At 37.9% G+C, this 144,179-nt stretch overlaps 1 protein-coding gene across 5 annotated transcripts; it reads right to left on the minus strand.

The window, feature by feature from the left end:
- Positions 1 to 22,593: 22,593 nt before the first annotated feature.
- On the minus strand, positions 22,594 to 99,061 carry RB1CC1 (RB1 inducible coiled-coil 1). 5 transcript variants are annotated; one of them, XM_065668255.1, is made up of 24 exons: positions 98,992 to 99,061; positions 85,402 to 85,517; positions 83,536 to 83,663; positions 80,927 to 81,053; positions 80,489 to 80,659; positions 70,009 to 70,211; positions 68,550 to 68,982; positions 63,232 to 63,402; positions 57,094 to 57,278; positions 54,491 to 54,677; positions 54,329 to 54,410; positions 53,395 to 53,456; positions 52,222 to 52,325; positions 49,653 to 49,779; positions 40,731 to 42,646; positions 37,034 to 37,193; positions 34,721 to 34,829; positions 34,363 to 34,603; positions 32,734 to 32,785; positions 31,363 to 31,410; positions 29,907 to 29,965; positions 28,684 to 28,820; positions 23,932 to 24,002; positions 22,594 to 23,584 (listed from the first exon to the last, which is right to left on the minus strand). In XM_065668255.1, exons 3-24 carry the CDS (start codon positions 83,604 to 83,606, stop codon positions 23,507 to 23,509), a joined length of 4,794 nt encoding a protein of 1,597 aa, XP_065524327.1. In that variant the 5' UTR covers positions 83,607 to 83,663; positions 85,402 to 85,517; positions 98,992 to 99,061; the 3' UTR covers positions 22,594 to 23,506. The 5 variants fall into 5 exon arrangements, with proteins under 5 accessions (XP_065524327.1, XP_065524326.1, XP_065524325.1 ...); XM_065668254.1 differs by lacking the exon at positions 98,992 to 99,061 and adding an exon at positions 98,516 to 98,663; XM_065668253.1 differs by lacking the exon at positions 98,992 to 99,061 and adding an exon at positions 98,410 to 98,663.
- Between the last annotated feature and the right edge of the window lie 45,118 nt (positions 99,062 to 144,179).

The following is a 144,179-nucleotide window of genomic DNA, read 5'->3' on the forward strand; positions in this document are numbered from 1 at the left end:
TTGGGTTCATTCAGAGGGAATGTTTTGCTCTGTGTTAGAGGGTGGAGGCAACTTAAAAGACAGAATTGTTCTAAGCTTGGCTTTTTTGAGTTACCGTAAAATTTAGGTTTTTAATACTGGGAACACAGTATAAGAATTTGAGCATTCTTACAGATTCCACTAAGTCCTTTATATTTTAATAGTCTCTGGCACATATTGATTTCTTAATTTATTTTATTTGCATAAACTGGTCCACAATCTAGGTAGAAATACATGGACAGGAAAAAAACAGGAAACCCTATACAAATGCCTTTACCTCATAAGTCCCTTGTGGTCCAAAAGTAATTTTAGTAGAATGTGCAGAGAAACCAGGAGGTCGCTCACACAGACCCACATCTTAACATGGTTGCTGGTGTTTCAGTAGTTGCATGCATGGCTGTTAGAAGCCACAAATTATGTATACCCTGTAACTGACATAACTAAGACAAAAGAATACTTGACTGTGTCTTACAGTCTTACACAACTATTTAAAGAGACTAGTGATATATTAAAATCAATATTAATCGTATGCACTCAGGGACCTCTCTCTGCAGTTTCAGTGGAGACCAGTTTCCTCCACCTTGTTTCCAGTCTGTTTGTTCCTGTCTTGTGCAGATCCAATTGAAAAACAAGGCATGAAGATTTTAATCAAGGTGAAGATAAATTCCATTCAAATGCAACAAATTCATCACACTGAGTGAAATAACGTGTGCCACATGAAAATGTCAAAAAAAATTTCACTGTGGTCTGAGTCAGTATATCAGTAGCATTTTCAAGAACCACTGGTCAGACTCTACCCACCCACTAACGCTTCCCCATGCAGTTCAGTTATCTTCACCTGTCATTAAGGTTAACTCCAAAGTTACCCACTAGTCGTTATCCACAGCTCATTCCAAATCTGACTCCCACCATCCTGTTAGCCTGAGCTTTGAGTTCATTCATGCTGGGCTGCTGGGTACAAACCTTTGCCTGGTCCCAGTCTTTGCAGAGCTCCTCTCCCCATCCCAATGCTTCCAAGAACAAGTCTGAATGATTTGTTGGGCAGCTGCCCACTTTCAATAGAGCAAAACCAACCAGTGCTTGCTGGCTTTGCATTTGGCCCTTCTGAGCCCCCAGTTTTTTTGGCTGGGGTGCACAGATGCAGGGGTTGTGCAGAGCAACCTCCAGTAGAACTCTACAAGGGAGCCCATCGTACCTCCTAGTAATGGGCCAGTAGAGCAAATGGTTGCTGCATTTCATATGAAGTGGGAAGAAACAGTGCATGTGGTCCAGATTAACTGAGGCAGCTTGAAGATTGGCCCTCAGCTGAACAAGCAGTTCTTGTTTTCACCCATGTGATTGGTAGGGCCACCATAGGCTACTTTGTCCCCTGCCTGTTGGATCTTAGCTCTTTTTACATTCCTAAGATAAGCAGATGAAAATCAAGTCCTGTTCCTCTCAACACAACTAAATTGCAACAGTTTTTTGGACACTAAGGTGTTTGCAGGAGGAAATCCAAGTGGAGTTGCTGGCCTTGCCTTCATGCTGCTACATCTGCCTGAGTTGCCTCCCATAGTTCCTTCAGCACTGGGAAGCCCTCCCTGGGGTAATAGTCTGCAGCTGCCCAAGGGCTAAAAATGTGCCTACAAGAGCTAAATGCAAAAAAAATATTCACAGACATCAGAATAAAAATTATTAAAAAAAAATCACAAATGAAAAATAAAGGGTTTCGTGTGTTTTGTGTGTAAAGAACAATTCCAGCGCTTCTAACTGGTGAAACGATATACCCAGCATTTATAATCCAAAAACTTTATCACTCGGTTTACCATACCTCAGAAGTCATCTCTGTGTACGGAAGGATCAGTATGGCTGAGATGAACAAGACTGAAAAGCTTTTCTAGAACTCAGAGTCCTGCTTCAAGACAAAACTCTACTTAATATAATGCTCATTCTTTCAATATAATATTAGTCTTCTGTAATGTGAGCCCAAAAGCTTTGAGGCTTTTTTTGGGTTTGTTTTTTTTGTTTTGTTTTGTTTTTTTTTTTTTTTAAACCTAGAAGTCAAGATCTATTCTCTCTCTTTGAAGATTTAGGAAAAAATGGTCATTTGCAATGGGAACCTTAAGGCTTTCTCACTGATGATCTGAGAACCTTTGGTTTACGCTGGTTTCACTGGCTAGACGTAAACTCAGCCCATTTCATTGCTGCCTGGATCTTTACAGAGTCAAACTCACGTTTCTCTAAAGTTCTGAATACACCACTGATGTGCGTTGCTTTAGCTGTCCCAGGACTGACTCCGAAGTAAAAGCAAAACATTTGATGAGCATATGGATGCAGTAATTTTCACACTGAGAGACATCTGAAAAATGTTATAAAAGCAATAGATCAGAGAAAAAAAACACTTTATGTTAATTTACTGTTTAAACAATATCCTTTTAAAGGATAGTAAAGGGTGAAAAAAAGTTTCCTCTTTAAAATGCTTGGTACTGAATTGTTTCCAGGTAAAGGTTAGTACCTGATCAGGTACCTGAAAAGAATGGCATACTTTAGGTACCCAGTTTTCACCTCTATTGATCACAGATGATTTCACAATTTGAAAACACTGTTGGATCCTGTACTGTCAGATGAGCAGTTGCTTTTGTGCCCATAGTGTCACAGCAACACAATGAAGAAGCTATTTCATATACTGTTGCAACAGGACAGGTTTGGAAGGAGTGGGAGGTGTTTGGTTGGTTGGAACTTACTATATTCAGGGCCACATGCACTTAGCTGGTGGAACACTTGTGAAAAAAGAAAATGGAGTACCAATAATAACTCCTGAACTCTTGTGTGCCAAATAATTTAACTCCTGCAAACCTCCACCTCTGCAAGCTAATAAAGTGGGAATTGCTATACAGTCCAGACAAAGGTCCTTAGATCAGGTGCTCTGCCTCAGCTAATTCTCATGATGGTCAGTAACAGAAGTGAAGGGAAGGAGTTTCAGTAAGTGTGAACAGTGTTTGTGCCTGGTTTCCAACACCCCAGGTTTAGAGACTTCTTAAGCCAGCAGTTATATTGGTACCTTCATATATACATAGGTTACATTACAATAGGCAACACGATTTTATTATGCTTTCTGTAGAAAAACATACTGGCTTTTATTTTATACTTGCTACCTAATAATTCCACTTGGTTGCCCCTCTTTTTGCGTCAGGAAAAACAGTGAATAATCATTCCCTCTATATAGATCTATGGCAGCCTTTTAAGACAGGCTGCTCCAACCCCCATGCTATCACAGCATCACATGACTAGGCACTAAGGAGACACCCACCTGGCTGGTAACAGCATGGCAAAGCAATTACCCTAATTTGACAGGCATGACTAGTGTTTCAGACACAGCAAATGGATTGCTGAGACTAGCTTTCTCCTACTGTGAAAGAGGAAAGAAACAATTTAAAACAACCTGGTGTTCTAAAACCAAATTTCACATTTCCCACATACCCATGTGAGAACCTGTGAAAGAGGAAGAAACATTGCCAGGCACAAAACTGGCCCCTTAGCTTCAGCTATGATACAAAAATAAGCAATACATGAGGGTTGGAACTAGATGATCTTAAGGTCTTTTCCAACCTTAACTATTCTATGATTCTATGATTCTAATAAGGGTTTATCTGTATTAGATTAGGTATTAGGAAAAAATTCTTTACTGTGATGGTGCTGAGGCACTGGCAGAGGGTGCCCAGAGACGCTGTGGCTGCCCCATCCCTGACAGTGTTCAAGGACAGGTTGGATGGGGCTTTGAGCAGCCTGGTCTAGTGGAAGGTGTCTCTGCCCATGGCAGGGGGGTTGGAACTGGATGAGCTTTAAGGTCCCTTCCAACCCAAACCATTCTCTGATTCTGTGATTAGCTGTGGTTGGAAATGAGTATCATAGCTCTGGCTGGTGCGGGAGTGTGTGTGGCTGTGATGCAGCAGAGCAACAGGATGCTCTGCCCATCCCAGCTGGTACCTCACCCAAGCTCACATGGGTTACCTCAGCATTGTCATGGGGAGCAACACAGGCAGCACAGCTTGCCGAGTGTCATGCTGGCTTCAGGTGGATCTTGCTGCTGCTGCACCCGACCCTCTCTCTCAACCCACAGCCTTCCCAAAGGAAGTATGGTCTCATTCACCAGGTCACTTGCAGTTCAGGAAAAAGAGAGAATGGAGTAAAGCTTTTTAGAATTTCGAGTGTGTCGTCTGAACTATACTTTTCTATTTAACCACTGTTTCTCAGCTCTGCTTTTGTTTTACGCTAGATCTGGATGGAAAGGACAAAGACCTTTAGCCACCTTGCACAGCATCAAGAAGGCTGTTTTGAAGCCCATAAGAATTTGAGAAACCTGGGGAGATCCAAGGCTGGCTATTCCAAGTGTTCCAGTACTCTGGGTCAGATCCCAATGCATCACTTCATAAGCTTAAAAGCATAAATATTTTTTAAAAATAGTTAACTTTCAATCTATTTATCTTCTGAAATTAGAACACTTAGCCAAGCTCCTTTTTCAAGTAGCATATGTCATTATTTAAGGCTTTAAAAAACAATCATCACAAGATTACAAGGCTGGGAGTTCTCAGTTCTAATGCGAATACAAACCAGCCAACATAACAGCACTTTTTTCTTCTTTCCTCTACTCTGATCAATTTTGGGGGGGGGGGACACGACACGGGGACGGGACACGGACGGACCAAACCTAAAACAAGAACAGGTCAAAGTCCTGATTTCAAATAAAAACCTCTTATTTGATCTTCTGTAACCAGACTTTCATCTCATGAATTGTTATAACATAGCCATAGCCAAGAATTATACCCAGTTACTGTTCAACTAATCCAGTATCCCCTTGATAGCAAACCCATGAGATTCAGTATAAATCAGCATCCAGAACTATGAAATGATTCCTGGGAAAACCCTAAGTCATCAACTCTGTTATAAATAAGGAATGGTGGTTAAAGAAAACAGAAGTATAACAGGCGCACACAATATTGTGCTTTTCTTCCTAGCGCTTTTCTTTATCATTCCAAATTAAACAATTCCTATATTGTTGTTTTTTTTTTCCTCATGCACACCCTGTTCACAAACACATATTGCATTTGTCATCTCTTCCAATTTCTTTGCTGCCTCTGGAGTTGCTGAAGACTCACATCTTCACCTTTCTGATATTTCCCACTGTCTAGTATACTTCGCACATCTGTTTATCCAGGGTAACAGATGTTGTTGCTCAATGAAAACAACAGTCTGTGTGTTTAGGCTAGGAAGTGCAGAAAAAGCATTTAGAGTTAGTTTCTGCTTTTTCTCAGTAGACGTTTCAACAACATAGATTCCATACATAAAGTGCATTTCCAGTGCATGTGCCAAAGGTTTACAAAGCAGACCAAAATGTAATGATCATTCTTGTTGCTCAAGAGAGCAAAAGGCAGCATCTTTCTCATACATATATATAAAAAAAATAATTAAGGCTTTAGCCCTCAAGTGCTCATTAAGTGTATGTAATTAAATCCACTACAGTTATTTGATTTTGAACAAGATATGAATATATGTTGCCTTAATGCACACTAATTGCATTAATGCAATTCTACTTTATTCTTTTATGTTCTGGTTTGGGGCCTTGTTGCTCACTAACAAGGCTTTAGTAATAAAATATCTCCAGACTGAGACAGAGAAAACAGATTTCAACTGACGTCTAGCAACCCAGCCAGAAGTACTTGGAGATTATCATTCTGCTCATTCATGTTACTTCTCTTGATGACTGTAAAGTTATTGTCATGTATTAAATGAGTGTTTCCTTTCCCAAGATCTTAGTACTATTGTAACTTAAGCCCTGTCTCTAATAAAACCATAGATGTGTCCTGTATGTGGTTGCGAGATAGCTTGAAAGTTACCTAGCTCCATAAAAGAGGTCATAATTTCTGCTAAAGTGACATGACCATGCTAGAAACTGACATAGGCACTGCTACTTGGGCAGTAAGCAGAGGTCTGTGAGGGTCAGCAGTTTCCCTCCCACATTTAAAAACATGTGTCTGATCCGTAACATGTTTGAGGAAGCAAATGCGTCTCTAATCCTATGAGAATCCACTAACTTCCCTATTACTGACAGATGGCATGTTCAAAATCAGGATTATAGTCTTCTTTTGTTTTATTTTTCCCTTTAGTTTGAACTGTGAAACTATAGCTACCATAGTTATAAAATGTGTAAATCCTTATCAAATTCATAGGATCATAGAAGTGCTGGTTGGAAGCCATTCAGTCCAGCCCCCTGATTGAGTGCTATGAGCACGTCCAGCACTACAGCAGATCAGACATGGCTTTGTCCAGCAGAGTTCTAAAAGTCTCCAAGAGCATCAATCCCTGTTCTTTTGGCAACCCTTCCAGCACTGCATCACCTTTCTAGCCAAGAAAGACCACTCCAAACTTCCCAGTCCGTGGTTTGCCCCATGCTTTGCCATCTTTAACTATCAAGAAATCCTGGCTTCACTGTGCTTGTAACTCCCCTTCAAGTAATCTGAGGCTGCCACTATGTCCGCCTAGCCTGCTCTCCAGTAGTTGTATGCTGCCATTAACAACCCTTCCTCGCCATAGGTCCTTAGCACCCTTAACCCCGCCGCACAAGTCAGGTACTGATGATCTTGGTAGCAATATGCTAGGCCTTCTTTCAGTCCAACGCCCTTCTTGAACCAGGGAACCCAGAAGAGGACACAATTCAGCAGCCTGAGCAGTGCCAAGCAGGCAGAACAAAACCTTCCTGATGGCCATTCTGCTTCCAAGATAGCCCAGCATGGATTTTGCCTTATTAGTGATGAGAGACCACTGTTGACTCATGTTCAGAGCCTGATTTCTGCCATAACACCTGGTCCTTTTTTATGAGAGCTGGTATTCAGGTGATCAGCCCATAAACCATGTTGATGCATAGAGTTTTACCTCTGGGGAAGCAGAGCTCTGCATGTCGCCCTACTGAAATTCACTAGTTTTGTTTTAGCCCGAGCCTTGGTTATCTCAAGGTCCATCCTAATTCAGTGTCATCCACAAATTTGCTGAAGGTATGCTCTGCCTCGTCATGAAAGACACATGGAAAGACATGATGTTTCCAGGGTAAGGCAGTCTAAATCTTCCCTGATCTTTCATTTACCTTTCCCATTCACCTTCCATACAGTCATCTGTTGCTCTCGGTGATGGCTGTCTCCATTCTTCACAAACCGAGACAGGCTTGTTTTTCCTGTGACGATTGGAGAGGAAGGTGTCAAGTACTTCATTTTCTCTGTACCACCCCTCCATCACTTGTCTCGCACCACTCACCCAAAGCCCACATTTTCACTGAGCTTCTCTGTGAATAAACTTGCATAATATTTCCTTTATGCCCCTTACTACTCTGCTCCAAACCTGGGCTTTGGCCTTCCCAATTTCACATCTGGATGTCCAAGCAATGCTTTTACACTACATCTCTGCAGCCTGTCATCATTATCGCTTTTACATGTTCCCCTTTTGCATTTTTGTTCATCAAAAAGGTCCTTCCTTGGCCTAATAGGCCTTTTGCCAGAATTATCTGTGTGCTTGTAAAATGGGATGATGTACTCCTGAGTTTTTAGGGCATTTTCTATGAAAATCAACTGCTTTCCTGGGAACCTAGGCAGCTTCTCAGTACATTTTTGCCTGGTTATCCCCTAAACAAGTCCAGACTTCCTCTGTTGCAAGGTGTATTGGAAGGTAAGACAGATTGCCCCTGCCTTTGTCATATCTTCCCATAACATTAAATTTCCCGAGTTCTGTGTTGACAAAGAAGTTCCTACCATACCACTGCACTCCATTTGCTGCTTTATGTGTGCATCTTCACTTTTACATATCTTCTTTATGCAACAAATATCTCATTAATCCTTCCCACTTCCTTCTTGTTTTCCTTCCAACAAACTGGAGCCTTTTTCCACCCCATAGCCTTGACTATTTGCATAATATGAGGTGTAACTGCCCTCGAAATCTACAGAAAGGTAGAATAAACTGCTCTTACGACAAATATTCCCTCAATGGCACTTCATATATCAGCTCTTGAAGGCAAAATGCTATGAGATTCATGACTTCCACAGATACAATATTTCTTGTAGTGATCCTGCCCCTCTACTCTGCTCTTGTGAGACCTCACCTGGAGTATTGTGTGCAGTTCTGGTGTCCTCAACATAAAAAAGACATGGAACTGCTGGAACAAGTCCAGAGGAGGGCCACGAGGATGATCAGGGGACTGGAGCACCTCCCGTATGAAGACAGGCTGAGGAAGTTGGGGCTGTTCAGCCTGGAGAAGAGAAGGCTGCATGGAGACCTAATAGCAGCCTTCCAGCGTCTGAAGGGGGCCTATAGGAATGCTGGGGAGGGACTCTTTGTCAGGGACTGTAGTGACAGGACAAGGGGTAACGGGTTAAAACTTAAACAGGGGAAGTTTAGATTGGATATAAGGAGGAAATTCTTTCCTGTTAGGGTGGTGAGACACTGGAATGGGTTGCCCAGGGAGGTTGTGAGTGCTCCATCCCTGGCAGTGTTCAAGGCCAGGTTAGATGAAGCCTTGTGTGGGATGGCTTAGTGTGAGGTGTCCCTGCCCATGGCAGGGGGGTTGGAACTAGATGATCTTGAGGTCCTTTCCAACCCTAACTATTCTATGATTCTATGATCACCAGATGATGTTTCCTGACATTCAGTAGTGTAGAACACTGGGCATCTGGGAATCCTGGACAAATAAGCACAAATGCCAGTGGACATCAGGGTCATGGCTGCCCATGCAGCAACACACTTCACTGTGTGTACATACCTGGTACCATGGATTCACTCAGTAATGCAGCGCAGGGTCTGCCCGCTCATATATCCTAAGCATAGAGCATCAGGAAGGCATGGAGCCCCAAGACTCCTTACTTTCCCCAGGTTGCCTTCAGGCATGGAAAAGCATCACTCATTATCCCACACAGATATGTCCTGGCTGCCTCTTGGACCACACCACACATTAAACAGAAGATTTTATTACATGGCCTACAGACATAGGCCAGCTGTCTCTTAAGTAGGAATGTTATAAAAAATATAAACAATAGAATGTAGTAAAATACTCTTAAAGACTTAGAAGTAAATGTCTGTGATCCCTTAACTTAACTATCTCATTTTTTAGAATGTTGCTTCTTGCCATTAGTACTCTCATATGCTTGGAAAAAACTATGTGTTTGCATGTTTGGGTTTGTTCAACAGCTATAACAAGAACTTCCCAAATTTCTGTATTCCTTCTGTGGAAAAGGTGTCACAGCACTCAACTGAAAATAAAAATATTTCCAGATGGTTGTGTACTTTTTATCCCTTACAGAAACTTGCTGATTTTGTAATTATCACATTCTGATGGCTGCAAGTCTTTTCATAGAATCATAGAATCACAGAAGAGTTAGGGTTGGAAAGGACCTTAAGATCATCTAGTTCCAACCCCCCTGCCATGGGCAGGGACACCTCACACTAAACCATGTCACTCATACATTTCAGAAAATACTTCCAACCACCTATGACATCTCTAATTCATTCTGCTAAGTATCCACTTCTAAATGTATTGTTCCAGCTTTAGCCTCACCATCTTCCTTCATTTACTATTAGGGCTATTATGTGTTAGTTTCTGAAAACCTGTTGCAGCATTGATTTTCTTATTATTCATTTTTGGGTGATAGCCTTTCCAATTTCATTTGCCTATCCCCTCCCTGTTTCAAGAACAAGGGATAAAAATGCTGCAAAAGGTACAGAAGAATGACCAAAATTATGCATAGGTTTCATTTTGGCAGAAGGCAATATAGCTCCAAATACTTAATATTCTATTTCAAATTAGCTCAGCAAATAGATTGCTTACACAAGGTCTCAAAGTCAGACTGAATGTAACTAATTTGTAGTCACTTATGAGGACTATTGTTATTTTAGAAGAGAATTTTGGTTTTAAGCTAATAAAGGATGCTAATAATTTCTACAACACAGCCCTATTAAAAATGTGCCTGTGTTGCACCTACCTGTTATTTACTAATCTGTAATTTGTTACATTAAGAACAAACTTAAATGCCAGACAGCTAATGCATATAAATTCATTATGTCATTCTCTGAAAATACAACCTCACACTTGTAGCAGTGTAAAAGCTGCACATTTCACCTGGAAATGACAACAAAATGGGAACATGATACTGCACTCCACCTACAAACTCTCATTGTTCCCAGCAGAGCTCAGCCCTGCACTGCTACAGCACAAATTTCTAATATAACAAAATGCTGTATTATTCGAAGATTTTTATAAATATGGATCATGTCGGTGCTACGATGCACTTCACAGCTGTGATGCATTTGTCTATAATGTGATAAAACCATGAAAGCAGAAAGTTTCTTGCAGACGGTTTACATTTTGTGACGACATTCCCTTGAATCGTTAGTACAGCAGCCTTTCTTGTTTGTGGGCTTAGAGCTATCCTTCAGGGATGGAAACATTAGCTACTGACGAAAATATTCATGAACTCTTTGTCATGCTGTTTTAATGAAAGGAAATTCCATCCATATCATGATCATGAACTGACAAGTAAACCAGTCTTTGCTCTTGTGTATTAGTCATATTTTCCCTTATGTCCTTTGTAAGCAAGTGGCACGTACATATTTAATTTAATTCTGTATAAATATTCAACAGGGCTTTTTATCACATCACCTTGATAGCTCATTTGGGCTAATAGCATTTAGCCTCAGAGCCAGAAAAACAATGAATTTTTTACACTTAATACAACAGCATGTGATGTTTCTCAGCACTCAGCCTTGCAGAAGTGGATGCTGAGTTAAGAACAACTAATCCTAAATATGCGCATCTTATTGAGGAACCGGCCAATGATAACTAGGAACTCCACTTTATTGTTCGGTTTCACTTACAATATTAATGGATTTATCTGCAGGTTTTACTCATTATGGTGTGAGATCATTATTTAAAGAAGCTTTCAAATGATGATGCGCTTGCATTCTGCAGTTCGCACGTCAGTTGGTTTTCTGTACATTATTAAATGATTAGCAGTGGAGAGTACAGATATAACCTGCGTATGATGGTGATTATTATTTAATATTCAGAACAACTTTGTTACACAAGACAATAAAACAAAACCTCTCTAACATGCTTATTGCCCTCAGAACAGTGCCTGCAGCTTTCTGAAGAGATTGTGGTTCCAGCTCACCAAAGACCTTCAAGAAACTTATGTATCTGTTTTGCCTTTTGTACGTTGCAGAGGCAACTTCTCATTTTCATGCTCATCAACAGGACATATTTCTGCATTAAATTTGACATTAAAGATGCAGGGCAAGCAACTTCACTGCATGTAGCTGCACAGTTTTCCTAGGAAGTGATGGGCAGGAGCTTTCAACCTAGTATGCCTCTTCTTTAGACAATATACCATCCATTGCTCTGGCCCCTCAAAATGCAATAGTTAACAGGGATAGGAAAGGAAAACGTCATAACCACGCAGCTGCAGTAGCTGCATGTTAGAGGGGACAGAGAGGAGCAGCCCAGGAGCCCTCTGCATGAGCTTGAAATCCCTGGCTCTGCTCCTGCTCACCTTTGCCAATATTACATCATTCCACTAGGACATCCAGGCTGGTTTTCAAACCGCCATTGAACTGGAGGATGCGTTCATCTTTCCCACCTGTGTACTATTTATAGAGTAGATCTTCAGGAAGAGTATATTGCACACTACTCTATTTCTGACCCAAACATAAGCTTGCGAGGCAGCATATGTTCATGTACAGTTTAGAAATACAGTGGGACAGAGGAATAAACGAATTCTTACATAAGCTCCAGCATCACACTGTAATACCAATTGAATTTGCCCTACAAGCCAATGAGAGGGAGTTCAGAATCATCAAAAGTGAGTTTAGCCATCTGAGGAATGAGGCTGGGCAGCTGATTTCCATGATTACCCATTCTGTTCCCCAGTGCCTTTGTTACACAGGAAGATGCTCTAGCTGTTTCACTTGGTCTCACTGGAATGTGTTTTGCAAATGTTTTAATAAGTTATGACCCTACTTGTCTATGCAATGCAGTTCCTCAAATACTTCAGCTGTGTGCCTCTCCTCTCAGCTGTTTAAGCTGCAAATTCCATACTGCCTAGGATGTTTAGGAAAAAGGGAAGTTTATACCTTGCTAAATAGGGCTGTTGCTACCCCAGTGATACATTCTCCGGCTGGATTAATATCTGAGAGGACTTTTTCTTTTCTTTTGTTTAAGCATGTTTATTATCTTTCATGACTCCTGGGAACCCTTCAGCTTGTTCTGGCTGCTTTCCAGCTCCCACAGCGTGAGTGTCATGGGAGACATAACCTGCTTGCAGATCTCTCCACAGCTGGTGGCTGGAGAAGCTGAAATGATGCTCACACAGAAAGAGTACACTACCTTCCACTTAACTGGTTGTTCCCAGCATTAGCATTGTGTCCTGAATAGGTACAAATACTAATGTGTGGGAAGCCTTGCTATTCACTGGCGCCTCTGCCTCCAGGAGCAGCCATCAGAGGGATATCAACTTTGAATGAATCCTGATACGACCTATACCACTGAAATGCTTAGGTAATAATTTTATCTAACAAAACCAAATAAGAGAAAGATCAAAAGACTAAAAGTACCTTCAAACCAAGTTGGGGGAAGGGGATCAACAATGCACACAACAAACCAAACATATCATGCCCATCACACTTCAAGAAGGCCAGCACTGAAAGACCATTAAATACTATTTTGAAGGAGTCTGAAAAGTGGAAATCAAATCAAGCTTTGGTTTACTGAGTCAACAGTAACAAATGCCTTTGAAGATGTATTAAAACCATTATGTCTGCATGAATGCAAAAAGTATAAGTAGTGATACCATTAACTCTTACTTCTTTGACTGCTTTGATCCCTCTTGGGTTTCCCCACTTTGCTAAGGCCTTGAAAGGCTGCATGAATTGCTTTTTATATGATTTTATATGTTATATTGTGCTCACTTCTGAGCAACCCAGAGCCTTGCTCTGCACAAAAGAGCCTGACTTTCTGTCTCTGCAGCTTTTAGACAGTAGCAGCAGGTTAGTGGAGACATACTATTACAGCACTTCACTGCAAATGAGACATCCTTGTGGGGCATGGAAGCAACATTTGTTGGTAGAACCTAGGTTCTCAAAATGACTTTGTCGCAAGCTAAGCACCTGGCAGCCTAAATAACACTAAGGACAGCCAGCAACAGTGTTGTGGTTTAAACCCAGCCACGCAGCTCGTTCACTCACTTCCCCCCCTTCTTGCCCTCCCCCTGCTCCTGGAGGGATGGGAAGGAGAATCGAAAGAATGCAGCTCCCACGGGTTGATATAAGAACAGTTTAGTAACTAAGGTATAACACAAACCACTGCTGCTTCCCCTCCTCCCTGGCAGAGCCTGAGGCTGACAAAGTCCTTGGTCAGACTAAAACATTTGAGCGGTAACTAAAAACATCGGTGTTATCAGCGCTGTTCCCAGGCCAAAAGTCAAAATACAGCACTGCACCAGCTACCAAGAAGGAGAAAAATGACTGCTACTGCTGAACCCAGGACACACAGGTATAAAATACACAGAAGCTAACTCACATAGAGGAGGTCCACACACATTCAGAAGGAAATGCAGAAGAAAAGCAAGAGGCATTCCAGGGAGCTACGTTTTCTTTAAGCAACACCTCAGCCACCCTGCTGGCAAACCTGGACCTCTCCCGGTGCCTCCCATCCACCAGCTATTCCCATTTCTGTGGGAGTTAGGCTGGCTAAAACAAAAAACTGTTCACAGAACAACTTTGAAAGTGTTACCTTCCTCCTGTATAGAGGCTTAAGTCACAGGCCCGGGTAACGGAGACCTGAAATTGGCTCTTTCTGGTGCCTGAACAATGTTTTTTATAAACTATTTACTTAAACAACCTAGAATTCCTTTGAAAATGAAGGCCACCACAGACCAGCAGCTAATAGCACATCCTATACCTCAAGGAAACCTTGACCATGAAAAGGCCTGAAGATCAATCAAATCGTTGACCAGTTTTGTCTGGAGGGTGTAGGAGCACACAAAACCCTCAGAACTTAATATAACAATGCAGCTCCAAAGTGTTGTTTATAACACTTTAGCTATTAATCTCCAAACTATTCCCAACCCTGCTTGAGGAGATTTGACTCCACCTCACCATTTTGCCATCACATCTAACAGGACTTGGAGGAAATAGTCTTCTGGGAGGCTTGTCAGTCATCTTTGTGTCTCTCTGTGCACTGAAACCCATAGTCACTTTTTATTGGTATTTAAATTGCTCAGCACCCTGGTTTTGGTTACTACATTTGAATGATTTTAAAAGCATTTGTAAGGTGAGGAAGGCTCAGAGAGATGGGGAAGGAGGAAGGCTGCCATCCATTTGCCTATGTGAAAAAGTATTTTTAGTGAGACTAGATTTTTTAATTGTTAAAAAACAAACACTATATTAGAACAGATAGAAAGCCCTATCTTATACATGATTAACACCCCCCCCCCCCCCCGCTTTAAATTGTTATACCTTTAATATCCCAGAAAACAGCCTCTCTCATGAAGTGTATTTTTATTGTGGCCCATGTATTTCTTTGTAGACGGTTGTTGGTCCCTTTTATCATTTTAAAGATGTTGGAGAAAAGCTCAAACAACATTTTTCTCATCAAGCTGGCCACTGCACGATCCTGCAACATCTCCCATGGCATGTTTAATATCTAGGACTGCTTGAGTTCCTGCAGAACACTCCGGATCACCTTGTCCATGGCATTGCTGATGATACAGGAGTCAAAGGTTCATCTCAGCAAGACACTAATAGAAACCATTTTCACTAAAACTAAGGCTTTTTATAAATAATGAAAAAAAAAAAGGCAATTTCATCAGTTGTCTTTTGGCTCATATTTCCCATAACAGATGACTTTTTCCTAATTTGGAAAAAAAATAATATTTCAAAGCAGCAGCAGGTTTTTTATTAGTTTCATAACTTCATGGGACTTCCCACTATTGTGGCTGTGATATTCAGAGATATAAGTACAAAAAAATCCCACCCTGATTTCCTCACGGGTACCCATCCAGTTGCCACTGCTTTCCCTAGCAGAAAAATCTCTACCCTTTTCTCCTGCTAGTCCAGAAGCAGTTGTGTAAAGTTACGAATTCCTACTACAGGCAAAAGGAAAAAAACCCCAATAAATTTATACCTCCAAAAATTTGGCAAAAAACATAGCAAACGCTGACTAGTTAGTACCAGTCCCCTAAATTCAGTTTGTAGGTGATGTTTTGCTGTTGCTTGGACTTGCAAGTCTTAATTTGAATAGCACTGCTCTGCCATCAGGAGGTATTACATTAGTTTCATTTGGCATCGCTGTGCCTCGAAGCAAAAGTGATGTTTTCCTCCAGTAGGATGAAAGATCTGGCATTTCTAATTCACATGCTCGTGTGTCCTGAAGTCACTTAATCCTCTATTTGCCCATCCCTGAAGATACCCTCATTTTCTGACAAGATTATCTTATTTGTAAACAGCCATCAGAAAGCACCAACTTCCTCCCTGCATGCATCACATTACTGCTGCAGTGTCAGCTGTTGGCACCCTAAATAAACAGGGGCTTTATTTTTTCTTGTTTTTAACCATTGTCTGGTTTGATCAGAGGACCTGCACACAGGTAGGTTTTTAACATGGTTAATCTGGGTTTTCTGTTAAACAGATCAGAAAATGGCAAATGTATCTTGAGAGTACAGATGCTACATCTCTGGTGGCTTTCGCCATCATCTTCCTGCCAGTGCTTTGGGATGAAGGAAAGAAGCACCTGGAATCACGTATCTAAGCCTGAACTTCTCTACAAAGCCCTGCATTTCACGCTCATTCTAAGCGTTAGACTGTCAGATACCCTTCACCTGAAGGCTCTGAGATATTTCTCTGTAATAGGTGTCTGTACCAGGTAACATTACAGTGAAACCCAAACAAGGATAACGGTACAAGAAATTAAGGGTAAAAGTGTGAGGGAAGTGCCTATTTCCCTTGACCCCACACAATATAACAGGTTAATTTTCCCTTAGCCACCAGCTAGGGCTCTCCTGCTTGTCTTGTCCTTTATTTAAGCATATATAGCAGATCCTTGAGCGTTTCTTCAGTGTCTCTAGTCAAAGCAGCATGAAAAGGTCTCCTCAAATCTCTAAACTGTACACTTTTGTGCATTCATTTAATGCATCTTTACATAACACACTCAGCTCTGGAAATACAGCCCCATGCAGTATCAGGTGCCTTTCATTAACTACTAAATATATGTGGATCTTAAGAACAACGAGGATTACGGGAACCTTTTTCCATGCTAGAAAACCAGAGGATCCCCAGGATCCATCGGAACATTGGGCGAAGCACATGGGAGCCTTCTGAAGACATCTGTAATCTTCATTACAAACAAGCAAGGCAGCACTGCTCACACTAAGCCTCGCTGATACATAGCTGATACTACCAGCATGTAATCCTTTTGTCTGTGTGGAAATATACATCAGCAAACACTGCCCTGCAGATGTCACTGAGCCCCACAGACACACCCCCCCCCCCCCCCCGATTTTCTTTGGGGTTGCAGCCACTGTTGGCCTTGCTTCCCACCCCCTCCCTCCCCGCCCCCGGCAGCCTGCACCCAGTACCCAGCGATCTTCCCCTAATTCTCTTTTTGGCTGTGGCACAATAGATCAAAATTTCCTTCCCTCTTCAAAGTCGGTGGTTATTTCTGTCACGAGAATATCTGACCTGTGAATTTCAACCATTCTATGATGATTTTGGGGATTATTCTAGAATCTGTATCACCTTGCTAATTTCCGCCTCAAAACTGAATACCATAATTTCCACTTTGATATTTCTTACAAGTACTGAAGCTTTTTCAAGCAGCTAATACAATGAATTATCAATTTCCTCTTTTACCCTGAAGACAGTAAAATTTTTCTTGCCTCTTCTTAGTTCTAATGTCTTCCTGAAGTGGAAGCAGCCATTTCCTCCTTAAAATTGCCATCAAAGAGGCACTTAAAGTGGGAAGTCTTCAGGTCAGAAGCAAGCTATTGGCAGATGAGCTTTAGCTGCCTGGCATGGCACCACTTCTCTTTTGGAGTTCAGTCTTTGGGGGAGCAAATGATGCAATCCCCTCAAGGCAAGGAACAATAAAACTATACATTCTCCCACAGTACTGAGTGGTGGAGATGAAAACAGGGGCTAGAGAGTGTAGAGAGTAAAATAAAAATCACAAATGGGAGAAAAGGAAAAAGATGCTGCACAGATGCAGTTTGTAAGGCCTAGTCTATGTGAAACATGGACCCGGAGAAGCAGCTCAGCTGAGACCCTTCTTTCAGTCTCCCAAACTGTGTATACAGAGAAGTGAGTGGAATTACGAGTAACAGCTATTAGTAAGTTCTTCTTCCAAAGCAGAAATGTAGACTGTATAGTCTCATGATTCCTTTACAATATTTTTTGTTAAGCAGAAGATATGTTCAATCTCAAGTCAAAATTAGAATTTAGTGGAATGAGAGGAAACACAGGCTACTTAACACTATTGCCTTGCAGGAAATTACTTTCTTTGATGTCTGTCTTAGACACATGAAACATTTAAAAGCAGGCCTAGAGGAACTAGGTTTAATGAAAAGGCAAATCCCAAGTAAAACAGAAAAAGTCAACAGGAATTATCAGTTTTACACTAAGCACATTCAAAATATCACAGTCTCATTGCTGTCCACACCATATTGCTTTTTTCATGCTACATAACCTATACAGAAACATATGTTAGAGGCAGAGACTAACAGCTCGGGTATACTGCTTTAGTCACAATCATTTTCTGTATTTCAAGGGTGAAACACAGAATGAAGCAAACAACTCCATTGGAGCTGTTACTATACTTATTCTCCAATTTTATTGTTCATCAAATAAACACGCAAAAAGTGTCTTAAAACCACAAAATAACTTTAACTACCCTGCATACATAATTGGATGCAGTCCAGTAAGAGAACCTTGATTTTCTAAACTCGAGTTTTAAAAAAAGAAAGCATCTATTGTTTTAAAAATAGATTTAAAACATTACTTATGTCAAAAAGTTGTGTGAAAATAATAGTTTGCTTTTTTTTTCTTTTCCACTGAAGTAACCCACAGATTTTGTGTTATAAAAAGACTCCTGGGTTCCCGGGACACACTTGAAATAGTAACTTACCAAGATCCGTTTTATGCCTTCAGAAATTGAACAATAGACCTCCCTGAACTAGAATTTCATCACATTTTTTTCCACACAAGAATGGATTTTAAATGGAAAAAACTTACTAAATCAACTATATCAACTACATGTTATAATCACATGCTTGTTTCAAAAGGAATTACTTACTAAGCATGCAGAAATGGAAATGCTACTATTGCTCTGTCATTTGTGTAATAACTGTTCATAGACTTAACAAAAATATTCTCTCAGAAAGAACCCAAAGAAGGTTATGCAACAGTGACAGACATCGTCCTGCTGAAACTATTCATCTATTTTAAGATGCTAAAAACATGGAGTCTGTACTTTCTAGAGGTGTATTAAAGATACATAAATGACACAATCGCAACTGGTTGGAACTCTGAACATTCGTGATTGGGAAGAGTCAGAACTGTCAGAGCAATAGACTGAGGTGGCTTGTGAATCACCACCTCTTGCAGCATCACACTTTGTAGAAAAGGGGGTAAGCTTCAATGTCCAGGGTTTAAATTAAGAACAACATGTGCAGAACTGCTTCACCACTCACCCTGCAGAGACACCTTTAGCATTCAGCTGCAGGGTTAATTAACTTCAAGAACAGTTTCAGGAATTATTTTTCGTTCTGCTGGTCAAGGAGCCAAACTGTCTGCTAAATGACATTATAATTTTATTTTAATTTATTATTTTACATAGTGTCTGTACTGTCTGCATACCATCTCCTGGCATTTAGATTACAAGGAATCACAAGAAGCTTCTGGCACGGCTTATTCAACCCCTCAATGTCCTAACTCTTCCTTACACTTTATACAAGGAGAGGGCTTATAATATAGAAACAAATCAGCGCCAGAGCCCACAAAGCAGGATTCTGAAACAGGTCAGGCTGCTTAAGCATCATGGAAGAGCATTTTCTGAGAAATAAGTGTTTAATTCACCACAATGCTAACCCAAATGATGGCATAATAATTTCAGTATGAAGCAGCATGAACCTCAATATCCGAGTAATAATCTGATGCGAAAACACATCAAACAAGTCAGTTGGGCAGCAGAACTGGCCATAAATGGCGGGTGCATCACTCCCCTGGAATGTGCACGAGGTACCACTGACAAAGAAAGCTAAAACACTATAAAACCACCACTTAGCAGACAGAGTATTATATTGGGGCTTTCCATTACAACCCAGCCCAAAGCCAAAGCGCTTAGTCTACAGCAAAGCAGCGCTGCCATTAATTCCCACCTGTAAATTGAATGTTAAATTGTAAACTCAAGACTTTAAGTGAAAAAGTCGCAGCAACTCAACCTGACCAGGGGGTTGCACAGGTAAACCTTGGGAGGCTGCCTCCAACCTCAATCATTTGTGAGTCTGACACTCCTTGAGAGTATCAACACTGAACTCAATTCTTGGCTGGTATTTGCAGTCTGAGGACTAGACTTTCCTATGCTTCTCTGTATTTTATGTGGATGTTGTTAACATGAGTGAGTGTTAACACAGTGAGTGCTAAAGGAAGTAACTGTTTATCCTTTGTCATCACTGCTTTAGGACTGCAGAATGGCTTTTAAATTGATCTAAACACATGGGTGACCTTAGAATGCAGCACTGAAATCACTAAAGTTTAATAAGCAAATGTAGCTTGAAAAGTATGCATGGATGGTGAATGCTCTATTTCTAGAATTATTAATAGAAATAGTTCCCTGCATTACAATTTGTTAATGAAAAATTTATAGGAAAGTACTACTCAAGTTTTGCTATAACTGTTTACAGCCCAATCTGGCTTCTAGCTAAAATTCCACAAAACGAGAAAGGATGCAATACTAGGTCATGGAGAAAACTAGTGCTGAAAAACAGGACACCATAATTTTTTTGGAGGGCAGACTTTCCAGTCCTGCTATGCAACATATGCCATGACAACTATATTTGGAAAAGTACATATTTAAGTGGAAACTGGTCCTACTTATAGACCATCTTAAGATTCAAATGAACCACAGATGAATTCTAAACAGCACAAGCTCCTTGAGACCTACTGCACAGCAGTGCAAAACCCCATGTGCTTCTTGGAGTATTCAGATACAGCCTTCCAAGAACATGAGGGAAAAGAATCCCTTTCAAATTATCACATCCTTTTCATGTTAAGCCTGCAGCATAACATTTGCTTTCAATCAACTTTACCATTCATCTTCTTTTTTGTACTTCAAAAATAGATGACTCTGTCCAAAGCCAGACTTGCGGAATAAACATGTATTAGCAGTAGCACAAGAGGCTTTCATAGAAGTCGGTGAGGTTCCAACATGCAACTGCACAAGAGAATTTGAGAAATCTCAAATAATCAAATTTACTTTCAAACTTCCCCCCTCAATTCTCTCTGAATATGCCCCTCATCCAAATCAGATAGCTATATACAAAGTTTTATTATGGAATAAGATGAAACAAATAGGTGGTGCATAACAAGCATAGTTTCAAGAACTAGTAAGGCAGTGACATACAAAAAGTATGTAAACTACATTTTTTCAATGACTGTTCAGAATCATTACTAAATATGTTAGGAGTTTGTTTGACAGAATTTCCATTTTGAATATACATAAGATTATAAAATGAAACACATGACAAAGATTCCTAAAAACCAAAGCCATTGCTGGTTATTTATGTTTTAAAAATATGTCATCATGTAAAAATAACATACATACTAGTATTTTTTTAAGTGGCAGATATCAGCAGGGAAGAACTTTTTCTTCATAGTTTGCATTACAGTACTTTATTTTCACTATTTAGGTGCTTCACAAGTTCACTTTCATATTTTTCTGAGTTATATAAATGTCAGTAACGTAGTGATTCCTATCTAAAGCTAGAAATTAAACCAACTTTCACAGCATACATCATCACTGCTACTGTCCACATGTAAGCTTAAATACACGTATTTTTTTTAAACCTGGGCAACAATAAACTGAGACCACAAAGATCAGATTGTTTTTACAGAACAAGATGAAAGAATTTCTGACCTTTTAATTCCCAGCATGCAGTTCTGTACTCACCTCACCTCTGTGTTCAGGACACCATCCCAGAACTTGCAATGTACTTCATGGTACATCATGCACAGAGTATCAAGAGAAAATTCTGGGCGATATTTTACTTGTCTCTGAAGTAGACTGTTCATTAACAAAAGAGTAGAGTCTTGCGTTGTAGGGCTGGACTGCATGTTGCTACACAAATCCACTGCTCCTACTCAATTAGTTGATTATCCTCCCAGAAATGGAAAAGATTCTGTGCCTCTTTGCAAAGCCTGGTGGCTTCTGGGAGATAATTAGCCCCTGAAGGATAAGTAATATTCACAGCAGTAGGAAGAGTATCTGAGGCTGGGAAAGTTTTGTCAGTGAGGTAAAATGTACTGAGGTTTCTAAACACTCAGCATACTAGAAGGAATGAATTGTGCTATGTGTACCTTGTTAAACTACTTGTGACAGAGTTGACTGAAGAAGAAGACTGCACCAAATTCCAGACACAACTGAATTTCCATTTAATTGAAGGTCAAAAATTCAATGATAAAAAATTTGCATCATGTTTTTTTTTCCTCTAAACCCACTCCACAGATGTATGTTATTTATACATCTGACACTGGGCAGCATCCATCTATGCTAGTACTGTTTTTGAAGAACAAGGCACATTTTTTGCTAAGCAATTTTAAAACATCAGTACATGAACTAGCACATCTAACAATCAGGTAAGAATGCAATTGGCAAAATGACACTCTGTCTTCCAGAGATCAACTGTCTTTAATTTATTTCAAAGGCGCGATACAATTACAAGCCAATGGACTTCATGAAAATCTGAACTTAAAACTGTTATGGAACAAAATTTTAAATTAAGCATATACAGAAATTTCTGGGTGTTCAAGTGACTGTTCACTCTGGAAGAACATTATTTGCAATAGAGGGGGCAAAGCATTGACATTTTCATATGATAATTTATCTCTTTTCCTTCTCCACTCCACACCTTGAGAAGATAAATAAACAGTTTAATAACTCTGTGAATTAAGTTCTAGACATAAGCTCATAGTTAAATCTAGAATTTCACTTTCCACTGGCTACACATTTATAGTACATTCTTTTATACTGTTATTCAAAAATAAATTATAGCCAGTAAAACGATTTTGAAAGAATACGTTGATATGTTAATATGTTGTTAGTATGTCTACCTGAATTCTTTATTGTTACAAGGTAATTTTTGCAATTCCTGAATGTTGCAGAATATTAGTGCCTCTTGCAGAAAATTTGGGTATTTCTATGTAATAGAACTGCTAGAGGAATCAGACAGAAGCTGCAACGGATTAACACGAAATAAATATTATAGCTAGTACTTAAAAAGCACACATACTTCAAACACATACAGTTTCAAATCTTTATTGTTTAAAATTCTACATGTCTTTTACAATTACAATAATTTGTTACTTAAATGACTCTTGTATGGTTAATGTACAATGAGCTTTTTCCTGAAACTCAACCATGAAATACAATTTCATCAATATGATTTTTCTAAATAGATTAATACAAGATTTCTGTTTTGCTGGGAAGAACAAGTGCTTCACTTTGAACAAACAGCACTGGTGTCTTCCCTTCAGAATCTGTGTGATCAATCTATCAAAAGTGCTTCTGAAGATTGCAGACCTAACTGTGACTGATTCTCAAAATCAGTCTATCAAATTACAAGGTTTTTTTTTTTTGTTGCTTTTTTTTTTAACATTAAAGAGCATTTTCATGTAATGAAACAAGTTGCAGTAGTTATTTTTATTCATCTACTGAGGCAAACTCATGTTGAAGAAAAATTATGATTATCTGCATGCAATGAACACTCGTCTTTAAATAGTTGATGAATTTTACACATATAAAGAATCTGTTAAAGAGTGCAAGTACTTTGATAATGATTTCACAAAAGGACGTATGCTGGTAATAATGGTAACTAACATTTAACATCTAAATACAAGCTAATGTATATTTAACAGGCAATTAACATGGCTAAACAAACCATGTATCATGTGGTTACCCTTTGAGAAAATGAACTCATTTGGTCCACACTCTTAAAGTTATCTGGGTAAAAAAACTGGAACAGTTAGGGCCAGAGTTTCTGATGACGTTCTTGTTTCTAAAATGTGACCTGTTAAAAAGTAAAAGCAGTACATCAATGACGTATCTTGTCACATGACCTCAGTATAAAAAGATGGCCTGGTATTTGAAGCGATGAACGAGCACTGAAGGACAAGTCAAAAAAGAATGGAGACAGAATGAACTAAAATTGTTTTGTTATACTTTCTTGTTCCATGGTACTGCTTTCACTCTGTAGAATTTTGTGCCCAAAGGAACTTTAAATCTGTTTTGTGCCTACAAAAAAGAAAAAAAAAAAAATTACATCAGAACTATGGGATCATTCCTCTGAGTTTTGTATTCTTAAGCAGAACTCAATTCTCACCCCTCAGCATTTACAAGACCCTCTGGAGTCTGGCAAAGTTTTGAGCAGTATGGACGCAGCTACTCAAGCCACTGCTTCACTTATTTTTCTAGTTCCCCTTCTCTTGCTATTCAGTGACTAAAACTAGCAGGAATGGCAAAAAGTAGGACAATTTTCATGTCACTTATTATGCAGAGAGTACTCTTCAGACTTATTATAAATGTTAAATTTTAGTCTCTATTAATTTTATCAGACATTTTTATCATTACTATTTCCTTACCTTTTTTGCTTGGCAATATTCCTTTTCCATCACTTTTCCTAGTACCCAAGGTCTCCTAGATGTACCTGAAGCTAAAGAGACAATGTATTTGTTATTTAAGATAATCAACTACAGATTAACAGGATATTTAGATTCAATATACTCAGATTATTTGCTACAATGATTTTATTTAAATAAATTATTTTTAAAAGCTTGTTTTTAATAAATTAACAAAATTCAAGTAAGTTCAGATGTCAAGACAGGTCATTGGCACTTTAAAACAAAGTGTTTGGGGTTTAAGTTTTTTATTAAAGTTAGCATTAGATGAGACAAAGCAAAATCAAAACTGGAATTCATATAATGATTCAAAATTATTTTCATCAACCAAGCTTGACCTTTTGGTCTGATTTAAGGTGAGAGTTTCTTGAAGTACTTCCAAGGACAGGAAGCCTTCTGTACTTAGCTATTATTATTATCCCTTACTGAAACTTTTGATTGTTTTTCTGTATTAGTGATGGAAATCAGTTACCCATAAATAACATTTTAAAGCCCTACAAGTCTGCTAGTTTTGGTTGCAGTCTTCTGAGAGTACCTGATGCTGTTCAGAAAGCAGGAAAGTGAAAAACCTCAGTAATAAACTGACTGGTCGAAAGAGCAACAGTGGCATATATAAACTTCCTACTTGTATCCATTTCTGTATCAAGTAAGGAAACGCCTATGTGTCTTCTATTCCAAGAAATTATATCCATTTTACTTGCTTTGCTGTTTTGTAACTATCACTAATCATGGCATGAAGAAAACATCAAAACTAACGGAAGGAACAGCTCACACATGCTCTGCATAATGCTAAAATCAACGCATTTCTAAGCATGACTATTTATGAGCTACTGTATCTAGTGATGAGAATATGAGTCACTCAAGGACCAGAGTCTGAAATTTTCATCTTACTCTTCAATATTAATCTGGCTATTGACAATGGAGCAGACGCTGTTCTGCTCCACACTCCTACATATGAGTGCAAAGTACTCATATCTGGCCTGAATGCTCTACAATTATATACTTAAATTGCAAAAATCCCTTAAGTTTTTCTTAATTTGCTTGGCTGACAGACTTCACTGATCTAACAAAGATAGTGAGAAAGATATAAGGGGGAAAAAAAGCCCTACATTTGCATACGAAAACATCTCCATCCTGAAGACAAGGGACAATATAGTAACCATGTAGTCCTCAACCAATTTCAGTGGTGGTGTTGCATTCTAAATGCTCTTAACCTAGGCAGAGATAACCTACGATAGCCAGCTCCCTGATACTTAATACTGTAGGTGGATCTATACAGAATTATTAACTTGATATGTACATAGAATCATAGAATCATAGAATGGTTAGGGTTGGAAGGGACCTCAAGATCATCTAGTTCCAAACCCCCTGCCATGGGCTGGGACACCTCACACTAAACCATGTCGCCCAAGGCTCTGTCCAACCCAGCCTTGAACACTGCCAGGGAGGAGCACTCACAACCTCCCTGGGCAACCGATTCCAGTGTCTCACCACCCTAACAGGAAAGAATTTCCTCCTTATATCCAATCTAAACTTCCCCTGTTTAAGTTTTAACCCATTACCCCTTGTCCTGTCACTACAGTCCCTGACAAAGAGTCCCTCCCCAGCATCCCTATAGGCCCCCTTCAGATACTGGAAGGCTGCTATGAGGTCTCCACGCAGCCTCCTCTTCTCCAGGCTGAAAAGCCCCAACTTCCTCAGCCTGTCTTCATACGGGAGGTGCTCCAGTCCCCTGATCATCCTCGTGGCCCTCGTCTGGACTTGTTCCAGCAGTTCCATGTCCTTTTTATGTTGAGGACACCAGAACTGCACACAATACTCCAGGTGAGGTCTCACAAGAGCAGAGCAGAGGGGCAGGATCACCTCCTTGTACCTGCTGGTCAGGCTCTTTTTGATGCAGCCCAGGATACGGTTGGCTTTCTGGGCTGCGAGCGCACACTGAAGCCGGCTCATGTTCATTTTCTCACTGACCAGCACCCCCAAGTCCTTCTCTGCAGGGCCGCTCTGAATCCCTTCTTTGCCCAGTCTGTAGCTGTGCCTGGGATTGCTCTGACCCAGGTGTAGGACCCTGCACTTGTTGTGGTTGAACTTCATAAGGTTGGCATCAGCCCACCTCACAAGCGTGTCAAGGTCCCTCTGGATGGCATCCCTTCCCTCCAGCATATCAACCAAACCACACAGCTTGGTGTCATCGGCAAACTTGCTGAGGGCACACTCAATCCCACTGTCCATGTCAGCGATGAAGATGTTAAACAAGACCGGTCCCAACACCGATCACTGAGGGACACCACTCGTTACCGGTCTCCAGCCAGACATCGAGCCATTGACCACAACTCTTTGTGTGCGGCCGTCCAGCCAGTTCTTTAACCACCGAGTGGTCCATATTGGTACAAAAGATAAGATTTATTTGCAGCATTTTGGCAGCCCTTGAAACAATAATGTGCAGTACCTAGACCCACGCCAATTATCATCTATCGCAATTAACACCAGTGTTCTGGGCTTCATTTTCCCTAGTTCCCTGATGCAGGACAAGAAACAACACACGGTTTCATGAACTAATGAGCTAGAGACAAATCTGTTCCTAAAGCAAATGGCAAGTCTTTGTGTTTATGTGCAGTTCTCTCAAATTTGAGACCAGCTCTGCCTAGTAAGTGGTAAGGAACGGGGCAAGCTAAGTCCATTTGAAAACAGACAGGTCAGTGTACTTACAGTAATACACAACTGACATGGCTTTTATCTTATATGTGTAAGCTAACAGTAATAAAATTAATCATATTTCACGGTTAGGTACATACTACTAATGCCATAGTTCAGAATGTATTACCCCTGTAAGAAATCACAGAATCACAGAATCCCAAGGGTTGGAAGGGACCTCAAAAGAGGAGTTCTTCCCATATGCCTCACAGAATATGCACAGCACTGATCCTTCAGCAGTCTCAGAATTCAGTTAGAGCTTGGCAGTCTTCCGGAGAGACTACACAAGTATTTAAGAGCTATCACCTTTCATCATAACTAGCATCTGCAATGAGTCTGCGCGTTGAATATAAGTTGACAGCTCCTGACATGCAATGACATATAGAAACTTTTAAAGTAAGTTAGAATTAATACAAAATTTCCTTTTGATGCATGTTCCTGAAATTTCTGTCTGGTGGGTTTGCAAAAAAAAAAAAAAAATACTACAGATGATAGTTTAAAGACATTTACATGAATATATTTCCTGTAGCACATACTTAATATTAACCTTTCAAAACAAAGAAAAATAATAACGCTTTGCACTAAACTAAGTTTACATAGCTGCCAAAATCAGACAACAAAACCCCTGAAGATTAAGGGAGGAAAAAAGCAAATGTGCCACCAATCTGAACATAAGAAACACATACAGAAACTGTTCTCTGAAAACTTATGAGCCTTACTAAACACAATTTAGATCAGGTGGAAAAACTTTATCAGCAAAAATACTGCTTGCAAACCCTCATATAGTGTTGTCTATGTTTTGTTATTTCAGATGTGTATTTGGGTTCATTAATTCCAGTCGCTTTATAGAAGATGAGAGAACAAATTTTATCCACAATCTTCAAATAACATCATAAACTCAGTTACCAAGAAGAGAGCAATTCTGACAAAAATGTTACCTTAAGTTGTGTATTTACTTTCCCCATCAAAAATGACACTGAAAACACAAAGCCACATAAAAATAGGCCTAGGATCTACACAACTGTATTGCAATAGGATTGTTTTCCCCACAGACATGTTAGCATACTCTGTGTATGTACAAAATGGAGATTTATTTCTTATTTTTTTTTCTTTTTAAAGCTCATTTTGAAGATGCAGATGTTATTTGCCATTTTCCCAAGATACTAACAACTATTTAGATTCTTTTTATTTAGGGTGTTCTGTTGAAAAATGTTTGTCATCAAAACAAATAGAAAAGCTACAAAGGTAGCTGACAGCTATTTGTATTACATGCTTCTCACTGATCACATATACTTTTAAAATCACTTAGAATCACAGAATAGTTAGGGCTGGAAAGGACCTCAAGATCATCTGGTTCCAACCCCCCTGCCATGGGCAGGGACACCTCTCACTAAACTGTCCCACACAAGGCTTCATCCAACCTGGCCTTGAACACTACCAGGGATGGAGCACTCACAACCTCCCTGGGTAACCGATTCCAGAGTCTCACCAACCTAACAGGAAAGAATTTCCTCCTTATATCCAATCTAAACTTCCCCTGTTTAAGTTTTAACCCATTACCCCTTGTCCTGTCACTACAGTCCCTGACAAAGAGTCCTTCCCCAGCATCCCTATAGGCCCCCTTCAGATACTGGAAGGCTGCTATTAAGTCCCCACGCAGCCTTCTCTTCTCCAGGCTGAACAGCCCCAACTTTCTCAGCCTGTCTTCATACGGGAGGTGCTCCAGTCCCCTGATCATCCTCGTGGCCCTTGTCTGGACTTGTTCCAGCAGTTCCATGTCCTTTTTATGTTGAGGACACCAGAACTGCACACAATACTCCAGGTGAGGTCTCACAAGAGCAGAGCAGAGGGGCAGGATCACCTCCTTGTACCTGCTGGTCAGGCTCTTTTTGATGCAGCCCAGGATACGGTTGGCTTTCTGGGCTGCGAGCACACACTGCCGGCTCGTGTTCATTGAGTGTTTGAAAGTTGAGAATATTATTTGTAGGAGGAGATAATAACTGGAAGCACTTTGACACTTACCACACTCACCTGGTTTGAGATCCAGTGCAGCCAGAGATTCTGAGTGCAGGAAATACAAGGTTGGACTAACAGTAAATAATACATAATTGTCATGCCTTTCATCCAAGATAATGAGAACCAAATCGCCAACCTGGAAACTGGAGAAAAAAAAAATAATCAAGGAACTTAACTAAAAAAAGCAAAGAAGTTTAAAGCTACATTAATTACACTACATTGTCTTCCCCAAGTATTGCACAGACTGAGACTTAGTTGAACAGCAGCACAAACGTTTCTTCCTGACACCAGGAAAAGACAAGAAGCCAGCAATTTCTCATGCCAAGTCTCAGTAACAGAACTGAGCTAACGCTTTCCGTCTCCAACATCTGTTTTACAATGTGAATGTGTTTATTTACCCATTAATGAAATGAAGTCTAAACAAGCCATGAGAGAGCTCTAAGAATAAATACTACTACTACTCTGGGAATAGGGAAGGTAGTGGCAAAGAGAGTGGAAAGCTCTTCTCCATACAAGGAAACTGCAGATACATAGACATTGATGAGCTAAATTTCTCTCAAATTTACCTACTTCAAAGCTCGCTTTCAGATTAAATACACAATATTTCCAAGCTTTTCTGCCTGGACTTATTACGATGACAGACTGTACTGACTTAGATAAAGACATGTCTATTGGACAGATGAATAATTCTTTCATGACATTTTACTCAAAGACTACCAAGAGAGTTGCCAGAACATTCAAATGCTCACAGGAAAAGTGATTCTGCATGTACTGACCTTGTTACAATAGAAAATGCAACTTGGTGTAATTCAGAAAACATTAAGCCAAAAATTCTGAAGACTTCAAGAAGATGAAACTTGTTTTGCAATATAATGGAGCATTACAATATATCCAGTGTGAACTACTTTTTTTTAGCATGATTTCAAGAATGTACAGATAAACAGAAAGTCATTTAAGAGACAACTCTGAGAATTCTAGAAATCCCATGAGGCATTATATTTATGAACCGTGTAAAGAAACGCACAGAACTTATGAAAACCACTGATATATAGAATAAAATTTAATTTATGCCCAACTGGGGTGGTCCAATAACTGATGGCTAAGGTATAGAAATGACCTACGTATCTTTTCAACACAGAGCAAGACCATCAGAATTGTGACATTCTTAGCTACACATTTATTACTGAAGGCTTAGCTATCAGTTTATATGAAAATGAACATATACTTACTCTCTAATTGCGATTTTTTCAGAATGTCTTGAGGATACTGATGACATACTCTGGGACATCTATAAAAAAAAAGATAAAAGCTATGATTAAATGTACATTGCAGGTAACAATATGGTTAAGATAAATTATTTATTACTGCTATTAAGCAGTGCCTATTCTTGCAGATCTTATATTCACTCAAGAAGGCAGCATACCTTTCTATCATTCTGTCCTGTACCAGGTTTGGCTGTTTATTTGCAGTTTTGGTGTTGATTTTTTGTTGCTGTTTTTGTGATTCTTTTTTTTTTCTCCATTAAGTAGCTACCTTTGATTATGAATTTTCTTATACAACTGACTTCTCGCTCATTATTTAAAACTGAGAAGTACTTTCCAAATCAGTGCCAATGAAGATTTGTTCTGATTTGTTCTGTGTATAAGGCCTATGATATAGCTGTGCACTGTAACACAAAGGCCACTGGCATTCTAAAAAAGGCTGATAGTAAAACACTGGAGGTTAAGCATGTTTATTGCAACTGAACTCTCTACAGTCTCTCAGTTTTGCTAAGGACTGCCACATAACCCAAGTTTACTGTAACAGACAGAATAGTGCTTCCTGGAAAAAAAGTGGACTCAAACTTACTAAGACCAAGCAAAAGCTCAATTATGTAAGGTTTTGGACATTATTATCATCTCCTATATGCATGATATTTGCCTTTAAAAGGCATATAAGCCAACTTTGATAGGATGAACTAGATCTAAAAATGAATGTAACTGTACACGCAGTAACTGTGTTAAGAAATGAAAATGGGTAATGATACTTTGTATCTACAAAGGGATGATACATAGCCTACTGACAGGCAAGTAAATAGGGAAGATGATCTGATGTATCTATTTAATTACCTTTGGTAATATCATTACAGAAGAGAATTCATAACTGCCCTGCATAAACTCTGACTAGAAAGAGGTCTTACAGTTCTATAGTTTCCTACTTAATGGACTGCTTACACATACTGTTCAAGCCTGGATTACCCGTTCTTGAAGTTTAGCACATAATTTTTTCGACTGTAACTCAAATATAATTACCTAGAGAAGACTTCCTACTGCCAGTCCCCCCCAGCCATGCACCACTGCCCCAGAAACAGTATTAGCCTGTCTTAATATGAGCTGGAATCCTTACTGACAGCTCTTTTTCTTGATGTGGCCACTGAAATTAGCTCTCCCTATCCCAAACCTGGATGGTCCGTGCTCTTTGGAAAGACCTCTCTCTCCAGTCCTGTGAAGAGACTTTTCCATGAGAAGACTGGTAAACTGAGGTACCTCTAAAAGATTATCAGTTTACCTATTTGCCACTTGCCTTAACACTTTAAACATTTTGAAACTAATAAACCCACTTTTTTAGATTTTAAGAAACTTCACATATGTAAGCTTTTATTCTCTTCGTAAGACTTGAAAAAACATGCATTGCACAAATACTTACCAATCGTTGATTTAATCTCTTATTTTCCTCTTCCTTCAACTGCAAAGTCTGAAAGAAAATTTTATCTGATTAAGTAATACGCCTTACACCATATAAACATTTAAAAAAAATGTTCTGGTATGACAAGAGCCAGGCTACTTATACAATATAATTATACATATTTACTACAGCTCTCAATTTTCAAACAGTTTCAAAACATCTCTTGAAAATAAGACATGTTAAAGAAATTTGAAGTCTAGCAATTACCACAGTGCTACAAACCCCACTGCTGTTATGCTTAGTTTCATACTCTCCTTAAGTTAGGAAAACATTTCACTGATTGAACAACAAAAGAAATGTAATTCATTATTATTTTATAGCTCTACCTGTGGCAAATCCTTTGTAAGTAGATGACAGATTCAAGCATGTCAGAGCTCCTACTCTAAAATATCTAGCCACCTGCATCATGCAGTGCTACAAACCATTAACAGAAAACGTTCATGTTCTCCAGCTGATCACATTTTACTCATAGCGATCCTAGAAAGCTAAAAGCTATGGACACTTCTTCTTTTAAGTCAGCTTTGAATGGGCAAGAAAATGGAATGAAGTTAGATACAAATGTATAGTTAAGACACTAGAATCTGAAAGATTCCAATGTAGCTATTTAGAATTAATCTCACCTTTCACAAATAATAACAGTTTTATTTCAAAAAGGTTCAAATACTCAAGTGCACATTGAAAGCTATTCTCAAAATGGAAATTGTAACAGAAGTGAAAACTTAGGCATGTATTTGGGAGAAGCAGGGGTGGAAAGGTAGAAACTTGTAATTCTACCCTATAGAATCGTAACACTTACTTGAGAAAAACTGTAACTTTTAGCACATCCATAAGAAGTGTTATTTCAGTTTTTACATATATTGAACAATATGGTCAAGATCATAATGCACCACAGGTAGAATTAAAATTATCTAAGCCTAAGAGGAGAACTTACTTATTTCCAAGAAAAACAGGTAAATGAATCTTTATTCCCACCCAGGTGCTTTGGATGCTTTAATTTGAAAAAGTAATCAAAACTTTTTTTGCCACAGTAATTCCCTAGATCACTGACTGACCTGTCACTCCTAAGAAAGATTACACCTGACTCATTCCTGCTGAAGCCTACTTAAACAGAATAAACAAACTTTAAGCTAGGCCAAGTGTAAGTATAATGTATTAATACTTATTTCTAATTACTTCAGTGAATTATACTGATCTGAAACAAGTACAATGAAAAACTATCTTCTAAAATTACATTTACAAGACTTACTATACTGCAGAGTAAAACCAACTACAACACAACTTCACACATACATAAATACTTAATTGCAATGCTTAACTTCACAATCTACTCACTCTTTCTAGTAACATTATCCTCTGTTTTTCTTCAGACATATGGACGTTTTCACTAAAAGAGAAACAATAAAATGTACAGGCTAGAAACTGATTTGTTTTAATGATAAAAAAATTATCTTTTCCACTTCTCCCATCTTCACTTATCATGCCTTAAGAATCAGTACCAACATTTCTAGCATGTTTGGGGAGATTTTTCTGCATGTTTTGCATTATTTTCAAAACATAAGGATGCAAATCATCAATGTTCTACAATGTTTTAATGTATGTAATGTAAATGTCAAGAAAATAAATAAAAAAAATAGGATTTCTGCATGCATCATCATAACTTTTTTTGGAGCATCACTCCTTAGTATTCAAAAATCTTTACACAATACCTTTAGGTACACTTAAATTAAGAAACAAAGCTCTGAACTTGATGTACATGTTCATGGAACTTGGTATTGAAAAAACAGACAATACACCTCCAGTAGGCTGGACTCCTGACAACAATCAACAGAACAGCTTTGTACCAGTCAGAATTACTTAAACTCAGCAGACTTCACAGATGTACTATGACCAGATCAGAGTCTGCTAGCTTTACATGTAGACTCTAAGTCACTAGGCAAAATGTGATACGCCAATAGCAAAGTGCACTGCTATGTTAGGGCACCCAAAATAGAGAACACAGTAAAGCTGAGGACTGCAAAAAACCTCTAAGTTTCCTCCGATCTCTACAATAACCTCAGTATTTCAAGCACAGCTTCAGACACCTACCTGCAAAATTAACCCCTGCCTAATTAAACCTCCATATAAAATGGCAATAAACAGTTAAATATATGTATCAATACAGCCATTTGAATCTGTTGTAAATCCAGATTATCAACCAGATACAGACACAAATGATCCAGTCTTAATTAAACCATCTAGTTTGAAGTACATAAATTGTTTGCCCTAGCAAACTATTTTGCTCAAGTAAAGGTTTAGATCATTGCCAACTTTTTTCCCCAGTGCCATCAGTGCCTTCCAGTAAGTCAGCAGTATATCACAGCTCACTGTTGATGATTCAGAAGTTAGACAAAGAGATGCTGAATACCTGTCCTTCTCTCCAATAATAAAAAGCATAAATCTATCAAGGCCACTTAATCAGCCTGGGTCTAGTTGCTTGTTTGAAATCCTGAGGATTCAGCCTAATTTGTACCAAGCATACTATCAACCCTTCCCCTCCATCAAAAAATGTCATTATACTATTTTACAGCAGACATGCACACAAGCAATCATAAAGCTTGCTTTTAAATGAGAGCCAGCCACTGTCCAAAAGATATGCCAATAACATGCAGATAAACAGCTCACTCACTACTATAATTGTTTTTCTCCTATTTGACTTGTATTTCATATACTTAGGTCTCTTTTTTCATCTCATACTAGTGGGGCCAAGTTTCACCTTTAAGATGCATACTTCTTAGTCATCAAAACCACGTTTCTGATGACTCTGACACCACAATTGCATGTGTACATTTAAAAGAATATTTTCAGCAAGAGCAAAGGCAGAGTAGTATTATGCATGCTCACTTGTACTTCACAACACCCAACACCACATATAAAGAACAAGACCATGCCTTATGTATTTCTACTACAACGCCCCGTACTTACTGCACAGCCATCATACTGGTTTCCATTGTGGAGTCCATTCTCCCTTCAGATGCAATGTCAGAAACCAATCTATCTGTGTCGGTGGAAATATCAGCTGCGCAGGCTCCACAAGCTTCTGAAGCTGCCACTGAGTAGGTTGATGGAGAAAAATTACTACTTCTCAGCTTATTAACTTCTTCTTCAAGCTTTTTCTTCTCTTCAAGTAAGCGAGCTCGATCTTCAGAAAGTGTTTCAATCAAATCTATGACACAAGTTAATAGAAATTCTTTTAATAACAGCAGTACTAAGGATCACAACCAAGCTGTAGTGAATGGAATTGCCTATTAGAAAAAGATGAATACTTCAGAACTTTGCTTACCCTTATCTTTTTCTTGCTGCTGTGTAAGCACTTTTAATTTATCACTAAGATCATTAATTATGCTTTCTTTTTTCATTTTCTCTCTTGCCAGTACAGTGTTAAAGTTGGTCTGAAAACAGAAAGAAGCATTACTGAAATAGGAAACATCCTGTACAAACCTAACACAAAATACATCACTGGAACAAGCAAATACGAAAGATATCACCCATTTCAGTTTCCTAAATTGTAACTAAACAAGGAATTACACTTGTTTACATATTACTCTGGTAAAGAGATAACATGCCTGTACATTTTGTTTTGAGGTATCTCTGTACCATTTTTTTTTTTTAATTATTTTTATCCACCTGGTTCCCCTAAGCCCTAACTGTAAAGAAGAAATCATCATTAAAAAATAATTTGTAAAGTTGTCTGTTTTCTTTTTTAAACATAACACTTTATATTCCCATTAATGTATGACAGTTGCACATTTTATATTAAAACCAGTTACTTTCAGGACTTAAAAGATTAAGACAAAGCTACACTGCATCAAGGTAAGTTACATGTAATAAAAATATAATTAAACTAGAATAACATACTAGAATCTGAATTTAAAATACATTTCAAGTCACACATTAATTCCTCAGCAAACAATTAATTAATGCAGAAGCCATACAGGAATCCTGGCTAATAGCCTGAATAAGTGAACATAAAAAAGGCTAGCATATCTTTCGGTATCATTTTGACAAATCTTTCTGCTTCTTCAGTCCTTCGACTAACCATCATTCCTTCATCCCTTCTACTCTTAAGGTTGTGCTGAAGAGACCGACAAGAGCTACCAACAAACAAAAGGATATTCTAAATTAAATTTCCACTTTTTTTATGTAAATTTTAAGATTGTCTTTAGTGACGCCTATCAACTCTGTCAGGCTACACAATTTACATAGTGCACAGCAGCCTTTGGTATATGTCTGCATAACAAAACTATCATACATCACAAGCATAAACACCACCAAAATGGCATGAAAAGTGAGGTTAAATACCCAGATTATTCAGTGATCAGCAGAGCCAGTCCAGCAAGCTTTCAGCACTGGCTGAAATGCCATTTTTCCAGTTTTAAGGGTCTGTTGGTTTTTTCTTCCCGTAACAAAGATCACTTTTTTTTATTTATTTATTTTCCCTTTCACTTTCCCTGTGATTTACTGTTAATGCCTTAGAATCATCCCTTCCACACTGCTGCATAAATGAAGAATGTTATCAGACAATATTAGGGCGTATTCTGCTAAAAAAGAGTCTTTTGATTACCAATGTAACCTATGAAATATTCCTGTTAAATTTGCTATGTACTTCTCACTTCAGTGTTAATGTCTGCAGTCCAAAAAAAAAAAAAAAAAAGGGATGCTTTTTAATTTATAACTGCCTGCAATTTTCTGTTCACTGCTGCAAGTGATTTATAGCATTCATTCACTAAACTGGCTGATTGCTACACTGTTTCTTTGTCCTTATTTGATCCTACCATAGCTAAAGTAAGTAGAGGTGCTTAAATCAGAAAATCCTTCTTAGTGTTTAAATGCAACAAAGCTGTAGATAATAGCTGTTACAAACAGATTTAAGACCTGAAGATTCATCTCCAAAATACTAGATTCAAGATGTTTCAAAGGAAAAGAAAAATGTGGATACAGATATAATTATTAATACAGTGCAATAAGGAGTACAAAGTGTTTCTAAATTTAAGTAAAATATAACATTTGCTTTGAACCTCAAACACCACCTCCCAAGCTAATAAAGTTATAGAGCCATTAAGTAGCATTCCCAATCAATGAGTATTTCAAATAATTATTTTGTGTTGTCCACAAATTTGGTGTTGCTAGCTTAAGATATACTTAACTATTATCTTTCTGGAGTTCAAGAGCTTAATGGATAAAAGTTTACAGCACTAGCTTAACAACTTCAGCAAAAGAAGTCACAAAATAAAAACTGTTCACAGACATTTAAGGTGGCATTTGTTTTGGCTGGTTTGTTTGTGGTTTTGCGTTTTTTTTTTTTTGTGTGGTGGTGTTTTTTGGTTTTGTTTGCTTGGGGGTTTTGTTTGTTTGTTTGTTTTTGTGGGTTTTTTGTGTGTTGGTTGGTTTTTTTTTTAATTTTTTTTTCTCCTAATGCTTAAGTGTTGGATTCTATCAGCACATGGTATACTGGCTGCAGATAACAGAACAAATTAAGAATGTTTATGAGTTACATATCAAAACCACTAAAAAAAGCCCCTAACTCCATTACTTCAAAACAGCAGAACACGTAATTGTCATGGGAGCAAAAAGTAATGAAAAAAATCAGCTTTACCTGCTGTTCTGCAGTGAGTGATATTCTGATATTCTGCATTTCTTCATTCTTTCTTTTCTCTTGTTCTTCAAGTTGCTCTAGGAACTTCATTTTTTCTTCCTGAAGCTTCTCTTTAAGTTCAGCAACCAAGCTTGATTCAGCAGATGATTCAGTTGGAGGACTTAAAAGAAAATGAGTAAGCTTTAAATTTGCAGCATATACAGAGTCCCAGAATACACGAAATAAACAAACAAGTATCAGAAGTTTGAGACTTTTTTTTTCCTGAGATATTTAATAAATACTGTATTCTTTACTAAGTCACTACTAATCTTCACTTCTATTTTTGAATCATGAACACCTCACCAAGTTCTCACTCTTGTGCATTTTGGCTGTTAGTGTACTACACCGGTTCCAATTTTTAAGTTTTGCTGAGGCAGCAGGTTCTTGCGTGCACTTTTCTAACATAATGGTGTGGAAAGCAGTAAAAAGAGGAACAATGATAATCAACTCCTTGTAAATTCTTAGTATGTCAAACTGCAAAGCCTTCAGAACTATCCCATAATTAAAGCAATTCAGCAATAACTCTGATTCTAACGAATCCAGAAGTGAAACTCAAAACTCTGGGTTGCAGAATCTGGAGGACAGTAATAATGATTATAAAGAAGGAAAACACCAAAACCTGGGAAGTATATAGAAGCAGTATGCCTGCTCCTTACTTTACAATCAACAAAAAATCACTCATCTTATCCCAGGTTATCCAAATGCCACGTTAATACATTATCATAAACAGTTAATACATTAGCATAAACCCAAAGTTGTTAGCTGCATTAAACCAAAGCAGGTACCATCTGCCTCCTAAACAGGCTGCCTGGTCTACTGCCTGTTTGCAAATGACAGCCAAGGAAAGGATACTGTTACTCTGCAAAGGATGTTACCACATTACAAGTTTTTAAACCTCACCACTGTATCAGGTACTGCGTTTACAATGTTTAATCTGCAAAATGTACTGATGACTATGGCAATAGTGACAACGCCTAACTTTTTTGATTAAGATTCCAAAAGCACATTTCTTCAGAGATGGGGGTTCCTTTGCAAGTAAACACTGCACTACTCTAATATGACAAAGGATGTGCGTAGCAACACTACCACTAACACAAGCCACATGGGCATATACTGAAGATACAAACTATTATGCAGTAGCTAAGCACTCAAAAAGTCCATGCAAAGTTGCAAATAGAAAGCTCTGAAAGCCAACAGAAGTATATACACTGGTTAAACAACCTTTGTCATTCCAGAAATCAGAAGTAAAATAAGCAAAGAACAAAGCAAGACATGAGACACCCAAGCAAATCTTTTTCGTACTACTGAGAAAGCATTTCTGTGCTTAATTAAATAGCAACTTATTTCTAAAATAGGGCTAGCTGTGAGAGAGAGTACATGCTCTACAGGGAAGCTTCACTACTGACAGCAGTCTGATACAAGTGGCTAGACAATACCAAGGCTGGAAAATGCCAAAGCTGTAATTCAGTTTTCATAGCAGTCAGGCTTCCTATTCTATGTTTAACATTCTTTACAATGTTATACATCTTTTAACTAACCAGCAAACTGCTTAACAATGAAAGCCATTAGAGAAATGGTGTGCTTTGATTCATCTTTCTACATGCAGTAGAAAAATTAAACAGGAGAGTTACAAATGCCTTGTAGTTTTAGTATCTTTCCTGATCATGATGACTTGAATTTCAGGCACATTATAATCAAAATATATTAGGTTTAATACATTGGTAATGCGTGGTTCACAAACATTTCTTCACCACTTTAAAATATTTTTGTTAGTTTTCATGTAAGCTTAAAGCCTAGATTCCTAATACCAATGCAACACTCAGGTCAAATTTAACAATTCATGCTCCTGTCTGTGCCTTCCAGACAGCTAATATAACATTGCCCTTGCAGGAAAGGACATCTATCTGACAAGCATACAGCACATGCCAACTAAAAGCTGATTTTTACCATTACAAGTTAACTGCTAAACAATGACTGAGTATAACACGTCAACTCAAATTACTGACATAGCCTGGTGTTGGAACTCAAAAACCAAACTAGACAGTGACTTTGAAATATTAAGACAGATTCACTTAGCATGTACGCCTTCTGGAGATAACACATGTCTTCATTCCTAGAGAAAAAAATCTAACAGCAGACTAAAAGCATAAAGAGGAGCCTTAGGAGGCAACACATATTCTAAGGTCACACTGGACATTAATTGACAGAACTCTTAATAGACTAGCAATATTTCTTCACACTGAAGCAGATAATATTTCTTTGAAAACACATTACTATCTGGTTTATCCTGTTTGTGTAAGAATATACACAGTTGTGCTCAAAAGTTGTTCAAATTTAGGCACAGGTAGTGAATTTTTATGAAGTCTGAGAACAAATATGTAATTTTCCTGCTGAGTAAAGTTTTTTAAACTTCTACAGTGCATTAATATGTATAAAAGGAAAAGAACATAAGAGTATACCTTTATTTGCTTAATTTCACTATATTTCATTAAAAGGCTAATTTGTTCAAGAAGGGCAGTTTTTAATTTCATTATATCCCAATCTTCATTCAGAAAACATAGTATTATCAAGAAAAGTTCTTTCACTGACATACAAACCAGACATGACACAACATCATATAATGATGGATACGGTCACATATAAAAATTCTGAGGTAATGCGACTGAAATTGATAATTCAAGTGAAGCAGATACTCAGATTTCAATTGCACTGTGTAAGGGAAATGTGCATACATGTTGGACTCTTCTTGCTAAAGTTAAATACTAACTTAAGTCTGTATGTTCTGCTGTACTCTTCTGGCTTTTATGCCTATTCTATTTTCCTCATCTTTTTCACACACCTAGAAGAAACCTGCTCTATTTCGAAACAAGATCTATCCACCTTGTTCCTTCCAGCTAGAAGAATAGAATATTGTTTATAAGCATTAGTCACATAGAAAAATTCTATTTCCATTCCAGAACACCATGAAAGAATAAGAAAGTAATTCTAGCCATTTATGGCAAGGGATTTTTTATTTTTTTTTTTAATGGAATATCACTGTAGAAATTAACAATGAGAAACAACATTAGAATGTTCTTTAAAATGATGTTGCCTAACTGTATTTCATTATCAAGCTTAAACAGAGGACCCTGAAATACATAACCATTGCAGCTAAAGTCAACGGAAGTCCATGAGGCCATGGGACAGTTCTCAGTCATCAAATACATATTCCCTCACACTTTTTCATGCCACCATTTTAATCCAACAAGAGCATACTGTTAGCCAATAAAAGAAAGTTACCACCCTAAAAGCTAGCCACTGCATGCTTATACAGTGCTAATGCCAGAGCAAAGGGCGAGAAAGGGGAGAGGCTCAGACCATCAAAATCAGAATTTCAAGCAACATGCTGCTGTGGGAACACTCCTTCAATGTAACATCACAAATACTAAACCTTCATTGATGTCTGTAAATAACATTGTATAATATATTTTACAACCTTTCAGATTAACTACAGACACAGGAGCATCACTACCAATAAAACAAAAGTAACTTGAAATATAGAAACCAACCCAATACATATGAATACACAGAAATCTTATGTATTGCACTGCATCATGAATATACCATGTTAATTACTTTAAAATACTAGGAAAATACAGTAACTTAATTCTTACAGTACCTCCGATTTACTTGAATCTCAAGTTGCTGTATTTTTTCCAAAAGCCCTTTTTCAGCAGCTTCCCTCTGTAATTCAAACTCTTTACAAGCAGTTTGTACTGCATCCTCTTTTTCACAATTGAGCTTCTGAATGAGCAACTGCCTGTCTTGTTCTTGGTTAGATACTAGCAGTTCTTTCTCTTCCTTAAGCTTATGGATAATAGCTTCATATTTTTCCTGCTGTTCACAGAGAGACATTTTTTCTGTTTTTTCCTTTTCTAGGGCATTCACTTCCAACTCTAACTTACTTTGTAGCTCTGTTATTTGCTCTGAGAGTCTTTTTTCTGCCTCAGAAGTTTTTTGATGAAGAAGTGTTATTTTATTTAGTTCAGTTCTAAGCAAATTGGATTCTTCTTCATATCTGTCGACTAGCTCAGAAATGCACTGATCTTTCTCAATTGTCATCAGAGTCCTCAGTTCCAACAAGCCCGCTTGATATTCATCACTACTAATTTGTATTCTGTGGTTTAATTTATCTATCTCCTTTTTTAAACTTTCAGTTTCCTTATCAATCTGAGATTTTAATTTCTCTTGTTGCTGGTTTCTGCTTTCTTCCAACAGAAGCTTCATCTCATCAGTTTCTGCCTCTTTCAGGGCAAGTTCAACTTCTAATTTGCACCTCAAATCGGACAGATCTGAAACCTTGAGTTGTAACTCTTCAACTTGCTTTTGTTTCTCTTGCACAACTACTGCATGAGATTCCTGCATTTGTTCAAGTCTATGCTGGTTCTCTTTTTTCAATTTATCTAAGCAGTCCTTGTGCTCAGCTAGCACTTTCTCAAATTCCTGTAAATGCCTGGCTTGTAGGTTGCTTTCCAGTTCTTTTAAATGGCTTTGCTCTAAGCTCTCAAGTTCTGCCCTCAGGAGTTGTAGTTTTTCATTGTTTTCAACATGAAGTTTTTTCAAGTCTTCAAGTACTATCTCGCGTGACTGTCTCAGTTCCTTAATTTCACAATTTTGTGTCTCCATTTGGCATTCCAACTCCATTAATTTTTGGTCTTTCTCATTCTGAAGGCAAACTACAGCTTCTTTCTCATTTTTCACCATTGCAAATTCATCATTCTTATTCTGAATAACTTCCTCAAGGCCTAGTAAGTCCCCTTTTAACTTTTTAATCTTCTTTTCATTTTCTTCACCATCCTCCAATAATTTATTAATTCTAGTTTCATATGCACTTTTCAAAGACTGTAATTCTTTTTGATGTTTATCTTTTAGCGTTTTTTCAAGGGAGAGTTTTACCTTCTCAATAGTATTTACTATTTCTACTGAAGTGCATTTTAAAGAATTAGAAAAGTCACACTGTTCTCTTTGTACAAGTGTTCTAAAGTGGCAAAGATCTTCTTTTATACCTCTTAAATGTACCTTTGAATCTTGGGCAATAACCCTACACTTCTCCATGCAAACACTCAGAGATGCATTTTCTGTTGAAACATCCTTTACACCAGAATTTGTATCTTGCATACGTCTACTGTCTATTGCATTGATGACTGAAGAATAAAGAGATTCCACCATCATTTCTGGACTTTGTGGATCACTTATTACATTAGGAGATACTGGATTTTCTTCTATTACAAATTCATTTACTGCTGACATAAAGTCAGATTCTGGACTTTCTGCTAATGAATCCAAGTCTAATGATCCTTGCTTAAGAGCCTGCTCCAAATTTGGATGGGCAATAGTTTCAAAATCAAATGTATGAGCATCAATGCTGTCTGGAGACAACTCTTCTAACGGAGCTGGGGGACACACAGGAGGACACAGGGGACCCTGAAGACTGAGTGATGGAGGAGTTCTTGAAGAGGTAGCAATTGCAGTTCCTGTTGTACTTTCCATCCTTGGTGTGGTAGCAGATTGTGGTGATGCTTGGCTATTGGAGGCCTACAAGTTATAAAATACGAAACGAACAGTTAACAGAATGATAGGCAAAACTATTAGTATTTCAAATTATTAAAAATTACCAAGCAAAACAAGAACTTAGAAAGTCAGCCTTCTTTACCTCGACAATACAAAATAAAAATGTCAGAAAATGAGATTTTTCCAGTACATTTAAAAAAAAAACTTTAAAAAAATCACCATTTAAAAATACATAAATGTTTACTGTCCAAAAGTTCCACATAACTCACATATAATTGTATTTGAAAGGGCTTGAAATGTAACCCAACCAAGTAACTAGTCAGAAATAGGCTTTGTTTCCTAACAGCCTATTGATTTCAGTTTTCCTAATAATTTTGTTACTTTATTTTATTGTTGTTAACGCTGCTACTAAAAATAAGTGTAATCCAGTCACTATTAATATACTAAAGTAAGAATGATTACAAGAACCCTTACTAAAACAAAACTGTTGTCTACGAATGTATCAAAACCATGCATGAGAATTCTGCCTGTGAGAGTGTGTAACTACTACAGAATAATATGAAGGGCGCATTCTAATTAAAAGCATTCTGACTTTTCAGATTGCAAGACACCACAGCCTGAGTGGATTTTTTTGCCTCCTCCATGCCACTCCCATTGCTCCCAATTTCTGACATTTTGCTTCTAGACTTTGAATACCACCAAGCCTGATTCTGTAGCAACAGATTCTTCAAAATAGTCACCTGAAAAGCTAATAGTTAGAATAGCAACTCACAATCATTAATGAGTAACAGCAGCTTGTAAACCAATACAAAGATTAAGTTAAGCTTCTCCACCTTCACGGTTTTGATCCTTAACAGGATAAAATTTTACCTTTAAATCAATTTTACATTGATCATAATTAGATAACATGTTTAAATCTCATTATCATCTGTTCTTGTTCATTACTATATGAATTACAAAGCAAGATCTCAAGTTCCAGTTCACACTGCTGCAAAGTGTAAATTCACGCACAGTGTTTGAAAACCAGTCTTTGCTATTTCAAAGACAACATACTTTTCCATTCTGCCATGGAAAATATACTTTTATGTGAATGTAGATGAAGTTTGATTTATCATAGGTGTAACAGCTGTAACTGCAGGCTAAGTTATGTGCACTTATTTCTATGCACCTGAAATTCAGTAAAGCACCATTTTGATATGTTTCAAGAAAATAATCTATCTATCTCAGCACGGCCTAAGAGACAATGTGTCCTGTGATTTTCAAACTTTTTCTATGCGACAAACTCAATTTAATTTACAGTATGACGTATCTAAAACATTACACTTCAGTGACAAGATTTTCTTATCTTTGTTATTTAATACTTTAACATAATACATTTACTGCTTGCAACCTTTGTCTGACAGACTAAGTGAAGTGTGTATTAAAGTCCTCTTCCTTTACTGTCTTCAAAACTACCAGAACTAGGAACAAATAGTCAACCTGTAGTGTCTTATACTATCAACTATTAAATACAGTAGGAAGATAGAAGTCCTAATGCCAACATTAGATTGAACAAATTCCTAGAACAAAAATACAAACCTAAAGCTTCAGCAAGCACAGAACACATCCCAGTACAAGCCAAAAAGCAATGTACAGGCTGAACAGTTTTGTAACACGATGGAAGCAATTCTTAAGAAAATTACAGTGATTTACACATAGTTAAAATACATAATGAGAGTTATCTGTGACATGTAGGATGAAAAGATGTGAGCAACGTGATCAGCATCACAAACTGGAGGAGATACTGATTTATTTTTTTTTAAACAAATCAGTGTTCTAAGAGATCTCAGATGGACTGTCTGTAATACCATAGCCCAACCATTACCTTGCTTTTCCATCCTTCATCCTTGAAGGACTTGATCTTATTCATCTGAGTAATGTGACCATCTTGAAAAGAAACTGTCCTAACAATTCATACGAATGTTGGCAGCAAAAGATTCCTGTAAGACGTTCAGTCTTAAAGTGCTAGAGATCCTTCAGAATGGGGCTCTTCTCCAAAAGCCAATATTGCCTCCAGCTGATAATCCTCAATATCCTGCTCACACCCCTTTTCCAAACCATCCACATTGTCTCCATACATTCGCATGTCGGGTGCTCTTTAGTGTATTAGTTTTTACTGAAGAAACTTATGCTATCAGCTAAACTCAGCTACTTGCTTAGTGACAGTTAGTGGAGTTGGGAAATAAATTGTCAGCAAGAGAACTCCAAAAAATCTGAAAGTGACAGATATCAGACTGCTGATGTATAAAGAGCTGATTTTTGTTTTCTCAATCTTTTACAAATGGCTGCTACCCAAAAAGGGACCCTACTCTTCTCCGTACCATGTAAATGTTCTCTTAACGGAGATTACTGTGAATAACTGAATTCTGAACTGAGATTTAGGAAGATTATTTCCAGCTCTGCCACTCATCTACTTCGCAGAGATGCATTTACACCTCACTTCCATTAGCATTCCACTTTGCACCTATATGAAAGTAAAATATCATAATACAAATACTTTGAAACTCAGTAATGAAAACCCACTGTAAAAAACTTACGTTCATTATATACAAAGCATTGTCTTTATTTATTGAAAATGAATGCAGGCCGTAAGACTAAGGGAAATGCTCCTTTTGTCAAAGGTACTAAATGCTCCTTTTTTTAAAGATAGTATTAGTCCAGGTTTAAGCATTTCCTCTGAGTTTAATTTCATGCTGTTTACCTAAGAAAACTTAGAAAAACAAATATTGAAGGATATTGTATATGCTGATGCATGCCTGGATTCAAAGCATATGTTTTAAGTGACAAACACTTAACATTGATAAGCCAGGGCTTTAACAGTAATAAAAACTAGCATCACAGATGTCAGTAGGCACATACTAAAAAAGCACTTCAAAGACTCTGAATATTGGAAGGCCCTACAGAAAGCCACATGCAAAGGAAAGATAGTATCTGCTTTTGGCACCCCTGCAGAACCATTCTAGAAAGTAGAGTAAGGATATAGCATGAAGAAAAAAAAAAACCCCACCAAAAAAATCGTCACTGTGTGAATCAACACTCTACTGAGCTTGGCTTCCTTATGACCTGGCCCTGTAACAAATGCCATGCCTCTGCAGTGGCTGCTGAGACCTGGGTCTTTAGTTAGAACACCAGATTACTACCTAACGAAGAGTTAAATCTTATATTTTGAGTAGCTGAGACTTTATATACTGCTGCCTATCCCTGAGAAGCTGGTGCCTGCCATCTACTCTATTTACAATCTACAGGCAGCAAGGTATGCATGTGTCATACACTGTAATTCCTGTGATAATGAAAGAAAGGCATCAAGAGCAGAAAAAAAACAGAGAGACAGAGAAGCAGAGTTAAATATAATCCAGCAGTACTTCAGAACATTTATTGTTCTAATTATGTTACTACAATAAACAGGGAATGGGGCAATTTTTGAAGGATTACAACAGTGTTTCAATTTCAAAACTCAACAAATGGTAGGTTCATAATCTGATTTGAAAAGCCAGCTTCTCTTACAAGAGAAAATTTAAATACCAAAGGATTCCGTATGTCAATTACCTACTAACCATGCAGAAGATACCTTAATCAACTTATCCAACTCCTGAGAGCACCTTAACTTTCTCCTGCACATCTTTAACCTAATCATCAATCTGCTTAAATTTTGTATTACAGAAATAAGAGGGCCCATCTTTGGCAAGACAGTTAAATTACAAAGAACACTCAGCTTTAAAAAGGAAAACAGATTTCAAAGTAGTAAGAAATTAAAAATCCACAAAAATGTTGACTACTTTGATGTAATACTAAAAAAAAAAATAAATCTGCTATCAGATAGGGAAGCATATCATCATTAATGTTCCAGGAACTTGAAAGCTGAAACAGTAAGAGTTAGAAGGACACTTAAAAAGAAATGCTACTAACATCCCCAATAAGGGGTTGGATCTCCTCTCTGACTTGCTCTTTACTCACTTGTCTGCAGTCACAACTTTTCTCTCCTGCCTAAAGCTAGTATCAAAAGACCAACTGCAGTGGCCAATACAGTAGAATGAACTCCCACCCAATCCAGAGCTAAACTGCCGCACTACCAGCAAGCCAGGGTAACTATCCCAGTCCAACTTCAAAAAAACAGGCTTCTGCTGCCACCTGTATGGAAAGGGAGGCTGGGATCAAAGGTATCTCCCTTAGGGAATACAAGGCCAACATCCTGCTTATAAACGACACCTGCACAGTCACTGACAACTCTGCACCAAGCTGGTTTGGTATCTCACAATACATCAACTGAATGTGTAGATGCATGAAACTACAGGCATCTTCAGGACTATTATTAAATGTTTATTCATACTTCTAATTATATTCTGTAAATACCCAGCAATGCTAAGGATAAGAAAAGGACATCTTCAAATTATTTCAATAATTCTACACAAGAAAAGAACATGTGCAAAAGTAGTATAATTCTAGATCATCTGTGGAACAAAGGAACACAGAAAACGACCTAGTATCTTTCATCAAGTAATAAGAGTGCTGTCATTGAGAAGGAAAAATCTGACAGATGTATTTGCTTCAATTCCAAAAAAATTGTTCAAATGAATCACTTAAATTACACACAGAAATGGTCATTTTCAAGATGACTTCATGAATGGCCTGGCTCTGACTATGCAATGCAATTTACTCTAAGGAAAGAGAGAATTATACAAAGCTGTCTAAGCACTTAACATTTCCATGTCAGCCAAGACTCCAAACTGGTCAAAGCATAGCAAAATAGACAAACAGACTCTCCTGATTTGGCAAGCACCTCTCTTGTGCAGCCAGATACTGATAAAAATTTCTCACATAAGCAAGCCTGCATCAAAAAGGACAAACCATAAATAACCTGAACAAGCAATGCACCTTTCCTGCTTATTATTCTACCGTTGTTATGTCTATTTTGAATTAAAACCTACTCCTTTATTTTACACTCTTCCTACACTGCAAACCCCTAGTGAAAAATTAATTCATTAGAACACCTGTAACTATCCTGGTTTCTTATGACATAAATGTTGGGATGCTCTAAGTTGGATGTGAACTTCTGTATTTCAGAGCACGCTTTGTTGGAAAAGCATGTTCAAAAAACCTCCCAGATTTCACAAAATTTATATCGCTCCTTGCCCATTCCATTGGCTAAAACAGGCCCTAACACTCTTCTTAATGGCTGTTCATATGAAAACAATCTTTGTAAAGAGCTAAAATATTACATGACACACCTTTTCTACATTACAGAATAAACAGCAGCCTAGATCTCATATTTCACATAAATTCAAGACTTCCAGTAAATCTCGCATTCAAGTCCTAGAGAATGTAAACTTCACATCATCCGGTTTAAGCTGGAATTCGCCAATTAAAAGCTGAACATGCCCATAACCTTGGAATTTATAGAAGATGCTTCTACTCAGCAATGTGCTTACAAACACTTGCACCAAAGATCACATGAATCCAACAAAAATTACACTTTTTTTTTTTTAATAGCAAAACTGGTAAAGAAACCAAATCTGAAGCAGTCAACTTCACAGAAAAACTTAATCATTGCTAAATTCACCCAGACTTTTACTGGGACAGGATACAGTCAGAAGCTAAAAGGACCCTGGTATGGTGCATTACGAAAGTTAGAGGCTGAATGCACAGAAGTAATCAAAAGTGTTTAGCAGAAACAGGAGTTTCTAGGGGAAAGAATCTGCTTGACAGAGTAAAACTAAGAAGAGATCTTTTTGCCACCTGTTCCTTCTATATTCAAATAAAAAGATGGCAATATATTTCTTCCCTTCCCCAAAAAACAGGACTGCAACAAAGGAGGAGGCGACACATCAATACTCAGGTTAATGCGGACAACCAACCAAGGCCCTAAATTCTCCTTAACTGCTTGTGCCAAAAGGATTTAAGGAGCAATGCAAAATACCTAGAAGTAAAAACTTCATTAAATACAAACTATAGCAACACAGGCAAAATGTACACATTCTGCACACAGAAGCTTTAGAAAATGGCAGAAAACACATATGAACAGAATAATTCTACTTCAACAATTTCTGTGGAATAGAAGCATCTGTTAAATGTTTAGAAAATATTCAATACCTTTTGTCTATTCTCTAGACAGACTCACTTGAAGAGCTCAAAATTATAGAATCATAGAATCATAGAATGGTTAGGGTTGGAAAGGACCTCAAGATCATCTAGTTCCAACCCCCCTGCCATGGACAGGGACACCTCTCACTAAACCATCCAACACAAGGCTTCATCCAACCTGGCCTTGAACACCTCCAGGGATGGAGCACTCACAACCTCCCTGGGTAACCGATTCCAGTGCCTCACCACCCTCACAGGAAAGAATTTCCTCTTTATATCCAATCTAAACTTCCCCTGTTTAAGTTTTAACCCGTTACCCCTTGTCCTGTCACTACAGTCCCTGACAAAGAGTCCCTCCCCAGCATCCCTATAGGCCCCCTTCAGATACTGGAAGGCTGCTTATGAGGTCCCCACACAGCCTTCTCTTCTCCAGGCTGAACAGCCCCAACTTCCTCAGCCTGTCTTCATACGGGAGGTGCTCCAGTCCCCTGATCACCCTCGTGGCCCTCCTCTGGACTTGTTCCAGCCGTTCCATGTCCTTTTTATGTTGAGGACACCAGAACTGCACACAATACTCCAGGTGAGGTCTCACAAGAGCAGAGTAGAGGGGCAGGATCACCTCGTTCAACCTGCTGGTCACACTATTTTTGATGCAGCCCAGGATACGGTTGGCTTTCTGGGCTGCGAGCGCACACTGCCGGCTCATGTTCATTTTCTCATCAACCAGCACCCCCAAAATTCTCAGTGTGTGATTAAAAAGGAAACTATTATGCAGTTATGAGACCAACTAATCTTTACATCTGGAAAAACAAAGTTTCTCCCTTAAGTGGTTAATAAAATAATACTGTAAAATTATTCTACTCTTTTTCATAGAATATTCTCTTTTCTTGGTAAAGAAAAAACCAAAAAATACCTTTTGTTCATTCAGCAGGTCTGTAATAGTTTGTGACATTTCATCCAAACTCTGTGCTGCCTTTACCAGGTTATGTAGAGCACGTACATGCTGGTGAAGAGGTTCAAAGTCACAAAGTATGGGAACCCTTGAAAACAGAGTAAGATTAATTTTTTTCCCACATTGTTGATCTAATATTCAAACATATTAAACTATTATGTGTATACTGCAACAAGAGTAAGCTGCCCTCTGTATAAGATTTGTACTTTCTTCATTTAATCTATTTTACATGGAAAATCCACTAAGACTACCTGGTATACCTGGTTTAAATTAAGAACCTGAAAGCTTTTAAAGAGTAGCTAATGATAAACACAGTGATAAGAAACTAATATGTCAGTCTTTCCTTCTGAGGAAAACATTTACCAGTAGTACCTAGAGTCACAGTAACAGAAGAGAATTGATACTGATTAGATCTGTAATTGAAGCACTTATGTTTGCAAACGACTCTATTCTTCTCTCCCTTTGTATTACCTCCAATACAGCTCTTCCTCTGAAGTAGCTATTAATTCTCCACTATTTTATCTTAATGATAGGTAATGTAAATTAAAAGACTGATTAATGTGTTGTGATCACATTGCAAGTGTTGCAAGATGAGCTTTCAACTTCGAGTTTTCTAAACCTTTGGAAACACAAAATTTATTTAATTTTTCTTGAGAGTTCATGTATCCACGATTTTTAATTTGTTCAGCGATAGCTCCACTGAAATCATGAATTAGGAGTTCATTTAGACTAACAACATAATAAAACTAGATTATACTTTAATGTATTTTGCATTCTCTATTCAATATACAGGGCAAGTGGTGCTAGAGTATTTTTGTAGAATTAAGATTTCAATAGTTACTCAAACATATAATTCCAGAAAACTGCAGCACTGTAAGTAAACGGAAGCATCATTTTAATTATTCAGCTTACTGGTTCGATGCTGATAGAAAAGGACTGTGCTGGGTCTCAGTTTGCCTATTGCTTGCTCTTTAGATGTTAAATAAAAACACCAAAACTGTACTGCTCTAAAGTTTCTTCTGAGCCTCAGTGTCTACTATGGTGCACGACAGCTTTGCTCACCTGAATTGCAAGTCTACCACTATATTTCCACCAAATGTACTCCTGAGCTCAGAAACCAGGAGTAAGGAGACATACTCCTACCTCTACTGCCATCAAGTGGAAAGCTGTATCACTACAATTCAGATCAACTGAACCAGTTGGTAAGTCTGAAAATAGCAAGACAAATTTCCTCCTGAACTCAGTCTAAACTTCCCATGAAAGTATGAAAATTCTCACAAAACCAAATGTCAGGCATAGCTTTCACCTTTTTCCTGCACAATCACTGAGGAGCAAGCCTCAGAGCACAACAAGAAAAATTAAAATGGTACATCAGCCGTACCATGATCAAATCCACTGTCAAGCTAACTAAACTCACTATACTTATTGTATACTTATTCCAGCAGCAATACCATAACGATGGCCAGGAATTCTGAATCAAAAAGAACACCAGTAAAAAATACAGGTGAAAAATGCAGCAAACTCAGCTCCTGTACTGAGCACCAATTAACAAGTATCAGGCTGACAGTGCTAGTGAACCTCACAGATGACAGCAGAGAATCCTCCTTTTAGATTTATCTTATCCTTTGTGGGATTATGGTGTTGGCACTAAAAGAAAAGAAAGGAATCTCAGCAAATTTCTATCTGCAGGTGTCTTCTAGAAGAAGGATGATGGATACATGCAGCATTTGATTGTGGTCAGAATGACAGCCGAATCTCCTCCTAAAGAGGACCTTAAGGAGAACTTGCTACTGCCCATTTCTTGCCCATTACCTTGGTAGGCATTTCTCCATCTGACTGCTACAGGTTTAAGATATTTGACAGGTTTGAAAGCTCACTCATAACAGTCAGCTTCTCTAGAAAGACATCTCCAAGTTCTAGGTAAGAAACTAATTCTGTCAGGTTGCTGAGAGACAAAACAGCAGCTTTCCTATCCACATTTGTATGTCTGCCTCATTGTCGGGACGTAAACCTGGAAACAGAGATTCTGCTCAAAATGATGGGACTTCCATACACAGCAGAGGCACTCAGAGAATACAGTTTTCATAAAATCAGCCTGTCAGAGACAAAGCAGTAAGTGAATACAGGAGATGTCTGAGCTAAAGACATTTATTTTATTTGCTCCAGAATACCACTTAACAAAGAGCAAACGGGAGGGAGGAAAAATCAATCTAATTCTGATCTGACAATTTTTTTTCCTTTTTGTTTTAGCTACGAGGCAGACAGGAACACCCAAAAACTTTTAACATCTCAGTACAGAATGCATGTGTTAAAATTACCTGAGCTTAAATACATGAAGCATATAGATAATATGGAACTGCATTAAGTCAGTGAAGACCATTGCTTAAGAATGGTTTCGGTTCAAAAAATATCCCTGCCTTTTCCTCGTGAATAATTAACTTGGGGGGGCAGAGAAGAGGGGAAACAAAGGGGGTGTTATTAGGTGGGGAAGCTATTTCCGTACCACACAAAGTTTAAAAAGGTGCTTTACCTGAGTAACGGCAGTACTTCTGTAGGACAAAAAGACTGCAAAAACTGCAAGTCACTTAATGAGATATCTGGAAGCTCACTGTCAAATCTGCGAGGTTTTCGTGTCTGTATTAAAATGAAATAATATACATATTGTTAAGCAAGCAATATCAAGATGACCAAGGAAAGATTAAAATAGCTTCATTAATAACACAGAAAATTTGGCGGTTAACCAATATATATCTCTCTCAAAAGATTTCTCCCTTTTTTTTGAAAGAAACATGTCTGGCCCCGCCCCCTAAAAACGCAGTCATTTACATTTATAGTCACTAACTCTATTCTACTGATGCCCAAGGCACTATGGACAGAGTATTTCAGCTGGAAGGGACTACAACCATCATGTACTCCAACTTCCTCCCTACTACCAGGCTTCATAATAACATTAAGGATATGCTTAAAAGTTAAGGAATAAGAGATAGCACTGAAACTTTATTTTTGTGCTACTGAACAGTCAAGTATTAATTCAGATCAGTATTCCAAACACTGAAATGAGTAACACTTTATTTTCCAAATTTTTTTTTTTTTTTTTTTTTTTTTTTAAGAAAAAAGGTGCAAACAAGAAGCTGATATTGTTAATGCGAAGTGAGATGGCAACATAAGAATCAGGGACAGTTATCTTACTTAAATTAGCTACAAAGTATGAAATTGAAGTTAACAGGCAAAGCTTGATTACAGCTATACTTTTTCACCCCTTCATGTGATCAGCCAATAAAGAGATAAAAATGCTCTTCCACTAATCTGGTGATTATAAGAAAAATATGAAAACCTTTTATTTGCTTTTACCATCGGCTTAATTTTATGGCTTTATTATTCAGAAGACAGAATTAGATGATCAAATTATTCCTCTTGGCTTCATTTTACTGATCATTAACAGCCGTTTTTTGCTCAATACCACAGGCTCCTTGTTAAAAAGGAGTATCAAGTTGACATTTCCTCTCCCACCACACTGCAAGTTATGAACCAATGTTGACATAAGCCACTTGAAATAGCAAGGAACCCTAGCTCCCAGCTTGTTCATCTGTGTCAGAGCAATGTTACAGGCGTATAGCTGGAATGAAGCAAGCCTCACTTTTTAATTTATGAAAATACTGTTCATAAGAATTTAAGAAAACCACAAAATATATTGACTACATACACAAAAGGATGGAGGCCAGGAGTCAAGTCCTCTAAACAAACGATTCCTTAGAAAAGACTTCCCTGGGTAAAGGAAACAGTTACTTAAAAAACAGAAATGCCACATACAAGCAATGCCTCAAGAGAAAATGATTAAGCTGCTGCAGTCTAACATCTGAACCGAATTTGACAGCATTACTAACTATGCAATTTCTTGACAACCAAAAATTGCAAGTGACCACAAGAACCTCATGTGAAACCCACCATCCAGGCAGAACTTCTCATTTCACTGAAGCATCTTTTTGCTCAAGTTCACCCCTGCAAAAGCCTCAACTCCTTATTCAAATTTTCATTGTAATCTTGCTAATCTCTTTTCCAAAAGTTTGAAAACCTTTTGCTCAATTATCTTATTTTAGCTGTCCATGCAGATCATAAATTGCAGACTTTGCAGAAAAAAAAGAGAAGTTAATCAGATTTTTTACCAGCAACTTTTGTTTATTTATTTATGCTTTATTTTAAAAACTTCTGGTCAAAATATTCAGATGTGGGTCTTTTCTTGCTTTTTTTTTTCCTGAAGTAGTACAAGTCACAGCAACACACAAATATTCAGTAACGGTTTTAAAAGTGTTACTTTGAAGAACAGTGAAGCTCGCAGAGCAAGTTCAAACAGAAACTGCATTTGGACATAAATCATTGACAAGCATTAAACTAGTTACAGGTTTCACAGTATTTTGGATAATCTATAAAGAACAGTTCATTAATTCGATTAATAGCAAAATCAATAAAAAATATTTCATCCATAATAGGACCATCTGGCACATTGCATGCATTTCCTTTTTAAGTAAAAAAAAATTATACAGGTATTTAAGCTATCACAGAAAAAAAAAGCATTTTAACTACAAAGACAAAAGTCATACTTAACCACAATTCTGATTTCACAGAAAAAAAGTACTTACTGAACAGTTTACCAAAAGATTCCCTTTTTGCCTTTTCAGCTTCATATAGGTGTTTTCCATCTTTTATTAAAGCACCTGCCCACTGTGGAAGGGAAAATATTTAGTTAATTTTTACTTTATACATTGTCACAAAGGCCTAGTCCTGAGGTTTTACTTACTTACCTCCCTGTAGTGTTTTATAAACATTTTTCTCCTCACAACCTCAACAACAGCCAGGCAGTACATTTGAGGAACAGTACTGAGAGCCTCTACAACCTTGACCCTTTCTAGGAGCTCTGTTACAAGACGAAGCAATGCCTGTAGTTTCTCTCCATCTTGGTCAGCATGAAGCATTACAAAACAACACCACCTACAAAAGTAGATAACAACTTAGTCACCTCTGCTGCATTTAAATTTCACTAAGATTAGCAACATGTCCAGATGAACTGAACGATGACATCATTTACATAGGACAACAAGAGGCTATCTAGAAGTGTCAAGCATTCAGAATTCATCAGTCACCTTGCAGTTCCCTGCTAATTTCTCACAGTAAGATATCCACATCAGTGCTCAAAAAATGAACACTTACCACCATTTGAGTTAACGTATTTTTTTTGACAAGTAATGCTCTTGGCATACAAAACCCTGGGAGGAATGATAATGTAAATACCTGAGCAAAGAAGAGACTAATTTTTGTCTATAAATCTTAAAAGTACTTACTGAAAAGCATTAGCAAGACGTATTAAAGGTAGCAATATTGTCCAAGAAGCGATATCATAACAGTGGGAAGTTCACACCATCTACTCATGCATTACAAGTAACAGCACCTGTAACATGCAAATTCTCACACCTTGTAATCACATCTTCAATTATCTTTTTGATATAACCAATATATTAACGTCAAGCACAGCCACCAACATAACTCAGTCACAGGGTAACTACTGAAAAGGTGATCACTGGTAGGTTTGAGGGGAAACATTACAGTAACTTTGCCAGTGGAGACATATGCCACAAGTTATCAAAATAATTGTTTTTTGTTGACAGAAATGAATTAAAACAATAAATACAAATAAGTCAACGTTAAGCAACTTGAAACATATCTTAATGGAGAAACTACAAGATGGGTACTGTTGACTTCCTCATAGTAATAAGTAGTAAAAAATATAAAAAAGGCATTATATGAAGCCAACAAGTGCCAGTTCAAAACACAAAGGGATGCACATTTTCCATAGAACATACAGTTGCAGAACTTGCAAAATTTGCAAAAAAATAGAGTCTCTGGATTCAAAAAGCTGGACTAGCTCATGCAAGAAAACCTCCATCAGAAATTAAAACCAGAAGAGCTTCTTCTAGATCAGATATTATTCTCTAAGAAGATTTATTATAGTTAAGTTTATAGTCTCACCTCATTAGTAGATTCCCATTATGATCATTTGCTACTACTAACAGCAACTGAATATTAGCTAGAAGAACCTTTGGTTTGACCCAAAAAACAGTTGGTGGGGTTTTTTTTGTTCCCGCCCCTCCCCTCCCCCCGGTGTGTGTTTGGGGGATTTTGGTTGTGGGTTATTCGGTGTGCTGTTTTTTTGTTGGTGTGGGCTCCTTTTTTTCAATATATATATATATATACACATATATATGTATGTACCTATATGCCTTATTCTTCTCTTCAGATCTGCCCTCTATGCATTCACTCTTTACATCTCACTAGCTTATTCCTTACAAAGGGATGCAAGTATTTTCCTCTAAAACCTCATGAATTAAGCGTATACTACACAAATATTCAACATACAGGAAATGAAAGTGATATTTATGGCAACTGAGGTTCTATGTACTACCCCTAAATATCTGCTACAGTGAAAAACATTAGAAAAAAGTCAGTCATCTTTCCACTGGGCTAAGAGCAGATGCACAGGCAAGAAAGAAAGACAAATTCACATTTTGATTCACCTAGAAGCAATTCATTTTACAAACACAACAGGATCTTTGTCACCAGTGCACTGCTGGTTCTGCTTCACACTTTCCTGCACCTTGTCTCGTCATACACAAACTGCAGCCTCTTCAAGAAAACCCAAAACATCTTCTTGATGGATATCCAGCACGCAAGTGTAACAGGGTCACATTTTCTAATTGTTAGCTGCCAGAGTAAACAAAGGTTCCCCCCCCCCCCCCCCAATTATTAAACTCTGTATACTTTTCCTATGTACCTGATATGACAGATTATCTAAGGCTTAATTAGTAACTCTAGTAGTGTGAAAAAATGCATTTCCCATTGAGCAATACAGACTACTTACTGCCTTCCGTGTTATAAAGAGGCTTACAAGAAAAATTGCTATTTTTACTGGCTGTGACTAAATAAAATATTTTTTTGACAAACTACAAGTAAATCAGCACGTTTTTCTGCCTTGATGTAATCACAACCTACTGAAGAGTGCTTCATTTATGCTTATTATAATCCTTTGCAAACATCAATATAATTGCCAATCAAATTCTACATAAGATACCAACAACTTCTGAGGTTCAGGAGAGGAGAGGGGATTGTAGGTTCTTCGATATTGTTTTATTGATATGAAGACCATTAAAACTCTAAGAAAAGTTTCTGTTAAAACAGTATTTTGTTTCACACTTACAAATAACTTCATATACAAACTGAAGCTATCCAACTTTTATTTTCTCTTCCACTAAGCAAAACTGTATTCATTACCAAAGATTTTCTTAAGACACGCATTCTTTAAACAGTCTTGATGCAAGTGCAAGCAATATAAAGTGGAAAAGTTGCAACTTACTTCAGTCTGACTTGTAGATTATTTGCAAGCTCCTGTTTGGCAGTGGTACATTTCTGTTTAATATCCAACAGTTTTCTGTGATTAGTTAACATAATCATCAGCTGATTTGCATGACTCAAACACAGATCAGGCAGCACAGAAGGATCTTTCAAGTTCTCAGCTCTCTTCTGATTAGCCAAAAATCCCTAGAGTAAGAAAGACACGTTTTTTATACAAGCTCTATGACATTCAACAAGTACAGAAGTGATCTATCTTCTCCATAAGGATGTAAGCATTTCAATAAACTTACTGTAATCATTGAGAAGTATAACAGAATGTTACATAGACAAGTGTCAAAGTTGCTTTCTTTTTGTTCTATAATCCAGTCCAAATAAATGTTATCTGATAATTCCCTCCCAGTTATCAACACAACCCTGTAAAAACTATACACAACTAACCAACCCCTGTAAAAGACAACAAAAGTTAATGAAGCAGAAAAGCAGCTACTAGGATAGAGGGGATTAACCACTGTTCTAATTTCTGTCAATAACCAGCCTGTTGACTGCTGGCATATGCAAGACGTATTCTTTAGCCCACAATAGTACCGAATATACTCTAAATTGATGTTACGCCTCTTGCATACAGAAATTCACACATGAAACCAATTCTTTTTAAAAGCCAAGATCACAGCTAGACATCTTATTTGCACACAGGTGTTGGGCATTGCTAAGAATTATCTGTTGTGGCTTGTAAGTGAGAGGCAAAACAGGGGAGATGGGCTGCCTGACATAATCAGCCATTTAAGACTTGTTTACAGTAAGTGACATATATAAAGACACACAGAAGTGATGGTGAAGACAGGGGGCTGCTGGTATAACTGCTGTGCCAGGCTACTGACTGCTGGAAACTGGGTGGTCCTTTAGGCAAGGACTTCATATCAAGTCTCTGACACGTCGCCTGAGCATCACAGTAGTCACTACACTTGTAGTTCTACAAACTTGTTTATTAAGCCTGTGTTTTCTTAGTAAAGAATTCAAAACCAGAAAATAGCTTTAAGTGCTTCTTTCTAAAGCTGAAATTGACAAGAACCATATATATACCATACATACAACTGCAGTAAAATGAAATCACCATCATTGATTTGATACTGAATGTAAAACAATGTTGTTACAAGATGTGGAAAACACATTTGCAAAGCCTGCAATACATAATTATATCCTAGTGAGAACAGCACAGAAACCAACATATCAAACAAGTGTATTAAGTACAGTGAAATAAAAGGAAGATGCATACTGAACACTGAAGAGAGTACTGAAGAGTGAATTGCTTACTGAACTCTGAGCAACTTACGTACTGAATGAGTGAGGATCCTTTGGGAAACAAAAGGAGGCTGCAAACTTTTTAACTGTATGTATTACCCAAGCCAAGTGAACAGAAACCACAGAAGGTGGGAATTATGTTATTAAGAACAGGACAGCTACATCAAAAGAACTTGGGCTGTCTAGTGAAGGACTATAAAGACACCAAAAAAACCATGCTGTGATATTCATTAGGGAATTGCTGAGCACCAAAATGAAAGGCGTATAGACATGAGATCATATAGGTTTGAACTAGCCAAGAATATCTTCATATCTGAGATTAACAGATGTTTATAAACATTAGGACAATCAGGTTCTATACAACTTCGTAACAAAAGTAGACGTCAAGAAAATAATTGCTTTTAAATAGCAGCTCAGTAAGCTTTCTAAAAGAAGCACATGGCACAGAGCCTGAAGTTACACATAACAGAAGGCTGTGAGCTAGAAAATCCCTTCCAGCTTTACTCCCAGTTCCAAGAGGCTATTCGTAAATTTGGGAATCTTTTGCCATTTCTGTATCTATGGACTGATTAAAATTTAAACTAAAAAAGCACCAATAAATTGTGGAGAAATCCAGGATCTAAATAATCAATTGTTCTCACAAGTTCTTGCCTTTCCAGCCCTGATCAGATGACATGAGCATCACAGTCAAACTAAGAAGGATTCTGAAAAACAGGTACGATAATTGCCTTCATGGATTTTCCCCAAAGACTTATTTCCAAATCCAAGAAGCAGCAATAAAAGAAACATTTAAAAACATTTTATACTGAAGTTCACACAATATAATAAGCAGCTGAGACAACCCTGGATCACTATATATACTAGAATATAAGGTTTTCTTTAATGTAACAACAAGCAGGAAGAAAATGAAAGTATAGAATATGACAGTGACAAAGTCCTTTCCCCAAAACTTTAAGTGAAAGAGAACAAGCCCAGAATCAAGAATGCCATCTGCCAACCAGTTGTTTTTGAAGTATGTTTAATAGAGTTGATAATCATAGAATACCAGGTTTGGAAGGGACATCAAGTATTATCTGGTCCAACCTTTCTTGGCAAAGCATGACCCAAACTATATGGCCCTCTGTTCTAGATAGTGTCCAATACCGGGGAATTCACCTTCCCTGTCCAACTGAAATCTCCCCAGGAGTAACTTACACCCACTATCTCTCATCTTTTCCATGTGACACCTTGTAAAAAGGGAGTCTCCATCTTCTTCATAATCACCTTTTAAGCACAGAAACACGGTGGTAAGTTCTCCCCTGAGCATTCTTTCCTCTAGGCTGAACAGACCTTGTTAGTGCTCTCTCAGCCTTTATACAGCCAGCTTCCCAGTCCTTTGATCATCCCTTTTTTGTACAGCAGGGACCAAAACTGAACACAGCATTCCCGGTGTGGCTTGACAAGAGCTGAGCAGAGTGGGACAGTGACATCTTTATCTCTGCTACTGATGCTCTTCTTGATGCAAACCAGCATCTTGGTCACTCTCTCTGCTGCATGCTGTTCACTCATACTGAGCTGCCTGTCCACCAGGACTTCCAGGTCCCTTTCCACAAAGCTGATCCCCAACCAGGTAGATCCCAGCCCATGCTGCACTACTGGATTCTGTTTATCCAGGTGCAAGACCATACACTTGTCCTTTTTGAACCTCATTAGGTTCTTGTTAACTCATTCTTTCACCCTACCCAGGTCATTCTGCAGGGTGACTCCCCATTCCAAAGTGCCCACTTCCCCACTCAGTTTGGTTTCACTGGCAAGCTTGGTCAGGGTACACTTGATCCCACCTGCCAGACCATTTATCAAGATGAAAATTGCTGGGGATATCTATAACTGAGTTGTGCTTTATGAACAAGGAAAGGGATCTAACAACTTGCCTGAAAGAGTGGTAAGAGTTTTCAAAATTTTCTTACATATATTTTTCTTATACATGTTCATGTCTATATAGAAGGCAAAATTGTTACTAATTTAATCTCTCTTGCTAGTTACTGTTCTAGACAGTCTCACAATTGTCATTCTTTAGCCAACAATGAAGTGATGAAAGACTAAATTAATTTTATTGTAATAGTCTTTAGCGACTTCGCTCAAACAGTAGGACTGTTGAATTGAGTATGGCTAAAATATGCAAGAGGATGAAGTAGTCATGGAATAGCAAACCACCATATAAAAACAAATGTCTGTATAATCAAAATGTGGAATAATTAACTGCATATAATGTAACTAATAATAAAGCTTCCAGAACTTTATAAATGGACCTTTTAAAAAAATTTTGTTCTGCTGCTGTCCTGCCTTTAGACAGGACATCTTGTGAGACCTCACCTGGAGTATTGTGTGCAGTTCTGGTATCCTCAACATAAAAAGGACATGGAACTGCTGGAACAAGTCCAGACGAGGGCCATGAGGATGATCAGGGGACTGGAGCACCTCCCGTATGAAGACAGGCTGAGGAAGTTGGGGCTGTTCAGCCTGGAGAAGAGAAGGCTGCGTGGAGACCTAATAGCAGCCTTCCAGTACCTGAAGGAGGCCTATAGGGATGCTGGGGAGGGACTCTTTGTCAGGGACTGTAGTGACAAGACAAGGGGTAACGGGTTAAAACTTAAACAGGGGAAGTTTAGATTGGATATAAGGAGGAAATTCTTTCCTGTTAGGGTGGTGAGACACTGGAATGGGTTGCCCAGGGAGACTGTGAGTGCTCCATCCCTGGCGGTGTTCAAGGCCAGGATGGATGAAGCCTTGTGTGGGATGGTTTAGTGTGAGGTGTCCCTGCCCATGGCAGGGGGTTTGGAACTAGATGATCTTGAGGTCCTTTCCAACCCTAACTATTCTATGATTCTATGATTCTGATATTAAACAGCACTGGCCCAATATTGTTCCTTAAGGGATCCTACTAGTCTAGACCATAACGTGTCAGTTTCTCTAGGAGGAGGCTGTGGGAAACAGTACTGAAAGCCTTGGAGACATCCAGGTAGACAATGCCCATTGCTTGCCCCACATCAATTAAGTAGACTGCTTTGCCCTAGAAGGTGATCAGGTTTGTCAAGCACCATTTGTCCCTGGTGAATATGTGCTGGCTTTTCACAATCGTGTGCTTCATTTGACTTGTGATAGCTCCCACAGTGATTCAATCCATAACATGCACAAGGACTGAAGACTGATAGATCTGTAATTGCCTGGATCCTCCTTTGAGGAAAATGCAGGTGACCCTTCTTGTAGACAGGTGTGACATTTACCTTCTTCCATTCTCCTAGGACATCCCCCTATCTCCTCAACTTCTCAAAGATTATGAAGAGTGGCCCTGCAACAGCGTTTGCCAGCACTCTTAAAACATAACTTCTATGAATATAATTGATGGAGATGCGTTTGAATGTAATGGAATGTTTTGAAATGCTACACTACGAATAGCAAAATTAGAAATAATAAATGAAACAAAGCACAAGAATACGTTAAAAAGGAGAAACTATTGGGCAGAATCACACTGAAAGATTAGTCTCCAAATTTCTAGAGGTATACTCTTACTACATACCGCCACCTACTGACCATAACTCTATATACTCATGTAACAAACTCCTGTTTCCACAGACAAAATATCTTTTTGTTAATTTAACAAAGCAGCTTTCTAAATTAAATGCTGGGGTGGGGGGGATCAACTCATAAACTACACAACTCAAGATGTAATTTTAATATAAAAAGCTGTTTAATGGTCAGTTAATTGCAAAGGCTGACTGAAAGCAAGAGAACTCTTAAGACAGGCCCAGGAACAAGCAAATTAACAGTAAGATCTTCTAGCAGCAAATTACTTGTTCCGTGGAATCAGCCTGGTTTAAAATTTAATAATGAAACTGAGGTTGGAGTAGAAAGTCAACTCAAATTCTGGACAGAACATCAGCTTTTTCTGGCCTGGGGAAAAGAAGCCTGCCTACAGCTTCCAGTACAAATACTGCCAATGGAATTACACTGAGACACTCCTAACCCTTGTTCTATAAAATACCTTCACTTTATTCTTTATGAACACAAACAGTTCTCTGCTGGAACATTTGATGTAAAGTAAAACTGTACGATTTTTTTTTTCTTACTCATCCAGAGGAAACTTAAATTTCTAAAAAAACCCCGAACACAAAAACACCCACAGAAAAAACCCGAACAACAACAAAAGCAAGCAAACAAACAAAAAAAAAAAAAACAGAAAAACCCCACTCAGATGTTTCCTACTACAGAAACAACACCATATACTGAGGTATCTCAGAAGCCAGCAAATTTATACTGGTGCTTTTATGAAAATGTTTATTGAAAGAATTGGAACGAAACAGATTTCATATAACCAAGAGAATGTCATCAGAAATATTCTAACTATAAAAATACACATCTTAATATGCACTTGACAAAGTTGCTGAGAACTACAGCTCTGCATGTTCTTAGTGCATTAAGTGTAGGATATTTTAAGTAAGACATTTTTATTTTGTAGAATGACTTTTTCTCCAACATAGACAAAGTGACATAACTATAAGCCCTAAATTTAAAGTTCCAGTGCTGTCCACAACTGTGTTGCATTTTCAGCTAGCTAGATATTTTTTAAAAATATTTACATTAATATTGTAGCTGGAATTATGAGCTGAAAACACAACTACAGGGAGTAAAAACTACCAATATTTAAATGTCAAATTATTATGACTATAGCACCTTTATGAGCACCTCCACTCTATTACGTTGAAAACTCTTGCATTAAGACATGCAACTGTTTCATTGCAATCAACATACACATATCCAAAATCTGCTATTTTCCAATGTTGCACACACAAATGTGTATTACCTGAGCAAGTTCTTTTTGTTCATTCACCAGTCTGCTGCAGCTTGCTATCATCTGGTCTAATGCATAGAGCCTATCCTCGAGGCCTTTAATAGCCTTCATGTTCTGATTATCTAGTTTGGCGATAGTTTGGCGACATTCTGCCAGAAAGGGTTGGATGATCCTTGGATCAAGCTGGAAAAAAGGGGAAATAGAAAAATGTTTATTAGCAATTGACATGCTGAAAGGCGATGCGAGCTATTTAAACACATTTTTATAACCTTAATATTTATTTTTAACAACATGTACCTACATCTGTTATCTGTTTCAAAATTCTGAGTTAATGTGTCTGAGCATTTTACATCACAGCATGAACTTCTTTTAAGTATTCCAAGCAAACCGTCACAGAAATCAGGATGGTTACAAGGGGAAGGGACATTAGTTGTGGGTGTAAGGCAGGGTGCCAGGGGAAGAGGCAGTTTAAAGGTAACAGGCACAGTTTATCCTGGAAAAGAGTCCATACACCTAAAATCAAAATAAGTGATGCATGCAACTCAGTGGGAAGTGCAGTAGGAAGGGTGATGAGAAAAACTTGTAAGACTCATTACACCCTTATCCTACTGAATTAATGTTTTTAATGACTGCTTAGACAAACAGATCAGTTCTAAGTAACTTTTTGCTTATGTTTTTCCTAATAAAACCACACTTTAAAAAACTATTTAATCATATTCCTTCACAGGTCTTTATCCAGAAATTACATAATGGCCTGGGTTGGAAGGGACCTTACAGATCATCTGGTTCCACACCCCCTGCAATGGGCAAGGGCACCTTCCACTAGACCAGGGTGATCTAAGCCCCATCCAGCCTGGCTTTGAACACTTCCAGCGATGGGGCAGCCATAACTTTGCTGGGCAACCTGTTCCAGTGTCTCACCTCTTAATGTTTGAAATGTTAAGAGGCTACCAATGTCCACAGATATTAAGGATGGCACTTCAAGTTTCACTAGGAGAACAGTGGAATAGTCTTTATTTCCTTAGTTCTAGAATTGACATAGGTAATTACAACAGTTTATGTAAAAGACAGTCTGAGCCTAGAATATATTATTTAGAAACACATTAAGAGTCATAAGGTGTTAGCAGAATGTGAACAAATTTATCCAAAATGGTTATGCATGTCATCTATTACATTAGGATCTACTGAAAAGGACAATATCCTGTGAGGTCACACTAGCAGTTATAACACTGGCTTCTTCTGTCAGCTATGTACAGAGCACACATTAATTTACCAAAAAAAAAAAAAAAAAGAAAAAAAGAAAAAAAAAAGAAAAAAGGCAGCATTTGTATGACTCAGTATTAACATAAATAAAAAGCAGCATTTTCATTCCATCTATTATTTCACTGTATAAAAGCTTTCACATATAGCACTTCTGCTTTCTGGAAAGGCCCCTCTGAGGTATAGAGAGAGGAAAAGTATTACGAAGTAAGAAGCAACACAAAGAATAGCACTTCCATTCTCTTCAAACAAAGCCTCTAAAACAAACAAACAGAAGACAACAAGAAGTACCAAATAGGTAATTAATGCTATTATTAATGTCACAAAATAGCAAAGGCTAATTTTTAGTATGTTATGAAAGGCCTTAGGAACCTTGGTGTTTCTCAAGTAAGTAGTTAATCTTCAAGAACCAGTAATAGTCTCTGGGATTAAACCAGATTGCTTTTATAGGATGATCTTCATTGCCATCCTATTCAGGACTGCTTCCCCATGGCAGTGTGAATTTCTCCACTGCAGCATCCAGAACAGTTTAAGAGACAAAATACTCAAGAATTATACGGTGGGTTTATTTTTACCTTCATAAACTAATTGTGTTCTATTTCTTTTTACTAAGAATACCTATTCCTCTCGTTCCACCCTGTCGTGGTTTAAACCCAACCACAAACTTCGTTCGCTCACTCCCCCCCCCCCTTCTTGCCCTCCCCCTACTCCTGGAGGGACAGAGAGGAGAATCGAAAAAAATGCAACTCACATGGGTTGAGATAAGAACAGTTTAGTAACTAAGGTATAACACAAATCACTACTGCTACCACCAATAATAATGGTGCTAAAGGAAATAACAAGAGGAAAGAATACAACACCTCAATACCAGCCGACCAATAACTCACCCCACTCCCCCCAGCCAAGCACCGACCGATACCTCCTCCAACCCTGCAGCCCCCCTACCCCTTCCGGGTCACTCCAAGTTACATCCTGGGCATGACGTGCTGTGGTATGGAATACCTCTTTGGCTAACTTGGGTCAGGTGTCCTGTCTCTGCTTCCTCCCGGCCTCCCCTCCTCCCTGGCAGAGCATGAGGCTCAGAAAGTCCTTGGCCAGACCAAACATTCGAGCAGCAACTGAAAACATCGGTGTTATCACCACTGTTCCAAGGCCAAAAGATCAAAACACAGCACTGTACTAGCTCCTAAGAAGGAGAAAAATGACTGCTGCTGCTCAACCCAGGACACACCCTTTATTTTGTTCATCCATTCTTTTTATCCCATCCTTGACCTAACCGCATCTGTAGCACTCAGCTCTGCTTTCACTGGTAAGATAATATTGTTCTCATCTTTAAAACTCTCCTCCATTTTTGAGCCTTTTATTTGAGTGGCTATGCCAGCACTTAACTGAAACATCTGTTTAGCTCCTACTTAACCCACTGTTTTTACTGCAGCCTAGGTTTCTGTAATTAGAAGTGTCATTTCATAGAAACACCTACAGGCTAGAAAAACCACCCAGCAGCATCCTGTGCAACACAGGCAGTCTTGAAAGTATCAAAGGTATAAAGCTCATACACTCTGACGCTTTGAACTTCAATAAAATCTTACCTGAATTCAGAGTTTCAAATAAGAATTGCAATCACAAGCCATTTGTATAGTTCATATTTCCAAGAAGGGCATGGGGAGAATGCAGGAAAAACAACAGAAAATAAATTAGTGCCATTTTATTCTGACATGCTTTGTTAAGGTGTGATCTCAAGTAAATATTAAAAGAACAATTGTGTTGCAGATACTATTTCCTTTTCCTTTTCAGCTACAGGCCAATTCTGTTTTCAAGTTAATTCAAAATAAGCGGTAATGATTCAATCCTTTGTCTGTGCAGCTATCAAAATACAGCAAATTAACATTTCCAAATGAAAACTATGAACTATCACATTACTTCAAAGTTTTGGGGTTTTTTTGTGAACCAAAACAGATCAAGATTGATCAAGCACAGTTGTTCTGGTGGTGGGCAGAATAATCTGACCAAAGCATTTTCTGCTTATACCAAGGAAACAGAAAGAAACTTCTTTTTTGCAGAAGCAATTTTTTTCCTACAAAACTCAGCTTAAGTTACAAAACAATCACAACAGTTGTAACAAAGGACTTCTGACAAGTATTCTAAGACAAGAACAGGAAAGCACACAGTTACAAGATAGCCTCTCTACAACATGTGATACGTGCCAGAAAAGACTACAAGCTGATCAAAAAAGGTAAAGTATTTAACTAAAGAAGGTTTTATTTTTTTCTTCTCCTTTCTGTATCTTTTCCTCGTTTTGGCTGGGATAGAGTTAATTTTCTTCCTAGTATCTGGTGCAGTGCTGCAGCTTTATTTAGTCTGAGAAAAATGCTGATAGCACACCAGTGTTGTAGTTGTTGCTAAGTAATGCTTACCCTGATCAAGGACTTTTCAGTCTCTCATGCTCTGCCAGTGAGGAGGGGCACAAGAAGCTGGGAGGGAACAGAGACAGGGCACCTAACCCAAACTGGCCAAAGGGGCATTCCATATCACAGAACGTCATGCCCAGTACAGAAACTGAGATGAAGTTGCTTGCAAGCCACCAACTGATGCCTGGGGACACATTGGGCATTGCCTAGCAGGATATGAGCAACCGTATTGTGCATCCTTGTTCTTTTAGGGTTTTGGTTTTCTCTCCCGTTTTGTTGTTTCCCTTTTGATTACAATTATTATAATATTTTATTGCAATTATTAAGCTATTCTTATCTCAACCCACTGGTTTTACCTTCTTTTTTGATTCTTCTCCCCACCCCACCAGGTTGGAGAGTGAAAGAATGAGCAAGCTGCTGCATGGTACTTAGTTGCCAGATTGGTGTAAACCACCTTTAAGTATCACTATAATTTATTTGGAAGCAACAGTTTAACATGTGTCTGAAAATACTGATTTTTAAGAGACATTACATTTGTGCCCTGTTAATATTACATAGAAAGTACATTTTTTCCTCACACAACTGAACTACTGGGCTTTGTTATTCTTGTTTTGAACTAGCAGAAAGCACCTTGTGATGTAATTGAACAGGAAACAGGATTGTCTCAGGACTTCAGCAATTAGGAAGATATTCCCACAAAAAACTGAGTACCGTTTTCACTACAGAAAAACACTTGACAAGTCTAATCTTAGCCTTTGCTGTACTACTAAAATTTAGACAGCTCTAGATTTTAAGTGGCCCTTGATATTAAACCCAATTCTCCAAATTTTAAGACAGAATGGAAAAAAAAAAAAAAAAATGAGTGTACAAAACTGACCAAATCATAATGTCCCCTAAAACAGGTGGGTATTAGACATAACTGAGACAGTGTTACAGTCCTGCCTTGCAGAGGAAATAAAGTGTCAAAGACAACAGAAATTGTTTTCTTTGTTCAGGGTATATTGAGTTGTAATAGTATAAAATTATACATACACACATAAGGTTTGACAATGTAAGAAACATAAGCTATTGTGAAAGCAAAGGAAGAAAGTCTCTAGGCAAAAAAAGATTTTAAAAGGTTATAATGCTCACTGGTTAAAATAATCATTTGGAAAGTATAGAAAGTGAGCAATGTTTTATTCTACCAGCAGCAGAAATACATACTGACATGCTGGACTCCTTTGAATACACTGATATCAGCTAATACAGTATGCAGGTATGAAAATTTATCACACTAATTTGTCCTAGATTTTAATAAAGGCTTCAGTATTCTTAACACAAAAAGCATTCACTTTGGCACAGAAAAACCTTTACTTTCACTGAAAGCATAATTTCTATGAAAAAGACAAAGAACAGATGTCAAGTCACTTTGCTTAGATGCTGCAAGAAGCTACTGACTTTCCCACAGGAATGGCTATTTGAGCAACAAACAAGATAACATGCACTCATTGTGAAATTCTTAACAGCCAAGAACTCTGAAAATTCTTCGCACACTCACAACAAGCCCTAATCTCTGTTCTGGTCTCCATTCAGAAAGCTAGCTGAGAAACGACTAGTTACAAGAAGCTGTAACAGCAACATTCAATGCAATATAATTTGATTTTTTAAAAATTGTTAACTTACCCTGCTCATAGAATCAAAACACTTTCTGACCAGCGATTCAACATCATTAGGTCTATCTTGAACATTTATCCAGTCTAATAAAGACACATTGAAAGAAGGCTGATCATCATCTTTCAATTCTACTGATGTTTCATTGTCCTGGACAGTAGCATTTTGACCAGATTCCTTATCTTTTACATTTTCAGGATCTGTGCCTTCCAAAGCTGAATGTTCAACTGACTTGCAAAATGAGGTTAACATTGATTTATTGTTCACTTTAGACATATCAGAATCAAGCACCAATTCAGGAGATTTCCCATCTTCAGTTTCTTCACTTTCTGCCCCTCCATGCTCAGCTGAAGAATCCAGTCTTCCTAAACACTCTCTGTAACTATGTCTTGTTAGGCACTCCAGCAATGGTATCTTGGCCATTATAGAAACTGCAGAACCCAAGCTTTTTTTTAGAAGGGTGAAAAGAAAAAAAAAAAAAAGAAATCAGTACCTAGCTAGCAGCCAGTATGACAAAAACTTACCCCCCCCCCAATATATATGTGCTCAGTATCAACAGTATGGGAAGACAGCTAAAGAAGCTACAATTTTTGTTCTCTTACACTGCTGAATATGAACCAACTTTCCAAACTTTCAAGGTAACTTATATTTACAATGTAAACAGTGTGACAAACTGAGACATTCCCCCTTTTCTTTTTTTAACCACACAACAGAGACTTTAAGTTTCCATCCTGCATAAATACCAATGCTTAATGGCAATGCCCAAGTGCCCTCTGGCCAACTGCTTTTGCAGAGTTTTAAGTTTCTATATACTGATAAAAGCTACAAAGTTCAATTTCTTTTTAAAAAAAAAAAAACATTTCTGTTTTATTTAAGTATCCAACATTCACTTACATTCTATTAGGCAAAGCACTCCTATAAATACCATAGCACCAAACTATAATGTCTAGAAAAATGTCAAAAGATCTTCCTTGAAGTAACATCCAGTCTGCAGGACACAAGTATACATACATACATATACACACACACACTCCCAAAGTTATACATATACACCCAAAGTCTGTGTTATCACTCCATACTTTCACCACAGATCATCATTCTTAATATCTGCTCAAGTGTATTAAAAACCAATTAACTGAAAAGTGCAAATATACATTTCAACAAGTTGATTAATGTTTAAATTTAATCATCTAGCTGTTTCTGCTGCACATTTGGAAGCACTCCAGCTCTTAAACAGCTGTTCATTAATGAGCATATATTCCACATAATTTAATGCAGGTTTCTGTGTACTGACAAGTACAAGGAAAAAATGTCAGTTAAAAAAGTGACTAGCATAGAACAGAAACAATGTTCTCCATGACACATGATCAAATAAATATACACTTGATTAATCAAACCAGACATACAATACTCAGTAAGTTTAAAATACAGTAACTTTGGATATCGAGATTGAATTTAATGGCAAACCTACTGTGTAAGTTTCAACTTGATATCATCTATGGACTGCAAATAGCTTGAATAAACATTTTCAAACTTGAAAAGTAGTTTTTGGTAAGAGTATGTACAATCTTCCAAGTTGGCCATTATGGCAGCCCAGCCTTGATGCTGAAGATGTTCATCATGTACAAGGCCTTCACAAAAGGAGCAAAGTTTCTTGGCAACCTCATACATTTCCTGGGGAAAAGTAAAATAAAAAAAATCCATCAAAATGAAAATCACTTCAGGTTATTACTGTGGTAACTATATGAAATGTTACAGTGAGACATTTAGAAAATACTAACATGGAAAGTGTTAAATTTAGACAGCTAAAAAAGTTGTACACATTAAAACTTCATTAAAAAATAAAATTTTATTCTAAATTAAAAAATTAGATGAAAAAATTGTGGCTTGTTTACTGAGAACTATCTTCATAACAAGCAGGTGAAAGCTGCAGTTACAAAAAAATCTTATAAAATTAAATGTCGCCAATATAAAATATTCAGTGCACACATACATGAATAATAATGCTTGTATTAATCTGAGAGAAGGAGCTGGCAAATAAGGTCCATTAAGGAGAAAACTACTGATGAAACAGGCAGAAGCTCGTAACAAGACAATCTATTGCAGGATCAGTCAGCAGAAGCGCAGGTGCAACAGTTGCAAGAGATGCATGAGGAAAACAGCAGGGCAGATAATTAATTGAAGTCTTCCACTGATTAATAAACTAGATGCAACACGATGAGAAGCAGTGCAGAGTGTCCACAAAACTCTAATTACACCCTGAAAACTTTGCATATGCAAACTAACGTGGGAGCTTTTCTGTTAAAGAACTGGATGGCATAAAGCCATTTTACTAAAAGGGTAATTAATTACATCCAACAAGGCAGAGTTAAAATAGAGACCTACTTATAGCAAGCACCGTATCTTACTGAAAGTGCACTATCACCAATGCCTATTATATTCAATTCCAAGGTTTTAAACTTAGTTACTCTTCCTACTAGTTATCAACTTTAAGAAAACAGGCTGTACCCCTCGAAGGGCCTACTACTCAAACATTGAAATAAGAAAGTAAAACAAAATTCATACAAATTCTTCAGCTTGATACTTTGTCAGTAACATACTACATGGGATATATTCTCCTCAGCGTACCTGCGTGTTGGGTTTTTAGTGTCTACCTATCCTCCAAGACAGAAAATCTTTTTTCCTGGTGGAGCATACTGCTAAACTAGGACTGTATGTACACAACTTTCCTCTGCTGTAGTACACGTAAGAAAACCATGCAAGGAGAAACAGGTTATACAAATACAGTGAAAAAGCAGTGTTAAAAGCCTAACACATCAGTATACTTCAGAATGCATTTGCTGCTGACCACATGGTTAGCAGCACATACGCATATCCAAAAAAATTTAGAGCCCAAGAAGACTTAACTTCCTGAAATAAACCACGAAAAAGCAAAGCATTTTATCCAAATGTTTCAGAATTATTACTGATAAAACCTGAAAGCTTTGAAGACCCTCTCTTTTTTTAAAAGTCCAGGCCTTGTCTCAAGCAGCATGACAAAATTCCATTGCCCTTCAAATCACTGGTATCTAACCTACCAGCATACGAACAATTAATACATAAACTTCCTCATACATGCAAGTCCAAGGAAACTGAAATCTACTACAAATTTCTATCACTTCATGACAAAGATGGCATTTGTTATCTTGTTTTCTAAACTTTGGTGACATCTGCTGCATGAGATCTCATTTCCCAAGTCAAAATCAACCAATAAAACAACTGGGACAGCATCCAGATAGTCTGAAAAAAATCACTTGCAGATTTCAGCACCACCCCCAATTACTGCTTTCTCAATTATATTAAGAGCCAAACAAAGAGGCTGGCTTACCCTAAGATGTACAAAAAAATACACAAAAAGTATGAAGCTGAAAAGGTAACTGAATGTCCCCACTGTGTTTTAACATATGTCCCGGGAATGTACACAAGCAGTTCAGAAACCCAGTTCTATCCCCAAGTCACCCTTCCTCCAAACTACTGGCAATAATTCTAGAAGTGAGAGCATATCTAGAAACACACATTAGTTTGAAGACTAAAACTATATAATCCTTCTACAAAATAAAAAAATTATGATACAGTCTTTTTATGCATTTTCTTCAAGAGAGTATCACAGTTTACTGGAGAAAGTGAAGACTGGACTTCTCCCACATTCAAACAAAAAAAAGCGTTTCTTTAGAAGACCTGCATAGAGGCTTTTTCTTAGTTCTATTTTTCTTTAGACAAACTCGCTTAGCATTGCACAGCTCTAATGCCTCACAAGGAAATATATGTGGCTAGGCTTGTATGACCAGACCTTCCACCCTAAGACATATTCCTAACCAGTGGCCAGTATTTGCTTTTTTAGATAGGTTAACTTCTCATGTTCACAGTGGAAGTCAAAAGTCAGTGTTGTCCTATTAAGCTTTATTATATGTCATTCTTGATCCTGACTTGAAAACTCGAAGTGTTGTAAATTTAAGATTTTAGTTTTAACTTCGGTTGTTTTCTCAACAAAATACTTTCAAACACAAAACAGAACCCATAAGTTAACAAATTTTAGGGGTGGGGGGTAAAGAGAGGGATGGATCATCACAACTGAGATTGCTTCTTATACTACTGATGATCAGCACTAACAACTCTGCAGCCAGGAGGCTAACCTGCGGTGATTTATGCAATTTAACCAAACCAGAAGCTTTTGAACCAGCTGCTAGAAAAGTAAAAGCTAACACTATTTCCCAGAGCAGCAAATTAGTATATATTTTTTAGAAACCATGTGACAGAAGGGCATTCTAATAAGTGTCAGCATTTGCCATTTGACAAAGTGTTTGTTGGATTTGTTATATGTCAGAGATATGCCCAAAGGAACTCTTACATAAAAGTAAAAATACCCCAATGCCATCTAAGGATTGAACCAGGTATTCACTGTCAGATGAGCCACAGATCCTTTCTGTTTTAATGTCCCCTGTGTACACAACAAATCCCCTTGTGAAAACATCATAAATATGATACTGAGAGAAAAAAGACTTTCTATTTAGAGCTCAAACCAAACTAACATTTAGCTCAAAATTAATTAGCCCGAAAACATTAAATAAGGTTCTTTTAAATAACATGTTTTCAAAGTTACCTGTAAGCTAATAGATTACAAGTGAAACTGCATAACTAAACAGAGACATGCCTGTTTCAGGGCACATAGGCAGGATATTACAACAGCATTACTTATTATCACCCTCCCAAAGTTATTTTTATATCTGTACCCCATGTGCCAAAGAATTCTCTTGGGGGGGGGGGGGGGGGGGGAGTGAAGGGAGGGGAGAGGTAGGGCAAATGGTAGAATTCTGTTTACATGGATGAACCTGAATGCAACTAGAATACACAAGAACTCAGTACTGCTTTTAATACTGGTTTCTTAGGCAGTGTCATGATATAAGCTCATTACTTTCAAACAGCAAAGAGTATTACTCTGAATTCTAGGAGACCAAGTAATGTTTCTAACAAAGCTCAAACCACATGGAGTAACTATCTGTCCACCTATCAGAACTGTTTCAGTCTTAGACTATACTAAGCAAATAACAGTTCAGGGAACAAAAACAGTGTTAGTCCATTACTCTATTTTCTAATGCTGCATGGAGGGTTCAAGAAAAAAAAACACTGTTTCAGTCAAACTTGCACACCTGCTTTCAAAATGTGAGGGTGTGCAGCAAGAAAATGAAGTGGTAAAGCATTCTGTTTCCCTTGGAAGTAGCCACATAGCTTAAAAGAAATTAAGAAATTAAAAGCTACATAGATAATATCATTCGTATCATTCTGTCACTACTGAAATACATCCTCAAGTGATTTGGTTTGCTCTTCTTAACATGTCCATAGGCAACATTCCTGGAGAAACCTCCTAAGGCTACTTCAGAAGGATCAACACCAATCTATTTCATATAACTGGTTATGTCTGCCTGCAGAAAAGAATTAAGCAGCTCTCCGCTAAATTAATAAAGTTTAAAAATCTGATTATGTCAAGCATATAAATAAAAGCGTGCAACCCAACATATGTTTTAACACTTCTGAGTAAAGTTGCCAGCTCCAGCAGAGAAAATGAAACCTGCCTAACAACAGGCTTGCTTTGGTCATTGATTTTTCACTGATCTACATGCAGGGTAACTGGCAGACACCCAATGGATCACAAAGCACAGAAATTGCCTTCAGCTGCCTTGTAGATCTACATCTTACTCAGTTACACCAGCATACCTAGAATACTGACAGTTTCACCATACCACTGGAACAGGGACCTCAAGATGCACCACTACAAGACTAGACAAGCCCAGGATAATCTAAACTGGCTGTTACACTGAAGAGTAAATGGAAGCATCTTCACTTCCTAATTTGTCAAGAAATTCACAGGCCCACCAGAAAGATTTCTATCTTTGGCTGGCTGCTTTAACAGAATGTTTACTTTAATTACTTCCTTCAATCATCATAACTTAAAATTTAGGTTATTCTTCTGATTATAATTACTTCTGTTTAATATGTATCAACACAAATCAGCAGAAGCAATAAAGTACATTTTATCTCAAACAAATTAACTGGTAGTGTTTCCCATCAATTTCAGGACTTTGTCTTTGCATCCTATTGTCGTAACTCTGCTCAACTGAATGAAAAAAAATCCAAGGAAGGTCTGTTTGTCTTAAGTGGTCTTTGGACTTACCTCTAAAGAACAAAAGTTCTCAGGAAATGCAGAGTTCTTTCCATTCTCTACAACCCTGTGGTAAAAGGAAACAAGTCATCAAAGTCCTCTATTGCCATGTGTCTGAAATCCTGTAAAAAGGACTCCTTACAGGTTTCAGTCACCCTAAAAATCAACCTCAGGCCAACAGAGAAGATCCTTGAAAGTGAAATTACACACATCTATACTTTACAACAGCATATAAATGCTTCCACAATAGGTAACTTATCTTGCTTATCGAAGATAGTAACTAAGACCATTATCTCCAACTCATACACTTCTAACTAAAGCACCGGTAAAGCTACTAGACTAACAACCTTAAGATTTCAGCTTTTAAAACCAATGAGTGGAACAGCTCACTGTGAGGAAGACTGATACTTAATTTCTCTTCTTTCATTAGACAGCTGATTACTCCATTCCCCATTAACACTAGTAATTTTTGGTGACTGCATCCTTTGGACATTTTTGTCCATGCAGTTCATGACTTATTACATACTCAAAGTATTTATTTAATCAGCATAATACTTAATAAGTTGCTCTGTAAGTCATAGTTTAATGAGTTTTTCTTCAGTGTTGTTTTCACTACCTCTTCACTGTAACATTAAAAGCGGGCTTGGAGAAGTCAAGTGACAAAATTTCGCCCCCACTCCCAAAAAATACCAGCAAGCTGAAATAAACCATCACAGACAGAAAATCAAACCATGGCACAAGCCAAGTGATAATTTCTACTAGCTTGATACAAGCCACCCAAATCTTTTTTCTCCTTGTGAATTTTCAGAAAGCTTGATTTAACAATTCTGGTTACAAAGGCCAACAAAAATAAATGCTGGATCTTTTAGTCACCCAACTACAACCTACTCCATTTTAACTCCTCCCAGCTGTATTACTTTAAAAAAGTATGAGACTGATCACTAATCTGAGTCACAAAGAAATGTGGACTTCTGTGGAGGAGCTGGAATTATGTCTGGCTATTAGACTAATAATTTAGATTAAAAGGATGAATAGCATTAATTTGGCTACAAAGCTCTTATAAGCATTACAATGCCTTAAAGAACTTCTAAATTTTAAAGTAACTCTTTTCCAGAGGGTCTCAAAACTGGTTTTCTCCAAATAACAGATACGCAGCTTTCAGGAAACATCACTGTACTTTTTGGTTTAAGTATTATGAAACATTCACAACTAAACCAAGAATGAGCTAGGTACTATGACTTACACCCACAGTTTTATGCAACCAACCGAAGTAACCACAGAGTTCCTCATCCTTATTCCCATTTCTCAAAGAAAAACTGGACAGAACTGACAGTTTGATGATGACAACAGCAACATCATCTGAAATGCAAAACACACCCACTATCAGAAATTTCAAGATTCCAATAGCCTTTCTGGGAGAAATAACACAGAAACTTCAGTTAGATCACTAAAAGCAAATAAACAGTCCTTTCCAAAAGGTTAAGGTAACAAACTATTTTAAGCAGTGTAAAAGACCATGAGATTTGACAAGATTCATACAACGTAGCTTATTGCACAATGTCCTGTATAGAGAACAGCTTGTCTTCTAAGGTCGTGTGTATGTAACTTTCCGCAAACACTCTGTGCACATCCTGCAGCTCAAGGACAAAACTTCTAAATTGGACAGAGGTGGGAAAACAGGTTGTAAGAAAAGGCAAGCTGCAACCCTTTAGACATAGACATCTCAAAGGTACAATATTTAATCAAAGGGAAACAGATACTGGGACAGAAAATGAAAAGAGGCTTAGAAGGTTGCTTCACTGGATTCACAAGCCAGTCAGTAGATGCAGCAAACACTGACCAAAAAGGACCTAGTAAAAAAGGTTTATAAAACAAAGACATCATGCCACATGACAAATTCTCTGGTGAGAATTTCCGTTTAATTAGTAAATGAACAAGCTTACACTAACAGACATTGCTTCTTTAAGACTACCTAATTTTTATACTGTGAATTCTACATAATGGAGATTCCAGGTAATCAAAAAGAACTTGGGAAAATCTACACAGATGTTAGAAGCATGAAAGCAAAAAGAAAGAAAAAGACTGAGGTATGTTGATATGATCATTATTGTACTGTGGAAAACCAAACAGAAGCTAACAAGTTTCCCACAGGAATAATCTTTGGTTAGGAGGTATTAAAATCTAAGAAATCCTATATGGAAGTTAACAAAATTAGTTTCAACTAGGGAAAAAAAAGGGGGGGGGAGGGGCGGGGAGCAGGGACTGCTTTTACATGTACCTATACCCTATACATATGTGTACAAAAGGCTATAAAAGAATGCCAGGGCCTCAGCTGTGAGCTAAAAGATGACTTTTGTTTATACCTGACTAGTAACTAAGGATATCTAAGAATTATGGCAAAAAATATGCAAAAACAGAGGAAGAATTTAAATCAATAATGGTCATTTTCAGACATGCAAAAAAACAATGGAGAGGAAATAAAGGCATGGATTAATCTAAGTATTTCTTAAAGGAAAATACAGAACTACTTGTTTTCATGAGAAAAGAAGTTAAAGGTCGTATACCAATGCATATGAAGAATGTATCAGAAGAGTGAATCAAAAATATCTGTCCCCTTTCTCTACAGTACAAATCAGGTGCAAAATAAGGTAAGGTTAAAAACCACACCTTTCATACAGTTCTACAGCATAGCTGCCAGATAGTATACAGTTCAAGTCAGAGATACCAAAAAACATTATTAAATAGTTTTCAGGCTGGCTTAAAATGAGGGAGAAACAAGATTGAAGTGTTCAAATCCTGAAATACTCATCTTCCACACGAGTTTGCCTATTACCGATTATGCAGATTTAGATTGTAACTTTCATTTTCGTACTACCAAATATTTCAATCATGTATTAGTAGTAATTATTAACTAACTAAATTGCTCTAAATAATTACAACAGGCAAAAACTCTCCATCAAGTACTGCCACTCTGCTTTTCTGGTAAAGCAGGTTACTGTTTATCTAAAATTAATAAAGAGACACAGCTTGGATCATTATAAGGCAGATTCTTCATCCCTATTTTGCAGAAAGTCTCCTGAACACCTATCTCAGTGTGGCTCTGAGTGTATCAATCTCACAACTACTGAGGTTCAGAGCCTTTCTAGCTCCTCTGAGTTCTTAATCAATTTTGAGAAGGATTAATAACCCACATTCCCTCTTCCTCCCAGACAAGAGGCTTATGGTGAACCATGAAGAAGATTAATGTTCTGACCACATTCCCAGTCCTCCCTCAGTTTCTTTTGAATTACTGCTCAATATGCTTCAAGCAGGCATCATGAAAAACTGCTTTAGTTCAAAACTTCAATACTCCTTTATACAATTTTTACACCTTGCTACATCTCAAGTTATGACAGCCTATTTACTAATCTTCCACCATATATGATGGTTTTCTCATTCCCCGGACCACACAGAGAAGTACCCAGTGCAGAAGCCTAGTACAGAGGCTACAGCTTTGAAGGATTTAAAATCTTGGATAAATTTCACTGTGGTTGTAAAGGTGTATCAGATTTACAAATATTACTACCCATTTAATCTCTAAATAAATTTCTAAGTCTTTCACAAAAGATTCTACTATCATTGTAGCCCATCTACAAGCAGCGAAAAACTGGAAGAAGTGGGGAACAGATAAATCTGCAGGCTAAAAGTAAAACTTCCATTCTCCTTAGACATGTTTACAGACCTTAAATACTAAATGCCTCTCCCCATCCCATAATAACATTAATAGGTGCCATCAAGTACAGAAAAGTTTATTTTCTTCTTGCAAATCACCTCAGCATTACTTTCTCTAGATAAACTTTTCAGTCTCCAGCTAAATATTACAGCTCCAGTTGGCCAATAAAAGCCGTGCTCCACACAGAGACCTTTAAGAGTGTTTCTGAAATACGGCTTCCCTTACAGAAGGACTGAAACCAGAATTAGGCAGTAAATACCTAAACAATTAATTTAAAAGCAGAAACACTGTAATAGACTTGTTTGCTCCGCATATGTAAGGACATCCATCAGAACCAAGGGGGAAGGGAAGGTAGCACTAGCAATGCTTTTCAACTAAGTAGAGTTGTTTTGTTTGTTTTTTTTTTTAATTTCAATAAAATTCCTGGAATATAAAAAGCCTACTCCAGAGAAATCTATTCTGTCAGTGTATACTAACTTCACCTGAGCAAAACCAAAATTAAAAATCTTCAACACCACAAAATCCGGGATGGCATGAAGCAACGAGATAAATTATCAGCAACAAGAAATGTGAAACTGGGTACCACGACCTTCCACTTCCATTCACCTAAGTAAAACACAAACGTGAAGACTGTAGTACTTGCTACAGCCCCCATTTCATATCCAATCAGTGTTAAGCCCTTAACAGATACCAGTCTTGCTTTCAAAACATCCCCTTAACTCACAAAAAAAATGGTTTTAAAGCACTTTCAGCTTCAGCTGCCAAAACCAGAATCCTCACACTCTTCAGGGAGCATAAATGAGAACTTCCAAGTCCTAGCTGTATTCACATTCATATCCCCTCTTCTCTGTATGACAATCACACAATTCACAGATCCCTAACAACTCAAGGTCCTATTTACTAAATCAGCAGTAACTGTCAACAGGTGGCAGAGATAGCAAGAGAATCTACTGGACTCAGTCCTTGCCTTAAATCTGACAGTATGTCAAGGTCAGATTATCCAGGCTAACTTTCCTCCTCCTGACAGGGCAGAAGGCCAAGGGGGAAAACAAAACCACCCCTGTACTATATGCAAGACTTAGCACTTTTCTCTGAATTCAGCTGTACAGTATTGAAAACAAGCCACTTCAAGTGCTAAATATTCTTCTCAACTGTATTAAAGTTGTCACTGAAACTAAGAAAATTTATTACCAAGACAAGATGCTAAATCCATACAGCACCATTTCTTTTGTGCTAAGTGCTATACACAACCATTTCTTCAATTCCCAGCTATTGGAAGTTCAGATGTGACAAAAATTAACACATTTAAAATTTTAAAAGAAAAATGTGGGCAGTATTTCCTAACATGAAGAAACGCAATCAGTTCAGCTACTGAAGGCACTGTGTCACTCTCTTGAACATGCAGCCGCATCTATTGCATGCACACTTGATATCTTATTGACCATGTTGCATGAAACTATTTCCCCCTATCAAAATAATACAGAAGTAATCAAATCAGAATTCTGACAAGTTTGCTTCTATGTAAGTAAAAGCCAGCCCTCAGTAATAAGAGACCTGAATTTTAGGAAATGGAAGCTTAGTTTTATTAATTCTTTAGCAGTTGTTTTGACATCAGATGAAACAGAAGCTCGGCAAGCAGTTTTTAAAAATTTTCTATTTGGGTTAACAACACTTGCAATGTAATTTTTCTGTTTTCAGGTTGAGGCAGACTGAAGACACTGAAAATAAGGCAGAGCATTAAGGCATGGATCCAAAGCAAACAGTCTGCTTTCATTTTGCAAACGCTGTAAATACACGCACCCATAAAGGCTGTGTTACATACAGTACACTTTTGAAAGCAGCTTTGAACATGCTGAAGAAGCAAGCACATTTCAGTACCTACCTTGAAACTTCCAAGACAAAGGCTCCAAAGAATACACCATCACTAATACGCCCTCCTTACTGTCTTTTAAACAAACTATTTCATAATTTATATCAAGCTTCCCTTCTGACATAAAAAAAAGAAGTTATTTTCCTGTAAAAGTACAGTAAAAATTTACTTACCACTGCAAGTTGTGTCCGTGATGCTACCGTGTGAAACACTGCAGGCATCATAAGAGATTCTTCTACTTTCAATTCCATCTCATTCTCTGCTGAAAATGTAGTTTTGGGGATAGCTGGCGGACGCTCACACAAGATCATTTCTTTGTTGAATAAAAATATTGGGTTGGTATCCTACACTCAAGAAGAAAATGAAAACAAACACTGAGTAAAAGCAACATACTGCTCAACCACCGATCACTTCATTATGTGGGTAAAGTGTCCTAAGCATTATGTTAAGATCTACACATGTAAGCTAAATATACAAACATCTGTTTCTCAATGCAAGGAAATCCAGCAAACAATGCACTACAGAAAAAAAAACTTAAAAAACCCTCAGTAAAACATCTTTTCCTTCCCCTATAACTGACAGTTTAGTTGAAGAATGCAGTATGCACTTACTGTTCCAGCACTGTAACTACACACTCTTCTGTCTGGTGCCATACACTCTCCTCCATTGACAACTAGTACTTGGTGCTGAATGGCAATCTTATACTTTGTTTGAATTGCGTGTTTCAGATCAGCCACACTGGGGGAAAAAAAAAAGTGGGAAGAGGACATTATCAGCAGATTTGTGCCTCTAACATTACAGGTTCCTGTAATTGAGAGAGATGACTTGTCTGTGTTGAAGCAGAACTTTTTTTAAATGACTACTACTTTTTATTCTGTGCAATGACACATTTTACATTTTGTACATGTTATAATGTGTTGCATTCTGGACACCCAGCTAATAAGCTACCAGCTGAAAGAAGACAGACTCTACATTACTGGTAACTTATCAGCAATTTTTTTCAAAGAAGATGTGATACCATACAGAAATTACATCACATCACACTTTTAGGATACCCCATATATATGTATAATGTATAATCCATATTATGTTCTTTGAATTTATACTTCATGAACACACAGCTGACTTGGTGAAGCCCTAGAAGACAACAAGAGTAGTAAGTTTTTATTATGTGTAACACAATTTCACCTAATCAATTCTGATTCACTGTATGTTAAGTAATATAGAGCACTTAACAGGAAATTAAACAATCCATATGCAACAAATTCATTAAAATGTATCAGACACTTTTAATGCAGAAAAAGCAGATTAATAAGCCATCCCTGTTTTAATTTACCATCCTTGTACCTTTAATTCTCGGTGATGACATCTTCATGTTACTGCTTATTTTAGATAGTTCTAGACTTTGTCTTGGAAGACACAGACAAACAGTAAACTAAACAAGAATTTATTAATATGATACAGTAACTGACCCAAACTATAACAAACTGGGTAGTCCCTGTGCAAAGATATTAAAAAGCTTCAGGGTATCAAGTGAATAATCAATATAAGTATCAATGGGTTTGCTATAACTGGCTATATGGTACTTGAAAAAAAGATCAATTATCTAAAATAACCATGATTCAGTATGACATCATGAATTCAGTACAAATATCTCACGAGCACAAGCTTGTACTCGCCAGCTGTATTACAGTAAGCATTCACCTATCTTCTCCATTGTCTTCGGGAAGATAAGTTGGCTTTTCTAGGATACAGGCAAAGAACCCAGGAAACATTCTTGCTACAAAGAGCATATATATACAAATATAGAGAATAAGAAGTTAAACTGTTCAACTGAAGAGTCTTCAATTTTGTGTGGTTCAGCCACTGGAAAGCTTCTTTCTCAAATACCTATCCAACTGAGCAAAAGTCAGCCAGTACCAGATTATTAGGTGCCTGGTCTGGCAGTTCAGATGCTGTACCTCACTCAGCACCATGATTTAGGAACAAAATATCTTGCTGTACCAGACAGCGTATGGAGGTGCTGACAGCATACGGAGGTGTGACACATCTGCAAACGACCCAGTAGATCCAAAATGGCTTAGATGAAACACTATTATATGCTAAGTGTCAGTAGGCTTTGCAGAAGAACATAACGCACAGCCAGTCTTAATGCCCTTCCACCCCAAACAAGCTTCAAAATTTAAATTCGCTTGTTGAATCATGAAAATTACAAATAGGGATTCAATGGATTTGAGCACAAAAAACATGGTAGAAGTTGTTCAAGCACAATTACTTCCAATTCATTCATCACTAATGGAATACGAATACAGGAAGTAAGCTTGGCACTTGCTAGCTCCAAGATGCATGGAGTACCACAATACTATACATTATTTACTTATTAGAGTCCCACATGAGAACAAGGAAAAAGGATACAAAACACCCAGTATATCCAGACCTTCCTAAAAGAAAGATGGTTTTAATGTGCAGTGAAAAAAACATAAACAGCAAAGTTGCTGGGACTTAACTGTGATTCTGTAACACTGCTCATGTTTCAGGTGGTTGGGCATTCAGAAGTTCTTGTTTTATATACAAAATGCTGTAAAATATTTTGGCGCCTTACAGCATAGGACATTAGCAACTTTTACCCATCCTGGATATAGGACGAAAACCTGTATGCTGGTTCTTTAGCATGCGATCTAAAAATATTAGAGATTGTAAATTTTCCTCAGGATGAATGTATACTGACAGGAGAAAGAGCTATCTTAAGAATTCCTTCTGTGATGCCAGTCAGGAAAAAAATAAACCTTCTATAGATGAATCCTAAATAAATAAATAAAAAAAGGTCACAGAAGATCTTAAGTCATTCTGACAGTTTTTTTCCAAAAAACACCAAATGTAACACCAGACTCAGCTAAGAGCATGTCATGTTCTATCACTGCCCCAGAAAGTAAACAACCTCTCTGCTCTTTCATGGGACCTCAAAGACACACACCATCACCTGCAAGCCACTGAAAATGCTTATTAAAAAAAAAACCACAAAAAAAAAAAACCAAAACCTAACAAAAAACTAACAAACAAAAAAATAAAAAGAAACAAAAATTCACTGAAATACTTGAAAACCCAGAAGACAACTACATGCAAAATTCAACTATCATCTCTCCTGAACTCAGTATACAAAAAAGCATCTATACCTTTTTATTTTAATTTTAAGCAATACACAATTACTTTACTTTCTTACTTTTGTACAGCAAGCTCCGTATCAAAGGTAAGGGTAGTTCCAGTGTTGACCAAAAACACATACAGCTTCATGATGATTTCTTTAGGTCTCTGAAGTTTAGAACTTCCACTGCTAAAATCATTTAGATACTGAAAAAAATTAAATTAATAAAAATCAAGTGTTAGTTCCACAAGAGTTACAAAAGATGCATCTACATGCTTCTGGAGAAAAATAAAAGCAAAAAAGCAAAAAACCACACAACACTTTTACATATGTAGTAGTAGGTGAATACATCAGCTCTCACATTCCACAGTTCTTTATCTAATACTAAACATACACATGCTTCTCTGACCAGAAATATGGGCAAGGTAAGCCTCTGCATATGCAAATAGTTAGGAAAACACATGAAAATATATACTCAGGAAAATAACAAAGCCACCATCTCAGCTCATTATCTGGCTAATTTTTAAAGCCCCAGATAGAGTCAATTCCAGATATCTTTTGTAGATTTTCAAACAGCAGCATGATCCATGCTGTAAGCATTCATTCCTTGATGAAGCTACAGCTACGAAGTCTGCCTGCTCACTAATATCCTCATCCATAGGCTTTTTTTCACACAGACATAACTGAAGCTTTAGCAGAAAAAAAAAAAATGCAAAAAGCTAAGATTATGTAGATTTTCTTTTTGTATCTCTCCATAATTAAGTGACAATTTAAAAAAACCACAACAAAACACATTTTCCTCTGTTTTCAGCACTAGCTGTGAATGAACTTGCAGTCCAACACCTGGGGATGCATTTCAGCCCTGTACCCTATGAGGATCTAGACGAGTGACTACAAGCACATGTTCCTTCCAGTGCATAACATGAAAAACTTTGACCTGTTTTTTAAAACATTGAGATGTAATCCTGAGATTTTATCACTGAAATACTCCACACTTCTGAGCCTTTTACTCTTCTCCTCCACAGGAGCTCAGAAGTTTATGAATAACTTCCTCCACACTAATAAAGCTGCTACAGAAGTACAACTAGCACTGCAGTCATTAATGACCTGATTTTTTTTTTTTTTTTTTTATGTGGAAGGAGTTATGAAAAGTTAAGCTATAAAAGTTTCAGCTACTAGGCAACATTCTGTTGTCATTATAAAAATGACTTTCCACACACTTTTTAAGCCTTAATTATAGTACATAAACTAGTCAAAACATGCATTTTCACAAGGCTTCAGAAACAGAATCATATCAAGTAAAAAAAACCAACAAAAAACAGCTAAATAATTTTATCTGAATTGTGATCTGTTGTCCTTGCACTCTACTGCACTATCTGGCACAAGTCTCAATTTATATTGGAATAAGAAGAATATACTCTACAAACTGAAGCTATTAAACAGACAAAACCTGCTAAACACTACGACCAAGCTAGGAATAATTTATTATCAAATTATTTGGCCTAAGTTTCAGAATCAATATCATGTGGAGACTTTTTTCACAGATGGGTGTATTTGGGACTGCCCAGGAAGTATTAGAAACAGATGTTAAATAATATAATGCTTAAAGCAACTATCCCCCACCAAAAATACCTCTTTTCCACCTAAGGAGAGTAAAAGGCTTGTACAGTATCATATACACTATATGGGGTTTGCCCATGTAAGAAGCTTTCATATAAGCATTCCTTTCCAAGCTGAAGTGTATCTGTCTGGAAACCCTGTGTATCTAAAGTGAAATTTTACTGAAACATTTACCCCTCACACACCTTAACACTAAAGGTATTTAAAAAGAAAAAAAAAAGTTATCAAGAAAATATATTATCAAGATCAAAATTTACGACGGCATCTCCTATGTGCGCATCAGCAGACACAAAACTTTTAAACTTGAAGCAAAAAAAGATTTACCTTCAGGCACTATACAGAGCTACCAACTTCAAATTCAAGAGGGGAATAAATGCATGCATTCGCTTCGCTTGATTTTTGGCAATGGAGTAGCATGGCTGTTTAAAGCCAGAGAAGATCTGCAACGAAAAGATACAGAATGCAATTACAGGTATTATCAAAATGTCAGGATTTTATGGTCACCATTGCATCTAACTCAGAAATCAGTGTCTACCAACACCAGAAAGAATAATTATGTGGTAGTATATTTTTAATTAACAATGCTATCCAGTTACAAGTCTGCTCAAAACAGCTACATACCTGAATGTTTTTGCCCATAAATTTGCTTTAAAATAAATGTCAGTGATATTCTTCAGTATTTACAAGAAGGTAAATTTAGTTCACTAAGAAGAACTACCTGAATTTCCATTAACTGAAAGCATTTTTCAGAAGAGAATGCTGACACGAAGATGCTAGAGCAGTAAAGTCATAACTAAATGCAACTTACCTATGAAAAGTCTATTTAAAAAGGCACACATGCTACTGCCATTGAATGAACAATCTTTTCCTGCAGTTGTACCCAACAGATTCCTTCAGGAATCAGCATCACTTTCCTTACTTGAAACCAGATGACCTTGTTTGCTAAGCCATTCACTTACTTTCAAAATATGTGTTATATTTGGGGGTTTGTTTTGTTTCTTTAAACAAACTGAAGATGGTAACATTCCCAGCCGCTTGTCACCAGCACCCTTCCCAGAGGCTTCCGCTCCCAGAACTGCTCTTTAAACTACAGTGGAAACTGCAACAATCAAAATCAGCCAGATCAGCACAGGCTGGTCTTTTAAGCTACCCTACTTCATTTTCACTGCTGTCAGTTAAGCAGTAGTTCCAAAGGAGAAGGAGCCCTTGTCAAGGAAGGCAGCAATGAGCAGTTGTGCTCAGGACAGTCAGGCAAGTGCACAATCAAACTCCAAACAAACATTGTTTTGATCATGTTAATGCCCTAGCAAGCTTTCTGAGAAGATGATCAGGCACTATAAAAGGTGATAATCCATTCCTAAAAATAGATTTGCTGAAGCCTGAAAACCCTTAGAACGTGTAAATCATTTTATACAACTCATGTTCCTAAGAGCAAATCAAAACCACCTCATCCCAAATTTGAAAGCCTTATGATAAAGGAAAAAATTATGCAACTATTACATGTATTTTACATGCATGGAACAGACAGAACTTTATTAGCCTGTTACTTGAGCTTTTATCTTCCTCCCTCCTTTCCACTCCCTCTTTACTCCTATGCAAAACGCACACACATCACCTTGTCAAAGGACAAGTGCAACAAAGAGGGAAACAGCAATGTGTTTAAGCACCACTAGAAAACCAGTAACTGAAACGTCCTTTTTGTTTGCCTATCAGCAGTCAATAGGTGTACTTCAGCAAAATAAATTTAGGAATACTTGATTTAGATCAAAGTAATGCACATTAGGACAAATAACTAGAAATTACTGAAACACTTTGCCACAAAATAGGATCACAGCACTACAATCTTTATTCTTCTAGTTCCTGTGCAAGATCAAGAAATTAAGAAACATGTGCTGTTTTTCCCATCCAACATTTCAACAAACAATACTAAGGGAATAGAACTACACTTACACAGGCAGGACAGATTTATATTGGATTACTGTTTAAAGAAAAAATAATAATAATGGAGGGAAAAAAAAAAAAAGAAAAGTAGAATTCACCCACTCCCAAGGTTGCCACAAACTTCACGGAGTACTTCCAACAACAGAGGAATCATGTGAGGAAAGATTTCTGAGAGTATGTGCCTTTAACACCAAGCTCTCCTGCAGATTCACTGGTGCCCAATAAAGGCAGTCTGCAGCCCTCCCTTCAGCAGGACTATGTCAAGGGCCTTTCCCCAGCTGCCTGTTTACACAACACACTGAAGAAACTGAATTTTGAGAGCTCTCCTTAGTCTTGCATCTCCAGACAACATCTGCTGAGCCTGACCAACAAGGTCCATGATTAGTTAAAGGGGAAGACACACAAAAATCATAGTTCCCCAAGTCTCTCTTTTTTTTTTTTTTTTTTTGGAGTATCAGCTTACAGCAGACTACTACAAGCAAGGTCAGGTACATATCACAAATTAGCCTTTACGTTTGGTCCCAGTAGTCAAGAATATTATGATTCAGCAGTAACAGAAGGTTTTAACACAAACTTGGAGTGAAATTCAGGTACCATCAAGCTTCAACAGAATATATATCCATAAGCACATATTTCCTTCTTCTGTTCGTATTACCTCAACAGGCCACTTAAAGAGAATTTCAGGCTTTTTCGGCATTACATTGCTACATATCATTACAAGTTTCAAGCTTTTTAGAGTTACATTGCTGAAATGGTTTGAATTCGTTTTAGAGGGCAATTACAAGACTTGACAACTAAAGAAGACAGAGCTGCTAAGTGTGTAATTGGACAAACTGTAACAAAATGACTATTCCATACAGATTATTTGTTTGAACTGTGTAACCTGTAGTATTAGATCTGTGCTATCATATAAACGAGATCCTTCTAATTATGGGATGGAAGTTGGTATGATCAACAACCCCATTAAGAAAAAAAAAAAAAAAAGCTGAAAATTTGAAAAGGAAATTTCTGTAGCAGCTGCCAGAAAAAAAAAAAAAGATGGAAGGTATGAATATAAGGAAAAGAATGAGGTGACAAAAAAGAAAGTAAGTATAGTACTAAGTAGAAAAGCTTCCAGAATTAATTCTTGTTACGTTAGCTAACAAAACACCAAAACCAGCCATGAATACGTCATGCTGGTTATAACATTTATCTCACTGCTCTACATCGTGTTTACATTGCAATGCCATAGCTTCACTTTATGAAAGTAGCAAGCTTTTCCTATCCAGTATAAGCTCAACAACCAAGTACTTTTGAAGACTCTGTTAATCAATACTTTCAACACACATTTAGAAGTTTTGAAATGTATGTTATTTAGTTCAGAACATGCTCATTGTTACATCTGTCAAAAAAGAATGTCTGTTTACAAACCAGTCCTTTTTGCATTTACAGTAGGGTGCCATGGGTTTCACAGCTCTCCAGTAACAATCCTATGGCTACATTTATCATTTCTGCCCTTCAGAGCAGAATCCCTGCTTCATTATTCAATTCTGTTCTGTTGTTTCATGGTACGATTCTTTCCAACTACACAAAGTCAAACACTGAAACATGGCATTCGGTGTAGGACACAGACAGAAATCAACATTTGTGCTGTTTGAGTTTAAAGGGGCATTACCGACTTCACTTTGAAGTCATTAAGTTTCCTCTACGATATCTCTATTTACATTCATGCATGCTTTTGATATGTCATTTCTCATGCCTCCTTTATAAACTAGATTACAAGCTAAACTTAAGCAAACGAATATATTAATACATTTTTCTTTAACTCCCTGGAATTTCCACTTAACTATGCCAAAGTCACAACTTTCCTTTGAATCCAGTGGTTTAAAATTCCACCTTCTACAACAGCAACACATCAGCAGCATAAGGTACCTTGCTTTTTGTGCCTGGGGAAGTACTTCTTCACATCTGTGAGAGCCGTACTTATCAATGCTTCATCTCCCAGGTCACAGAGGCCCAAGAGGCCCAAATCCCTTCCCCCCATATATATCTCTAGATTTGAACAGGCTCAACTGACAGCAGACAGACAGAATTGGCTTAACTATCTAAGCAAGGCAAGACTATCATTGTTCACTCAGAAGACTGCAGTTGTTCATATTGAGCTATGTGAATGTAGTAATTGGCAATGTGCATCATCCATATACTGCTAATAAAGGAAGTTTACTTCAGGCCAGTTGAGGCTATAGTGCAGGTAACAGTGCCTCCAGTACAAGTCGTGTCATCCCTGATTACAAAGGTTAGGTATCTCACAGGACATCACCACAGAATTCCTGCCTGTCAAAAGGGCAGCTCATCTGGGGCAGTTCATCTGAGGCAAAGGCTGACTAGTCTGTCACGTGTTTAAAAGACTCAAGTGCTATCGCTCATTCACTGAGTATCTGATCTGAAGAACATATCCCCTCAAGGAGATTATACCTTTATTACCTCTGGAGATGGGAGAGCCAATTTTGGGGCGCATTAATATCTTATTAATCTGTGCTTCATTTCCATACAGTATATCTTAAGCTTTGCCTTTGAGATGCTGCAATTCCTGTGATTTCACCCTTCTCTCCTGCCTTTTTAAATCAGGATTTCCTGTTTCACTTCAATTTAGGCAACTCTATAATAGACAAATCTACAAAACTAATGCATAATATTCTTTCTGCTTCCTTCTGCAAACCTGCCTTCTACCTTTAGTCGCTTTATTTTCCAGGTGCCCTTCTTAAAATATGTTCTCTTGCTCAGACTTGCATACCTCACCTCATAAGCACAGGATTTTACACACATAAATCCTAGTATCAAAGGAAAATTAACATAGGGACTGAAGCTGAATTTAAGGAAACAAACACCTTCCTTCATGTTAGTCATAAGATCATGTCTAAAAGCAGATTTCAAGGAGCTTTCTTCAATATTGCAACCTATGCCTCTAACCAGAAATATCTTAATTTTCCAGAAGACAAATACCACCAGAAGAACAGACAGAATGACCTCATTATGAGGGCAAACACTCTTTACTAATGTATTTTAGCAACAGAAATAGCTTAGTTTCTAAAACACAAAGCAAATGCATACCTTTATCTGAACAACCAAGTGTTGAAAGGAATCATGCTTTGAAAGACACATAAAAAATTTAGAACTTAAAAAAAAAAAAACCCAAACCAATTAAATCCACACATACTTAATTTATGTAATGAATAGTACCACTCCTCCTCACCTAGTTCCTGAGAATAATTTCATCCCCTGCCCCTCGAAAACAAATTTAACCAGAAGACCACATCTAATAGCTAAGAGACATGTTACTCCAGGTGGAGACCCTATCTCCCATTACCACTTTATATCAAAGACTCTAAACCTCATGTTCAAGCCACACTATAATCTTAAAGAAAGGCTGTCAATCCCTGACATCTGTAAGATGCCATCTGGAGCTCTATTTATACTGTGTTGCGATGTGCATCAGGCACAGAGGCGGTTACTTAATTACACCATCTCCAACAGTCAGGGTGTTGTTAACAGCTCTCAAACTCAGCTGCTGGTCAGCGAAGCAAGTCTCTTCCACTCAACCCAACAGTCAAGCTGCAATTCTGCAGAGCAACCAGAAAACATGTTTAAGCCCCTACTTCCCAATTCAATAAAGAGGAATTTCAAAACTCAGTAATTCAGTATACAGTAATTCATAGTTTAAGAGGCTTCCCCCCACACTCCCCTGGAGATGAATCATTTTACACAATACCAACCTAGTACTTAAAAGTTACTCCTACAGAGTTGCTTCTACAACTCTGAATTACATGGGAGCTCCCCATTTAGCAAAGTAGGTGCAGCAATACCTTCACAGATCCTCAATAACATAACTGGTGGAACAGCTGGAGATCAAAAGCAACTGCATCTGGACAGCTAAGAAAATCTTGTGAATTAAGGAACAACTTTGAAATTGGTGTGGCCCAAAACAATGCAGCTTCTTAACATTTCAGACACAGCTCAGATCATGAAAAGCAGTAGTTGCAAACATGTTTACGAGACAACAAGCACATTATTAGTCATTGTGTCATGATTCCATATGCACATAATTATAAAACTTCAGATCTGACAGTTAACATCTATTTACACTGCTGTTTTCACTGATACAAGGACCTGCCAAAACATACTTCATATAATGGATAAGACAAAAGTTTCCTCTCCTCCAAGAGTCAAAAAAACCCAACAAAAAAACAAACAAAAAAAACCCCACAAACTACCAAACAAAAAAGTTTACCATTTTTCAAACCCCCACATCTCTAGCCCAACAGAAACTAAAATTTCTGTGCCTCAGGTAACAGGTATGTCAGAAAACAATCTAAGTGTTTCTGACATTCTTAATGATAGGAAACAGCCAACAGCCTGTAGAAGTACCCTTTCTTTGTTTTTAATTGATTGAAACAGTCTTTCCACAGTTGTCTCAGACTTGTTTTTTGTTAACTGAAAAAGTTTTGTCAGGTTTGGTTTTTCTTTTTCACTAAATGTATAATTTTGGCATTTCAGAAGAATTTGTAGACTACAAGTCTTTGCAAAGCATGGTGCTCTTGGGTATGTGGAGCTTCAGGTAGTTTTATTCAAGTTACTGACCAACTCCATACTGGTGGGAAGGTTCTCCCTGTAGACATACACTCTTTAATAATTAGCATGTAAAATCTTAGTGTTTGCAAACAATTCTGCAAGAAACAGCCAACAAAAACTCCTTTATTTCTCACATCAAACTCAGACAACTCGGCACCAATGCTTCTTTAACTAATTCTCTGGTTAACCAAAAAAAAAAACACCTCAGCCAGTTCTTTTGCTCCTCTCCCTGCACCAACTCTCAGCGGTGCAACTTTCCATGTTTCTATGTAATGAATTGGACTACTTCAACAAGTTAGAAACAGCATATTTCCCCAGGTTACTGCTAGCTGAAAGTAGTTCCATGATCCAGTTCACTACAGAGCTCCACAAACTGTCAGTCTACAACTAAGGCTGGAAAGAGGCTGATGAATACAGGGGGTACCAAACATCAGCACCATCATCCAAGATAATGAATGAGAATTTCCAGAAGGCATCTTTCATGTTGCTAACTGCCCATGCCATCAGCAGTTACTAACAGATCCTCTTAAAGAGCAGGCTAAGCTAACTCAAAAACAGGCAATTACTACAGATATAACTGAGGACAGTTTCTCAAAATACAGTTCATGCAGCAATTTCTCCTGCTCTCTCCTCTCCACATACACAGGGTGGTAGCTCTTTCATGTGGTAACTCAGCCAGACCTACTTTAAAGGATGAAAACACAGAAAGACAGATTAAATGGCTTTTATTCCACAGAAATAAAAACACTACAAATAGAAAGTTAAAGACTGAATACTGAAATGTAAGAAAAGTAAATTTCCTTGTGATATAGTCTGCTTGCCTACATAAAAGTCATAGGTTCTTCCTTAATTAATTTTATTCATAAGCAATCATATTTCACTGTAAGAATAAACTTTTCCAGTAACATGGAAATCCACCACCATCTTGGTAAACTCTACAAATGACTACCAACATCCAAGCTGGTTTCATTTTTTCTTATTCATATAGATGATGATGCATTTGAACTTTCATGATCTAAAGAAAGACAGAATTTCTCTAATTTCTCATTTTTATGTTTCTTATAATTCATGTCACATATGAAGCTCCTGTTAATCAACTTTTTTTTTTAGTGGTATCTTAGACAAGTAAAGCACAATCAGTGACACGCAGAGTCAACAAAACCCCCATCCCTCCCCCTATGAATACATATTCAAAATTCATGTCTAGATTTCTGGCAAATCAGCTTACTGTTCTGTCTGCATGCAATATTGTTACAAATCACCCTCAGATCTCTATCTCAATCTGAAAGATGATAACAGCAATCTATTGAGAAATGAGCTTTAAGATTGGCTTGAAGAATATTAAACTTATGTTATCTGAAGAAAGTGTTTCATAATCATTAACTGCCATTCTTTACTCTTCTGGGATAAGTGCTTGGTAGTTTAAAAGAGCTAACAAAGGGCACTAAGAAATCCTGTTATGGAACACTACCAATTTAAGAACTATCAAGAACTACACAACCTCACAAAACAAACAAACAAACAAACAAACAAACAAACCAACCAACCAAAAAACAACCCAACAACCAAAAAACCACAACCACTGAGATACTACAACTGCACCCCTACCTTACTGAACCCCAACTGTGCTGTTCACAGTCGTAACATGCATGTGAAATTGCTGTTATATTACATTTACTTTTTTAAATTTATAGATAACTTTATCTCCGAGTCCTTCATACAACATCAGTAAAGGAAAGTTTACACATTACACCCCCTCTTTTCGTTCAGACAGAACTGAGGATTCTGAGTCATATTTTCATTTTTTGTTTAAAGACCTATTCACTGGGTTTGATCAAGTGTCTCAATCAGTAGACAACACAAGTTTCTGTAAAGAATATTTTTAATTACAGTAGACAAATAAGTAACCTTGAATTTATTAGCAGTATACTTGCACTATAGCATAAGCATAATGTATTAGAAGAGAGCTGCTAGTCCGGTTACACAATAATTCTTATATAAGAATCTCCTCTGCCTCTGAATTTAAGAAAAATACATACTCTGGAGGATGGAAGGAAAAATAGAAGTAAAAGAACCATTTTGTCAGTATGAACTGCCTATCCTAGGCGCAACTACATAAATAAGGGTCAAATATCCCCACCTTTTGACATACAAGCACAGCTACTTGGCATCAACAAACCCAAAATAACATTTGAGACAAACCACTGACATTTAGAGTCCCTGCAATACCAGGAAACCACCAGAATTCAAATTATAAAGAGTAAAAATTGCTGCAGCCATATCTACAATATGCATAATACACAAAAGAGCATATTTTACAGAATTTAGAATTAATATAGGTAAGTCAGGTACAAAAGAGAACCTAACCACTAAATCAAAATAAAATTTGGGAGCAGCTACCTCAAATGTTCAGAAACCAGATCTCAGCAAAGTGCCATTTATATTTCAGCTTTATAAAGAGTGGCCCAATTTTTTAATCCATGATAGAAGTAAACTTTTTTTTTATTTTTCAATGAAGCTTTCTAAAATACACATTCTTTTCAATCTGTTCAAACATCCTGGCCTTTCAAACACATCTTCAAGAATAATGGAGATTGATATACTGTGTTTCTATCTATACAGACACTAGTTTCACCTAATCCCTCCAAATAAGAATAACAGCAACTGAAATACTGAAGATGCTATTCCACCACCATCACAACTTTCCTACTCTCTTAAACAAACAAAAAATACTGTTTCAAAAGTAAGTCTTAGTAAGTAAGAAAACATGAGCTACTAGCTCATAACAAGAAAATACAAGTATGTTCTGAAGTCAGGGACCCATTAGAACATTCCTTTAGCAGAGCTGCTTTCAAATATTCACATATCAGTCTTCTTATTGGACCTATGGCATTACACAGCAAAACTGATGCATGACATTTGGAACCCAATCAGTCAACAAAACACTTTCACATTTTACTGTCAATCAACAGGTAATCAACCCAGTCAGAGAGAAATTCATATAACACTTAAATAATTATACACAGAAAGCAGCTACCACAATCTAGAGAAGGTGATTTTCTAGATGCACAAACTACTAGAGATTTACATATAGAGCATCATAATCATTTCACCTTGATGCGATAAAGACCCAGCTGCAAAATCTGTTCACAGAAGAAACTGTCAACATCTTGGACACACATAAAAAGCTACATTCAGCTGTTGTTTGAACTGGCAGTTTGAGCTCAGAACCCTACTAGAACCATGGACTGTAACCTGAACAACAAAAGAAAAATACACACCTGGAGATGGACAGAATACAAGCCAGAACTACCCAGACATCCAGGTGGTTCTCTTCAGCAGCCGTATCTCCATGAGCCCTATCTCCATCTCTGAAAATTTTGTATCAATAAACATGTTTTGATATTTCCATCACGAAATGACAATTGAGGTATAATTTATTAGTAACAAGTTAGTTATACTCAAATCCCATTAGAAAACACATCGTCAAAGAATACCCACTCCCAACCCTGCTTACAAATGGGGATAGAAAGAGCTGATGATACATAGCTATGATGTCTTCCAACTCAAAAACTAAAAACTAAATTAAAAGTGGATTTACAATATGAATTAACTCATAAATAGACAAGTGACTTCTGCAATAACCACAGAACACTAATAGCTCACAAAAATCACTGTTAGCAATTCCTCTATCAATTTAATTAATTGATTAAATTAATTTAAATGATTAAATTAAATTGATCATGCTGTAGGCTTTTACAACAAAGAATTCATAGAACTTGTACACTGAAGTCATGGCTCTGATAAATCAGCTACAAAACAGACACTTTGTAATTCTAGCAATTAGATTAGTAATTTACAGGTTAGTGGTACTTTTTTTGCCTGCTTGGTGTCAGTGCATTCTATCAGGTGCTGCAGTATAATACAGCATTAATATGTAAGTTGGCATCTTGTGATGAAGATGTTTGCTACTCAATAACACCAATTATCAACTTTGCATCAGAATGCTATTAGTAGGGTATTAAGAATTCCTCATACCCCTTTGCTCCCACCCCCCCAAAACTCCTAATATAATGTCATTGAACTGTGGACCAAAATCAGGAGCACAACTTTCTTGAGCAATACACAGGAGGAGACACATGACTGCTTGAACACTGTCCAAATGACTGAAGTAGCTCTGGTGACAGTCGGGTAAGCATGCTGTAGTTTTTGAGCTGCTTCACTTCATAGCAAGCGAACAAACCCAACCTGTGCAAGAAAAGTCTCAGTAACCTCACATCACTCTGAGCCTGTCTTCCACTGAAACTAACTGCGAGCTTAAAACTAAATAAAGCCTTAAGATGACACTGATAACAACTTAACCAACAGGATAACATATAGAAAAATTATTTCAAGCGATTCCACTGTAACTGCCACTCTTTTATCACAAGGAACATATCAACATGTGCTCCTCCTATCCCCCCCACATACACTCACCCCTTACTTAACCAGAACAACTGAAATTCTAAGAAATGTACTGACAGTTTATAAATTACATTTTTCACCTTAATTTTTGCAAGACCATGTAGCTATGTTGTTCAGACAACATGCAGGGACAATGTTTTATATATATGCCTCAAAAGACCTCACAAAAGACCTTCAGAGTGCAAGCCTTCTGCACACACTTCTAATTATAAATATGGTAACATGACATGGGGAGAGAGCCAACCCCTTGAATATGATGTCAAAAGACTACTAACCCAAATCTGTGCTAAGAAGGCTAGATCAATACAATAGAGCATAAGATAGATTTGCCTTTTTTATTTTTAATCTACAAAACATACAGCTACTTGTACAAAGTGTACAACAATATATTTCCAGTGCGCAATTAGGTCTATCTTACACTAATCCATTATCCCAAAAGATCCCTTTAGTATTTCCAGCTCTATAGCTGGCACAGCTGAAGTCCCTTCCCTCACATTCTTCAGCAAGTTGCTCCCTTTACTACTCCCAACATAACAAAATAAAACCATTTTGAGTTCCAGACAGCATTTCGAATAACTAGAACATATCCTCTGCACTCTTTCATCTAAACTAAACTTAATGATGTTTAAACATATAATTTCTTTCCTGTTAGTATTTGCTTCTTAGCACTAAAGTTTATGTTAGAACGTTAGATAACAGTGAAGTCCTTCCTTCATGTGTTTCATCATCTGAAAACTTCTCAAGGTACTACATATTAAACATTCTTAAAAGTCCACAACTTAAATACACCATATTAGCACACAAGTTTTCTTTACTGTTATGAATCATACAATGTTCAGGGCTGGAAATCACCTTAAGATCATCTAGCTCCAACCCTCCTGCCATAGACAAGGATGCTTCACATTAACGCAGGTTGCTCAAAGCCTCATCCAACCTGGCCCTGAACACTTGCAGAGCCAGGGCATCCACAACTTCCTTGGGCACCCTGTTTCAATGCCTAACTACCCTCACGGTAAATAACTTCTTTCTCATATCTAACTTAAACTTCCCCTGTTTAAGTTTAAACCCATTACCTCTTGTCCTATCACTACAGTCCCTGATGAAGAGTCCCTCCTCAGCATTCTTGTAGGCCCCCTTCAGATACTGGAAGGCTGGAGTACTGTATAAATCAAGTATTTACAGCGCTTAGTATTCCTCACAGTACTTCCCAGCAGTATGAATCTGAACTGTAAGAAGCGTATTTTTCCATTCTCATTCTCCCTATAGCACCACTGAGGTATCTTTTGCCAAGTAGCGAACCAAACACTTTCAGAAGTGTAATTTCTTCCATAAATTACAGAATGAACTATTGCATGAACTATTTCTAATGCACATTTATGTGAGTGGCAAAAAAAATAAAACAATAATCCTCAAGCTTCTCATTCTCTCCCATAAACAAATAAAGATGACTACTTTAAATATGAAGGGTGGGGAATGGTTCATGGCCAGAACATACTACTTTATTACCTCGGACAAAAACCAAATGATACAATAAGAAAAAGCTATGACTGTAAGAAGACTAACGTTTCTGGGTTGGTTCCCAGTATGTCAGGTTGAGGCAATCACTTTTTTTTTACCTCTAGATGAAGTTAAGTAATAAACATAAGTTCTGAAAATATCTGTTCATTAATTTTTCCCAGCATTCATATTAGCATTCCTACCCCCATATCACTGTCGGCCAGAACTCTGGAGGGGCTGGGGAGGAGAGCCCTGATCAACAAAACAACCTTTAAGTCCACTAGAAAGCAACGATGAGAAACCGACGGGAAAACTCCACACACCACATATGTTTCTTCGGGAGCAGGAACAAGTAAACAACCAAGGGAAAGGCAGAACAATGTTTGTAAACACAACGCTTCTGCACGGCGCCCGTCTGACCGCTACCGACGGCGAGCACGGAGGCGCTGCCAGGCTGAGTCATTCCTTGTAGTAACTTCACAGCGAATCCCTCGCCCTGGCACCGGAACCCTGGGCAGGGACGGCGCACCCCGGCCTCCCTCAGTCACCGCCGGCTGCGCGGGGGTCACCCCGCCACCCCGGGACGAGAGCCAGCAGCGAGATCCCCGTCCTGCCCCCAACACACCCCCCCCATATGCCTCCCAACTCTTCGTCGCCCGCCCCACGGGTGCAGCCCAACGTTCAGAGCCGGGACCACCGCCCCTCGCCAAAGCCACCCTCCCGGTAAGGGAACCCCTCCGGCGGCGGCCCCCGCGGTTGGGAGGGACAGAGGCCACGAACAGGACAGCGGGGGGAGCCCGCCCGTCCCCCGGCGGCACTCACCCCAGGGTCCCGCCGCAGCGCCGTGCATCCAGCCTCGGCGGCGCGCCCCCGGTCCCTCCCCACCCCCCCGCGCGGCCGGGCCCGGCGGCTTCGCGGCGGCACGCACCGCCTCAGCGGTCACCGCGCCCTGGCTCGGCGAGGCGGCGGGCGGGCAGGGCAGGCGGCGAGGGGCCGGCGGGGCGGGCTGGGGAGCGCAGGGCCGGGGAACGCTGGCGCAGCCGCCGCCGCCACCGATGTTTGTTATTGTCGTCAGCCGCTTCCGGCGCGGGTGCATGCCGGGAGAGGGCGGCCCGGAGGAGGAACCGCGGGCGGAAGCGGCGCGCGGGCCTGGGGGAGGCGGAAGTTGCGCCCTCGCGCTTACCCGAGGAGACCCTGGGGACCGTTGAAGCGCGTTCGTGACGGGCGGCCGCTAACCGGTATAGGCCGAGGGGGGTCCGGCCCCAGGCGTCCGCGGCTCGCGTTTGTGGGCCGCAAGGCCTCACCCCAGCCCGGGTGAGGAGGCGGGCAGGAGCCCTCCTCGGCACCGAAAAAACGCTAAATTCAGCCGCTAGCCCCAGGCACGGTGGCTTCGTGTGTACTCACCGCCACGGCAGGGTCCTCTCGCTGCCTCTGTACAAGGGTCGCGGAAAGGATAGGCCCCAGTGGGGCCTCAGAGCTTTAGGCACAAAGAAGCAGCAGCTGTAGGGTAGGAACCGGCCTCTCGTTCCTGTGCCGAAAAAATGAAAGTGACCCTCACACATGTCACTTGAAGGTTTCTCTTTCATTACAGGTTTCGTTACAGTTAGCCTGCTGAACTTTTGTTTGAGATGAGGATATATCCGCATAAAGCACAGAAGAGCAGATTGGACGGGGGTGGGAGGAAGCAGCTTCTCTCACTGAGAACTTCAGATGGGGGGCCACAACGCTGGAGTTAGGGACACCTTCCAGCAGAGATCCCTTGAGTATAGCTTACAGCTGGGTTATACATTCTCTGTTGCTTCACAGTGACCTCTCCTTCCATAACACATACCCAGGGTAGCAGGTCATGAAATATAACAAATTCAAAGCACAATATTGTGGCCACAATATGAAGCAAGCGTGTAAGAAGAGAAATGCAAAAGAGTGCAATCATCTCATTTTCAGCCTGCAGGGACAGATGCATTCAGTAAAACAGCTAGATGCATTATATAAGACATTTTCTTCTCCTCACCTAAAGTTTCCTCTCAGGCCTGTTTAAACCTCGTGTGCACAGCCCTTTAGCTAATGTTTTTTACTTCTAGTTCCATCAGCTTGTAAACCTACCACTTCTCACAAGCTCAAATAGGTTTTCACATTAAGGTCTTGGTAGCTACTTCTGCCTGCTTGTCATGTTAAAGGCAACGTTGGTTGGTCACAGCCTGTCCAGACAGGTATTCTTGGGAAACACTGCTTCTGTGGGCTTTGGAGAGAAAATACGGCGCTGCTACCTCCAGTTGCCACCTTGTGGCATCTGATAAATAAGTGCTCTCCAACTTTGCAACTTGTTGGAAGACATGTACTAATTACCCACATTCTGAAAGATATCCTTGGCACTTACAACTGCAACAGTGAATGGAGCTGAGCACACATTAGTATTCAGTTGAACAGACGTAATGGGAAATACAGCACGTTTCTAACAAAGCAGTTCATGGCAGCTTTGTATAATACAACAGTGATTATGTCAAAGATTAGCGTTTTAGTTCTACAGATGCCAACTTCTACCTTTCGTGTCTCCTAAAATAGTCTCCTTTATAAATTTGTTGAATGGGATGGACTAATCATTAGTGTGAAGCAAATGACATCCAGCTGGAACTTCACAAAGCAAGTGTCATACATACTATAAACAGGAAGGTAAGCCAAGGGTAAAAAAACAACTTTGAGGTTTAGTAAGCCTGAAGAAGCATTGGTAAGCCTTACTAAACTTGTCTAAAGAACATACTACCAAGAGTGACCTCTTATAGTTTGAGGAGCTGAGACGTCAGCAAGAGAAGAAGCAGCAGGTATTCCAACACTGAAGCTGCATCACCAACAGGGTTTGTAGTTTTCAAGCAAAGCACCTCTGCCACTCAAGCTCTCAGCAGTTGCATAAAATGAGGCTCCAGGCACTTGGGCACTGTTCAGTTTTTTACAGCACGTGTTGGACAGCTGTTGATTTGAGAGACAGCTCAGGCAGGACTGAAGCAGGAACTGGGGAGTAGGCAAAGTGCTGCTAGCAAAGCAGGTTGGTCTGGCTTGTTCTTGCAACATTTCATTATGTTGCTTCCTCTCAAAGGGATCCAGAGCCACTTCATGCCAAGCAACTAATTACAGGTTTTTTTCATGAGCCTGTCTGAACAAAAACAAAAATTTAACACTATGTCTAGCACTTCTATCCTGAAAAAGCAGTGTTTTAGGAAGATTATTTTGCTCCAGGATATAAGAAAAGAAAGCATTAAATCAGGGTTGCTGATAATTCTACCCATTTTCAAAGTACTGTACCAAATTTAGGTTGTTATTCTTTCAACATACTGTTTAGGATTCACCTTTATATTTTTTCACATCCTGTAAAATAGAGAAGAATGTAGAAGTTTTTCACTGTGTGCTTTTAGGTTTGGGTGCTAAATTTGGTATGCCAAAGGATGTGTCTCAAACTACATGTTTATGCAGCTGTAGTCTGGGAGCAAAAAGAACATGTGGCTCTGCAAGGGAAGGCAAGCAAGGAGCCAAGGCTGGCAGCAAGGCAGGAAGGGGCACTGTCATTAACAAGGGGAACAGTCCCACACTTACCAGAGCAAGGTCTAGTGACAAGCAGCTGGTTCACCCACCAGTTCAGTGAGTGGTAGACAAGTCAGTGGTGAGAAGGCAGATCTGGGGTAGAGCCAGCACGATGCAGCAGGATCAGTGGGGTCATAGCTGCAGCCTAGTTCAAGGAAGAGCCAAAGCCGAGGGCTGAAGCTTGAATGAATCTCCTGAGGAGAGGGGAAGCAGATCCCACCCAGCAGTCTGGCAGCAGCCTGACCAGGTCCCACAGCCACACTGAGTGACAGATGCCCTCAAGCAAGGGCAGAAGGAGTCAGAAAGCCTGTTAGTGCTCCCAAGGCTGTGACAGCTGCTAGGACTGACAACAGAGTTATATGCAAAGTCAACACACAGTGTAGATGCAGAACCCAGCATGAAATAATCGGGTAAACCTACTTATGTTGAAAATTAGTATCTCATTATAGTCAATCTCATAATTGATTTATCTGTCATGAGTATTTGTTCCCCAAGTTACTGTCAAATTATATCCAACCTAACACGTGTATATGGTAGTCCATTCTACCTCAACTGTTGTGTTCATGACCCCTTTTAGCTTATGAAATGACCCTGCTTCTTTTAATTTGAATATACATTTCTTTATAGATTTTGTGTATAAATTGGATGCTGTAAATGTGTTTTCTAATAAAAAATTTCAATAGTAAAAATTATTAAAACATGGAAGCATGGTTGATCAGCTACTATAAACTGGAGGGAGAGGGATGGGTTCTTGAAGTCAAGAATACTTTTTGAGAGAGAATGATTTAGAGAAAAAAAAGCAAAACAAAACAAATTCTTGTGTTCATTCTATTCCAAAAGAAAATTAGGAGGTGGGAGTTAGTCTATCTTTCGAAAACTAATAGGACAAGACTGTGAAAACTCCTGTTTTATTTATGATGTGGTTTAAGAAAAACATGAAGTGAGAATTTAAGCTTTCAAGGGTCACAGACGCTAATTATCATCTTACTATTACCTCAACTGGGCATTTTCACTGTCAGCTGTTTACTACATTATGTAATTCTCTCTGGAGACATCTGTTCACATGTGGTTCCTTAACACCTCTTTAAGTTTTCTCCATGGCACCAAATAAGCTAAACCTCTTGAGTTCTGCTCTTAAGAGTTTATTCCCATAGTTTGTCTCTAATACTCTAATATATCTAGCACCCCTCTGATAACATCAGAAAAGTTATTTCAGTATCAAACTGCACAACTGTAATCTGCCATGCTGGTAGTAGACCAATACCATCAGTATTTATTTAGTTCCAAATGTACTTGAAAAACCACATCTTCCTATTTTCGCTAGCTCTACTTACCATAAATTCTGTCTTTGTATTTCTGCTTCCCTTACACTTGCTATATTCATCAACTTCCTTTTTATTTTCTTTTTTTAATTAAATGTTGGAAACAGTTGCATTCACTTCCCTGCTAACCCAGGCTGATGTTGCAAACCCAAGTTCCTTTCTTCCCCATGGATGTTTTGTGGTATCTTGTAATCTTGAGCAAGTACTCATTTTCAAGTTAAGTTTTCTTGGAATAAGACAATTTAATCTTTTTCTAAAAATAGTAATCTACTACTGTTCTGAACTAGAATATACAAGGTAAACACCAGTCTCCAGCAACACACGTTTTCCTGCATGTTAGGGAGAGATAAATACTTCAAAAACAGATTATCTTTTAATGTAGCCTGGTAGTCCATAGCAAACACCTCATCTCTTGCTTCTTTTCCAGAGCACTGACTGGGCCATAAGCTCTCAGTAATTTGTTTCTGAATGGTCAGTGACTCAGGAGCAGCTGATGCCATTTTTGAAAGCACGCCACTCCCTCTGACCCCTTTATGCATCATTCCTAACAAGTGATTTTAACACCGTGTGGCTTCCCAATATGTTTCTGTAATTCTGACTACTCAGGTTTTGAATTCATAAGTGATTTTTCCAGCTTATTGCCAGAGCTTCTTGCAGGGAGGGGTTAGTTATCTTCAATTGAACATCTAGATCATGAGATCAGCTCTTGGTCCTGGGCAGAAATATGCAAAGGATATTTAAACCTCAGATAGAAGAGTCAGAATGGACATAACCTCAGAAGTGGTTAATGACAGAAGTTCTCAAGAGAAAACAGGCAGCCTATATAACCCTATAAAAAATCCCATGTTGTGCATTTTGATTTAAGAGATCCCATTTGTCTAATGCAGTAACTGGACCTTCCCATGCTGCCACCTCTCCACAATGCACAGGCAGTGCTAAACACGACAAGGCCAGACAAATAATACACTGAAAGACTACATGCGACAACACTTACATTTATAGAAAGGTATTGCGGTATTAGCATTACTGAATATTTAATGTTACTGAGAAAAGAGTTCCCATTTTTTACTGTGTAGCAGCTTTGTGTTCTTACATTAAAGCATGTAAGTCAGATTCATAGAATCACAGAATGGTTTGGGTTGGAAAGGACCTTAAAGATCATCCAGTTCCAACTCCTCTGCCACAGGCAGGGACACATTCCACTAGACCAGTTGTTCAAAGCCCCATCCAACCTCTCCTTGAACACTGCCAGAGATGGCGCAACCTGTTCCAGTGCCTCAAAATTGTCACGATAAAGAATTTCTTCCTAATATCTAATCTAAATCTACCATCTTTCCATGTAAATCCATTCCCCCCTACATGCCTTTGTAAAAAGTCCCACTCCAGCTTTCTTGTAGGCTATCTTTAGGTACTGGAAGGCACCTACAGGGTCTCTGTAAAGCCTTCTCCAGGCTGAGCAAGCCCAGCTCTCTCAGGCTGTCTCCACAGGAGAGGTGCTCCAGCCCTCTGATCATCTTCATGGCCCTCCTCTGTACTTGCTTCAGCAGGTCCACATCCCTCTTGTGGGGCCTAGAGCTGAGTTCAGTACTCCAAGTGGGGTCCCACAAGAGCAGAATAGAAGAGGAGAATCACCTCCTTCAGCCTGCTGGTCATGCTTCTTTAGATGCAGCCCAACATATGTTTGACTTTTTGGTCTGTGTGCACACACTGCTGGGATATGTTGAACTTCACATCAATGAACATCCCCAAGTCCTTCTCTTCAGGGCTGCTATGAATCCCTTCATCCTGCAGCCTGTATTTGTGCTTGGGATTGCTCCTACTCACATGCACAGCATTGCACTTAACCTTGTTGAATTTGATGAGGTTTGCACTGGCCCACCTCTCGAGCCTGTTGAGGTCATTCTGGATGGCATCCCTTCTCTCCAGCATGTCAACCACACCACACAGCTTGGTGTCATCATCAAATTTGCTGAGGGTGCACTCAATCCCACTGTCTGTGTTGCCAACAAAGATGTTAAAACAGCATCAGTCCCAGTAGTGAACCCTGAGGAACACCACTTGTCCCTGATTGCTACTTGGACATCAAGCCATTGGTCACAACTCTCTGACTGCAGCCACCCAGCCAATTCCTCATCCACCAGGCCGTCCATCTGTCAAATCCATACCTCTCCAGTTTATAAACAAGGGTACTATGTGATATAGTGTACAATGCATTGCATAGGTACAGGTAGATGACGTCAGTCGCTCTTCCCTTAGTCCAGTGCCACAGCCCCATCATGGAAGGCCACCAAGTTTGTCAGACCCGATTTGACCTGAGTGAAGCCATGATGGCTGTTACCTTGTTTCTTACATGCCTCAGCATAGTTTCCACGAAGATCTGCTCCATGATCTTGCCAGACATAGAGGTGAGACTGACTGGCCTGTAGTTCCCTGGGTCTTCCTTTTTTCCCTTTTTAAAATGGGGGTTATGTTTCCCCTTTTCCAGTCAGTGGGAACTACATCAGACAGCCAAGACTTCTCAAAGGTGATGGATAGTGGCTTAGCCACTACATCTGCTAGTTTCCTCAGGACCCGCAGATATATCTCATACGGTTCCATGGACTTGTGCACAGGTTCCCTAGATGATCTCAAACCTAGTCTTCTTCTACAGCAGGCCCTTCATTCTCCCAATCTCTGCCTTTGCATTCTGTGACTTGGGTGGTGTGGCTGGAGCACTTGCCAAGGAAGATAAAGGCAAAAAAAGTCATTGAGTACCTCAGCCTTCTCCATAGTCCTGGGTAGCTACATGTCCTGTTTCTTTATGGAGGGGGTCCACACTTCCCCCAGACTTCTTTTTATCACCTATTAAAGCTTGTCATGTGCCCTTGCCATCCCTGGCCAGATTTAGTTCTATCAGGGCTGTAGCTTTCCTAACCTGATCCCTGGCTGCTTGGACAATTTCTCTGTATTCCTCGCAGGCTACCCGTCCTTACTTCCACCCTCAGTAGGCTTCCTTTTTGTGTTTGGGTTTGTCCAGGAGCTGCCTGTTCATCCTTGCAGGCCTCCTTGTTCACATACACAGTCATAGTTTGAGTGTTAAGTCTAATTCCTAGTAACAATAAAATAAATTACATAAGCAGATACTTCAGTTGAAGGAGCTATACCGGGAATTAATTTGGCCTGCCTTGCTAGAAACTTGCTTTCTTTTTTTTTTTTTTTTTACAGTTACAGTACAGGATATACAGTCCCTATTTGAAGAATAACATTCTAAATATCTAATGGTCTTTCTGTTCACAGATGACATACCGTGATTCTTTAAAGATTTGCATCAGTCACTGTCCTGGTTCTGTAGCCATAAAACTTAGTTTATAAACCAAGGGGTGCAGGCGTACCTGTGAGGCTTCAGCTTCTCCCTTAGCCCTGCAGTGAACTTCGGCTCTCACTGTAAACCCTGGAATAACATAGGAAATCAGATGCAAATTGCTATTGTTCCAGAAATGGATTATGGGCATCTCCAGCTGAAACCACAGGCCACAAGCCAGCCAACAGCACAGCAACTGGCCTGAAAATGTACCTCATCAGGCACTCCACTGAGACATACTCAGACACTTCTACACTATGTCCACTCCTTCTATATTTAGATTTTAACATGCAGTCTGTTTTTTCAAAAGTGAGAAAAAATATGATTATATTCAGTCTAAGTCACTAATTTAGATATTTTGGGTTTTTAATATTTCATTAATAAGGACTAATTGCCTTTTTAAACAAGCATATAAATTCTCCTCTCAACACAAACAGGAAGTTCAAGATGCAGAACTTTTGCATCTTGAAAGGCAAGTTCATTTAAGATATTTTACTAATTATATTTAAATAAACTTCTAAGAGCCTTAAACCAAATACATTAAACCCACTTTATGCTTACATGAAGATGAATTGTTAAATGAAAATATCATCTATTAACATATTAACTTTTTCTCCTTTGTTCTAGTAACTCACAGCCCTTTTTGTTTCATTTTTATTCCTGAATGGAATAGAAACATAATCACTTTTTTTTTTTTCCCAGCTCCCAGAGTCTCAATTTAAAGAATTAGTCATTGACTTCAACTAACAGAATAAACTGAAATGAGGAACTGTTAGTTGAAGTGATGATTCTTTGCATCTCCAGAAGAAACTACACCTATGAAACATTATCAAGTACCTAGTTACATTATTTTAAAAGATTCTGTAGGAGTAGGATAATTTAAACTAGGTTTCAAATAATTTAAAAAGATAAAAATCTGAATATTCTGAGTGCACTTGCATTCATTATTCTTTCTTAGGAGCTTTTATATATTCATTGATGAGATCAGGCGTGGGTGCTGGTAGAATCCTCTCCCAGGGCTTTGCAGCTCTGGAATTTGCTCTGCAGTTGAGCTTTGCAATGCAGCAACACAGATGACTGCTGGTTTGATTGCATCATTTGTGTTTTCTATGCATTTTAAAAGCACATATAGATCGTTCAAATTGGTGTACACATGGAATTGCTTAGAGAAATGGAAATTTTAACAGACCGTTTTGAGGTTAAGAGTATCCAAACCTCTTAAATTAGTGTCTTTCTAAAATGCATTTAGTATATTTATACTCCAATGTATGAAGGACACCAAAAATAGAAACTAACACAGAAAAACGTCTGCTAATAACAAATTTCTCTCTTCTACTGAAACAAGCAAGTTAGAGATTATAAAAATCAATAAAAATCAATAAAAATCAATACCTCTGTAATTATTTGGGCACAGGAGAGAAACAAAAATATGTCTAATGCTCCCCCCTCAAACTGGGAAGAGAACTCTTTCCTTGAAGACTGGTTTAGGTTTTGCTTTTCTTTATTTTTTGCCAAATCAGATTTTTACCAAATCAGATTTGTGCATAAAGTTTTGTATTTTTCCTGATTTAACAGTGAAAAAATTACCTTTAGTAAGCAGTATGTGTGTTGTTTCCACAAATATGTAATCCCAGTCAATTAACTTTTACTGGTTTTGAATCCATTCTCACAGAACTTTTCTAGGCATCGTTAACTCTGTTCTTAACCCTTTAGTTGTGTTAACTGAATTGAGCTATTGGCATAATAAAAAAAAAGAAGGGTGATATAGGTATCATATTAAACCATAGATTAGTATTTTTTATCTACTTGCCCACTTTGAATATTGCCTTAACATAGTGCTCTTCCGGTCTTCCAAAGTTTCCCCAGTTTTCATGTTTTTATTAATACTAACTTCAGTGACCCAAGTTACCTGGACTTACTTAAATTTTGTGAGTGTCTAGTAACTTTCTTAATTAGCAGTAGATAATTTTCATGTCATTAACATTTTCAGCACTAAGTTATAGGCTCAGTATTTATTTCTAGTGCTTTGGAAACAAAAGAGCAACTGACCCCTGCATTGACTGGCTATGGACTTTAGCTTTTAAGTCTTTCATGTTTTGTAGCTTCCAGTTCACATTGCTCCTACCCATTTATCTTTTCCTCTGCTGTGTTACATAATACTGATTAGTTTTGTTCTTGGTGCTGTTGTTCAGTTTTGAACTATGTCTTATGTAACTAGTGAACCTGGATAGGCTCTTAGCAGTAGCTCTCTCTAGAATGCATAGTTGGGGCTTTTTGTCTGATTATTAGATCCTTTGAAAGAGTACTCAATTTTCATCCACATTTTTCTTTATATGTGTCTTCTCAGATCAAATTTGCTCATTAACATTACCTCTGGAAAATGAGGCAAAATGAATTGCTGAGTTTAGGTATGTCCCACAATCTGAACTAAATATACCTATTCTGTATGTGACAGAAAAAATATTGATGGTCACTAAACCATCAAAAATCCCAGCTGAAGAATTATTTTATCTAGATATATGTGCAGAAGAAATTGTTTTTACAGCTTTGTTATAAGAGGTTACTTTTGAAGGACAGAGCTGGAGAAATTGTGATAAAGAATTTTATTTAATATTTCTCCAAGCACTAACTCAACTTTGAAGTTTGCTTAGGAGGCAGAAGAAGAGAAACCACTGTCTGTCCCAAATGCTTCTTAAAATCTGAGCCTGCTTAAGCTTGGCTTTGCATTATTTTCTCCAGAGCCTTATAGAAATTCAAACATTTCCTTTAATTCAGAAATACTGCAGACTACCAGCTCAAAAAGCCTTTGTTTTCCACACACCATAAAGATCATTCTAGCATGAATTGGGGTGTTTGGTGATTTTACTGCAGATGGCCAATCTGAGAACTGACACACACTGCTAATGCTCCATATGGGATTTCAAAACATAGAAGTGGAGTGAATCTTGCTTTACACAGCTGTGTCCTTTATCAGTGACAGCACAGCTGAAATGTCATATAGCTCAGCCAAGGCTGGGAAACCAGCGAAGGGGAAATTCGCCATCAGCTAACCAACCAGATCTTGGTGTTGCTGCAGCCATTGAACTGGCAGTGCTGTAACCAGTTTAGGGCTAGCAGAATGAAACCTTTGACAAGAGGTTTTATGGTGACTTTCTCTCTAATTACAGGAGTACATATCTGAAAGCCTATGACAAAAATAATCTCAAATTGCAGATAAAGGTTGGCTAAAGTATTGCACAAGTGCACTCTGATAACATACCCAGATTGATACAGAAAGTACCAATAAGAGGCAGTTAAAGAAAATCAAAGAGCTAAATGGCACATGAAAGCTCTTAAAACTGTAAGGAATAGCTCAGCAGTGTGCTTAATGCTGTTAGGAAGAAAAAAAAAAAAAAAGAAAGAAAGAAAGGAAGAAATATTAAGAAGCAGAAAAGTGAGGAGCAAGTGAGAGCACGCCAGATCCGAAAGTGGAATTGCACACAGAAATAGTACTCTCTTCAGAGCCTGGAGACCAGAACAATCCCTGGAAAAACCTAGGAAGATAATTTTGTGATTTCAGTTCAGCTATGTCTGTGAAGTGCCCCTGAATCCTCAGGTAAGCCACACAAGGATTTCAGAGCAGATTTCATGTTCTCTTTTTAACCATCATCCTGTGGCAATTTGTCCATGAAGACAATTTTTCTCAAATTTCACTGAAGCTGTAGACTTTTTAATATATCTATTTAGTAGAAATAAATTGATCCCTCTTCTTAAAAAATTACACAGGAAATCTAAAAGCAAGGTCTGAGCTGTAAGAGTTAGGCCACTGATTCTGTCATGTTACCAAAGAGAAGTATTGTGTTTCCTCTCAAGCCTGAATGGCCAATTGACTTAGGTGCTCGTAGTGTCTTTTTTAAATCACATCTGTACATCTAAGCTTATTCTATTTGTGCACGTGGCTGACAAAACCAGCATGCCACAGGGACAAAGCTTCTGTACAGGACAGTAATAGCTTTATCCTTGCATGCAGGCCATCTTAGAAAGCAGGACTGCTCTATCCTTTCTCTACAAATGGTCCAAAGGATGCTTATCCAGCAATAGTATGAAACATAATGGCCTCTCATTTGCTCTTCTTGGGATTTAATTCACTTTTTCCTGCTCCCCTTGTCCTACCTGTCTGGGGCATATGAACTAGCCAGAGTGGCATCTCATCTGATACATAGCCCGTGTTCTTGAACCAGGTGCAGAGACTACAGAATGTTCCCTCCCCAGCCCCATATCTTCACAAAAGATGCTACCAGTCCAAACAGTATTTTTAGTAGCTTTTAAGGAAAACGGCAGAGGATTTCTGATGCTGTTAGCTTTAGTTAGTAGTCAGGTATTTTTTCTTCTTTAGAAGAGCTTTTTCTGCGTTATACTGTGTAGTTGAATGCAGTCTAGAATTACTGCGCTGTTTCGGGGAGCTGTGGTTTATCGATAGCAACACTATCTTGCAGTGCTTAAACCGCAACACTAGAGGTCATTGCTAGTCTTTACGTTTATAATCTGTATGAAAGCAAGTATTGGAGCTCTCAGTTTAATGATATATATTTTTTTTTTCTTATTTAATCGTACACAGTGTGGAGTATATCTGGAGCCCAAATTCACTCTTGACATATGGTTTAGCAGTTTTTACACTTCATTTTGTTGTTTTGGTTTGTTTTTTGTTTTTTGGGTTTTTTTTTTTTTTTTTTTAATAAAACTTGGTTTGGTTGTTGGTTTCGGGGGTTTTTTAGGAAATTTTTTAGAACTAGGACAGCAATCCCAGGACGTACAAGAGAATATATACTAACAACAAAACAGTATTCTAGCAACCTGCATTTCAGTCCTATGCAATTTCTTCCTTACTCTGATGGGTTCTTAATTATTTTCCCAATCTCTTTGATGTTTTTCATTAAAGGTCAGTAGCAGAAATTTCCACTGAATTCTGATGCAGAATCCTTGGTGAAGTTAGGAGGGTTTTCAGAAAGTTTATCTTTGTTCTGTTTCTTTTACAGTCCAGCGGTTGCTAAGTTGTCTGAAAGTCTTTCACTATATGCAAAAAGGCATATCCTTTAATATTTCTAATGCTCTAACAAACAGCAACTAGAAATATAGAGGTCCAATGTGGTATGACATCAAATATTTAAGTACTGGAGGTTGTGAGTGCTCCATCCCTGGCAGTGTTCAAGGCCAGGTTGGATGAAGCCTTGTGTTGGATGGTTTAGTGAGAGGTGTCCCTGTCCATGGCAGGGGGGTTGGAACTAGATGATCTTGAGGTCCTTTCCAACCCTAACCATTCTATGATTCTATGATTCTATGATTCTAAATATTTTACTAGATACTTATACTTCATAAAGGATTGAAATTGTGTAACTGCTTAATGGGTTCCAAGGTTATATTCCAGTTGAAAATTGCTGTGCTGAACAATCAAAGATAACCATAAAAAACATATTTTTGAAATTATTTTTTTGTTTTCTTATAACAACTTAGAATCAAAGCTCAAAGCTTTCTGGGCTTTGAGCGCACACTGCCGGCTCATGTTCATTTTCTCATGGACCAGCACCCCCAAGTCCTTCTCTGCAGGGCCGCTCTGAATCTCTTCTTTGCCCAGTCTGTAGCTGTGCCTGGGATTGCTCCGACCCAGGTGTAGGACCTTGCGCTTGGCATGGCTGAACTTCATAAGATTGGCACCAGCCCACCTTACAAGCGTGTCGAGGTCCCTCTGGATGGCATCCCTTCCCTCCAGGGTATCAACCGGACCACACAGCTTGGTGTCATCGGCAGACTTGCTGAGGGCGCACTCAATCCCACTGTCCTTGTCAGCAATGAAGATGTTAAACAAGACCGGTCCCAACACCGATCCCTGAGGGACACCACTTGTTACCAGTCTCCAGCCAGACATCAAGCCATTGACCACAACTCTTTGTGTGCAGCCATCCAGCCAGTTCTTTATCCACTGAGTGGTCCATCCATCAAATTGATACCTCTCCAATTTAGAGAGAAGGATGTCGTGTGGAACAGTGTCAAACGCTTTGCACAGGTCCAGGTAGATGACATCAACTGCTTTACCCTTGTACAGTAACTCTGGTATGTCCTTTTCTACTGAGTTCCAAAGATTTTCTTCAGCACACTTTAGTGCAAGGAAATTGTAGTTCAAATTTAAAGAATAAATTGTTTTCTTTACAGAAGTTGAGTTAAAATACTTTCAGAACTATGAGCTACCATTAATAAATAGCCCTTATGTAATTCTGGATTATCTAGTTTCACTATACTGCCTTTTACCCTTGGAATAACATTTACAAAGTAAACAGATAATGTACGTTTGGCAGCAATTTTACATTCAAGAACAGATATTAATGCCTGTGTTAACTTTGTAATTTTAAGAGTCTCATGCTATGGTTCCTTGAGGCTAATATCAGCAGGGCTAAATAGATTAACAATATCTCAGGTTACTGACTTTTAATTTTACTCTTGTTTTCTTTTGGGTATGCGAGCGCAGTCCCCGCTTTTCTCAGAATATCTTGTGCAGTATTTGAATGATGTGACATGAAAATTGAATTTGATCACGTGGCTGTGGCATGCTCATTTAAATAAATACAACAGTTTCATATAATCTGTCACTCTGAAAACTAATAAATATTTCCTTGAAAAGTTGATCAGATATTCGTAGTGCAGTACTTGCAATCAAAATTATAAGCATGGGTGTTTATGAGGAGTAAGGCTTAAACATAATAGCTATGGATGTCTCTGTTCTTCACTGTGCAAGCTGAAACTGTGTCACTGAAATACCTTACAAGTGCACAACTCAACCCTGTCATGTTTGGTTTTTTGTTATGTATGTACAGAAGAGGGACAGCTCATGGGAAAGTACGGAATATATTTAATGTGTGTTCTTTTGGCAATTTGAAGTTTTAGTTGTTTTTGTTGGGTTTTGTTTTTTTATAAACGCGTCCCAGTGTTTTTCTTCACTAGATATATTTACTTATTTCTTCTGTTCAGTTGTACTGAAATACTTTAAGTATACTTTCTTTTAGTTTATAAGTCGTGTACAGCCCTGACACAACTGGGAGCTGCAGTCCTTGTTCCTTCCAGTATCTTCTGTAATGGTGTTGGTTTTTAAAGCTCTGTATTTCCTCTCCATTTCATGTTTCCTTGCTGGACATGTGTGTTCAACTGCATAGACTTTTTCAAGGCTGGGTAACTATCTAGACACTGTCTTGTTAGATAATTATAGTAAGAAAACCTCAAATATCAGGAGTTACTGTCTGATGACAAGTTTTTGAATTAAGTTGGGAAAAGGAGTATTTCATTCTTCTCTGAATAAAAATTGCAGAAAGTTTTATAGACACTAGGTGACAGTGGAAGATAGTAATTGCAAACTGGATTTTGAAGTAGAACATAATTCAGTGAGGTTATGTGTTAAGATCATTGACAGAATTAACATTAACAATTAACATTAACAATGACATTAGTATGTTATTTCTGGAGTTAGATATTTTGTATGTAAAAGGGAATATTATTGATCTCAGTTTGGATTAATTTTCTTCTAGTATTAGTAATTATAATGTTAATGTCTCAATTTTCTTTATTTTCTCAGAAATTTATGGTGTGTTCAATTCAATGATAATAGAATTTCTGGTTTTCTGACACAGCTAAAAGCCAAACTTGCACAACAGAATGATGGTGCACTGCACTAGAAGGGCAGGACCCATACTCCACTTTCATTTCTTATTAGATTTGAGAGAAGAGGTTGAAATATATATATATATATATATACACACACATATATATGGATGGATTGGATAGTAAAGAAATATTCTTTTGATTTCTAATTATCATATCTTGATAAGACCAGAGACTTTTGCTTGTACACCATGGGTATTTCTGAAAATCACAGCTTCTGAGTAAAGTGAGCTTGTGCTTTGGCTCGCTGTCGTTTTAAAACTAAACGTCCATCTCTGAACAATGATCCAATATCAATCCCTGTCTACCCAGTCATTTCCAATTTCTCCTTTCCTGCATCCAGCTCACAGCCAGACTTAACAGAAGGATAAATGTAAAGTAAAACATATGATTTTGAATTCTTTATCTGAAGATCCTGAGGTCTAAAATAATGTTCCATTGTGTATGTAACAAAAGGAAATAAAATTTCACATTGCTGGCAGTCTCATCATTAAGGAATTTGAAAACAACTAAAATAGGTACTTTATCTATGAATTCACATGCAGCAAAGCTTTGAAGTCTGGAAAAGCATTAATCTGAATCATTCTTGCCTTAAGCCACTGCTATTCTTGCTATCAATCAACTATCAAAGTGTAATAATAGATGAGTAAAAGTACACTTTTTTATGACCACCTTTGGAAGGAGCAAAATAAAGACAGTAGTTAAAAATATGGCAGCATCAACAAACTGACAACAATATCTGTGTTTCAAAGGGAAAACAACATAGTAATAGGGCAGATATGAAAGAAATATGCTGTTCACAATAAAAATTGGAAAATTATATAAATACTCCAGCAGCCTGATCACAAAAGCTTTTCCTGGTCCCATATCAGAACACTTTATCTGAGAGGCAGATGATAGATTTAGCCTGTAAAAGGGAAACTAGAAATTCTGTTTCGTGTATTATTAATAATTGCTAGATTTACACAAAGATGTACTCCAACAACACTGAGATTTTTATGAAACATAGTCTAGAGCCAATGACAAACAGTAGAATTACCTTAGATTTCTTCAGTGAGTCTGAATCAAGAAAATATGAATGAAAGGATGCCCCTTTTTTAACATACCATGTTATTTAATTGTTTTGAGGATAGTGGAGCAGTAAATTTAGTACAGAAGATCAATGTGAGTTGTCTTGATAGTACCAAGATCTCTTTGTCTCTGACAAGAAGGTCCTACTGTATCAATCAAATCCCAAACAAATAATCACAAAGTGATGGGTGAATTGCTTTGTTACTGTCACAATCAGGTAAGGTTAATAGAAAACTGATACAAATTCTGATTTATAAATGCAACTAGAATTAAAACTGAAGAGAGGGATGATTTTCAGACAAAGAAAGTTTAAGGCAGAATGAAATCTGTCAAAACGAACCCATGTTCCCCCACATTCCTCTCTCTGAAATGGAAGTGAAACTAAATGAACATGGATTTGTTTTTCCAAGCCACACACTATTTTGGAATTCTATGAGGGGTCCTTAACAGAAACTGTTCAAGGGAGTGCCTAAAGTCTGTCTGTATTCAGAGATAACCTTGCACTAAGCTGTGGAAGGCAGTGGAGTTTATGCAGAAATTTGGGCCTGTTTAGGAGAAGGTTCATCCCTGCGACACTGGCAGCTGGACCTCCACACATACAAGAAGTAGGTGGTAGTTTGAGAAAAGCTCAGTCTCAAAATGTGGGCAGTAATAAGAAGAGCAGCTGCTCCACACTGCTTTAGGAACAGAGTTGCTACTGAATATCCATAGTAAACAGGCATTTTCTTTAATCTGTTTGTCAATCCTCCTTCCCCAGTTGCTTTCCTAGGACCCTAGAAGAATGTAACTCTTTTCAGTTTAGGACTCAGTTTTAGATTAAAGGTCTCAGCCTGAAGAATGCACATGTTGCAGGTGCATGTAATGGTGAAGCATCTAAGCCTGCTGTCATGGCAGCAATGATAGTTGAGGCTGAAATTTTGTTGTTCAGGGCTATGTACAGCCACAGTCACTGGCTGGATAGCAGCTACTCTGTGTCCGGGATTTTCACTTGGGATTAATTACCTTTTGCTCAAGGTTTCATATCACAGGCTTAAAAACCTTAAACTGTTCAGCAGAGTTTTGGGCCAGTAAAAAGAATCCCAAGAAATGAAAATGCAGTCCATCTGGTTTGTGTCGTCATTTGGTAAAGATTCAAGTAAAGACAGTCCTGTCGTAATGCTGTTGTAGGTGTAGGAGCGAGTTAGGTGCAGAACAAGAAATGTTTTATAGATAACATATAAAATAATGCTAATCTCAAAACTTTTATATGCACACTTTTTAAAGCATTAATAGTCTCCTGATGACAGAACAGAAAAATTGCTATTGCAAGGACATACATCCTTTCATTTCTACAGTTCTGCGGTAAAATAGAGGTTTCTGAACTCCAACGGGTGATACAGTAACACTGTCTCCAGTGGCATTTCTTTGAAACTTGCATTTTTAGAGGGATTGTCAGAGGCTGATTTATAAAATGGCTACAGTCATTACTATTAAGCAAAAGGCTGGTGAAGCATCATTTGTTCATTCATTTTGGATGTTGGAAATCACTGTGGGTGTTCCTCTTCAGACTCTTCTGCCTCCACCATTTCTATGAAAAGGGAAGACAAAATTTCTAACCCATATGGAATCTAAAAGAAGCAGATTTTGTACAAAGTCAAAATATTTTGTTCTTGTATTCATCTAATCATATTGTTTATATGATACATATCATATAAATATATTATATTATATTTATATAATATATATTATATATATTATATATATTTTATATATAATTATTTATATTATATTTATATTATATATTATATATTATATATTATATATTATATATTATATATATTTTTTATATATATAATTACTTATATATATTATATAATATATATTATATATATTATAATATAATATTATATATATTATATCATACCTGAGTATATTTTTCTATTAGGCATTTGTGATGTGCCACAATTGTGACAGCAGAGACAAAATGTTCTCAAACTGAGAACTATTTTGAAAAAAATTGGCCTAAATTGTTGGGGTTTCTTGCTAATTTACACAATATAACCTATAACTTGAACTTTGCTAATATAGCAATGATAGCATTGTAAATGTTCAGAATAAACAGAAATACTTTTCTGTTTCATTTCTGTTGTATAACCTGTCAAACGCATGTGTACTTGAATCATCGAATCAGCCAGGTTGGAAAACACCTTTAAGATCATCAAGTCCAACTTTTACCCCAGGACTGCTTGGTCCACCACTAAACCATGTCACTGAAGGCCTCATCTACACAGTTTTTGAACACTTCCAAGGACAGTGATTCCACCACTTCCCTGGGAAGCCTGTTCCAATGCCTGACTATGCTTCTGGTGAAAGGTGCTTGGCACTAGCCACAGCCAGGCTGCAACTGTGAACTGCTTTGAGCCTGCAAGTCGCTTCAGTTTTCTTCTCGCCTTAACATATACATATCCAAACAAGCACTCTCCCTCCAGTTTCTCTATAAGGATGCTACAGCAGATGATGTTGAAGGCCTGGCTAAAGTCAAAGTAAACAAGAGTGACTAGGTTTCCCTTGTTTGCAGAGCCGGTCACTTCCTCATGGAATGGAAGAAAGTTGGCCAGCTGCATTGGTAAAGCTCCACTGGTCACCTGATTGCCCAGCACATGCTGGGACATGGCTTCCAGGCATATTTGCTTACAAATGGTCCAAGAAGAAGACGTGAGGCTGACCAGCCTGCACTATCCACCTTGCCCTTTTTGAAGGCTGGCACAATATTAATCTTTCTGCTCCTTCATAACCTACTTCCTGTACACTTTCACAACAGACTATCTTATGGCCACTTTGCTGCTTCTGTTGTATTTGCCTTCTGAATTCAATATTCTTTCAGTACTGTGTGACTTGCATAACACTTTTCAGTAACAAATCATCAAATTAAGGAAAATGCTTGATCTCCAGCACCCAGTATTCTCAGGGAAGGCTTTAATTTTTTGTTTCTGTAATGACAAGAGTTTATAGAGCTACTACACTGAATGATCTAAAAAAAACCCCTCCTAAGTACAAAAATATCTAAGCACATGTGACATAAATTGCATCAAACAATAACACTTTTATTGGGAGCTGCAAATCCTTTATTACATAGATGTAATAAAGCCCAGTATTTGATTAAGAAATAAGATAATAAAGTATTGCATTTTTTAAGTAAAAATAAGATAATAAAGTGTTGCAATTTTTAAGTAAATCAGCTCTAATTAGATACAGAAATACTATGTCATTCTCATGCTGGCATTTTATCAATGGTGGTGGAAGAGCAGAGAATTTTACAAATGTAAATCAGACTTTTCTCCAAATTATATATGAAAATAAATTTCAGTGTCTTGACATGTCATGAGAATCAATGGAAGTAAGGAATTAGGTTACAGAACACTTGCATTTTTTTAGATAGCTTTCATAAATACAGCTTATTTTTCATGAAGGAAGAAATTGCACTATACAGTTTTAGAGTTACAGCTGAACAAGTTTCTGACCAGTTACTTCATAGTTCAGCACGTGTTAATGCAAACTTCAGGAGCTGTGGATTGTCTTGTGAAACTTCTATTTGTACCAAGCCAGCTACTTAACCTGAATAACCTGCTGTTCAAAGAACAGCACCATAGAACAGTGCTGGCAAGAAAAAGCTGCTTTTCTTCAGGATTTGGGATCATGGTAATGGAAACAAAAAAAAAACTGGTAATGTGCATGTATGAAGAAAAGGAACATTCACTGATTTGAAAAATGTATACAAGTTAAAAAAAAATTGCCTGAGTTACTGAAGTACCTACGATTATGGGGAAGAGACAGCGCTAGTTTTGGTGCTGGAGCAATTAGCACATGAAATCCCTCTTATGAAATTGGTATCAGGCACATAGACCCACTAAAGCCTGTAGCTAAATCTTCCCAAATTGCTGCCTGCATGGAAGTACCTAAAGCTAGCCAGTAAGTTCAAAAGCAGCCACATCATGAGAAATTAAAAAAGTTGAATGGTAGCTGTGACAGCTGGCTATCTTAATTTTTTCGTCCCTGCATACAAAATCAATTTCAAGCATGCTTTTTCTCCCCTCTGGATATCCACCCTACCACTAGTAAAGGTAAATGGAGCTCAGCTTAGTGAAAACTACCTTCTTAGCATTGAAAGTCATGCTCAAATCGGTTTGGAGATGTCAAAATAGGAGTTAAAAAATAGTTGCCTAAAAAGATTTTATCTTCACATGTATATAGTTTTAGGAAATGGATTGCATAAAAGGACAAACTGTTAAAAGGGGGAAATTATATTTTAAAAACATCTTTCTCTGCTGTTTTTAACTGAGAGTTCAAATAATGTGGATATCTTGTTCCACCCTCCGAAATAGATTTATTTAAAGATATAAACGAAATTGAAAACTGTAATTAGACTCCTTCAAATTACAAAATTGAAAACTGTAATTAGACTCCTTCAAATTCCAGCCCTAAAGAAATGCTTGGAAAAAAGCATTTTCAAACTGTTTTAAAAAGAAAAACACAAACCAAATGAAACAAAAAGAAAGCAAGCAAAAAACAACAATCCCCCCCCCCCCCCCCGCCCAAGTAAACCAACACCTGTCTCCAAACTTAAAATTTGAGGGATTTTTTGAAAAATAAGAGGAATATAGTGTAGTAACATAGAGTTTGCAGAAAGGAGCACAGGTAGAAAGGGAAACAAATGTGGAAGAAGCAGAGGAAAGTCACTCTGTACAGCTATGGCTGGCGCATAAACCAAATATATAGTACTTTGGCAAATCATCACTGAATACAGATTTATGGTTGCATCCATTTTGTGTTAGCAAACTAATTGCTCAATAAAAAACAGTTAAAAACCTCTGGTCCTACTCCTGTATACAATTGGTTTAATAGTGTCCTGGGTTCAGCAGTAGCAGTCATTTTTCTCCTTCTTAGTAGCTGGTGCAGCTCTGTGTTTTGACTTTTGGCCTGGGAACAGAGCTGATAACACAAATGTTTGGTCTGGCCAAGGACTTTCTGAGCCTCATGCTCTGCCAGGGAGGAGGGAAAGCCAGGAGGAAGCCGGAACAGGACACCTGACCCAAACTGACCAAAGAGGTATTCCATACCACGGCACATCATGCCCAGGATGTAACAGAGAGTTACCCCAGAAGGGCTAGTACACTGTGGGGTTGGACGAGGTATCGGTCAGTGCTCGGCTGAGTGGGAGGGTGGGGCGAGTTATCTGTCGGCTGTGTTGAGGTGTTGTATTTCTCTCCCCTTGTTATTTCCTTTATCATTATTATCACTGGTGGTAGCAGTAGTGATTTGTGTTATACCTTAGTTACTGGGCTGTTCTTATCTCAACCCGTGGGAGTTACATTCTTTTCAATTCTCCTCTCCATCCCTCCGGGAGTAGGGGGAGGGCAAGAAGGGGGGAGTGAGTGGACGAGCTGTGTGGCTGGGTTTAAACCATGACAAATAGTTATAAAACTGACCATTTACCTAAATTTGACTTTTACAGCAGTAAATTTGACTTTTTAAACTACCTTTTTGAGTTACAAAATACTGCTGAAAAAAGAATCTTATCTTAACCATTTCCAAGTGGAGCTAATTTTCACAGTGGAAATATTTAAGAGTTTCTTTGAGTGACAGTTTTCACATTTTTTAATAAGAAACGTGTCTTCATAAGAATAAGATATGCTATATTATTTTAGTAAAGGCATTCACATGTTTTGTTGGTGCCTGGTGAGTATGTCCAATGAGTGTTTTATAGAGGCTTCAGAGGACCTTAGAGCTGGAAGTTAGCACTAGCAGAAAGAAGCATCTTTGCTTCTTTACCCATCTTCTGCTTGGTGCCAGGAGTTTGCTGCTGGTTTGAAATGTGCAGTCTTCAAGACAATTCAATAATGATAACAAATAGCAGGAAAAGTGAAACTTGCAGAAAAGCTGAGCAAGCTAAACCAAAGGAAAGCTACAGTTTTAAGCAAAAGAAAATCACAGCATTAAGAATTACTCAGATTAGTACATATTTCTTGAAAGTCAGGATGGGACAATATCTACTCAAGCGTAATCTTAGCACAAAATATGCGCAGGAGAGAAGAAAACATGAACCGACATTAAAATCCATAAGTATATATGTATTTAGGAAAGTTTCACATTTTCAGTTGTTCAGTAACAGATATATACATGAAGTGTGGAAAGAAATAGAGTGAGGAAACAGAGACGAGATTTTTTTGGTAATTTTGTTTATGTGCATTTTATTGTGCATTTTATGTGCATCTGATTTCCAGATACTTCCATTTCCAAATGGAAATGCAGGATTGTGAGAGGATCCTGTCAGCTGGCTGCTTCTGCTGGCTGCTTCTGCTAGCGTGGTAAGTGATGAAGTAACATGCAATATGAACTTTAATATCTTTAGATTTCAGAGTTGATATTTCATTAATGTTAAACAACAGTTCAGAGCTCTCATAAAGATTATTACAGAAAGGGAAGCAGACCCACAAGCACTTGCGTCCAGCTCATGACAAAGGAAATACATGAGTTTATACTGAAGTTTCTTTACCTATATGAGGTGCTGCTGTAGTGTCACTGTTTCAGTTGCACCACTGTTGTGGTTTAAACTCAGTCAGTAACTCAGAACCACTCAGTCTCTTTCTCACTACGCCCCCTTCCTCCCCCCACTCCTGGAGGGATGGGGAGGCGAATCAAAAAGAATGTAACTACTGTGGGTTGAGATAAAAACAGCCCAGTAACGAAGGTATAACACAAACCACTACTGCTGCCACCAATAATAATAATGATAAGGGAAATAACAAGGGAAGAGAATACAGCTGCTCACCACCCGCCGACCAATACCCAGCCCAACCAAGCAGTGACCTAGCCCTTCCGAGTAACCGCCCCCAGTTTATATAGTTGGCATGACGTGCTGTGGTATGGAATACCCCTTTGGCTAGTTTGGGTCAGGTGCCCTGTCTCTGATTCCTCCTGGCTTCCCCTCCTCCCTGGCAGAGCATGAGACTCAGAAAGACCTTTGTCGGACTAAACATTACTGAGCAGCAACTAAAAACATCGGTGTTATCAGCACTGTTCCCAGGCTGAAAGTCAAAACCACAGCACTGCACCAGCTACTGAGAAGGAGAAAAATGACTGCTACTGCTGAACCCAGGACAACCACTATGATTACTTATAGAGCTGTGTGATGGACAAGGAACAATGTGAATTTAAAATTGCCTTTTTTTTACTATTGTTTTAATTTTCAGCATGAATTTCCCCTTCTGGTTGATCACATTATATTAATAAGACTGTAGGACAGGAGCAAGGATCAGGGCTGGAAGCAGCTTAGTTTTTCATTGAAAGAAACATGCTGTTAACTGTACTTGAAGGTTATGCACAATTTGGCATTTGGACATGCAAGGCATGGGGATTCCTAGATTCAAACACAACTCCAATTCTTGTACTTGGAAATCTAGATACCATGCTTTCAATCTGCTCCTTTTCTCCAATACTATTTTTTACCACTTGAGATCTGGCTATGCAACTTGAACCAATTATTTACACTCTCAGAATGTGACCAGGAAGAAAAGCAGAGGAGACAGTGACTTGGTTTGTAGATGACTGAAAAAAAAGAAAATTCCATTTCCACAGAAAATTCCAAAATTAATTACCTTTACTTTCATTCCGCATCAAATCCTCCCCTGGCTCATCTCTTGGGAGACCAAAAGTATGAATGAGCAAAAATTTTCATGAAATACAACTGCAAGTGACTGGGATATATTAATATTGATAAAATATAAATTCAGAACACATTTTGAGTCAATACAGTGAAACATTCATGTAATTTCTTCAGAAATATTCCCCTGCAATACTTCTTTTCCTGTGATTTTTTTTTTCAAATGAAATTTTATTGCTATTATTAAAGAAGGAAGAAAAGTGACTATTAAGAGAAGAAATTAGCAGAGAAGTAAAATTTTTCCTCTTCTAGTTAGATCAGTAAAAGCAGTACATCAGGGTTTTTTGAATGCCTTTCAATATGCATACATAAAACATTCACACCTAGCCTCTTCCCTCTGTTTTAGCTATCTAAAGCATCACTAAGGTGTTTTTGGTTTTTAACTAATTTGCTTGTACAATCTAGAAGAAACATCATGTTGCTTTTGATCCAAAAACCTTTCACAATCTTAAGCATTTTCCCTTTCAGTGTCTTGCAAAAAGCAAAGCAAAGACCCAGAAATCACTGGGGGCAAAACATATTCCCTACTTTGGCATCCACCCATCCTGTCAAAGCCAAATGTGCTTCCAGACAGGCTGTTATTACTTGCTTGAGGTGCCAGAGCTGGTGTTTGGAGGACGATGTTAGAATATGAAAAATTAATCAGCATATATTAGTTTTCCTCATAGCTATCTATGTTAGTAGAAACTGTTGATATCATATGCCAGACATCCGCACTAGTTTGTTTTGTACAAGGTCTCTTAACATTTCTTGTAAACATTGAGTTAAGGCTCAGTTGCTCATCTTACAGGAGAGTACAGTTGTAAAGGAAAAGACTGAAGGTATGGCTCACAGTTTCCCCCTCCATGCATTAGCCCACAGAATATCCGATTTTCAATATCTCTTTCACACTACAGACCTGAATGCAAGTTCTGTAGCAGTACCAAAAACAAAGACAGAGAAAAGTGTGTATCTCACAGGGAGCACCTCACAATACTTAAAGCAGCTGCCTCAAAATAACATTGTGACTAGCATATTTTATTTATCTATTGTTATAGAATCATAGAAACATAGAATAGTTAGGGTTGGAAAGGACCTTAAGATCATCTAGTTCCAACCCCCTGCCATGGGCAGGGACACCTCACACTAAATCATGCCACCCAAGGCTCTTGGCCTTGAACCTGCCAGGGATGGAGCATTCACAACTTCCCTGGGCAACCCATTCCAGTGCCTCACCACTCTTACAGTAAAAAACTTCCTCCTTCTACCCAATCTAAACTTCACCTGTTTAAGTTAGAAGCAGTTACCCCTTGTTCTATCACTACAATCTCTAATGAAGAGTCCCTCCCCTGCTTCTTTATAGGCTTCATTCTGTCCTCAGGCACTGTGGGTGTGAAGTACATCTTGTTTTGTAGGATGAAATATTTTATTCTCCTTTGCATTACAGAATGAAAGAAAATCTGTGATGCTATTCATTATATTACAGAAGGAAAAGTGAAAGAAACCCATCTTGTCATTGAAAAGTGGGTGGCTAGATATGCGATGGTAACTAGATCCAAGTAACTTTCTTTCAGAATCTGTTTCTTAAAATGAAGTCAACTATAACCTAACCCTCCCATGGTTAGTAATCATTGCAAGTTTGTTAGTTAATGAGAAGTCAGAATTCAAACATTCAAAATTCATTAACTTCTCTTAACAATTTTTTCAAACACTTTTATGCTAACTCCTTTTTCATTTAAAAACCTGCTAATATCTATTCTGGAGTCTGGCAATGTCTCCTGACAGTACTAAAGACATTGACAAGGGCTGACCCTGGCCAGCAGGCAAGCCCCCAGACAACCGCCTGATCACTTCCCCTCTCCTCAAGCAGGATAGGGGATAGAATAGGAAGAAGAAAAGAAAAAAACTCCTTGGTTGAAATAAAGACAGCTTAATACATGAAGAAAAGAGGGAAAAAAATATTAGTGATGCACAGGTAATATACGAAGGAAAGAGGGAAAAAGATACTAGTGATGCACAGGCAGTCACTCCCTCAAGCAGACAGAGGCCCCAAATCCCTCCCTCCCACCACCTTTTTCCTCTACCCCATTTTTTGCTGCTGAGCATCATGCTGTACAATGTGAACTATCCCTTTGGCCAGTTAGGGTCAGCTGTCCTGGCTGTAGTTCCCAAACCTTTTTCCTTGCCCCCACTGAGCTCCCAGGGGGGCAGAGTGGGGAAAACAAGAAAGCCTTGATATTGTTCAAACACTGCTCAGCAACAGCCGAAATAGCATGTTTTCAGCACTCTTCTAGCCACAAATCCACAACAGTACCATACGGATCGCAGGAAGAAAGTTAACTTCATCCCAGCAAAGACCCAGTATGGGCATGTAATGATGGCGGCCCTTGACAGCTCCTTTTGACAGTGTTGATGAAGAGCAGAAAAAAATGATGATGAAGAATTAGCTCTTGCTGACAGTTTGGGGCCTCACACTGAAAAGCCCTACACTTTTGAACCTAAAGACTGTACACCCTATTCCATACACTCCACCTACACACAGCAAAATTTGCTGTCATCAGTTCTGCAACATAGATATCTGCTGCAAGGTCAGGAAAGACTTCTGCTCATATGGTGTCAGATCCATCTGCTAAAGGAGCTCTTTTTTCTTTCTAAGCATTATTTGCCATCTGTAGCAACAAGTAGTCTTGGAATATCATGGACTGAGGCTGGGCTGAGCACCCAGACCCAGAGAAGGAACAAACAGCTTCTGGCCCTTGATGCTTTCAGTTTATGCAGAAATCAAGAGACAAGTCAAGCAAAGGGCAAGACACTATTCATAGTCCCTGGCTAGAATGAATTTTGCTGCCTATTTTCTCAGAGCACCTAATCTCACCCAACAGAAGTGCTTTCTTACAAAGATGTGACTGAATGTACACCAAGCAATGCTTTTTACAGTGTGCAAAGACAGCAGTGAATATGAAATGTGATCAACAGCATGAAGTATTTTTTCTCAGACAACACTTCAAAATAAAGGCATTTTTATGTTAGTGGTTTATTTTCATCTGAGGAATTATTCTTCAACTGTAAAGCAGTTCATTTTAATGTAAATGTGTGGTACAGAATACAGGATTTCATTTTACTTAAAAAAAAAACCAAAACCAACACATTTTAATTACTGCAAATCTCCATTGTTAGAAGTCTTTAAAACACAAAACCCCACAATATTTATGGGGAAAAAAATGAAATAATTCAAATACTCTTCAAGATTTAAAAGAAATAAAATAATTCAGTCCAGCTTTTGATTAGAAAAGAAGTGCAATAGGAAATATTCTCAAGGATTTTTTGAGGAAGTTCTGAGACCCTCCAAAGGACTGAAGCAATTTTTAGCTATCCTGATTTTATGTCTGTAAATATATGTAAAGGCAAGAGTATGGGCTCTTATTCCATGTGGTAGAGCTGAACAGGATATGCGTCACCAGATCTACATAAGTGACTGAAAAAGTCATTGTGGGAAAAAAGGACTTCCTTCTATCCAGTCAGAATGTCTCTTGTTTCAAGTTGTGCATGTGATCTTTTGTACTCCCATTGATCTACTATGAAGAGCCCATTTCTGTATTCTCGATATAGTATCTTAGGTATTATACATGAAATTCAAAAACTGTATTCTGTTTGTTAGTGTAAAAATATACCCTTTTAATATGGTTAATAAAATCACATTTCCAATTGGCTGTGCTATTTTTGAAGAGTAGGAATACATAGCAAATAATATTTATAATATTTCCAGAGAACCAAAACAGGCTTACATACTGGTAGTTGTATAGTGCTGTTTGGTTAATGACGTAAGACCTCAATCTAAGCTCGATTAAGTCGATATGTTTTCAGTAAGGAATGCTGTTGTATCTTTTCTACTACATCTTTGTTGAGAGGTGATACTGGAAAATATAATAGGTCTCACAAGAACACTGCTACTGAACAAGTGAACATTAAAATGAGATGTTTGATTGATGCAGCATTTTCCTAAACATTGTCATAAAGTAAACATCAAGTGTTTAACGAAGTACAACAAGTCTAACTTGTTGAGAATTAAACTGCACCTCTCCGCTGGAGGAACTACAGGGAGACAAGAAGCTGCTGTGTTTTCAAGTTTAGCTTTACCTGTATTCACTTTGTAATTCTCCAAAGGTCAGTAATTTGCATGGTTTTCCAAATACTGGGGATGTAAGTTTGCTTTGCAGACTGCACAGAAGGAAGAAAGATAATGCTGACATTATTTTAAGCTTGTTAATGTTGTGCTCAGATAATACAGTTTCAGTCTTGTGTATGCATCATGAGATAGCTAATCATGAGATAAGTTGATCATATATCAGTGCATAGATGTATTTAACCAAACACACCCTCAGCATATGCTAAACTGTAATCCACTTGGGACTGGCAAAGGTCTATCCACTGCAAGCTTTGATTAAAATATTCCTGCTAATTTAGCTGAGCTGGAATAGGTCTGTACAATAAAATAAACCCCATTAACTTCAATGGTGGTTGTGTGTGTGCTAGAACAAGGAAATTAGACAAGCCTCATACTATGCTGTTAAATTGAGTGTAGGTAGAGGTAAATTATATGTACTAAACCAAATTTCAAATGTTTTAGGCTTTAGCTCCCTGTAATTTTTTTTCTATCACTGAAAATTGTGGGGATGGAAGTGACTGCAGTCGATCAGCTATGATTAACAATTTTGTTAACATTTGTAGACAGGTGGGTTGAACCTTTAGTTCTTCCTTTTAAACATATTTTGCACTTCTAACAGATTATTTGTATTGCATTTTACTGCATATGTTCATGACAAAATTAATGAACACTTGTTTAAATAATTACTCCAATGCCAAAATGTTGACATATTGCTGCTGGATCTGGAGGCTGAAAACTGGCTTCTGATATGGTCAATAAAAAGTAAAGAAAATGGTTAATTTTAAAATGGTTAATTTAATTTTAAATTTAGAAAGACAAGACACAACTTGAGGTGAATAAAATACAAACAAAAAAAAAAAAGGAAAAAAGGCTTTTCCATAGAAGTCTGCATGAACAAGACAGAGGAGGAAAATATAAATATGTAAATTTGAATGATAAAGGAGAATTATTTTAAATTATTTTAAGATGTACAAGAGAAAGAAGGACATTTTAATTTAAACTCTGTACTTGTTGAGCTGAAGTGAAAACTGGGACAAACCCATTCTTCCAATACGTAGCACGGGGAAAATATAGGCGGGAAATTCAAATTCACAACAATGAAATGCAAATAAAGTTGACAGCTACAGAGAGGAATACATGAAAATTATGTCCAGGAAGGTTAAGGATAAGGCCTTTATTATTATTATTATTATTATTATTATTATTATTATTATTATTATTATTATTATTTTAGAAACACTAGAGTCCATCTGTAGCAGAGGTTCAATATGGTTGTCAGCATCATAACTACATTTCAAGCAAGAGTTTTACAAAGGGCTCTTGTAGTAACTCTTGAATGTACTTGAGAAAAAATTGAAGGCCCAAATGCATTTTTGAGTACCCTTGAGAACTTTTCCTGTAATGTCCCTGTCAGTAAAGCTTTCCCCATAGCATGGTTTTAGGGATTTTAATATTGGTAGGAATAGGCATAGAATGGCTTGAAAAGTTAGAGAAATTGGGACCAATTTTATCCCTAGAGGTCTATTTGAAGGATAAAACAGAGTAGTTTTGAAAATATAGGCTAGAAATAGTGCAACAAAATTGCAAAAAAATTTGCCAATGCTATTAAAATTGCACTTAACTGGAAAGATTTTGCATAACACCTCTCTCATCCCATTCATTTGTAAAGCAGGCACTACTGCAGCTTAACCCAGTTAGGTCTTGTCTGGCAAAGCTTCTTTTTGTTAAAGACTGAAAACTCTGAGGTTTCAATTCCTTTTTTGCCTCAAAATGAAATTCCTGTATTTATTGCTCCTCCCTCTTTCTTTATGCCTGTGCACAATTTTAGGACACAGCATGTGCTTCTATGACAGAACCCTTCCTGCAGTTCATGCTGTTTTCCAACTAAAATGGGAAAAACATAATATTTTTGCCCTCTTGATTATTAATACTTATAAAATCTTATTAATTCACATATTGATGGTACCATGTCTTTATCAGAGATCTGCTAGGAGCTTTGTACAGCTTTTAGATGAGTGTGTTTTACTTGGTGAAAGCTGAATTCATGATAGTGTTGATGCATCACTCAACACCCATCCCACAATTTGAAAGCTCAAAGAACCATCACAGACTGTGCCTCTTGTCTGTGTCTAAAAGCTCCACACTTCTAAAATGGACTTTAAATACACCACTGGCCACTGGAAAGATGAACAGAAGGCATTAATTTTTGATGGGTAGGTACGCATTTCATAAAAGTGTTGATTTATAACTTAGTCTCCTTCACAGTGTTCCCCTACCAAATCCCATCGTTAAGGCAGATCTGTGGCCTTTGCAAGTTTCTCGAGAAGGAGAAAGAACACACAAAAAATAAGTAAGTTAATTTTTTTAATCATTAAAAAATAAACACCTTGTCCAGCAAGGACTGAGGAGGCTCTCTTTCATTTCAAGCCTTTCTATCCAGGACTCTTCCCAAAAGGCTTTGGTTTTTATCACTTGTTATGGGGCGTGTGTGGGGGAAAATGTTTGTTTAGCTACACACCTTTTCTACATTTTCTTTTGCAATCCTTTGCTTCTTGTTGCAAACATGCTGCTCCAAAATTTGCATTTATCTTCAGCTTCTTTACTAAAACCTTCTTTTGCCATTTTCTTAAGTAGGACTTACCTGAGGAAGTGTCTCTTCCAGGCTCAGCTGTCTTGTTCCACAAGAAGCTGAACTGTATTTTCACACAAAAGACTGGTGGCAGCAGCAGCCCGTGTCAATGACCAGCCTCCCCATGGCGTTGCCTGAATCTTCCCTGTACAAAACACATCAATTGGCTAGGATGGCTGGAGCAGACAATCAGTCAAATTTCTGTTCAGAAGATGGTGCTTCCTGTAAAAGAGTCAGTTGAAATTGTTGGAAGTGTACTTATGCAGTTAACTTTTCACTAATTCATGAAGATGAGGAAATTACTGATTTTGTTTCTCTACAGAGTGGAATGAGCACCTAGAAAGCTTTTCATAAGCACAAACTTGAATTGACTGGCAAAAAAAATTGTCAGCATTCACAGTTTTGTACAACCAACCTTTTTAACAGCGAAGAGCAATTAACGGGGAGAAAGTATTCATTTGCATTTCTGAAATGTATTGGAAATGCTAAAAGCTAGATGTTTAAATAAAGGGGTTTTGAAAAAAAAACCAACCAAACCAACCTATGGTTTTGCATTTGAATTGCTTTCTGCAGTTCAGTGGAGAAAAATCCGTCTTTGTTGTGTATTTTGCAGTGTAATTTTTATGAACATTATCTGAGTGTCAGTAAATTTTCAGGCACAAATTACTTATTATGGCTAAAGAATGAGTTTAGGATAGATTTTATTTTTTTTTTTTTTCCCATAAAGCAGTAGGGACAATTTACTAAGTGTGAGAAATTAATCCTTATTTAGAAAATAGGACAGAAGAAAAAACCCAAGAGCTAAAGCTAGCCTGTCTGCTTTAATCCATATGGTAAAGAACTATTGAATCTATGAACAACGGTAGTGATAGCACCATGAGCATGAAGAGAGAGTCAGCATCAAGAAACAAGGAATGGTGAGTCAGCTTTTCAGATCTACACGAGAGAAAAAGGGAAACTGAATGGAGCTGCATTTCAATTATTGTGAATTGAAGTGAAATGAAAATGTAATTTCAAAATGAAATTATGTTTCAGTACAACTGAAATGGTTATAGAATTACCTTTATGTAGCCATGGAAATGCAACAGAAAAGTACTGTGACAATTCATGTGACTATTGCCTTGTTTAATGATCCTTGTCCCTTAGCGTTTTTCAGGCCAATGCCCAAGCCGTTTATGCAAGCTTATTATTTGATTTAGGCACCGATCCAATGCACTTTATCACATGCAGTGTTTTAGGACTGAATTTTGTCTTTTTCTTGCAAATACTATATGTACTAACTACCAACTCTAGAGGAAGCAAATTAAGGATGCACATCAAGTTATTTGTCAAAGGCAGTATAGGTACACAAGTGAAACAATGAAATCTTAGTCTGTATTTGAGGTAATTGTAGGAGCATATACACAAAGTTTTTGAACACACACAAGGAAAGCTAGATGAGCCTAAAAGATGAGGTGAGAGTTACCAGCCAGTGTGCGAAACTGAAATCAGCGAATTTACATTTCACAGCAGAAACAGTAATTCTCAAAGAGTAAATGAATTTTCTGCATGCTGGACTTCACTGTCATAAACAGCAGCGAAGCAGAAAGGTTAACAAAATTCAAAATAGGATAGGACGAAATATCTAGAGCTCCTGTAGAAGACATTGAAAAGAAATATATCTGAGGAGTACCTGCTTCTCTGCACAATAGCTAGCGTCTTACTGTCTGCCACAAAGAATGGCCCCACTGGCTCTGAATTAATATTACTGAAGTAGTGTGACAATATCCTGCTGTTCCTATGAAAATGTTGAAAATGCTCCATCGGTCCCCCCACAGTTTTAAGTCTGAACCTTACAAAGCCTACAAGGGATATTTATTACTCATTTGCATACTCAGATGCCAACTTTGGGCAAGCTGGCTGGTAAACTATAGAAAGCATTCAGGCACAACACTACACTGACAGCTTACTATGGTAATGCGGTATTTTTATTTTCTTAGTGTTCCCTGGAAATAAATACCTTATTGTGTAAAGCCCAAGTATTTAAACTTTCACATTTTAGTGAAACTTCTGTACCAGTATTACATTAAATGTTTCACAGAAAATGAGAAATGTTACTAGAAGCCTCAGGCTCACTTCTATTTGGAAAAGTCATCAGATGGGTTATGTTTCTTTCAGATAACTTTTCCAAATAGAAGTAAATATGTAAATACTCAGAAGGTGCTTATGGCCTGTGTAGCTTGCAGGCTCCAGATTAGAACAGGCTGCAAGACCTTGTGATGCATTGAAAAGCCTTTGATCAGCTATATTTGACACTGCACAAATGTAACTCACTAAATCTATATACCTTTAAACTGAAAAACACACCTGGGATGCTTTTCGAAGTCTAAGGAAAGTTTTGATCAATAACAGCAACCTTGGATAACCTTTCATTGTTTTATGCACATTCTAGATACCACAGTAATTAGGATGTTAAAAATTCACGGGTCAATTTGACATCTGTATACTCAATACGAAAAACAAGGAAAATTTCAAAAGTTCTTTTGGGTGGACAGGGACAACTCCTGCTAGATCTTTGCAATCAGGTCTTGGTAGTTTTTTCTCTTTGTCATTTGAAGAGAAAAATTGTTTTCAAAAACGTACTTTCAGGAGTTTCACAAGCAGAATGAAGTAAATGACAAACAATCTGAACATTGTGTTTGAATATGGTCCTATCCAGTTGACCAGGGTTTGAAGAACATTTCTGTGGTTGGAATAATTTACTCTGAAGACTAACTGAATTTACTAGCAATAGGCTATAAAAACTATGCAAATTCATTGATGTAAGATGAATAAAATGAGCACTAAGGAGTGGGGTATGCTCCACACTCTAAGTGGCATGAAGATTTAATGATAGAAAAGACACAGTCATCAAAAGGAATACCACAGGTTCAGTGGAGGTAGCTGTAAGGTGCCCAGCACCAAAGGGCTGAGCATCCATGCTAGTTCTGTGCTGTGGTCACTGCAGAGAACGATTAATGTAGCTGGATAAGACAACAAGAAAACACTCAATAATGAAATATTTGATGAAAATGCACTTGAAGTCTTTTAGCTGTAAAAATGTCTCTGAAGTTCTGAAAGGGGAACTGCTAGGGTAAAAAAATTTACTAAATGCCACAGTTAACAGTAAAAAATCCCCAAACCCGTTCTATCTCTCTTCTTTGTTCCTAAGGGCCAAAAGCCATGTAACTAACAATAGACTGATCTAGTAACTGAGGAGGGGCAGGAACCCCTAAACTGCAGCTAATATGTGCTTGTATCAAGCAGCAGGCACACACACACATCTCAGCAAGGGTCAGCAGCCTTATGCAGAGACATAGGCATGTTGTAAACCGAGGTAAATGGAATTCTGCAAATTCTCTCTTTGCATAATACCTGGCTGCGGGATTTCTCTGCTATTAGATGGGCACTGGCAGCTACATCAGTAGATCTCACCTCTATAGGGAAAAAAGTGCTTTCTTGCAAGAGTGCAAACAATATTTAAGAGGCTGTGACTGTAACACAGCTCCCCAGCAGGCTAGCAATTATGGTTCATTTCTTTCTAGTTTTCACAAGTTTAGTGCTTCCTGGTTAGGTTTTTGATGCTTTGTTTACATGATTTTTTCCTTCTCAAGAAAGCCTGCTGTTTTATTCTGGTATTTCCACAAGAACTAGCAGCAAATAATGCATAATCCAGTTAATTTCATTTTCACTAATGATAGCCTTCAATATCAACCAGTACGCAGCCCTTTTATTTTATGCAGTCCTGCTGTGCTCTGTAATACGGTGCATATATGTGGAAGGAAAAGCCCAACAGAGCAGAGAATGAAATTTCCATAAATATCTGGCATAATTAAAATTTCAGATAAAGCATATGCTAGATTATAATGTCACTTATTTGACAAAGGGATATATAAGGACTTAGGAAAAAAATCAGATTTCTGAAAAGTGTTATTATGAAAATCTGTCATTAAAATAATACCAGCAGCAAAAGCAGATGTTTTGTTACTTTCAGAATGCAAGTATCTGAGTGCAAGACAGGCTTGGGATCTTAACCCGTGTCTAAATTACAGGCTTTTGGTTATTTTTGAGTAATGCTTATTCTTGCTTTTACTTTTTTTCATTTCAAAAACGCGTTTTCATTTTAATTCAACTGTGGAAGAAATCCAAGGGCTGGAACATCAGGTTTTTTATTAAACCAGAATTCTGCTTTTCTGAAAAGGCTCTTGAAAGTGATTTTGTGGGTTTTGGAAATTGTTTTCCAAACTGGAAAGTCCTTTCAAAATTAAATATCAAATTATCAGTTAAAAAAAAGAATAGGTTATATCAAATATACCTTAGCCAAACAAAACCCCTTTGTTTTGGGTAAAATAAGATTTATCCAAAACCAAGGCTTTTCCCTCCTTCCTCATCCCATCTTATTTAATTTTGTTTAACTTCCTTTTCATCCTGACCCAAAATATTTCCCTACTTTCTATTGCATTGCTGGTTATGAATTCCCATTCTCTTCACCCTAGAACAGGGGCAAAGTAGAAAAAAATAAAGATGCATTCAATACTGGCTCTTCTGTTCCTTCCCTTTCAGTGTGACCTTCACCTTTCACTGTTTGTCCACATGTGTCTGCTCCACCAAATCCTCTTTGCTAACTGAGCCTATTTTTTTCCTGGCAAGAAAACACAGAAGGACTCACACTTCTGAATATTTTCCTTGTAGTGTTTCAGATCTGATACACTAACAGGAAGAGTCTACTCCCTCCTGACAATTTGTCTTCAGCACTAATATCTCTTTAAGAGAGACAGGTAATATTTTTGCCATGTTTTCTGGGTTGTACAACATGTTTTGCCATGTTTTCTGGGTTGTCCTTGTTCTTATCTTGCACAAATATATGTGATTCAAAATACTCTTCAGCAGCTCAAATACAAATGATGATGGTTGTCTCTGTCCCATCACTAACAGACCATCCCTGTAGTGAGGCAAGAAACAGGAATATACGCTTCTACCTTGCTTCCATAGTTGATGGTTCAGCACCTTAATTTCATCTACCTTCACCAGCAGCAAATCTAATTGAGCAGGCAGTTAAATGGGTAAGATGTGGGTTCGCAAGCCACTTTTCTATTGCAAGAAGATGGGAAGAAGAATTGAAGGAATATAAATCCCATGGGTTGAGACTGCTGAACCCAGGACACTTGATAAAAAGCATATGTAGTGTGGAAATCCTGGGGGCTGGCAATTAAATTTCCCATAACCCTCATGCTTTCTTCCATGCTGTCTCCAAGGAAGAGCTTTAGAAATTCTTCCTTTTCTGTTGTCTGTTTCCTTTGTACAGCAAAGGTTTCTTCAGAGTTAGTGACCTGCCTTCTTCACCTTCTGCTTAGCCCAGGAAAGCTGTAAATCTATGCTACATGCAAAAATATATATAAGATTACATGAGTTGATTTCTGTTGATCTACTCACAATAGTAATAAAGCACATTTTGGGATTCATGATTTCCTGACCCTGGTTTGAAGTCTCCTATGACAGGCACCTCACATTTTCATGCAAGCCAGTACCGATTATGCTCCACTCCACTGTCTATTGGTCAGAGCAGCAAGACTTGCATTGTCATCTTGTTGGATCGCCAGCTGCTGCAGGAGAGTTTCTCTAGCCATCTTCCTTACTAGCTAGGAGTTGGTGTGTTTATTCATTCCTGACTGTTTCTGTCCATTTCCAGGGCCCAAAACCTCTAAAGTCTATTTAGAAATCTGCTTTCTTTCTGGTGCCAAATGCAACACATTCATAAGCAGTTAGACAGGAAAATATTTCTCAGCATTTGCCTACAGAATTAGCCACTGTAAATATTGGCAGTACCAAGAAAACTTGCCAGCCAAAGATGAGTGAAACAATTTATATGTAAAATAGCTGGTAGCAACAACCCATGACAACAGGAGAATTTTCTGCTACTCCAGCTGTCATTCCAAATGGGGATTTCATTTATTACCTGTCTATCTTCCTTATTTTGTAACTTTCCTATTACAAGAAGATAACCAAAAGTAGTCATAAGCGATTAACACCTCCCTTACTTGATTCTGAAGGTTGCCAGTTTAATTTGCATATAAACTGATGGCCTGGCAAAATTGGCCTTTGAAAAAAGCATATGGTAGAGTTAATCACTGTTAAATCCTTAAGGCTTTGCAAATCATTGGAAAGCCATCCAAGCAAGCTGTTCAGCAACATTAAATCTTTGCAACTATATGTTAGGTACAAGAGATCAAAGCCATGTTTCAATATTTTCTAAAACCATAAGCTAAAAATCATCTGTCACAGAAACTGAAAAAAAATATTCTGTATTATTCTGTATTTGGCTTATTGTCAAGTTATTTTACTTGTTATGAATAATAAATCAGAGTTTATATGCGGAACTGTTTATGCATACTTATTCACAAGTAAGTGTTTATGAATTATATATAAAACTATTGCTATGAAATGATTTCTTACTGAATCCCTCAAGATATTACTCTGGTACTTAATTTTTCTGGTGATAATCATGGTAAAGACAAAGGATGTACGTAAGGCCTTTCCCACCACACATGAACACAAATATGACTAAGTAGTTGCTGGACTGAACTGCAACTGCTGAATCTTCTGCAAAATCACTCATCAAAACCCAAGGCAACTGTTTTCAGGTCTGTAGTAATAATAATAGTGGCATGTGAAAGTTTCCTAGAGCATCTTTTTGCTTAGGATACTAGCATATTCTTTAGCCTAACCTCGTGGGGGTTTTGCCACCATCTAGAAAGGAACAGTGAATGTTCGCAACATAAGCAATAATCATAAAAGTGGAAGGTACAGATATTATCACTCTATTTTTTAAGGAGGGATAAATTGTATTTTGTAACTTCTTGAGGGACTGGGTTACATGTAATTGAAAGACGCAGGCTTCCGAGCTAAAAATTCAGCTTTTTCAGTCATCCTTCTCAGTCATCACTCCATCACCTCATAAAGATGAGGTCTGATATCCTCATGCCTATATTTTTTCACCTTCTCACAAATCAAGTTATTAGAGTTTGAAAACACAGCTACAAAGTTAACTTCCTCCTCCTAAAGAACTCTCTCAACTGAAGTTGGGTTTAAATAAGTAAGAGGAAAAGAAAAAATAAATCTGTGCAGGCTTTGACCATGTAATTAAATAGCATCCAAAAGCCAAAAACTGATGTGGCAGTGAGTTTTAGATTCTTTCTAGTGAAGGAAAACTTACAGATAGATATTGAAACAGAAGAACGTGTTCTGAATGAAAGAAGCTTCAAGAAAGTGAGGTGTTCCCTGTTCAGTTCCCTGCCAACAGAAACTCACTCCTGTCTTTTGATGTTTGCTTCCGACTCTGCAGAGAACTTTGTATTTGTTTACTGCAGAATGGGATTCAAAGAAGAGCCACACCAGGAGCAGTACTCAATATACAAGCAGTACACAATATACACTTTTTATAACCTCAAGGGCTTTCATTTCACTAACAAGTAAATCTTGTACCCACAACATTCCTTTTACTTACCATGAAGAACAGATAATGAGTAAATATTTAAGCCACTGGAATTGAGACATGATACGTTTCTCAGAATGCACTATTGGCTATTTTGCCTGACAGATGCACCATAGATTAGTTTCAATTTATGACTGTACACAAGTATCTGCATTACATTTCTTTTATCCACAACACCAGAACAGTATATTTGCTGGTATTGTCACTCTTGCAAGTCATTATCATACATATTTTTGAGTCTCCAGAGTATAACCCCTAATAATGACCATGTACTATGGTAACAGCCAAAATCATACTCATATCCCATGTTTCAAACGTAATTTCCAATCCTATCAAGCCTGACACAGCCATTGCAAAACAACTGTTTCCCACTCCCTGCTCATCCATGAATTCTTCACTGACTTGCAGTATGGTGCTGTGGCTCTTCTCCTGGCCCTTGATTCTGTGGGCTGATTTCATGCATCTCTGGTCAGCCTGTGTCTGACCTGCACTGGTTCATCTCTATAGCCAATGAATTTACCATTGCATAAGCTGCCATCAAGAGGTGTAATATACTAGATGTTCAGCACTTGAAAGAAAAGTGCCTAACAAATTTTGCTAAGGACATCATACGCATACACAGCATAGTACATAACTAAGTAATATTAATGCTTCCCTGGTCTCAGCCTAAAAGCAGCAAAATGCAGAAATCACACCCTAATTTCTTTGGTTTCTTTTTATTCTTGTTTTCAGAAAAATTGAGGTCTTATGGGCACATATAACCTATGGGAACCTACAAGGAAAGGCTGATAGAGCTGAGATTGTTTAGTCAGGAGAAGTGAAGGCCCAGCGGGAATCTTATTAAATCGACTTCCACATTCTCATTGCATTAATCTAATCCTTTCACCTGGTATTACTGGTATTACACTAAGTGATTGTCTGTAAGAAAAGAATTTGTTAAGATGAAGATACCTGGCCTATTCACTGTTGCAGCCCAATATTGCTGTCAGGTTGATTTTTTTTTCTTATGACACAGCATCTCTGCTTCATGAGAATCCCAGCAGCTTGCAAAAATGTTACAATAACTACATATTTTCTTAATTTACCCTTCTGGTTAGTCATGCTTAATCTTCCCTTCCTTTTCTTTCCCTTCCCTTTTCTTTTCCTTTTCCTTTCCTTTCCTTTTCTTTTTCTTTCCTTTCCTTTCCTTATATTTTCCTTTCCCTTTCCTTTCCTTTCCTTTCCTTATCTTTACTTTTATTTTCCTTTCCTTTCATTTCTTTTCCTTTTCCTTCTCTTCTCTCCTCTCCTCTCCTCTCCTCTCCTCTCCTCTCCTCTCCTCTCCTCTCCTCTCCTCTCCTCTCCTCTCCTTTCCTTCCCTTTCCTCTCATGAACCCCAAGTCTCACTTACAAAATTGAATGGTCCTTTCCTTTCCTTTCCTTTCCTTTCCTTTCCTTTCCTTTCCTTTCCTTTCCTTTCCTTTCCTTTCCTTTCCTTTCCTTTCCTTTCCTTTCCTTTCCTTTCCTTTCCTTTCCTCTCATCTCCTCTCCTCTCCTCTCCTTTCCTTTCCTCTACTTTCCTTCCCTTTCCTCTCACGAACCCCAAGTCTCACTTACAAAATTGAATGGTCCAGCTTATACTCCACTCTTTTGGAGAAAAGATAGACTTTTTTTTTACCCAATGCATTTAATTTCATATTCATATATATAGATACAGCCAGTGTTTCTATGGCTACATCTGAAACACGTTTACTTTAGAAAATGCACTAGAATTCCCTATTGGAGTATTGAAGCAGATATAAGTTTGGTGTCAGTTTCTGCCCCTGATACTGTGTTGGCCTGGACTGTGCAAGAATGGTTTCTATTCAACAGTTGGGGTTTATTACTTTAACACTCACAATAGCTAGGAATAATATTTTAAGCAATGTAATCAAATTAATTTGACAGTCCAAATATTTAAAATCTAAACAATTGAAGATACAACAAAAGTTTAATTAGGCCTCACATCTGTAGTGTAATTGACTCTTATATTCTGAATAGAATAGACAGTATTTATATCATGTACTTCGAACTCATGAAATCTTTTGAGTTGCTATGCCTAATTGAAGTCAAAAACTATTACATGAAGCGTTAAAAAAAGTCAACAATAACCATTTTATTTGTTGAAGTATTCATATTAAGACTGATAAAATAAAGCCCTCAAATGTCACAGGAAGTTTGATCATTTACAGAGAAAATAGAATACAAGGAATGAAAAAGCCACTCCTTGTGCATTATAGGTAGAATTATAAGAAGCTATGCTAGGATTTACCATGCACAGAGAGAAAGCTGAAATTTAATGACACATCTGAAAGGTATCACTGAGAGGAAGCATGATAAATTATTTTTTATTCCTGTTTCTTGGGAAAAGTTTCACAGAGTAATAAATCTCATCTATCTGGGATGATGGTATTTGAATGAGGGAGGCAGTAAGCCTGTAAGCTGAAATGACCTGCAAAGTGATATTGTGTGGTGTTTTCTGCACCAGAGAAATGACACTTCCATCTAATAAGACGAGTATTGAGAAATTCACAAAGTCAAAACTTCATTATTAGTAACCTTCCTGAGCTGTAGGCCAAAGCCAGACTGAATCTCTAGACAAATGATTTCCAGTGAGTCAATATCGAAGGAATAACCATGCTGCTAAGGCAGCAGAACACAACAGAGATAATTAGCATTCACAAGCAGGCATTCCAATAATTCTTTGCATTATCCAGGGAAGCAAACAATTAGGTATGCATGACCTGATATGAGTACACTTCACTTCCACTGAAAGTGAAAGACAGTTCTCTGGTGGAGAAATCCCATCCATCTTGCAGAATACTTCTCCAAGTAATAGAATTCAGGCTAAATGGCTGGCCCTAATCCTTGTTTCCTTACTTATAAAGCCCATTAGCTTTTGTATAAGAGGAAGGAAAATACCATCCTTCCCTTTTTCCCTCTACACATTTCTCAGACACTGTTACTTAGTCTTTATTCAAAAAGCTATAATAAACAGACTCTTCAGGAGAGGTATTTATCTGCACTAAACTCTGCAAAGAAGGTATCTTTTTATGAGATCCAAAATCATGCTTGCAGATGCCATACCAATAACCTTGCAAGTTTGTCAGCCCTGTCAGCTTGTATCCTCAACATAAAAAGTGAAGCTAAAAAGTAGACTTTAAGGAAGGGAGCTCAAGAACTGTTTACTTGCCTTTAGCAATCAGAGAAGCTGAAGGTGTTAGGACTTGCTGAGAGAATCATGTTCTAGATGATGTCTTACAGAAATACTGCGTATAAAAAAAGACTTCTCTAATTTTGCTTCAAAACACAGGGCTGAAATTCAGCTTTCAAATTGGCAGCTGTTGTAATACATGCCACCTTACCACCTCTTTCAAAAGAATAAATATGGTCCAAGTTATCAGTATCTGGGATCAAGTATGTTCAGAAGCTTGATTAATATTTATAACTTCAAGACCAATATAGAATCACTGTAGGGTAGCCATAGCTACAACAGGGAATTGATAGCTTCGCAAGAGGCTTAGAAAACAAAAAAAACATGATATATACAACTGAAAAAGTCAGATTGTCAGAAAAGAGTTGCATTGAAGTTAACTACATCCGAACTAAACCTTTAGGAACATGCCTAGGGTTATGAAACTGTTCCAGAGAGTTCTTTTATCACACAGTCAGAGAACCTGGCACAGACTTTCAACGTAAAACTTCAAATCATGTAAATTTTTTTCTTATTATGTGCTTATTTTCATATCTCATACTACTTTCAGTAGCTAACCTGACTGTGTAGTCCTTAATCAAACTTCTAAATTCCTCTGGAAATCAATGTCTATAGAAATGAATTTGCATTTCACAGCAGACATGGGAAAATGACGAATCTTCCTTCTGGCACTTTATTCAAGACATATTAAAGAATATCACAGCTTTTTTTTGTGCCTCCTCAACTTTGCTCAGTAAAAGCAAGCGGTGCTAGACTCTCATATTATAGATAGTGCCCTTAAAAGTGATCTACAGTAGCAAGCATAAAAATACAATTAGGCTAAAATATTTGTAAACATTCTTGCATCTAAGAATGACAAAGTGCAATATCTCTCTCTTCTGCTTTGTATATATCTATATCTCCCACACAGCTGTATCTGAAAATTAACTCCTTCAGGTTTAATATTGCTATGGTTAAACTCCTTTAAACTCAAACCTGTAACCTGAGCCAGTGCTTAGAATTAGAAAACAAATTTTGTCCCAGAATCATTGGGATTTGGAGAGGGCAATTCATCTGTGAACATATTAATCTTCCCATCACAATTTCTGAACATTTTGTCTCTCATCAAGCAGGCCTCTTAACCACTTCTCCAGTTTTCTGTTGATTAGAGTGTTATGCCAGTTTCAAAACTATTTTTTGCATTCTTAGTCAATAACTACCTGTGTCACCATTCAAGTTTTCCAGTGCTTATTCAAGAGCTTAACTTTTCTTAAGGAACAGAGACAGAATGTTTACTAACACAGAATCTTTTGCATAGGTTACCAAGCAAAATAAATATATGTTAAAAAATATTTATGTATGTGCCAAAAATATATATATGTGCTTAAATGGATGCAAGACTTCAGTCATTTAAGCTTTTCAAAGGGTTATGTGCATTTTCAGAGTTCCATCAAGGCTCAGTGGCTTAATAGTAAGAACAGAATCCAGTTGGAAAACCATGTTTTTTCTTTTGAATGGAAAAAATTATGTTTTGGTTTTTTTAAAGGAAAACCCATGTTTTGCATGAAGGACAGATTTCCCAAAGAAAATGGGAGATTTAACAAGGAAAAGGAAGGTGATGATATGTGGAAGAAATGTAAAATATGAAGGCAAAGCAGCAAAGATATATTTTGACAGTGGCTGGTAATGAAAACTGAACACTGAAAGGGGAAACATTTGCCTGAATTGACTTCCCTACCAGAACTCCTGAGGGATAGGAGCTGGAATGGATTTTCATCTCTGTGTTTCTCTGCAAAATATGCACCAGGTTATTTGATGTCAGCAATATTTGTGGATAATTCTATGCTAGGAGCACTGTCAATAACCAGAAAATGGAAATATTCCATAAGAAGGTGAAGGGCACTTGGTACTTAATTGCATTTGTAGTTGCTGCTACAAATGCCCACCGTGTGAGGTATATGGGAAAGAAAATTACCTGGGTATGGCAGGTAATCTCCAACCGTAAGTCATTAATATGATCAACCTGTGAAATAAGACAAACATTATTCCTAGTTGCTCCCACCTAGACATTAAGTCCAGTATATGATGAAAATTTGAATGACCATATGCGATGAGATCATATAAATTCAAAAATGGTTAATTGAAATTAAGAGAGATGAAGAAGTACAGTGGTACCTGTTAAAAGCCACAAAGCTCTCATAACTTGTGTGGCCACTAGATGACAACTAAGAACTAACCTTTCCATAGTACCTCTCCTCATGTAGCTACTTGATGATCTGCAGTGCAATTCTCATTGACTTCAGTTGTAACTATTATTGTTCATCACTCCTGTCAAATAGGCATCAGGGTTTCAAATGAGTCACTGTGACATACAGACTGAAGGGTTAGCTACCATTGCTCACTTTGTTACACTAGAGAAAAGAAAGACATGTAGAGTGAAGAGCCAATAATTTTCTTAAGTTTTGGAAATGCTACTTTCACATTTAAGTTTTTCAGTGTGTCAATATTCCCTCTGAAAATGGTTACAAATTGAAAAGATGGCTAGCCTAAATCCTTTCATCTCCTTCCAGAAAAGTCTGAAAAAGACTGGTTTTGAGGGAAAAGTGCCAGTTACGGTTCAGGGCATTGCTGAGCAGGGTCAAGCTGAAAAAGAAAAAAGAACCACAGGCAAGTCAAAGGTGGATTTTTTTTCTGGGGTGTTTGTTCATTTTTTGGGGGGGGGGGGTTGTTTGAAAGCAGAGATTTTTTAAGAGAAATTAAGTAAAAGTTTTTAGCAGACATCTAAGAAACCATTTCCTAGGTTCAGTTATTATACAGAGCATTACATCTTGGGATTTTATTGTTGCATACAGCATTGCAAAATTACATTCCCTGGGACATATTAACTCATTGTGAGTTCTATAAGAAAAGAAAAGTAAGGCCCTGCATGTTTTTTGACAATTGCATTTTATAGAAATTCGTTGCCTTTGGGAAACATCAAGTTTGTGTCCAAAATTCTTCTATTCAATAGCATCAAGAAGGGTACAGAACCCTTGAGGCTGGAGCCAATCAAAGCTGTTGCTCAGAGCTGCACTATGAAATCAAGAATTAGATTTCACTGAGACATTGTAAGAGAATGCTTCCCAGATATTATCTGTTCTAGCATACACTGTGCAAAGATTCTCCCCTTGAGCTTAATTTATTTTTGAATTATCTACTTATAAAAGCAACAGTATGTCTTTAGGTTCAGTGATTACTACATTCATTATCTATGTAATTCACCCATTCCTACCTGACAATATGTTGAGTTTGAACAGGCAATATTGTCTTCTTGTGAATTGGAACTTCAATAAATGAACAATAATGAGCCATTTACTGTTATTTGGCCTCAGAGCATACAAAACTTCATGACTGGCAATGTGATGAAAAGAGAAAGCAAAAACTAGACAGTTTTACAAAAGGACAGCTCTTCAGAAGTTTGAAGCTGAACATTACATTTAGAAGTGTCACTGGCTGTTTAGTCCCATATATTTTTCCATACAGAGGAGCAAAAAGAAATTATGACAATTGTGTCAAAGTAAATGCTTGTCAGCTTTCCCTGAAACGAGTCCTGTCTATTCCTACGTCTTTAAAATAAGAAAACTTGAAAAGGTAAAATGAATTTGATTTTACAGATTTACTGACTGCTTAGTCCATCCTTGTTCCAGAACCAGATACTTCAACAGAAAGTCTAACACACTGCAACAGGGACACTGTATAATTTTAATGCTTCTATGTGTTTTGCAACATAAACTGGCAATCTGAGTTCAACTGCTTAATCCTATTTCCCAATAGTTTAAGTCCCTATATATTGCAGTGGGGTTCGACCAGATGACCTTTGAAGTTGCCTTCCAACCTAAAACTATTCTATGATTCTATGATTCCATGCAGACATTCACACATAGCATAGGACACATGGGTGGAAAACTGTAAACACAGTTACCTTGTGATCCAGGAAATAGAACCATATTTATGCTATCAGTTGTACAGTGAATTTCAACAGCTCTGAATTTGGCAAAAAAATAGTAACTTGGTTCATTAGCTTCATATCTCTGGCTTTACTGCCTTTTTTGTCTAGTGGCTAATGTAGATGCCAAATATTCTGTGAAGTACATGACCGTACCTTGTCATTTGCCTTAGTTTGTAATATGCATATCATCCACTCTATCAATATATGAAAATATTTTATAGAGTGGTAACAACTCCTATGTAGAAGCATCGATTTAAATTCTGAAGAACAGTAATCTTTAAAGGCATAAGCAAAGACAATACACTGGTGGAGTGGGGTTATATCACTGGCAAAGATCAATGTCACATCATATTAATACAGTACACTTTTTCTAATGAAAAAACCAACCGTGCATAGTTATGTTACTCAAGTAGATATTGTTT

The sequence above is a fragment of the Lathamus discolor genome, chromosome 2, assembly GCF_037157495.1.
Source record: "Lathamus discolor isolate bLatDis1 chromosome 2, bLatDis1.hap1, whole genome shotgun sequence".
Lineage (NCBI taxonomy): Eukaryota > Metazoa > Chordata > Aves > Psittaciformes > Psittacidae > Lathamus > Lathamus discolor.

Coding starts and splice junctions, on each gene's coding strand:
- RB1CC1 (XM_065668255.1), bottom strand. CDS start 83,606: ATGAAGCTGTATGTGTTTTTGGTCAACACTGGAACTACCCTTACCTTT. Junction 70,212..80,488: donor CACGGACACAACTTGCAGTG/GTAAGTAAATTT, acceptor ACTTTTCCCCAG/GAAATGTATGAGGTTGCCAA. Junction 32,786..34,362: donor ACCAGTATGATGGCTGTGCA/GTAAGTACGGGG, acceptor TTTCTCTTTTAG/TGAAAACGTCCATATGTCTG.